A 144179-nucleotide genomic window follows, 5' to 3' on the forward strand; every position below is an offset into this window, starting at 1 on the left:
TCAGTCATTTGAGGATACACTCGCTCCACGACAGCCGTAGATCGAACGCTCTGAATGCAGTCCTTCGCGTATAGGGAACCCAAGCTCAAGTTCACGGCGCGACGGCAGCGCCGCGCTGCGGCTCTGGGGAGAAGCTCTGGCGCAACTGGGTGCAAGCGCAGTCGACTCAGCCTGTTTGTTGGCAGCGGGATCACGCGCGCGCGCGCGTTTCTCAGACGGTGCGAGGTATTGGGGCGTCGTGCCGACAGCTTGTCACGCTGAACCGAGAGGTTTGCTGTGCGAAGCTGCATTTCCGCGTTGGCAGAAGCGACCCCGCGGAAGCGCAAGCGAGGTCCGAAGTATTGCTGTATGCAGACAACACCAAGGCACGCGATTCGCGTGTGAAACTGTATCGGTTCTCGGTCATGTCGCACGAGAAATAAAGGCGGCAAGCATGGATAGCTGGTAGCGCTGTCTTGCCTTCTATTTCGGCTGTCTCAGTTCATCGCTTTCGTTCGTTTCGACTGCAGGAATCAGTACGTAACTCGGCGCATGCACGCAGCGACTAGAGTAATGATTACTTGCTGTCTTCTCGCATTGTGAAAGTCCAGTTACGGTTGTAGGTGAAACAACTGTGTTTTGATTCCCCGTGTTCGTGAGACCTACCCGTCGTTGTCGAACATTCACACTCTCGTTATACCGTTATCGTTGCGCGGTTGGTTGAATTCAACTGAACTCGGCACATTGTCAGAAGTTCGGCGCCTGCAATTCACGCGTCGGGAAGGCTGCTTTATCACGCCGGAACGTACGCCTGTGCATTCAGCAAGCTTTGACATCGTTCTGCAGGTTTGCTTTGTTTTTGTCACTTCATTAGGGTAATATTTAAGCCGCTAAATATAACTGGCACTTAATACATGCTTTGAACCTTGAAGTAACCACTTTCTGACTTTGTGCGATTTCTTAGTCGCGTTCGCGCAGCAGGTTTTATACGCCTGTCAAGTGGATATCCTCATAGAAAAAGAGTGCAAGCACGACGCGAGAGCCAAAAAAACGAGGCGAGCAGTTCATCTTGCTTCACAGTGGTTAAAGCTCAGCTACCTGCCTCGTGTCTTAATCGGCGGGTGATTCTCCAGCGGCACGGAGGCCTTAGTCTAACCTTCTCAGGAAACACTGCCGTGGCCGTATCTCTGTGCCGACGCAGTGACTGAGCGTGTGTACGACCTAACGCGAGCCTTTTATCTAAACGAGAAGGGGGAGTGGAGGAGTGGAGAGGAGGTGTGGGGAGAAGGTTTGCGCATGCACAGTAAGGGTGGTCACGCCGCACATCACCACCACCACCACCGGAGGTGGTGGAGGTGTGTGGAGAGGGTTTGGAGAGAGTTTGCGCATGCGCAGTAAGGTTGGTCACGTCGCGCACCACCACCACCACCACCACCGGATTGAACTCCGCCATCAGATGCTTCGCATCTAAAAATAGCTGATGTGATGTGTGTCGCTGTAGTTCGAAATTGTTGTATCGCGATCATGTAGCTATGATCGCGCCCCGCCGTCCAACCGAGGCTCACGCACGGCGTTCGACGAGAGCCCTCGAACAAACGACCACATCAGTCCGACGCCGATGAACAAAGAGCGCGAGGCCCTCTGTTCTTTTATTCTTGTTCCTTTTCCAATGTACAATGTTGTTGGCCGAATGGCCTGTTTCACAACTGTTCCAGTCAGTTAACGGACGTTCGGTGGATTACCACTAGATGACCTCATCAGACATCACATCATCCCCTCCTTGAAAAAGGCGCTCTTAGTTATTGAAAGCAGAATAACAACGTTACATCCTAAACAACAAGCATGTCTGAAAATATGACATTCACACACGAAAGCAAAGAAATAATGATAAAAAATATTGGAAGGTACTTATCACATTAGAACAACAAAACGAAAGAAAAAGAAACACAACAGACGTATTAATGCACCGAGCAGCAAAATTACAAGACCTCGCATCAAGAGGCTAAAAACTACATCTTGTAGTCCCTGGTCCATCTTGGCGGTTGGCGCTTGCGTACTGGACGCCCAGTTTGAGCGTTCGAATCCGCCTGTTCGCTGCTACTGTCAGCTGATGGTGGCATCGCGTTATCTTCCCCCTCCTGGTTGCAGAGGTCTGCAGCGGTAGATGGCAGGTATTCAGGCGTTGGTACATCTACCTCAGTCAGAGCATTTCTGTGCGGAATATTTGTGGCATTATGGGTAACATCAGAGCCTTCGTCCGTGAGCGGGCAGCCGAAATAGCGAGCTAGTCCGGCATATGAATAATCTGGGTGTGGAAGGCATTCATCAGTCGCTGCACGCGGCGGTGTTCGCACTAATTTCGAAACATTCCAAGTCTTACCGTCACTAAGTAGAAATGAGTTTTGACCTCTCCTTTGCATGACTTGAAAGGGGCCTAAGTATTTGTTTGTACCTGTTCGGTGTGACCGAACTTTAACAAAATCCCCAACTTGTACTAAGGGGTACTTGGCGCCTCTACGCTTATCGACATAGGCTTTCATCTGTTGCTGCTTACTCTCTATTCTGTTGCGAGTTTGCGATTTCAGGAATGAACTGTCCTCTGATTGCGCTCCATTATGGGACTGATTGGTAGTTACGTTCTGCGGCAGATTTGGTTTTCGGAACTTTGAGTTCGCGTTACTCAAATCCAATTTTGTTCGAGGCTGTCGGCCATGTAAAAGTACTGCGGGAGAAACTCCCGTTGTCGCATGCGGTGAAAATCGATACAAGGCTAGATACTCCAGAACGGTCTGTTTCACTGGTTTGCCTTCCAGCTGTGCGACCTGTATTGCTTCCTTCAGTACTCTATTAAACCGTTCGATTAAGCCATTGGATTGCGGATAATAATTCGATGATTTGCAGTGCTGAATGCCTCTTTCCTTTAGAAAATCCTGGAACGGTTTGGAAATGAATTGAGGACCATTGTCGGTAACGATTTGGCTTGGGAATCCCTCTCTGCTGAAGAGAGATTTAAGAAAATCCATGAGGTCGTGCGATGTCGTGGAGGAAGTAAAACATACTTCCGGCCATCGAGAGTAATAATCCATGACAGTAATTGCATAAGTTGGACTGGGTGTGATGTTCAAGGGTCCGACTATATCCATGGCTAACTTTTGCCAGGGCTGATCTGGCCAAGGAACAGGTTGTAAAGGCGCAAAGGCCGGTTTGGCCGACTTATCTGCTGACTGACATATGAGACAATTTTTGACACATTCCTCGACTTGCCTATCTAAATGAGGCCACCAGTATCTCTCTCTTAGAAGTTCCTTTGTGCGGACTATGCCAGGATGCAATTCATGTGCCAACTGCAAAAAGGTGGAGCGAAGCACTTCGGGAATTACTATGCGATCTGCGCGCATTAGAAGACCATCTACCAGGGACAATTCATCTTGAATGTGAAAAAATGGGATCAGGTCAGCCGATAGCGCCTTCTTATGTAACCAGCCTTTACTGAGTTGCTGAATTACTTTAGTCAACGTAGGGTCATTGGCTGTAGCAGCCTGTACGGTAGCTTTGTCAACTGCCGAAGTTACCAGCGACACTATTTCTTCTTCTTCCTCAGTACTGGCGTTATGTTCGTTGATGGGCAGTCTTGACAAAGCGTCTGCAACGTTATTTTGCGTGCCTCTGCAATACTCTATTTGAAAGTTGTAATACAGTAACCGAGCTGTCCATCGAGAAATGCGTAATGGTCGACGACCAGAATCTCCAGCTGATAGTAAAGCAACTAATGCTTGGTGATCGGTTCTGAGTGTAAAGCGTCTACCCCACAGATACACGTGCCATTTTTCGCAAGCGAATAAACACGCAAGCGCTTCACGTTCCCCTACTGAATATTTCCTTTCAGCCGGTGAGAGGGCGCGTGATGCAAAGGCCACTGTGTGAAGATGTGATCCCTCCTTTTGCTGTAAGACCGCTCCTAACCCGACGTCCGACGCGTCCGTAGTGACTATGACAGGTAGCTCAGGGTTGAACATCTGCACAACAGGTTTGCATGCCAACCTCTCTTTCAACTGGTCAAAGCCCTTCTGAGCTTCAGCCGTCCATTCGAATGACTGACCTTGTCGGAGCATTTTGCGCAACGGTTCCACCAAATCTGCATAATGATGTAGGAACTTGGCATAGTAGCCGGTCAATCCTAGGAATGACTGAAGGGACTTGATGTCATGTGGTGCAGGTGCACTAACTATCGCTTTAATTTTTGATTCCATGGGAGAGAGACCTTCAGCCGAAATGTTGTGTCCCAAAAATGTTAGTTCTCGCACTGCGAAAACGCATTTATGATTCAATTTCATCCCTGTGTTGTAAATGCGTGATAGCACTTCCTTCAAGTTGCGGTCGTGCTCCGACTTGGTCCTTCCCCAAACCAAAATGTCATCTAAATAACAGACTACGTTAGCACAACCCTTCAAAACATTTGACATAAGCTTTTGAAACGTAGCTGGGGCGGAAGCTAGTCCAAAACACACTCTTTTAAATCTAAATAGTCCCTCATGAGAAATGAATGTTGTCAACTCACGACTGTTTTCTGTAAGTTCTACTTGATGGTATGCCGAGGCTAAGTCCAGCTTTGAGAACCATGTGGCTCCGGCGAGCAGTTGCAGAAGCTCCTCGGTATGCGGAAGAGGGTAACCGTCGACTACGATGGCCTTGTTGGGTTCCCGCAAGTCCACACACAGGCGCAGCGATCCATCCTTCTTTTTCACTACCACCAGTGGAGACACCCACTCCGATGCGTCGACGCGTTCGATTATGTCTTCGTGTTCCAAGCGTGCTAGTTCGTCAGAGACCTGCTGTCTGAGTGCCAGAGGAAGGCGTCTCAGTTTGGCACTCACGGGAGTTACATCCGGTCGGCGTTTTATCTGATGCACGTAGTCTTTGACAAATCCAAGGCCTTCTGAAAACAGTGCTTCAAATCCTGGAGGCGTGTTTTCCGGAAGCTCCAAATGATTTGTAGTAGTGTGAAGACAAGTCAGGGTTGAGCCTACAATATTAATTTGTAGCTTCTGAATGGCGTCAAGGCCGAGCAGCGAAGTACCTTTCTGTGTGACGTAAAATGTCACAGTTGCTTGAGTACCGCTGTATTCGATCTCCGCTTCGAAGGTGCCGAGACTAGGAATCAACTTGCCAGAATAGTCCCGAAGACCCAGCGCTGAAGGAGACAAGGTGCAAAATCTTGCAAAATATTTCTGAAAATCGGCGTTATTTACGAGGGATACGGCAGCGCCAGTATCCACAAGAAGAGGAAGCGTATTTCCTTTAAATGTTATGCGGACAATGATTTCCTTCTTGTAACGTGGCAGTTCTACGCCAAGAACATGTGGAGAATTCAGGACAACATGTTCTTCTACAGTGGAGACAGCGGCTTGCGACGCTCCCACTTCGGCGGACTGTTGTTGACGGCAAACAACCGCAAAATGTCCAATCTTCCCACATTTGTGGCACTGTTGACTGCGGGCTGGGCAGTTTCTTGCATTTGCTTTGTGCTTCATGGAACCGCAACGGTAGCAAAAAGATCGACGACCGTTATCTTGGTTGCTTCTGGCACCTTCTTCTGCTGCACGGACGCCATGGCGTAAGCCCGCTGCTGCGTAGTTGCGTCGAACGCTATCTGGCTCATAAACGGGCGCGCGAAATCCAGAAGATGCTTGAAGGACACACTGCTCATCTAGCGTCCGATTTTGCACTGCAGATTCGTCGATGCGTTGGACTGGTGCTCCATCATAAAGAGCGTTAGCTTGCTGTATTGCTTCCAAAGCTTTGCCGATTTCTTCAGCCTTGGCCAACGTAAGTGTTCGGCCAGCGTTCAAGAAACGCTTGCGCAACGCTGGGCTGGAGACTCCTTCAACGACTTGATCACGTATGCGTTCGTCGAATGTCGAACCAAATTCACAAGTCAACGCCAGTTGTTTGAGTTCAGCGACATACTGGGTGAAAGGCTCGCCCGGCAGTTGCAGCCTCCTGCAGAACTGATGCCTCTCAACGATGAAATTTGTTGCATCCTCGAAGAGCAGGTTTAAGTTATTCAGTAACTCCGTGTAGTCGTCCGATTCTCCCGTGCGACGCTCAGATGTCGAAACCGGTGCAGTTGAAACTTGAGGTTGCGGGGCTGTGGGCGTTGCGTCTGTAGGGACGCTGGCTGCTGCTGCTTGCTTCACTTCTTCATTGTTAAAGTACTGACGCTGTCCCTCCGCTCCGAGTGATGTCAGGAGAAGAGCCGCTTTTCGCTCTGCTGACCAGTCGCTGCCTCCGACCGACACAAGGTACGCCTTGAAAAGCTTTAGCCATCGTTTCCACGGCACTGGAGGGTTACCAGGTGCAGATAAGAACGGTGCTGGAGCTATGACTGACATCATTCCAGAAGAGGCACGAGTGACGCACACAGGAAACTGAAGTCAAGCGTAAATAATTGTAAACTGAAGCGTTGCACTCACAAGTTTTTTCTCGTCGCCATTTTGTTGTATCGCGATCATGTAGCTATGATCGCGCCCCGCCGTCCAACCGAGGCTCACGCACGGCGTTCGACGAGAGCCCTCGAACAAACGACCACATCAGTCCGACGCCGATGAACAAAGAGCGCGAGGCCCTCTGTTCTTTTATTCTTGTTCCTTTTCCAATGTACAATGTTGTTGGCCGAATGGCCTGTTTCACAACTGTTCCAGTCAGTTAACGGGCGTTCGGTGGATTACCACTAGATGACCTCATCAGACATCACAGAAATCAAGGTATTTTATCCAGTGAAATCAAATTATAACAGCTTCGTCTTCGGCGTTGCCACTTGCGCAACGATGTCGGCGCATTTCACAGTACCAGAGCAAGCGTTGAAAACGACATGCTTAATTTGCGTCGCAGGGCCTCTTCCATTTGTTTTATAAAGGTGACAGTGCCTCTTGGGACGCATATCTAAAGGTTGAGCAACAAGCGCTGGTTGCCCTGGATGACGCCTTCTAAGTGCCGACACTTAGAAGGCGTGCCGACAGAAATGACGCTGGAGCGAGGCAGAATGGTGACCTGGAGAGCTATGCATGATGGCCCGAGTTTGGCGACTCTCGGAATCTTTCAGAGCTCTGGCGACACCCCCTTTGAACGAGCTAACAGTACGATAGGGTCAAATCCATCCCTCAGCGCGCCCTGCATTCCATTGGTTACGATGGAAAGCGGCGTCACGTCAAGGGCAGTCGACAAAGTTGGGTGGTGCCTTCAAACCAGAGGCATCGTCTTTCATTTGTTTGTCGTTGCACTCAGTGCGAAAGTGCACCCATGCAAAAAAAGTGTCAGAAATATTGAATAACAATATTTTTAGAGGTGCGTACGGGCTGTTTAAGTTCATTTTCAAGCACTTATTGTCCGCACTAGGTATCAGAATAAGCAGCAACGTGGCCTCTGAGATTAGTTCCGGCTGAGAACCGTACACGAACAACACCGCGGCCGGAGCTAATCGCCGAGACCACGTGCATAATCATCATGGTTGGCCTGTACATTCTAGCGCATTGCTCGGCCGACGTATGCTCGCTCCTCGAGCACGTGCGCCCGACTGATTAGCTAATTTGCTGGGCGGTATACATAGGTAATTAAGTCACGACATGCTGTGGCCAAGCTAATTAAACGCGCTAATGCTAAGACTGAGCTAATTAAGCCACATCTTACTCAGATCATTCTAATAAAGCCGTGTAAAGCTGTAACCGAGCAAATTAAGACCATGCTAATTAACACGACGCTATTTAAGAACGCGCTAATGGAATTCACGCTAACCAGGATCTTACTCACCAAGACCATGCTAATTAGGATCGCGCTAATTATGATTACGCTAATTAGTATCATACTAATTAATACATTTGTAATTATTATTGAGTGGTTAATGGTGTGTTAATTAGACATTAACAATTAGGAAATACCTATTCGATATCAGGTTAATCAAAATCTTACTAATTCATACAATCAAAATTGAGACCGAACTGACGCAGTCTTCACTCCGAAGCAGACCGAGCAGACTGAGTAGACGAGCCACGTAAAAAGCTGGAAGAAGCTAGGTGATCACAAGTTCCTCTGATGGCTCCAGCCTTGCACAACCAGTACTAGTGCAAACTGACCAAAGTATTTTATATGCAAAGGAGCTACTGCTTAGCGTCCACCGCATGAAACGCTTGACAGGCACACCGGCACTATGACAGTCACGAGTTGACCTGTGGCCTTCTCAGAATCAACGAGTTTGCACCGAAGTTCGCGCGTCAATCAGTTTGATTGACAGACGCCCGCGGCGAAGATCGGATCCGTCCACCGCGTTTGCTCTTGCCGAGGAACAGCGCTTACGCCAGAATGCCAGCGAGCGGCACGATTCATCTATGAGCTTAATCGCGCAGACTATGCACACACGTGCGAAGAACTAAAGATTATATCAACACGTGACTACGATGTTTTGAATTCAATTTCACCGCGCTCATGATGTACCACTCACAGCCTAGAGTCACTGGAAATTTTCCAGTGGCTCTATCACAGCCATGAAGCAAGCGCCCTTGGTGGCATGTGCGGCGAGAAATGTTGCTATTTACTTGTTTGTGGAGACATTGTTTCTACCGATTCGTTACTGCACAAAAATCTTCAGACGTGTATTGTAAGTAGCAGTAATATCCATTTATCTGTAATATTTGATAGAAGCGAAATGAGCTGTAAGTACACACCGTAGACAGCTCTCGTGGAGCTGATATTACTGCCAGAATTTTCTGCCAGAAATTCAGCAGCTCTAAGGTGAGGAGGTTGACGCAATACGGCTGAGTACTTAATTGTTCTTCGCATTTTGAGGCAAAGTTCCAAATGAGAATTGCCAGACCCACTAAGCTGAGTACTGTGAATGCAAGTAGAGTATATAGTTGTCTCATGAGCCATATGTCAACAAATCAGAGATGATATGAGACAATAGAGCAGGCACTGAAATATACGCTTTTCCTTTCTTTTTTCCTGCACGAAGCACAGGTTCGCTTCCGGGACAGTCAGAAGTAGTACTTGAGCACGCTGGAGGTCTCGTAGATGCGCCTCAGCAGCGGGTAGCTGCGTCCGCACTGCCCTCGCACGTCGTCCAGGTCCACGTCGACCGCCGCGACGCACAGGAAGCGCCAGTGCATCAGCACCTTAGCAGCCTTCTCGAACACCGTGTACTGGTCCTCGTGCGTGACCCACGTGTCGTTCTCGGCCGTGTAGGCGACGTCGTCCTCGATCCTCTTGACGCGACCGGGCACCACGGCGCACACGTCGGAGAAAGAGGCCCTCGCCGGCGGACCAGGCTTTACCGCGTCGCCCACGTCTCGTAGCGACGTATGCCTGAAAGGCGTCGTGAAGGAAAGGAGATGACTCTTATGGGCTCGTTTTTCTTTGTTAGACACAATATTAATAACTAACAGGCAATAATGCCAAGGAAAGTATAGGGGGTGTTATGTGTAGCAATTAGAATATAAGTGTGGAGAAAGTAAAGTGGACGAAAAGATAACTTGCCGGCGGCAGGGACCGAACCTGCGACCTCCGAATAATGCGTCCGATGCTCTACCACTGAGCTACGGCGGCGGTAATCCTCCCGTCCACTTTATGGGGTATATATGTGCATTTAAACCTAGGAGTGTCATACCCATGCCACACGGGCACAGAAAATGGCATTTACCGCCTAATGCCTTCAGATTTAATGCCATTCGCACGGTGCAACACGGACGAACGAAATGGACTTCGCCCAAATGCCATTCGTCACCTAATGCCATCGCCAGAACTCATTCGACTGAGAAATGCATACTCTCGACGGCACAGCTGACGAAGTGCGGTATACCTAAATTCACGTCTTTTATTCACGCTAATCACTTAAACAAACGCTTCAAACGCTATATTTATGATGTGACAGGCGCCATTTTCTTTTTACGCTGCGGATCTGACTAGCGTTGGCTTAGGTTGCTACTACAGTGTAGTTGCTACGGTCGGCTGTAACGTCCTGAAAAAAGCAACGAACTAAAGCTTACGGCAGTGCTTATTTCTACACTTAATTATTCGCGGAGGTATATGAAGCTTGTAAACGCATGTTTATTTTTTTATTACTACTCAACAATTGCTCACTACAGAAGGTGCTGCTGTCGACAACATCAAGTCAAATGTCATTCAGTTTGGACGTGTAGCAGCTCCGCCGAAAAAAATGTAATTCGGGAACTGAATGCCTTCGCTACCGAATGCCATTTTCTGTGCCCGTGTGGCACGGGTATCACTTGACTCATTTCAGGGCGATGGGCACTGGGCGGCGAGTACCGCACTCTTTCTACCAAACCCAAAGGGTCCTGCAACACTTTTCCAGGTAATCGTCCGATGGCTTCATTAAAAGAGTTTATGCCCTCATAAATCGACTGCCGCAAAAATTTTGGGAATCCGTCAAGTACGAGTGGAGTCACAGGAATTTGTCAAACGCTTCAAGCACTTTCTCTCTCCTATCGTACCACTGAGCGCGCTGAAAGCTTCGCAAAGAGGGGGATGACAAGGGCGCAAGGAGATGCGTCCCTTCGTCAGTGCGCGTCATGACCCTGAACACTTTCTTTTCTTCTTCGAACGCGCGGCTTACTTTCAGAAATTTGCGGACGAAGGGTGCTAGGACGAGTGCCCGTCCTGTTTACGTGTCTCTTACTTCTGTGTTTGTTCCTTGGCGCTAGTTGATATGTACAGTCGCCCATTTCTGAAACCTGCACGCGCCAGCGTCGACCGCTGAGTTGATAAGCGCCGTACAACGGAGCGCAGCGGCGAAATGAACGAGAATACGCGCATGCGCGCTATGAGCAGTCGTAGGCAGCTGCCATCTTCTAGGCTTTTCCGAGAACTGGACACCCCCCCCCTCCCCGCTTCTTTTGAGCACCGCTATCGTCATCGTTTTTTTTTTCATTTCCGAACGCTGCCATCAAGTTATAAAGAAAAGGTCAAGTGGTCGCGCTTGAGATGAATGGCATGTGATTACACACGCTGATTACACTACTGCTAAGCTTTTCGTTATGCCGTGTGGAGTCGACAAGAAAGGCTCATCAGCGGCCGGCGCGCGCTTTCGGCCTCCTCTTCATGGTCTTGGTCAGTATTCATGCTTAGTCAAGCCTTTTAACCTAAGCTATGCTAAGATCAAGCTTATTTAGACCATGCTAATTATGGTCATTGCAATTACGGCGGTGCTAACTAAGGGTATGCTAATTAAGAACTTGCTAATTGTTATATTGATAATTAAAGTAGTGCTAATTATGGACATACTTATGAAGGTCGCGTTATTTATTTCGTTGTAGGACCTCACTCATTAAGACATCGCTAAATAGTATCCTGCTAGGTTACGCTATGATAATTAAGCCTGGCTAATTAGCAACGTCTTAATGACCATGACCCTATTTTGCAGGTTCTTAATGAGCATGGTCTTAATTAGCATGTATAGTACCTACTTAGGATGGTCTTAATTAGCAACGTTCTAGTTAGCAAGGTCCTAATTAGCAATGTCTTATACGTTAGGTCTTATTTAACGTGATCTTAATTACCAAGGTCTTAATTAAGCAGACCTTATATAGCATGGCCTGAATTTGCGTGATTATGACATGTCTTGCCTTATTTAGCTTGATCTTAGCATACCTTAGCTTGACTGGTATTGACTGGTGACTAGGCACGAAGACTGACTAAGAACATGAAGAAGAAAACAAAGAGAGCCAAAGAGCGCGCTGACCACTGATGATAGTTTCTTGTAGACTCCGCAATTGGCATAACGAACAGCTCAGCAGCACCGCTGCAAAAATGCTGATACGCCCGTAGTATGATACGCGCGTGTAATCACATACCACATATCCCAAGCGCGACCACTTAACCTTTTCTTGATGGCAGCGTTCGCGAAAAAACGATGGCGATAGCGGTGCTCAGAAGAAGCGGGGGTAGTGTCCGGTTCCCGGAAAACCCTAGCAGACGGCAGCTGCCCATAACTACTCATTGCGCGCATGCGCGTATTCTCATTCATTTCGCCACTGCACTCCGTTGTACGGCGCTTATCAACTCGGCGGTCGATGTTCGCGCGTTCAGGTGTAAAAAATGAGCTCCTGTACTTTCAATGTGATCGCGAGCGCGCATGCCGGCACGTAGCGGCATCCCGCAGCGGCGACAACTATGCTGCTCACGATGCTCAAGCCAGCCAATGGCCGTAGACTTTGTGTTTATGCATTATTCGTCGAGAGAAGGGACGATTTCTAGCTGACTTTGGGAATTAATTACAAATTCTGTAGACCGCGTGCTGCGCTATAATGTTTGGCTCGCGTGTTCTCAGGCGCCTCGACTACACTCTAAATATTTTCACGCGTAGTAAGCGTGAAACGCGCCCCTCGGCCTCCTAAAATTCGTTTTATGTACCACGTGACTCAAAATACGCGTTGTTTTCCTCCACTCAAGCGTGACGCCGGTCGAGGACACGCACATTCGCTGTATTTTACGCGTGATGCGGGATTCTACGCGTGAGAACCGGAAAACTCACGCTGAGAAAAAGTATGCGACGCCGATCGCGCTTCTCCTCATGACGCGTATATACATCCTGATACAATCGCCAAGACAGCCGTGCGACGTCGCCGTTACTCGCCTCTGCGATTTGCGCCTCCTTTCATTTATTTTTGTTTGTCACGCGAATGCCTTGAAAGGTGGCGCTTGCTTCGATATATACTTGTGGCGGGAAAACGGGGTTAGAGTCGTTGGAGTCATTGACTTAGCAAGCACTTTGTGCATCGTCTCTGCCTGCCCTTCGAGCGTGTACTGTGCGGAGGGTTCGCTTTGTGGTGTTGAAAAGTGGTGAAGTCATGAATAACTTGACATAGATTGACCTGCGTGGTCTGCCGCGCGGTAGATGCAAGAACACCGAATGCGACTGCCCTGAGTTCTCGCGCGACACGGCGCCACTCACTGCGAACTCTGCTATTCCGGCCGGATGGTGTGCATACTGCGGGCACTCGCCTGCCATTCACGGCCGCTTGGAATACCTGGGTAAGCAAATATTTCGAAATGTGTTTGCTCATTATATATTTTAAACTATTTTCCCAACAGTGACGTTTCTTCCTATTGACCTCTGAACTTGACATTAGTATCAGCCCAAGTTCTCTGTGTACAGTTCTGACGGACAGAAACGCGAAAATTTAGGGCTATGTAATTCACGTATTTTGGTTTTCAACATCTCCATTTCGTGTCATAGCGGCGTAATTTTGGCTCGAACACTTACATCAGAGCCAACATTAACTTTAGATGCCGGATTCGTAGCGACGTGACGTGGTTACCTTGAGTAATTGCTCATGAAAGTATTTGTAGTAAAGAAAGTGATGTCACATTTAGTCCGAGAGTTTCTGTTTCACTCGGGTCGTGCGATCGACCGGGAAGGATGACAAGAAAGAAGGAAGGATTGTTGCTCTCGGTGCCGTGGCTGTGAGCCCTTTCTCCTTCGCCGTCGGGTATCCACCGGTCCCCGCGTCTAGCGCTCGTTAGCTTTGGCTTGTCGGCGCCAAATTTCGTGGCCGCATCGCGGTTCGCGGCGGTGGCCATTTTCGGGCCAGGAGGTGGAACGCCGGGAAAGGGGCCGCCTGGCGCCTCGCGCGGTGAATAAACAGCGCCTGCTTCCTCCGTCCTCCGCAGAGCGCCTCGAAAATGACCGAAAATATATTGTATGCCGTAAATTCATATAGTCGATGCGTACATTACGAAGCGTTAAAATTGTGCCATATCCTACAAAACAAGCGCGTTAAGGCCACAGTAAAATTGTGTGTTTTTGCTGCACATCAAGGCTGAAGTTCGCTTTTTTTATGTGAGTGCGCAACGCATGAGTCCATAAGTATTATTTGAAGCCGCTATTGCCAAGAGGCCGCTCTGGTTACAGGAGAACTATTTATGCCGCAACCTAGCAATTTATAGTAAGATACGATTGCGTAACCTTCAGGAATTTCAGGCTACTGGGTGAAGTCGCACTTGTGTGCAATTAATAGGGAGTTTTCGAATAGGGGCCCCAAATGTTCGGGGCCCCAAAGCCTCTTGCGTGGGCTCGCTTCGGACCAAACAGGAGTTTTTCGAATAGGGTCTGCGGCCATTTGGGCACTCCTGTGGTCTTGGCTGAGAGCCGTCGCTTCGAAGTGAGTGCCATCATGTTTGTTTGACCCAAAGCTTTTGGGGCAGGCTTTGACGCTCGCGCTAAATTCGCGAAATAGCGTCCCCAACGCAAAACCCGAAGCTGTTTGGGTCTCGCGCATGCGCAGCGGCCTCGACGCTATTTCTTTGGGGCCCCTATTCGAAAACTACCTAATATTTGTGTTACCGTAAGGTAGCATAAATCGTTTACCGTACGGTCCACTACGTGGAGCCAGAGCCTCGGCGGTCGGTAATGCTAGCTGTCGCGGCAGCAAGAATGGAGCTCTGTTGTAGTCATGTTGTGATCTTATAGCAAAATTATACGGAATTACAGAAAATCTATTTTTATAAGCGGCTCAAGTGGAGCATACGTGTCAAAACAGTCAATTCGAGCTTGCACCTTTTACTGTAAAAGCCCAAGATTGTCACGAGTACAAAAATGAAGTGCTTCGTGTGGTACTCAGTGGTGTAACTAATAGCTGGTATTTTGAATGCCGTTTCTGAAATTCGCAGTGAACTGTGGTCAGTATACGATCCCCAGGTTAACGGTTTTCTTTCTAATGAATGAATATGTCTGCGATACCACGCTGAGTGCACGTGTTCACAGTCGAGTTGAGTTCTACTTCCACAAACACTATAATTGCGGAAAAGTGCTTAGCTCACCCGGCTGCCAACCGACAAGACAGCGGTTCGATTCCCACCGCGGGCAGAAATCTTTTTTTTCCTGCAGCTGTTCCTCTCTATGGATGAACGGTTGCACCACAATGTTCCTTCTTTGGGGCTTACAGTTGCGTCATACGGGATGTCAAACATACGGTTAACCTCTCTGCATTTAGTCTCGAGAAGGACTAACGGTTCTGCCAACGCAGTTCGTTTGTCAAGGTAACAACTTTTGATTGAAAAGCTCGCAAGATCTGTTGGAGTGTATGGGGTTCAGAAAGAGGCACTCGTCTTACTTCCACAATTATATTTATCGCTGTGAAACTTATATTTGTTTATCTGTGCAGACAATAGATGAAGAAGGACATTCTGAAAGCGGAATAGATGCACCCTACGTGAAGACACTTTTAAAAGCATCCTTTATCCTGAGGAGCACGTCACCAGTGGCGGTATTACCGGCTTACCTCCTAAACGAAGAACTGGTAAGACAGGCCTGTACCTTCTTATGTCCCTCTTTATTTCTTCAGATTGCCATATTTGAGAAAATTTTATTGGCGCCCAGTGTAATCTGGAGCACTCACTTTTTTTCTCATTTGTGCTCAAACAGATTGCCGGTGTAAGCACTGTACTTGACCTTACGACTTCAAAATTCCTTTGTACTGTTCTTGCTGACCCGTAATGCCGCTATAATTAAATCAACAAAGAGCATTGTTGATTGTGCGCTGTATTCTGTGTTCATGAAGTTTAATTCCACGTATTCTCTTTCAGCCTGCCTTTGAAAGTGAACTGATATTTTCAAGCACTATCGAGGAGAATGCCAAGCGTCTCAGCAAAATTCTGCCTGCAGTGGCGACAGTGTCATCCTTAGCGGACCCATCGCACACAGTGGTGGATGCGTACCTGAGGCCAAGGCTCGCAAAATGGCCCTAATTTCAGAGGTGAGTAAAATGGTTTTTAAGAGCCAAAGTTTCAAAAGCAATCCATAACGTCATCATTCTTCTAACACTACTCAGTTTTCAGCAGTGTATCAGAACATTTAACCGGCGCCGCAGTCTCAATGGGAGCTTTGTCGACAAAATCATTTTCATGCATTTGTAGTTCTGTACCTAGTGAACTTGGACAACGGTTCATTCCATCAGGTACCAATTTAATTTCTCCTTTTTATCTTTGACAGGTTTCACCCGCAGACATTATTGGCCCGTGCATTGTGTGGGGCGACGTGAAGGAGCTTGTATGCGGCAAAGAGCCCAGCGAAACCATGAAGCTACAGCCGAACACGTCGCTAGAAAAAGCACTGCTTTATTTGTGTGTGTACTACGACAAGGACCTTGCGTATCCGGCTGCTTTTGGCCAATTGCTTGGCTTCGTTCAAGCAGCCGTTAAACGTGCCGGCATCGACGAAATTTCATGGGCGCGGAAAGGGCTACTAGATTTGTTCACGAAACTACACTTCGTTTGAGTTAAGTACACATCATAGTTTACGTGCTGCTTAAAGAGAAATCAAAAATTCATCTAGCGCCTATTTTACAGTTCCTGTGTGTTCTTTTTTCTTGGATTGCTCTTCCATAAAATAAATCGTTTTTATAAGTTATGGTCAATAAAAGTCTTGCTCAAATTTTAATTCTTGTAAATATTTCATTCTACTTAACCCCTTATCTTTGATTCAAAATATAAAGTGTCAGAGCACTCCGCGCAAAATTCCTCACTGAAATTTCTGGAGTACCGTATACATAAGTAATCGCATCGAAAGAATGCATGCACATCAGATGCTTAATTGTAGGATTCGCCAGATGCACCTGTGGAAGATGCTTTATGAAAGCTTGCCTTGCACTGCCTTCCATGGCGTTGGAGTTTGTGACTAGCGAAGTTTGAGACAATCCAGAACGCCTTCATTTTGCTAACACTACTAAATTTTGAACGGTGTATAACGAAGATCTAATGCCGCAATCGCGATGTGAGGCTTGTCGATCCGTGACGGGAGGCCTTCCTAATGCTTAGTTAAGGTGTAAGAGAGGATTTTAACTTACTTGATGCGGGATTCTACTGCTCTATAATATGTGTTTCTGACTGTCGGAAAGTGTTTAAAAATAAATCTGAGATAAGATAATACTTGTTGTGCTGTATATATTTGTTGATGCTTGGCGGCTGTTTGGCGGGTATATGTGCTGGTTGCCCGGCATTACATAGCTAATTACAAAAATCAAGTTTCAATTTTCATATTGCGCATGTGAACATTCCATTGGTTCTGCGTAACACGAGCTTGCTAGCTGCACCGTAAATACAGACCGCACTGCCGATGTTGAGCTGTGCTTATATATGTGCCGTTGGGTACAACATGGAAAGAGTAGCCAGTTAATTAATGAAAACTTGTGTCTAATTTCTAGTCTACTCCCTGCACTATAAACCGAAATCTATATTTATGTTTCAACCAGAAACCTCATTTTACCGTCTCGCAGTGTCGCGTTCTATAGTTTTACATGTGCAAGATGAAAAGGGAAAATTAATTTTTTGTAATGCACTAGTTAATGCCAGGCATCAGTATGAATCCTCTCCAAGAAGTCGCCAAGCCCATACAGCACAACAAATATTATCTTCTTTCAGCTTTCTTTTTAGATGATTTCTGACGGTCAGAAAGGCATTTCAAGGAGCGGGAGAACACCGCATTAAGTAAGTAAAACTCCTCTCTTACACCTTCTCTAAGCGTTAAAAAGGTTGCCAGTCACGGTTGGCAAGCGTGGTGCGCTTAGCGTGAAAGCGCACCACACGTAGAACAAGCGTGCAAAAAATCGCCACCACTCACGCTCCGCAAGCGTTATGCATCCGGCAAGTCATGCTTAGGAAGCGTGATTTTTTCAGCGTGAAAGCACACCACGCATAGAACAAGCGTGCAAAAACACGCCCCCTACTCACGCTTGCTACGCGTGAAAATATTTAGAGTGTACTGATCGCCAGCGTTTTCTGACCATGCTGAAAAAGTGTTGCAGAGCCCCTTTAACCTCTTCTGTAGTCGCGATTGCGCCGCATGTCGAATCTGAATTTCTGAATCCAGACCGGACGCTCATGAGAGAAAAAAATTACACCATCTCCCGCTAAAGGGGACCATGAGGCGATGCGAAGCCGGAGCACTTGCACGATCGCGTTCCGTTGGCGTTCGTTGGGCATGCTACCGACCTCGCGTCGTGGAACACGAAGAGGGACGCTACGCGCGTCGTATCTTCCATCTAGCCTGGCCGTTAATTCTCACAGGGCGAGCGGGGAACGCGGTCGACAGGCGGGCGAGAGGGGGCAGCGTAGAAGTGGAGAGAGAAGGGGAGGGGACGCGCAGGCGCTCGAGCTCATCGCGGCGTTGCGCAGGAGAGAATTTCGGCATGTCTAGCCCGCGTTTCAGAGGAAGAGTGGAAAGGGGGAGGGGAGAGGGGATGTGTAGAGGGAAAGGGGAGAGGGGAGAGGGAAAGTGGAGACGGGAAGGGGAGAGGGTGAGTGGAGAGAAGGTGTGTGGAGAGGGTATGCGCATGCGCAGTAAGGGTGGTCACGCCGCACACCACCACCACCACCACCGGGTTGAGCTCCGCCTTAAGATACTTCGCATCTAATATCCTAATTGGGACGTGCTGTGTGGCCATCTGGCAACAACCAGTAAGCGAACTGACATTTAGGGGCGAAGCTCCTTAAGGCGGCACCCGTTCGTCCCTCGTAGTCGTAGTCGTAGTCCGTAACCAGTCTTACGCTTTGACCTCCAAGGTGGTGCCGGTGGGAGATTTTTCCTGTGCGTTGTTGAACAATAAAAAATTCGCAGCGGTAGCTAAAAGCCGACTTCTTCTGTCTCTCATTCCCACTAGCAGCCATTCTTTACCTCCAAGGTAGTGCCTGGTGAGATTTCTCCTGTGCGTGATTAATCAATAACAATTTTGTTCAAAACGCTGTTGATTGATGAAATAAACCAACGAAAGACGCCAGATGTTTTGTAAAAGCAAAACGGAAGAACGCCAGATGTTTCTAAAGCAAGAGGAAAAGACGCTAGCTGCTTAACGAAAGATGCCAGATGTTTTCTAAAGCAATGGTTTTCTAAACAATGAAAATTCACAGCGTACATGTAAAATTAAAGTGAGCTGCAAGTCCTCATAACTCATCGAACCTTTAGTATAAACGCGCCCTATCTCACGTCGGTGATGATGTACTGGGCAGAATTCGCGGAAGATTCACGGTTTACCGATGAACCTCCGCAGCTTCGCCCACTCATCATCATTCACTCCGTGGAAATGCTGCGATTTTTTATGATTCAGGGAAAACACACTGATCGAGGTGCGGTCGCGGAATCAAATTCCGGCAGCGGCGGCTGCATTTTCGATGGAGGCGAAAATGTTTGAGGACCGTGTACTTCGGTTTAGGTGCACATTAAAGAACCTCAGGTGGTCGAAATTTCAGGAGCCCTCCACTGCGCCGTCCCTAATAATTATATTATGGTTTGGGGACGTTAAACCCCAGATATTGCTGCCAAGGAGGGTTAACGCTTAAAAAAACTCGTGCAGCTGTACTTACACGGGTAGATAAAATCAAATGACCATCTCTGCAACACCACATGCTTTGCCGAGTTGCATTCAGTTCAAGACCACCCGTAACGTGTGCCTTTACTAAGTGTGAAAACATTCAAACATAACGATAGTCTTGCGTGCTAGATGACGAGTATAAGTTTTTCTTTTTAACTAGTTTCAAAATCTCAGCCGCACTAGTGAAATGGTGCAAGAAAAACTTTGTGTGTTTTTAGCTCGCATAGAAGCATTGCTATCTGCAGTGGGGGTGTTTTTCGTTAGGCCAAAAAAAGATCGAAGCACCTAAATTGCGAAGCTACCATGAAATACATCACTCCTTTCCTTTTAACTCTGCTCCCCAACAAAGTCATCATTTTAGGGGCGAAGCTCCTTAAAGCGGCACCCATTCGTCCCTCGTAGTGCGTAACCAGTCGTAACGCTAGTACCAGATGTTGACCTCCAAGGTGGTGCCGGTGGGAGATTTCTCCTGTGCGTTGTTGAACAATAAAAAATTCGCAGCGTGCGCGTTAACTAAAAGCCGAATTCTTCTGTCTCTCATTCCCCATTAGCAGCCATTGGCATGTTCCAGTAGGAAACGTTAGTAGAAGTAGAAGTGTAAGTGTTCGCTAAAAGCCGACTTCTTCTGTCTCTCATTCCCATTAGCAGCCATTGTTTACCTCCAAGGTAGTGCCTGGTGAGATTTCTCCTGTGCGTGATTAAACAATAAAAATTTTGTTCAAAACGCCGTTGATTGATGAAATAAACCAACGAAAGACGCCAGATGTTTTCTAAAAGCAAAACGAAAAGACGCCAGATGTTTCTAAAGCAAAACGAAAAGACGCCAGCTGCTTAACGAAAGACGCCAGATGTTTTCTAAAGCAATGGTTTTCTAAACAATGAAAATTCACCGCGTACATGTAAAATTAAAGTGAGCTGCAAGTCGTCATAACTCTCATCGAACCTTTAGTATAAACGCGCCCGATCTCACGTCAGTGATGATGTACTCGGCAGAATTCGCGGAATATTCACGGTTTACCGATGAACCTCCGCAGCTTCGCCCACTCATCATCATTCACTCCGCTGATATGCTGTGATTTTTTCATCCCGCACAAGACAGCCGTTAACCCACCTTCACTCCTCCTTTACTCCGACATTCAATACTGCAACATTGCTGCCACAGTTATAGGATCCATCGTACAAGTCCGAATCATTTTAAGCCGTCCAATAATTGTTTCAATAAAACTTCATGTAAAAGCTAAAAGAAGGCCCTTGAGGAGCATGACATAAATAAATAAATAAATAAATAAATAAATAAATAAATAAATAAATAAATAAATAAATAAATAAATAAATAAATACGGGCTTTATTGTCACCAGACATATTTTGATAGGCACCTTTTGTGAAGCGCTTCCCTACATATTTTGACTAACCGGAATCGCTGAAATGTTACCCTGACCTAAGAAAAGAACGTCCAAGGGCTCCCTGTATTGTGAGACAACCGAATGAAGCCAAGGAACCTTCAAAATTGGCTAGCGCGAAAATCGACAAGGTCTAAGAAGGAACGCTAGCCAATTTTGAAGATTATGAACCAACTAGCCCAACAACGTATACTTTTAAGCCAAGGAACGCATAGGGGCAATATTTGTCGTTCTTAAGTGTGGTGTAGTAATTATGACATAAATGGAAAAGAAGTAATGTGAACGCACAGACAATTTGCTGTTGGCGGGGACCAGGCCCGTAGCCAGGAATTTTTGGGGGGAGGGGGGGGGGCGAGGGGGCATTTGCTGACGGCCTTGCCTATTTGAGAAAGACATCTATTTTCATTGTGTATTTTCGGTAAAACGCACCCCTCCATCAAAATTTCCGTGAAAGGGGGGGGGGGTCCTAGGGCGCTCCCCCTGGCTACGGGGCTGGCGGGGACCCACCCCACAACCTTCCTGAGCTAGTAACAAGGACGTCTTGGCTTACGACACCTACACGAGTGAGGCCTCTGCAGTTGTCAATCGAACACGAAGCCTGACTCGTCGCTGACACGTTCACCTGCCGCGAGTCTATAATATATCTGCCCTACTGTGTAACACATCTGAAGCTCTGGCCTTACGGCCGGGCCCGGGTTTGAGGTGGCGGGCTCGGGTCGGGCCGCGCTTGGACTTTGCTCCGTTCCTAAAGGGACACTAATGTGAAACACTGAATCGGTTTAAATTGATAAAGTGTATTCTGAGAACTCGAATGTTCTCAGCCGAAATCTCCGTAGGTGACATTACGAATTTCAAACTGTATTTGTCGCATTTTGGGGACATTGGCTCAACAAAATTGCCTGAGACATGATATGTTAATTCTGTGACCCTGCCAGCTAACGTTGTCATTTGAAAGAAGAACTTTCAAATACTCATATATCCATGGGTCATTTCTGAAGAGGATTTGGCGGCAGGATCCCAACATATCGATACATATCTCCAAGATGACTAAAATCTGGACGCCGATTATGAAATATACAATCTTATTTCACGCTTATGTATCAACACATGGTGACCGCAGGGGGTGCCTCACAAGAAAAAAAATGTTTTGGGCCTGTCATGTCTGTGTATCTCAAGAACGTACTTATAATGAAAAGTTAAGAAAATGGGACGAACGCAGTTATGTGCCGACCGCAGGTCGCATGCAGCCGGTGGGCCGCGTGTTTGAGGCCCTTGCACTATATAGCGCGAGAGCTACATGATACTGCCGCAATAGCGTTGGAGTTGCAGGAATAGCACAGGTCCATTAAACAAGGCATGGGGCAAAGTATGTTCGTTTGACGAAATATCTGGCTTGAAAAACGACAATGGCGAATTCCCTGCCGAGTAATGTCCCCTTCACTCGAGCCATATGCATCCAATGAGTAAGCGTCGAGAAGCTTAGTCGCGCCTGTATGACCAAATTGGAAGGAATCCTGAAAATAGATACGAAATGGCTTCGTCCACCTTCTACCAGTTTTACCCGCGTAGTCGAATGGCCACCTTCTAAAGGTACAACATTGTTACGAAGTCATGCACCATTATAATAGAGGGACAAAAAGAGCACGGTGCAAACCCTGAATAACATGCACTGCTGTAAACGGCAAGGAGAAGCCCTCAATCTCTTATACAAAACGCTTGTTCGTAGTAAACTAGAATATGCATCAGCCATTTGGGACCCCTCTTCTGCTAACCTAATCAATGCGCTTGAACTCACTCAAAACAATGCAGCCCGTTTCATTCTAACTAGCTACAATCGTACCGCAAGTGTTACTACCGTGAAAAACATGCTTAATTTATCAAATCTAGCATCTCGTCTCAAAGTTTCCCGGTTGTGTTTGTTTCATAAAATTTTTTACCATTTCCCAAATCTACGCGATGAAATCCTCTCTCCCCCATCCTTCATCTGACCCAGGCTAGATCATTCTCACAAAGTAGGCGTACCTTCATTTCAGACTAAATTTTGTTCACAGTTCACATTCCTCGCACATCAGTCGACTGGAACCACCTTCCGTGTCCGTCAGCCGGCATCGAAGACAACGCTTGTTTCCGCAATAACGTAGCTAACACTGTATACCAAGGCTAGCAAAAATTTGTTCATTTGCTGTGTACTACCTTAGTTATTTTTTCTTAGTAAACGCTCACAGCATTATATATGCTTTTATAACCACGGAACATAACGCTTGTATTTGAACTTTGTTTTCCTGTATTCAGGGGCGTATACAGGGTGTTTCAAGAAATATGTCCAACCTTGTCGAAAAATCAGGAAAATGAGATATTTGATTGCTGCCTTCAGAATTGGTTTTTCTGTAGTGGCAGGGATTTTAGGATGGTTAAAGAAATTATTTGTGACTGTAGTTAAAAATGTAAATTAATTAAGTTTTTTAATTAGTGAAGTGGTTGTGTCAAATGGGAGAATTGAAGTTCTTCATGCCAGAAACCCAACCCAACTTTGAGATTTCGAAAAAGTGGCATCTAGTAATAATTACGAAGTAATGAAATTCAACCAAACTCAATGGCGAAACTTAAACAGAAACATGGAAGAACGCAGCTGGCATATTCATCTGAGACGTCGAAAATGAGTGAATGACTTTTTCTGTAGCGCTAGGCATCTTAAGATGGTTAGAGACATCACTTGACACAGTAATTAAGAAAGTTAAATTCATTAACTTCTTAATCAGTGGAGTTAGGTGACTGTGTCAAATTGGGAAATTGAATTTCTTCGTGTCAGAAACCCATCCCAACATTGATATTTCGAAAAAGTGGCCTCTAGTAATAATTACGAAGTAATGAAATTCAACCGAATTCGATGGCTTTCGCTGTTGAAAGTCATTGCATTTGGTTGAATTTCATTACGCGACAACAATTACTAGAGGACGCTTCTTCGAAACCTCAAAGATCGGATGGGTTCCTCGCATGAAGAACTTCAATTCTCCCATTTGACACAGTCACCTAACTCCACTAATTAAAAAGTTAATTAATGTAACTTTCTTAATTACTGTCCTAAATGATGTCCTTAACTACCTTAAGATTTGCGCCGCTACAGAAAAAGCAATTCCGAAAGCCCCGAGCAAATATCGCATTTTCCTGATTTTTTAAGAAGGTTGGACACATTTCTCGAAACACCCTGTATACACGCACACATACAAACGCACGCACGAACATACATAAAGTATGGTTGAACCCCCCCCCTCCCCCAAAAAAGAAGTCTGGTTACGCCCCTGCCTGTATTGTATTGTTTGTGAACACTACCCTCTGTAATGCCTTTGGCCTTGAGGGCATCAATAAATAAATAAATAAATAAAAAAGTGCAGATCCCACACATTGTGGCAATCTATGTAATGCGAAGCAGCCAGCAAAGAGCTGCATACATCGTCTTGTATGTCATTGAGGAAAACGCGTGTCATGGTTTTCATGCTAACTCCTATTATTTATGTTCGTCACACAGTAACGTCGCGAAATAGCAACTTCGGGGTAGATCAAGCTAGCGAAACGGCCGCCAGCGCCCCATGAGCGTGGCACGTAAGTCATGCTGTACATGACATGCGTGTCATGATTTTCATGTTAACACGTGTTATTTATGTTCGTCACACAGTCACGTCGCAAGATACCCATTTTGCTGCATATCAAGCTAGCGAAACGGCCGCCAGCGCCCCATGAGCGTGGCACGTAAGTCATGCTGTACATGACATGCGTGTCATGATTTTCATGTTAACTCGTGTTTTTATGTTCGTCACACAGTCACGTCGCGCAATACCAATTTCGGGGTAGATCAAGCTAGCGAAACGGCCGCCAGCGCCCCATGAGCGTGCCATGTAATTCATGATGTACATGACATGCATGTCATGATTTTCATGTTAACTCGTGTTATTTATGTTTGTTACACAGTCGCGTCGCAAGATACCAGTTTTGGTGTATATAAAGCTAGCGAAACGGCCGCCAGCGCGCCATGAGCGTGGCACGTAAGTCATGCTGTACATGACATGCGTGTCATGATTTTCATGTTAACTCGTGTGTTATTTATGTTCGTCACGTAGTCACGTCACGGAATACCAATTTCGGGGTAGATCAAGCCAGCGAAACGGCCGCCAGCGCACCATGAGCGTGGCAGGTAAGTCATGCTGTACATGACATGCGTGTCACGATTTTCATGTTAACTCGTGTCATTTATGTTCGCCACACAGTCACGTCACAAGATACCAATTTTGGTGTATATCAAACTAGCAAAACGGCCGCCAGCGCACCATGAGCGTGGCATGTAAATCATGCTGTACATGACATGCGTGTCATGATTTTCATGTTATGACTTGTCATTTATGTTCGTCATACAGTCATGTTACGCCATACCAATTTTGGTGTACATTCGATTAACCAAGCGACCAGAAGAGCACAAAGTCGTGGGAGTTCGCTAAGAAATGCTTCGCATTTAATAAATAAACAAAAGAGGAGTTTTATAAATGATATTGAAGAGCGACACGACGTTCGGGAACGAGAGAAATTAAGGGATAAGCTTGACCGCTATGTTCATTCTGCAGAGGTTTGCTCCAGTGGTGGAAGTCTGAGAACGACTGCCGACGCCTTCACAATTCGCAAGGCACATTTTATGCGCCCCTGCAGCTCGCGCGAGCAGTGCAAGAAGCTTTAGCGCGGCAGGACCTATGATGCAACCGCGCACGGAGCGCTTAAAGCCGGAATCTCTTGATAACATAGTTTTTCGCGCAATAACACGTGAAAAATAAACTGTCAACTATGGCGCAAAAAAACTTATAGACTGCATACACTATCAGTGGTGTGATGTATGAAAAGAATGATATGACAAATAGTTTTTCTTCGTTTCGACTGCTTATACGTATTCCTAAAAACCGCACGTGGTGCACGCGGTTCCTTACAATTTTTATCTAGGTTAGAGTATTTACAACAAAGGTCACAAATTTGGCTTTTTTGCTCTATTTCTCTTGCTGTGGAAAAGTGCTACTACGCTGAAGACAGGGGCTACATATCCAGAAGGGCGTACGTTTGGCTTTGTCGTTAGAGCATGCTTTAAAAATAATAGACAGCGCAATCAAAACAAAGTTAAGGGAGCGTTCTATGTCGGCTCTCTTCTTATTGCGCTCCCTATCTAAACTGAACTGATGCTGCAAATCACTTTCCTTTCAACAATATCTGCTACAAAACGCCCCTGATGATCCCCATTGTATCTGCAAAAAAAAAAAAAAAATAGGTGCAGGACTCTGCTGCCGCACAAACGTTCATCGTACTCAGTATGTCCGCTCAACTGTTTCCATAGTGATCCCCTTTTTACAAGAAATTAGCGTAGGTTAAAGCATAATTGTTAGCGAAGCATGCGCCAACAAAGCGTGGATATCTGCCAATTAAAACGCCTTGCTCTCGATTCCATGTTCGGGCAACAACACCTAGATTATTGGCTCGGGCCCCTGTCGGACCCGATCGGCGGTCGGGCCGGGTAGGTGAAACTTTTTCTCGTGTTCGGGCAGCGCCCGGGTCTCGCTTTGAGTCACCGGGCCGGGTTCGGGCGGGTAAACTCAAACGAGGCCCGGGCCGCGAATCTGGGCCCGTGCAGTGCTCTAACTCAGACTCACCAAACTTTTCCTCATTCGGACTCACTCGGACCCAGACTCATCAAAATATAATTAACTCGGACTCACTCAGACTCAGACTCACGGCTCTATCTGAGTCTGAGTTAGTCTGAGTAAGTCAGCTTTTTACACCAGAGTGTCAATGCTTTTTAACACCAATATCTCGCATAATCGGGATTCTACATATTAGCACCTTTTGATCTCGTACCTTCAAGTACGAGTTATCAGAATGTGTCATTCAGTAATGACCTTTTTATTGAAAGAGATGACTCACACGAGATAATTTTATCAATAACTTCCCGTGAAAAAGTTTGCGTCAAGCCACCTCCTTTCCCTCCGTAACTGACGCCTCTGATGAATAGACAATGGGCTGACGTATGAACGGTAGCGCGTTGAAGTAGGTGTGATTATACGTGAGTATAAACGTGAGCCGACATAAGGCTGATAGTAATGCTGAAGTTGAGTAGATAGGAGGAGTGATGTGAAGGTGAGGAGAGTGGAAAATATGAGGGGAGAGGGTAAAGCGTGGCCATGTATAATATCGTATATGAAGGGGCGGGAAAGGTAAGTGAGAGAGAGGATATAGGAGGATGGAAAGCAGGAGGGAGATAGTATAGAATTGGCGTGTATACTGTAATATAGCAAGAAGGTGGAAAGCGAAGTGAGGGTCAGGAGGACGGAATCTAGGTGAGAGGATAAAGCATGACCGCGCATAGTATTGTACATCGAGGGGTGGCAACATAGACATGTATGGTACAGTACAGCAAGGAGTGGGAAAGAGAAGTGATGGTGAGGAGGGAAAGGAGGAGAGAGGGTGCAGCATAGTTCAGGTAAAGGAGGGAGGCGAGATGGAGGTCGCAGAGGTGCTAAGGAAGACCACAAGCTCAGCTGTTTCCTCAGTCTATGCACCACTAGTGCGGAGCTTGCCCAGTGTTCTCAGCCATGATTTTCGGGAATTCAGTACGTTCGTCCTAAAAAAGTCTACACAATGTTCATGTTGAACAAGACGTCTGTGCGGACTATACTTGGCGCCGCCACCTAACGCAGTCACATTGTCCTTTTTTTATTGCGCTTCCCCACGCACCCCTCTTTTGGAATCAAACAAGAATTTACTTAAACCCACTGGTACATAGTTCCGTGTGTTGCATGTAGGACACAGTGGGGCCGCCGCGGTGGCCAGATGTTTACGGTGCTTGGCTGTCGACCCGAAAGATATGTATTCGATCACGGTCGCAACATTTTGATGGAGGCGAAATGCTAGAGGTTCGTGTACTGCGTGGTTTCAGTGGACGTTAAAGAACCCCAAGTGGTCGAAGTTATCGGGAGCCCACCACTGCGGCATCTCTCATAGCAGGAATCGCTTTCGGACGTTAACCCCTAAAACCAACCAACCAACCAACTTATTAAAAGGGGTCCTCAACCATATTGCTAGCGAACACACACAAAGGACGACATAGAAGGAGACAGGACCACCGCCAGACTTCAACTGATTTTTTAATCGACATGAAGGACACAATACATTTCTTTGCGCACGCGCAGGTGCCACGTCACAGACAAAGTTTATCCACCGAGCAAAAAGAAGAGAAATTCTCCGCCGCCTATCGATACCGCCAGTTCGCACGTGGTTTCTTCTTACACAGATAGTCCAGTTCTCTTTTCGACAACGCGATGGACGGAGTGCTGACACATGTGTCACCCGCCTTGTGAATTTCGACAGCTTCTACTATTTCCCTCTTTCTCTGTTCCCCGCCAACGTACATCACAGAAGTGGCGTCATATGCTGGGGTACAACCCTCGTACTTCTTGCAGTGCATCGCCAATAAACCACCCCCTGCAAGCGATCGAACAGCCGTGCGATGCTCCCTGAGCCTTTCATTGACGCATCTGCCCGTCTGGCCAATATACACCTTGCCACAAGCAAGTGGAAGTGTGTAGACGACTCCCGTCTTACAAGCTGTGAACTTTGATTGGTGTTTCTTAGCACACCGCGGCTTCTCAGGTTCCGTCACAGCAGAACAGAGCCCAGCCAGCTTGTGAGAAGCCGTCAAACCGTGATCTCGGTTGCTGAAGCGCTCTTGAGGGATCTAAAAGCTAGCTTTAGAGGGAATGCGGCCAAGGTGGACTCTGACACACGCATGCTACGGGTTTCAATCCCGTACATTCACGGAGTTTCCCACCGGCTCAAAAAAGTGGCGCGGAATTGCGGTCTTGGTGTCTTGTTCACGGCTCCTCACAAGCTGGCTGGGCTCTGTTCTGCTGTGACGGAACCTGAGAAGCCGCGGTGTGCTAAGAAACACCAATCAAAGTTCACAGATTGTAAGACGGGAGTCGTCTACACACTTCCACTTGCTTGTGGCAAGGTGTATATTGGCCAGACGGGCAGATGCGTCGATGAAAGGCTCAGGGAGCATCGCACGGCTGTTCGATCGCTTGCAGGGGGTGGTTTATTGGCGATGCACTGCAAGAAGTGCGAGGGTTGTACCCCAGCATATGACGCCACTTCTGTGATGTATGTACGTTGGCGGGGAACAGAGAAAGAGGGAAATAGTAGAAGCTGTCGAAATTCACAAGGCGGGTGACACATGTGTCAGCACTCCGTCCATCGCGTTGTCGAAAAGAGAACTGGACTATCGGTGTAAGAAGAAACCACGTGCGAACTGGCGGTATCGATAGGCGGCGGAGAATTTCTCTTCTTTTTGCTCGGTGGATAAACTTTGTCTGTGACGTGGCACCTGCGCGTGCGCAAAGAAATGTATTGTGTCCTTCATGTCGATTAAAAAATCAGTTGAAGTCTAGCGGTGGTCCTGTCTCCTTCTATGTCGTCCTTTGTGTGTGTTCGCTAGCAATATGGAAGCATACAATCAATACCAACTAGCCCAGCTTAATGCATTAACGTCCTCAACCACTTCTCCAAGTAATCATCAAATAGCTTCAGTATCGAAACTCATTGCCTCACGAATCGATCGTCCATTCGTGAGATTTGGCTGAGCTGCTCACAGTAGCGTCTGATTTCCTCAGTACGTGTTTTTTCACCAAGCACGAGGAGTGGCTCAGGCCCCCTTTAAATGACACGTAACCAGCTCTTCGGCTTGTCTTTTTCGGTACGTGACAATTCTGGGACTGGCTAAGAACGACCACACAATACAACCAGCTGCTCAAGACGCAATGGTGTTTTAATAGCAGCACTCCGAAGTGAGGTCAGCATCTTACGAGGCGATTAAAAGGAAACGGGGTCGTAAAAATAGATAAGGCACGGCGGCGAGTGTAAATGACTTTATTACCAAAGAATTAGTTTGCTTTTGTAGCAGCTACTTCACTGAAATGTAAGACATTTAAATGATCCGCGTACTCAAGCTGCAACTTCTAGAGAAATCGTAAACGTTCGGATGGGGTCATTACCAAATTTACGAATCTAATAAATTTTCTTTAAACTTGTGCTTGGCAGTCCACATTGGGCATTTCTGTTTCTTGAACTGCGTAGAAATTACAAGAAAACGCTTCAACTGCCTTTCTGAATAGTGTGACTGGGTTTACCTAGCTTCCGTTTCATTCTTTTTGGCTGGCATGCACACTGAAGCCGAAAATTCAGGCACTCAATTTTCATGACAGATTTGTGAATTTATGTATCATCCGTACCTACGTACTAGTTCACCGATGCAGTTCAATGGAAGAAACGGGTGGTCAAGCTAAGAACAAAAAGCCATCAGCACTAGCCCGCTGTGCTGAACCATATGCGTGCCAACATTTCAGTGGATGCCACTCATCAGTAGCCACAGATCATGAAAGCCTACAACCAATTGCAGGGTCCTTTTCCTCCCAAGTGCACAACACCACTTTCAATACGCCATTCTGTTGCGTTTAGACATTTTTAGCGCAGATCGACCCATCCTCTGGCAGCGACTCGTTACTGTTAGGTGCTCACGCGGTATCCTGCGAGATAGAGCGTGATAGTTTTCCTGTCGTCGTTGTTACATGAACTGAGAAGTGCACACTGATGTTATTAAGTATAGATACGAGGCAAGATACCTGAGTTTGAAGGCCGTCCCCGATAGTGCGACCGTGAAGCAGGTCTTGGTGCTGAGCTTGTCCCCCAGCTCTTCTAGCAACCCAATTATGGTGCGATGTTTCGCTCGACGGTGCGTCAAGCCAGCGTAGTCGAGAGGAGCGGCCAGTTGCGTGGTTCCCAATGACTCGTCCAAGAGACCGTGGGTTTTGATGATTATCCGGTCCAGCATGGAAGGCAGGTCCTCGTGGAACAACGTGGCGGCGCCGCGCGGAAGCATGGCGGACAGCGTGAGGTTGCCCCTGCTGTGGTCCACGTAGGCGGATGTGAAAAAGGCCACAACGTCTACGGCAGCGCCATCGTCGCCGAGCAAGGCGTTGCCATCCAGTTCGAAATTAATGCCGTCAACGCGACGCCCCTCCAGCCACGTGAACAGAGATCCGAGCAGTACGGGGCTGTTTTCGTACATCCGCTTTGCCGAGAAGCCTTTCATGAAGACGTTGACGATGAGCTTCCAATGTGGGAACAGGGCGTCTCGAATGCGCTTGAGCTGTCCAAGAATGGCGTCGTCCGTGGCATCTGCCAAGAGCTCAAGTGTGGCGTTCTCGAAGACAACGCCATCGTACACGATCTCGCTACAGTAGAAGCCTGGGAAGTGCCGCAGGACCAGCGTGTCTGGAGGTGGCCTTTAATGAAACAAATTCATAAGATGGCGAGCTTCATGAAGCAATTGACGCGAGCTATGCATTTAACGTAGAAAAATAGGTTTATACCAATAGACCCAGGAAGCACATATGGTCTATAAAACGACGAATTTAGAGATACATTGGGATAGAACAGATTCTGGACAATTCTGACGTTTTAAAAACGCCACAGCAATGCTGGATCATATCTGTCGTTCGTTACGTCTAGTAGACGCAGTTTCCAAGGCTCATTTTCCCGCAAACCAACGGAGAGATGCGTTACTTCTATGTAGATATGCTACCTTTAGGTAGCAGTGTTGCGCATAGGTCTGGCTAGCAACCACTGCTATGCGGCGAAGTCATATTCCTTTCTTGCAGGCGACATGCCTGCCGTGTCGCCGATCGACATGTTTGGCGTGTCGATAACCGGTGATTAACTTGACTGTCGATCACTAGTGTCAATCGAGTTCACTGCCGCTGCGGCGTCGAGAAATCCAAAAATTCACTCGACCGTCACCTTCCCCGCCAGGCATGGTTGCTAGCGGCGTTTGGAAGACAGACGCTCAACTCTGCTACATAAAGGTAGCGTACAGTAACTCTACTTGTATGCGTGGCGGGCGTGGCGGGCGTGCCGCGAACACCATTTGGTCCATGCAAGCATTGACATGCATGAACCACCGCGAATTGAAATTTTAATTTGAGCCAGCGTACGTCATCTCTCATTGGGAAAAAGGGTGTAACGCGCAAAAGGATAAATGTGCGTAGTGTTGACGTTTCGCCAGCCATCACGAAGGCTTCTAAGGGTAAGCTTTACGTTATTTACTGGCAGCGATAAACGTCCAACTTCCTCGCACGTTCTTTAGCGCTGATCTTGTATCCGTCCGCGCAGTTGATTCTGCGATGTCAGTTAAGGTCGTCGATTTAGGAAGTGCGGTCACCCTAGTCGGTCATGTCCTTTTTTGCCTTATTCCGTGCTTTGTGTCGTGATTCGTAGAGACTATTAACGCAGCTGTAAAGAGGCTGTACTTCGCTGCATGTTAAACTTGTGGGACCGAATGCATGTATGTTTCTGTGTAGCGGCTGTTATGCTGATTGACAGTTAGGCCTAGTCCCGCTAGATCTCCTACGGAGAAATTCACACCTCAACTTGCGTGCGAGACGCTGTCGCAACTTCCTTTCATCTACGCGGAAGTTGTGGATGCGGTCACCTACTTTTCTTTGGATTGGCGGATTCTGCATAAACCACAGGGTTCTGTCATTTTTGAAGGTAAGTTCATTTTCATTGCATTTGCACTCTGTATTCGTTAACCATGAAACGTGAAAAAAAAGGTTGCGTTGCATGCGCGACATGTTTCAGCAGTACGTGACTGCGTACTTCATGTAGCATACATGATTAAGCTGTCCAAATATAAATGTAAGCTCCGGTTTCCGTTCACGCTCAAATGAACATGAACGGAACTATTCTTATTAATTGAAATGATTTCAATAAACTGACCTATATGTTTTTATTGACCGCTTGATGGAGCTAGTTTGAAGGTATAAATTAGCCTAAGCTGCTTGTGCCACGTAAGAACTTAGAAGTTGCGCATGTGTCATGGGCTTTATTGTGACTCTGGAAAAAACTTCTGGATAACAGAATATTTAGAGCGACAGAGTATGGCTTCAAGGTTCTTGCACAGTACTATATGCATGTAACGAGAGCCTGGGCGCGCTTTTCTATTAGTTGCGAATTTCTTCGGGCATGAGAGTCAAAAGCGCGTTTCACAGGGAGGAGCAGTGCCGTGATCACTTGGCTATCTTGACGTGCTCGAAGAACTTGCCGCTTATCTCTGGTAACCTCCACGGATCCTCTTTAAAACCGGCGCCCCTTAGCAGAACCGAAAAGTTCTCGCGCGCGTTGTTTGCGCCTGGTTAATTATAACCTGCTCGCTCTCGGTCGCCGTATGGTGTTATTGAGTTTTCGCCTTTTCACACCGTCATTTTTTGGTCGTATAAAACAAAATTCTATTTTCTTCTATTTTTTGCAGGTGGTACTTACCCCAGATGTTTAGAACAAGCGCTTCACCAACTAAATTACGATTTTTCTATATGGTGGAGTTATTTGCAGTTTTTCATATGAATATAGCTACATGTCAAAAGATTTGCGTTTCTCTCTTTCCCTTGGGGACAAAAAGAAAACAAAAGGTGACACAAATTATGGAAGCAGTTTTCAACTTCTCTGAGTGTCTGTGTGTGCTGGCATCTTCAACAAATCGCACCGGCGGGCCCTGGTGAGCCGTTTCGGCCGATCATCGTCGCGCCTTGGGGTCCCGGTGCGATTTGTCGAAGATGCCATGCGTCATTCATTAGGAGGTATTCACGTGGCGTCATGCTCAAGGAGCGCTAGCGAGGCGGTTGCCGTAGCCTTGTTCACGCGTGCGGTCGTCATTGTAGGACTATGACCATGGTGCTTGGCCGCGCGTGTTGTTTTAATATGTCTTCTCATCTCTTCATGTGAAATCAGACACATACGCCGGATCGCTGAACGACTGCGGCTATGGTGGGCGGATGTAGGCACTTGCTGGCGCCGCTTGGCGGCCGAGCCCCCTCTTGTTGGAAAAGCCTCACGTTGGAAAAAGCAATCGAGTACGGTAACACGGCTGAAATCTTTGAGAGTCAAAACCAAGCTTGTGAGCACAGCGAAGCCTGTACGAAAACGCTGTACGGAAAAGACAACGGGAACCAAAGAGCTCGCCAAAAAAGGAATGCATGTACTGTGGGCGAAAGCAACCACCAGGGACGTGCCCGTCATGGGACAAGACATGTGGCGTCTGCCACAAAAAGGATCATTTTGAAGCTTGCTGCAAGGCGCGAAAGAGCGTTCAGCAAGTTGACTATCATAATACGCCACAAGAACATACCGAGGAATTCGATGACGAGTTTCAAGTTCTAGCGGTAAGCGTCAACGACGTATCGAGAAACTCAGAATGGGTAGTCGCCACAAAGCTAGCCAACCATGACGCAAAGCTAAAGGTGGACACAGGCGCGCAGGCCAACCTTCTTCCCCACTCTCTGGTTCTCAAGCTTGACAAGACAGCCACGACTCGACCTTCAGCAATCGTATTGCCACGTGCGTTTCTTATCATTAGTTTTGCTGTATTCGGTTGTCGCCCACAAAGACTGTCAGCAACGCTCAGCGCCAAACGCACCTCATTGTTCGAGAAGCTTCGCGATTATTGTAGATCATTTTGTTAAGATTCCGCGCAAGACGCGAACACTCGAGCTTATTCTAGAGCTTGCGCGACAATCAGCGATAACGCTGGAATATTCGACGGTAACGCTGGAATATTCGACGCCGATAACGCTGGAATATTCGACGGCACATGTATTGCCGCGAGTCTTATATTTCATGAGTGAAAGCTTCACCCACAAAGACTGTGGGCAATGCGCTGCGCAGGCCTCGCCGTGATGTGTAGGAAGCTTCGCGATTGTTTTGGAACAATCTGTTAAGTTTGCGCGCCGCACGAGAATGTTCCAGCGTTGTCGAGAGATAACGCCGCCACCAGCGATATCGCTGGAAAGTTCGATAGCACCTGTATAAAAACCGACGCACTTGACCGCTTGTCAGTTGATCGACGGACGACGCCCTGTTCGCCGCTATCATTGTACAGCGTGTATTGCTGTAGTTCTAGTTCTCATTTTCCCGGCCACAAGTTCGGCCAAATAAACAGTTTCATTCTGCAAACGCCGACTGCTGTCTTCGTCGACGTCACGACCACGTGACATCTGGTGGAGGTGCTGCTTCATGATCCGGACGCCACCGCGGAGCGCTGACCCAAGCCCAAGCCGCGAAGAAGACGACTCTAAGGACAACCCGGAGCCTCGAACCAGCCGCCGGCAGAAAGGACTACCCCCCGAATACGAACCCCTACCGGACAAGACCAGGATCACAGCGAAGACAACAGCCACAATGACAACCGCTGGGGCGCCTACAACGGTCGTCATGCACCAACCGAGGGAGCCGCCGACATTCCGCGGATCACCATGCGAGGATCCAGAAAGCTGGCTGGAGGCATACGACCGGGTCTCCACGTTCAACAACTGGGACTGTGACGAGAAGCTACGCCATGTCTACTTCGCCCTTGAAGATGGCGCAAGAACCTGGTTCGAGAATCGAGAGTCCACGCTAACATCATGGGACCTCTTCCGCACCGGATTTCTCAACGCCTTCACGAGCGTCATCCGGAAAGAAAGGGCTGAAACCCTTCTCGAGACCCGTGTACAGCTCCCCAATGAGAACGTCGGACTGTACACCGAAGAAATGACTCGCCTATTCCGCCATGCCGATCCAGCCATGTCCGAAGAAAAGAAAGTTCGCTTCCTGATGCGGGGAGTGAAGGAAGAACTTTTCGCCGGACTTGTGCGCAACCCGCCGAAGACGGTCTCGGAATTCCTTTCGGAGGCCACAACAATCGAAAAGGTACTAGAAATCCGCACTAGGCAGTACAACCGCCGCATTCCTACGACGACCTACGGGGAGGTTCAGGCGCTGCAGTCTGATGACCTGCGTGACGCCATCAGAACGATTGTGCGGGAGGAGCTGCGCAAACTGTTACCTTCGCCGCAGCATCAAGTGGATTCAATCGCCGACGTTGTCCGCGAGGAAGTCCGGCAATCGCTTGGAATTCCCGAAGCACCGCAGGCTCAGCCGGAAGCCATGAGCTATGCTGCTGCAGCCAGACGTAACGCCCCCCCTCCTCGCCCACGTCAATACGCCGCGCCGCCGCAGCAGTTCCGCCGCCAGGCACCGCCGCCACCACCACCGACGCCATACCGCCCGCCGACAGGACAACGCTGCGCCCCCCGAAAGACCGACGTTTGGCGTGCCCCTGACAACCGACCGCTCTGCTATCACTGCGGGGAAGCCGGCCACACATACCGCCGATGCCAGTATCGACAGATGGGGCTACGCGGATTCGCCGTCAACGCGCCGCGCCCGCAGCCAGGCGAACGGCCTCGCGACATCGACGACTACCTTACCGGAACACAGTGGGAAGAACGACGACCTTCCCGCTCGCCGTCGCCCGGCCGCTACATGTCACCGCACCGCCCGCAGTACACTGGCCCAAACCGGGGCCGGTCGCCTAGCCCGTATCCGGGAAACTAAGGGCAGCAACCGATGGAGGTGCGGTTGCTGTACGACGAACTGCCGAAGATCCTCCGCGGCCGCCGACGACGACAACGCGACGAGACCTTCAGAACACGATGCAAACCGGACGGAGCCCTCACGACGAAACTTCGCGGCCCGAAGAAAACCTGACGACGCAACGTCGAAACAGCGGGACAAATCGACGAAGCCGTGATCCGACGCCACGACCTAACCGCAATGCAAGACGACGAACAAGCGACCTCGATGTTCTTATCGACGGCCACAGCGTCACAGCTCTCGTCGACACCGGTGCCGACTATTCCGTCGTCAGTGGGCCATTCGCCACCAAGCTGAAGAAAGTAAAGACCGCTTGGAGTGGACCAGAAATCCGGACAGCTAGAGGCCACCTGATAACGCCGATTGGTGTCTGCACGGCGAGAGTCACCATCAATAACCTCACTTATCCTGCGAGCTTTGTAATCCTACAAAACTGCTCCAGGGATGTGATACTCGGAATGGACTTCCTAAGTGACCACGGCGCCGTAATCGACCTGAGGTCTGAGTCGATAACACTAACCTCAGACAAAGCGCTCCCGCCCCACGCGACGCCAGGGAACCATGCACTTAATGTGATAGCAGAGCAGGTGACCGTTCCGCCGCGCTCCAGCGTCATTATTTCCGTCGGCACCGAAAAACCTGCGAACCTTGAATGCGTAATCGACGGCGATCAGCAACTACTCCTGAATCGTCAAATTTGCGTCGCAAGAGGTATCGCCGAGCTGCATGACGGTAAAGCAAAGGTACTGCTGACAAACTTCAGCCACGAATATAGGCACCTCAACATGGGTACGACGGTTGCCTACATCGACGAATGTGTAGCCGCCAGCGATGCTTTCGCCCTCTTCGATGCTGTCGAACCTGCTTCGACGAATAGAGGTCCCGTACGGAATTTTGACGTCAACCCGAGCCTTCCGAAGGTCAAGCAAGACAAGCTCAAAACCCTGCTCCTGAAATACAAGGACTGTTTCTCGTCGTCATCGCGGGTCCGACAAACGCCCCTTGCTAAGCACCGCATTATAACAGAAGAAAATGCTCGACCACTCCGTCAGAGTCCCTACCGAGTTTCGACGCGAGAACGCGAGGCCGTGAAGAAACAGGTCGACGAAATGCTGCGCGACGACATCATCCAGCCGTCGAAGAGTCCGTGGGCATCCCCGGTGGTGCTAGTGAAGAAGAAGGATGGGACTCTACGTTTTTGCGTCGATTATCGTCGCCTGAACAAAGTCACGAAGAAGGACGTGTATCCCCTTCCCCGGATAGACGACACCCTGGATCGATTACACAACGCAAAGTACTTTTCGTCGATGGACCTCAAGACCGGTTACTGGCAAATAGAAGTCGACGAGAGAGACCGAGAAAAGACTGCCTTTATAACGCCAGACGGCCTGTTTGAGTTCAAGGTCATGCCTTTTGGTCTTTGCTCGGCACCTGCGACTTTTCAACGGGTTATGGATACAGTACTGGCCGGCTTGAAGTGGCAGACGTGCCTCGTGTACTTGGACGACGTCGTAGTGTTTTCCTCGAACTTCGACAAACACCTTCGGCGCCTTGAAGCTGTACTTCAAGCAATCAAGACCTCCGGACTCACTTTGAAGCCTGAAAAGTGCCGCTTCGCGTACGAGGAGCTCTTGTTCTTGGGTCATGTGATCAGCAAGGATGGTGTTCGCCCGGACCCGCGGAAAACAGCTGCCATCGCTGACTACCCGACGCCCACCGACAAGAAGGCCGTACGCCGTTTTCTCGGCTTGTGCGCCTATTAGAGACGTTTCGTCAAAGAATTTTCACGGATCGCCGAGCCGCTGACGCAACTCACGAAGGCCGACGTCGAATTCAGGTGGGAAACGTCGCAAGTTCAGGCATTTCAAGAATTGAAACGACGCCTGCAGACGCCTCCGATACTTGCGCATTTCGACGAGCACGCCGATACGGAAATCCACACCGACGCAAGCAGCGTAGGACTCGGCGCCGTCCTTGTGCAGAAGACCGACGGATTGGAAAGGGTCATCAGTTATGCTAGCCGGTCGCTATCAAAGGCAGAAATCAACTATTCCACAACAGAAAAGGAGTGTCTGGCCATCATCTGGGCTACATCGAAGTTTCGCCCCTACATCTACGGCCGGCCCTTCAAAGTTGTGAGCGACCACCACGCCTTGTGTTGGCTAGCCAACTTGAAGGACCCTTCAGGTCGTCTCGCACGGTGGAGCCTAAGACTCCAAGAATTCGACATTACCGTCGTTTACAAGTCCGGAAGAAAACACTCCGACGCCGACTGCTTGTCTCGTGCCCCCGTTGACGCACCGCCGCAGGACGGCCACGATGATGACTGCTTTTTGGGAACCATAAGTGCCGACGACTTCGCTGAACGACAGCAAGTCGACCCAGAACTCAGGGGCCTTGTGGAATACCTCAAGGGCAGGACCGCCGTTGTTCCAAAAGTATTCAGGAGGGGATTGGCGTCATTTCTCTTGAAAAACAACGTCCTCGTAAAAAAGAACTTCTCTCCGGCCCGGGCAGACTACCTCATCGTTGTACCTTCGGCACTGCGACCAGAGGTTCTGCAGGCCCTGCACGACGACCCGACGGCTGGCCACCTCGGCTTTTCCCGCACGCTCGCGAGGATACAAGAAAAATACTACTGGCCACGCCTTCCTGCCGACGTCGCCCACTACGTTAAGACTTGCCGAGATTGCCAGCGACGGAAGACACCGCCGACTAAGCCAGCGGGACTTCTGCAGCCAATCGAACCACCGCACCGGCCGTTCCAGCAAATCGGGATGGACCTACTGGGGCCGTTCCCGACGTCGACTTCCGGCAACAAGTGGATTGTCGTAGCGACTGACTACCTCACCCGCTACGCCGAGACAAAGGCCTTGCCCAAAGGCAGTGCCTCCGAGGTAGCCAAGTTCTTCGTGGAGAACATCGTCTTGCGTCATGGCGCCCCAGAGGTCCTTATCACAGACAGAGGTACCGCCTTTACTGCGGACCTAACTCAGGCGATCTTGAAGTACAGCGAGACGAGCCACCGCCGCACCACCGCCTACCACCCGCAGACCAATGGCCTCACCGAGCGTCTAAATAAGACCATCGCCGACATGCTCGCCATGTACGTCGACGTTGAGCACAAGACGTGGGACGCCGTCCTTCCGTACGTGACCTTCGCTTACAACACGGCCGTCCAAGAAACGACGCAGATGACGCCGTACAAGTTGGTCTACGGAAGGAGCCCGGCGACGACGCTCGACGCCATGTTACCCAACGTCACCGACGAAGAAAATGTCGACGCCGCCGCTTACTTACAACGTGCCGAAGAAGCTCGACAGCTGGCCCGCCTGCGCATCAAGACCCAGCAGCACACCGACAGCCGTCGCTACAATCTTCGACGACGCTTCGTCGAGTACCAGCCCGGCGACCGTGTCTGGGTCTGGACGCCAATACGACGACGCGGACTGAGCGAGAAGCTTCTTCGACGATACTTCGGACCATACAGGGTACTTCGACGTCTCGGCGCACTCGACTACGAGGTTGTCCCCGACGGCATCACGAACTCCCAGAGGCGTCGAGCTCGACCCGAGGTCGTGCATGTGGTGCGCCTTAAACCGTACTATGCTCGTTAGCGCACCTGAGGACTCTAATGTTTGCTTTATTTATTTTTTTCTTTAGTATTGCACGTATTCATGTTCTGTTTTTAAGCATCGGGACGATGCTTTTTCAGAGGGGGGCATTGCCGCGAGTCTTATATTTCATGAGTGAAAGCTTCACCCACAAAGACTGTGGGCAATGCGCTGCGCAGGCCTCGCCGTGATGTGTAGGAAGCTTCGCGATTGTTTTGGAACAATCTGTTAAGTTTGCGCGCCGCACGAGAATGTTCCAGCGTTGTCGAGAGATAACGCCGCCACCAGCGATATCGCTGGAAAGTTCGATAGCACCTGTATAAAAACCGACGCACTTGACCGCTTGTCAGTTGATCGACGGACGACGCCCTGTTCGCCGCTATCATTGTACAGCGTGTATTGCTGTAGTTCTAGTTCTCATTTTCCCGGCCACAAGTTCGGCCAAATAAACAGTTTCATTCTGCAAACGCCGACTGCTGTCTTCGTCGACGTCACGACCACGTGACAGTATAAATGCCGACGCGCTTCACCGCTTGCCAGTTGATCGACGGCCGACGCTCTGTTCGCCGCTATAAGTGCATACCGTGTGTATTGCTGTAAATTAACTTTCCGTTTCTCGGCCACAAGTTCGGCCAAATAAAGAGTTTCATCTTGCAAACGTCGCCTGCGGTCTTCGTCGACGTCACGACGTTACATCTGGAGGAGGTGCTGCTTCTTTCATGTACCAGACGCCCCCGTCAAGCCGTGAACCCAGCCCAAGTCGCGAGAAAGACATCGAAGGCAACCCTGAGCAGCGAGCAAGCCGAAAACAACAAGGTCTACGGCCAGAGTACGGGTCTTTACCTCAAAAGACCCGGCGGACCAAGACGCCGACCTCGACCACAGCGACGATGACAGCCCCTGTGCCGTCTGCGCCTATTCTGTTCCGGCAGCCCAAGGAGCCGCGACCTTCCGCTGTTCAGCACTTGAAGACCCGGAAAGCTGGCTCGAAGCGTACGACCGAGTCGCCGTTTTCAATGCGTGGACCAACGAAGACAAGCTTCGACATGTGTACTTCGCCTTGCAAGACGCCGCTCGAACCTGGTTTGAGAACCAAGAGCGAACCCTGACAACGTGGGACACATTTCGCTCCAAGTTCCTCGCACCATTCACGAGCGTCATCCGCAAGGAGAGGGCCGAAACGCTGCTTGAAACCCGTTCGCAGCTACCAAACGAAAACGTGGTGCTCTTCACAGAAGAGACGACCAGGCTCTTCCGCCACGCCGACCCCGAAATGCCGGAAGACAAGAAAGTTCGCTTCCTCATGCGAGGAGTAAAGCGGGAGCTGTTCGCAGGTCTGATGCGGAAACCACCGAGTACTGTCCAGGAATTCACCTCCGAAGCGACGACGATTGAAAAGACGCTGGAGGTGCACACCCGACAATTCAATCGCCGCTCGACGCCAGCGTACGCAGAAGTTCAACCACTCTGCTCCGACGACCTGCGTGAAACGATTCCAGCGATCGTGCGGGAGGAACTGCGCAAGCTTTTACCCTCGCCACATCCTCAAATTGACTTCATCAACGAAATGGTTCGCGAAAAAGTTCAGCAAGCGTTAGGAATTCACGAACCACCGCAGACTCATCCGGAGGCCATGGCCTACGCTGCTGCAGTCCGCCGTCCCGTGCCCGCTCCGCGACAACGTCAAGACGCCGCACCGCCGCAGCGGTTCCGCCGGCAGACACCGCCGCAACCACCACAGACGCCATACCGCCCGCCGACAGGGTAACGCTGCGCCCCTCGGAAGACCGACGTTTGGCGCGTCCCTGACAACCGCCGCTCTGCTACCACTGCGGGGAGGCCGACTACACGTACCGTCGCTGCCAGTACCGACAGCTGGGGCTACGTGGATTCGCCGTCAACGCGCCGCGCCCACAGCCAGGCGAACGGCCTCGCGATATCGACGACTACCTCACCGGAACACAGTGGCAAGAACGACGACCTTCCCGCTCGCCGTCGCCCGGCCGCTACATTTCACCGCACCGCCGGCACTACACTGGCCCGAACCGCGGCCGGTCGCCTAGCCCGTATCCGGGAAACTAAGGGAGCAACTGATGGAGGTACGGTTGCTGTACGACGAAATGCCGAAGATCCTCCGCGGCTGCCGACGACAACGCGACGAGACCTGCAGAACACGACGCGAAGCAGACGAAGCCCTGCCGAAGAAACCTCGCGGACCGAAGACCTGACGACGCAGCATAGAAGCACCGCAACAAATCGACGCAGCCGTGATCCGACGCCGCGACCTAACCGCAACACAAGGCGACGGACTAGCGACTTCGATGTTCTCATCGACGGCCACAACCTCACCGCTCTCGTCGACACTGGGGCCGACTATTCCGTCGCCAGTGGGCCATTTGCCACCAAGCTGACGAAAGTAAAGACCGCTTGGAGTGGACCCGAAATCCGGACAGCTGGAGGCCACCTGATAACGCCGATTGGTGTCTGCACGGCGAGTCACCATCAATAACCAGACTTATCCTGCGAGATTTGTAATCCTACAGAACTGCTTCAGGGATGTGATACTTGGAATAGACTTCCTAAGTGACCACGGCGCCGTCATCGACCTGAGGTCTGAGTCGATAACACTGACCTCAGACAAAGCTCTCCCGCCCCTCGCGACGCCAGGGAACTATGCATTGAATGTGATAGAAGAGCAGGTGACCGTTCCGCCGCGCTCCAGCGTCGTTATTTCCGTCGGAACCGAAAAACCTAAAAACCTTGAAAGCGTTATCGAAGGCGATCAGCACCTACTCCTGAACCGTCAAATTTGCGTCGTAAGAGGTATAGCCGAGCTGCGTGACGGTATAGCAAAGGTTGTGCTCACAAACTTCAGCCACGAATATAGGCATTTCAACATTGGTACGACGGTCGCCTACATCGACGAATGTGTAGCCGCCAGCAATGCTTTCACCCTCTTCGATGCTGCCGAACCTGCTTCGACGAATAGAGGTCCGAACCAGATTTTGACGTCAACCCGAGCCTTCCGAAGGTCAAGCAACACCAGCTCAAAACCCTGCTCCTGGAATACAAGGACTGCTTCTCGTCGTCGTCAAGAATTCGACAGAGCCGAGTCGCGAAACATCGCATCATAACAGAAGAAAGTGCCCGACCAATCCATCAGAGCCCGTACCGTGTTTCGACGCGAGAACGCGAGGCCGTCAAGAAACAGGCCGAAGAAATGCTACGCGACGATATCATCCAGCCGTCCAAGAGTGCGTGGGCGTCACCTGTGGTGTTAGAGAGGAAGAAGGATTGGACCCTACGTTTCTGCGTCGATTATCGTCGCCTGAACAAAATCACGACAAAAGACGTGTGCCCTCTCCCCCGTATAGACGACGCCCTAGATCAACTCCACAACGCGAAGTACTTTTCTTCGATGGACCTCAAGACCGGCTACTGGCAAATCGATGTCGACGAGAGAGACCGAGAAAAGACTGCCTTCATAACACCGGACGGCCTGTTCGAGTTCAAGGTCATGCCCTTCAGTCTTTGCTCGGCGCCTTCGACATGCCTTCGACTTTCGAACGAGTCATGGATACAGTATTAGCTGGCTTGAAGTGGCAAACTTGCCTTGTTTACTTGGACGACGTCGTTGTGTTTTCCTCGAACTTTGACGAACACCTCCAGCGCCTTGAATCTGTACTTCAAGCAATCAAGCACTCCGGGCTCACCCTGAATCCAGAAAAGTGCCGCTTCTTGTAAGAGGAGCTCTTGTTTTTGGGTCACGTGATCAGCAAGACTGGAGTGCGGCCAGACCCGCAGAAAACAGCTGCCATCGCCGCTTTCCCGCCCCTAACTGACAACAAGGCAGTGCGCCGATTTTCGGCTTGTGCGCCTATTACAGACGCTTTGTCAAAGACTTTTTTCATGGATCGCCGAGCCACTAACGTAGCTCACGAAGACCGGCGTCGAATTCAGGTGGCAAACAGCGCAAGTCGAAGCATTTCATGAACTGAAACGACGCCTGCAGGCGCCTCCGATACTTGCGCATTTCGACGAATACGCCGATACGGAGATTCACACCGATGCAAGCAGCGTAGGACGCGGTGCCTTCCTTGTGCAGCGGACAGACGGACTGGAATGGGTTATCAGTCATGCTAGCCGGTCGCTGTCTAAGTCAGAGGCCAACTATCCCACAACAGAAAAGGAGTGCCTCGCCATCATCTTGGCTACGTCAAAGTTTCGCCCCTACCTCTACAGCAGGCCCTTCAAAGTTGTGAGCGACCATCACGACTTGTGTTGGCTAGCGAACTTGAAGGACCCTTCAGGTCGCCTCGCACGGTGGAGCGTAAGGCTTCAAGAATTCGACACTGCCGTCGTGTATAAGTCCGGAAGGAAACACTCCGCCTATCCAAAGGCGGTATAATAGCGTCGCATCGGAGTGGGAAATTCGAGATAGTAGTTGTAACTTCAACAAAGAATCAAGTTCACATAGATGACACCTTTTGAAGCTATAGGAGACGCCCGAAAAGTGTGTAAGATGTAATAAAGTTGTCTCGTTGCATAACTTCTTGATAGGAGAATCGGAACCGCTTGAGTTCCTTCATGAGCTGAGCGGACTGCGTCGTCGGCTAATTGATTACCAGCGATACCGGTATGTCCTGCTCGCCACTGATATATAATATCGTCCCCTTTTGCTAGAGCTTGAGGGTGACAATTTTTTATTTCGTGTGCCAATTGCTCGTGAGTCCTCTTACGTAGGGCAAACTGTCAACTCTGAAGTGCTGCCATTGAGTCACAGAATATGACTCATTTTCGTGGACTCTCTTGAACGATCTGTTGTAGAGCAGCTCTAAAAGCAGCAAGCTCCGCGGCCGTAGATGTCGTTACGTGAGACAATTTAAATTTCTTTGTCATTGCTGCAGCCGGAATTTCAACTGCACCCGAAGAGCTGGTGGACCATATAATTTATATCGCATTATCTGCTGAGTGATGCACACCGCCACTAACTCCACGGATATGACTCCTGGTATTCCGTTCATGCCGACACGTTTTCGCATCCGAAAGCATTTTGGAACCTAGGCCGAAAATACCTTCCTCGTTCATATATACCTGTCGGCGCTACAAGTTCCCACTCAACCCTTTTTCCAGCCACGTGCCACTCACTCGATCGGGTCACCGGTTTCCCCAAAATCTCCCGGGCGGGCGCACTCGACTGCACCGGGCGCGAGGGAAGACGAGCCCTTTCCACAGTGTATACGGAGTGAAAATTCCGACGGGCTCTCCCTCCGGCGTCAAGCATTCGGCTTAGCACCAGCGGGGGAATGGGGTGATTGCCGCTCGGAGAGCAGAACGGGGGCTCCCCACACCACCCGACGACCAGGATGTGGCGGTATTTGTAAGCATTCCTAAAACGGACGGAGGGGGACCGTCCGTTTGAGTCGCACGCGACTGGTCAATGTGAGCCGTGACGAGCGCCGCGACGAATCGCGTGCCCACATGACTAGTCACGTGCGACTCAAACGGACGGCGTCCGTTTTAGGAATGCTTACAAAATACCGCCAATGATGACAGCTTCTTGGGAGCAGTGTTGCCATCGCTGAGCGTCAGACATCCGCTAAAAAGCAATGAGAAATCCGCCAGATTCCACTAGATTCTAAAACATATCCGCTAAATTTCCCGCTAGGGCCTATTTTATTAAAAAAACACTGCAATTTCGTATGATAAATACCTTTATCATTCTTAAAAGCTCTCCAAAACTACGAGAGCTGAAATAACATATAAAATAGTCTTTCAAGGAGTCTAACTAGAACACTTGAGTGCTGCGGTGGTCGTCATTGGTGAACCTCATCACAGATGAGGCTAAAAGTTATAAATGTTCACACTGATGAAAAAAAAACTCACAGGTCAACGAAAAACACATCGAGGTCTTCGTCACCGCTGTTGTCGTCTGACACCATCTCCACAGGACCGCTGGTACTTGTTGAGGGACCAGACAGATGACTTGGTTGCACATACGTTGCAGATGTCCCGACTGCACTAAAAACTGCCGCGGGAAGTTCGTAATCAAAACAACTTTTCTGGTGTCGCTTCAGCCCCGCTCTTACGACGAGGATGGCATTTGTTGTTTCAGGCTTCAGCTTGTTCCTCAGCTTGGATTTTACTATGTTAAGCTGACTAAATGTCCTCTCTACTACGGCATTTGAATACGGCAGCACGAGCATCGACATGGCAAATCCGGCCAGCTCGGCGAACGGGTTTTCGCCGCAGGCGTCCTTATAGGAGTGAACTTCACACCAGAACGACTGCGTGGACGATATTTGCTTCCAGTCCAGGAGGGTGATTTTGCCCCACTGATTTTGAATTTTTTCGATCGTTTCAGGGGGCACTGCCATTGCTTCCAGCAGAGGAATCAATGGCTCCTTCACGACGCACAAAGCGTTTTCGACCGATAAGAGTTATGTTTTCTGGAGAACTGTGATGTTGTCGGGAAGTCGCTGTCTGATTTCATCTACTAGCGTGGTAATAAACCTTATGCAGCTTTCTCGCATCACAGCTTCATCTGCGACAGAGAACTCGTCGGTCTTCTGAGCTTTCATGTTGTCAACGTACGTCTCAAACAGGTAGCCCAGATATGGCTTGGGATTCAAGTGGTCCTCAAGTCTGCACGTCAGAACGTCAATCTGCTCTGTCGAAATTACGACTTTTTCAACCAAGCTTGAAAGCAAAGTTATGAGGTCTTTCAGCAGCTTTGTTTGATCCGCATCTTTCGCCTCGAATGCCTTGTTAACCTTCTGAACATCTGTCAGAATCGGTCTCAAAAAAAGCAAGTACCCCAGATTGATCTGGTTTTCGTACATACCATACAGCACCTCTGCCGCATAGCACTTTTCAGTGCGCCTTGCAATCTCGAAGTGCGCCTTCAATTCGGTCCACTGGTCTACGATCCTCGATACGGCTATTTCGAGGGATAGCCATCGCGTCCTGCACCGCTTGCACAATCTTCAGTGTTTCATCGCCGTCATTCATCAGACCGTAGAGCTTCTTGTACGCCATTTGCCGGGCAGGGGATCTTGCGAACCAGTTGTACGTTTCGCTTATTAGGTATTCTAAGATTTTCGGCAATGCTTCCGCCGTAGCAGCCGACGTGGCTAGCTGCAAAGAGTGGCAGACGCAGCGTATCAGTGCGAGGTGGGGAGCCTCAGCTTTCAACTTCCGATGAACGCCATTATTGATCCCCATCATAACGCTAGCGTTGCCTGTCCCTACGCCTCTCATCCTTTCCAGTTTAAGACAGTACTCCATCAGAATGGATTTCACGGCCGCCACAATTCCATCTGCCGTGCGCACTTCCAAGGTGCACAAGTTAAGGAATGTGGTCATGATCCTTGACTTGGTGACACTGTGATAGATGATAGAAATGGCAAGGAATTTTGTGACACTGATGTCGGTCGACTCATCTACGATCAAGCTGTAATAGCTGTCCCCAATGTCCTGTGCCAAATCCGCCTTGAAGTGTGGGCCAAGAACGTTCTTAATCACGGAAGCGCACTTGGAGCGGCGCATTTGATACGCTCTTGCAGCTTCGCTGTCAGGAAACGACTTCTTATAGAGTTGGCACAAGTGATCGGCAGTCATAATTGAAGAATGTTCGGCAATAAATAGAGCAGTTCTGCCCTCAGCGGCATTCCCTGGTTGGACTTGCATTTTTGTAGTGAAGCCCAGTTGCTTCTGGATCGAAGAACTGCCAGCCAGTTCCCTATGCTTCTTGGTGTTCGTATGAGCTTTCAGGTCCGAATATCTGCTGCCTAGTTGACAGCCGCAGTGCTTGCACGCCGCAACTTCTTTTCCATCAGCAGACGCTTTGCACTCCAGCCATTTGAGGAGTAAGGGATCCTTTAACCACTCCGTCCTGAACTTCTGCGAATATACCACTTTCGGCATAACACAAGAGGAAGGGGAGTCAGGTTACACGGAGAATAAACAGAACCGTTTTTCGACACAAAGCAGTCGGACGTCTTCCTTTGTTCTCTGCAACTTCGAACGCAAAAAAAACTGGGTGGCTACTTCGCCAATCGCCTCGCTTCCCACCGGGACTACAGGCGCCCCCTGCCGCTTGCGGTGCTGTAAGCAGCAGCAGGTAAGCGTAATATGCGCTGGTGATCGCGATATACGTGTGCGAATTACGGGAAAAGTGTTACGTTAGGCAGGGTAGCCTCCGTGGGATTACATACAACGGCGTCGACTGGTGCTGACCGGGCAACGAGTCGACACGAACGCATGTGTAGGCCAACACGTGTGCGTGCGCGCGCCTGAGCCATGTGCGCTTTGTGATCGTGCTACGGAGACAGTGCCGTGACTGACCTGACTCGCAGCGACCGCAACCAGTCGAAGTTGGGCAGCTGCTTGTCTTCTGACATACGAGGTTGGTAGTAGCGCCACGGTGCTACCCGCGGTTTATGAACTTTGCACGGAGTGAAGCCCCGACAACGGACCTTCCGTACGACACCCGCTGAGCGGGGTATATCGGAGAACAACCAAACAAGACAACAAACACACTTTTATTACAACAACAAAAAAAGAAGAAAAAGAAGAATATACATCTCTTGGTCAATATGGCTAAATCCCTCACCCGCACGACGAAAAAGTCGACCACTCCAGCGGAAGACGAGGGAAGTATGGTACAGTGCAGCAGCTGCGAAGGATGGACATACCTGGAAGAAACGCCTTTCGAAAATTTGGAAGAGGCAAAGGACAAGACATACACATGCAAACACTGCACCAAGATATCCACACTGTACGCAAGCTTAGCATTGCAGGAAAAAACAATGAGGGCAGAATTTAACTTGCAAGTGGATACAATGAAGGAGCAATGGAAAGCATCAGAAACTGCTCATAAGACAGCGATGAAAGAACTCTTACAGGAGTTGAGCACTGAGCGCACCCTACGCGAAGAACTCTCTACAAAAGTAGCAGCTCTACAGGCCGAAGTTGACAAACTCAGACCCTCGAAAGGCCACCTGGCCACTGATGACACCGATGTACACACAGGTGACGCTCTGTTCACTGAGCGAAAAAATGAGCTCCAGCCTCGTGACTCAGAGCAACAAAACACTGCCAAAGTACTAAGCAACTCTATGGCAAAAGATGAAACTGAGGAGGACAGAGAAGCAGGTCCATGGATGAAGGTGGGAAAAAACAACCGCGTAGAAAACCCCATAAAGGAGAAAGCAACAACACAAAGAAGCAATGAGCAATCAGTTCCAAAGAAGTGGAACCAACCCAAGCAACAACTGAGGTACGCACAGTCGCAACACAGGCGCCCAGTGGTGCTCGGAGACTCAAATGCTCACCGCCTGAAACGCCAGCTCCACAAAGACGTTAGCGACTGGAGACTCCGCGTCACAACGAAACCGGGAGCAACAATGGAGGAGACTCTGCTTCGAGCTGAGAAAGAGATAGAGCAGGGAAATTCAGCTGAAACTAAGCTCCAACTAATCCTGCATGTTGGTTCTACCGACATACTGAATGAAAAAGAGCCACACAGATCTATCGAACAGTTAAAACAGAAACTGACAGCTTGGAGTCAAGCTGATCCCCAACACCACTATATTCTATGTGCCACACCAGAACTGACACCACGAGGTCCACACGTGGTAACCGCCTGCCGAGAGTGGAACAAACAAGCTAACGAACTATTCACCATGCTTGGCCCCCAGGTAGAATTCTTCTCAACTACAAACCAAATGGACGGAGAATACCTCGAGGACATACACTACACTGAAGCAACAGGCACCCATGTTGGGCACCTCCTGGCTATGAAAGTTGCCAATTTTTTAGGAGTAAACAGGGAACATCACGCCAGCCCCCCACAAGCTCGTCGACGTCTATCAAAACAAGACCACACAATGCGAGCCTTCCTGAAAGCTATGACAACAGCATTCACACAAATGAGCCAACCGAACCGTCGCAGGTGAAAGAGAGACAAAATGCCCCGACCAGCCCACACGAAGAAAGAAAAAACAACCCAAAAACACAAGCGCAAGTAAACCGCAAGCAGAGACATATAAGGCAAAAAACAATAAGAAAGGAAAAAGAATTCAAAATCTGCCTACTAAACATACAAGGCGGCAGTAAACTCAAGTGGGCAGAACTACAGAATCAGATAGACAAAGAATACATCAACATATATGCACTTACAGAGACCCACCTTCGAGACGAGGAAAAACCACTCTTACACACAGGGCTTAGTTGGCTTGGCCAAAACAGGAGAAAAGGACATAAACGAGGAGGGGGAGTTGGGTTCATAACAAAAAACCAGACCACACAAGAGGGAAAGGATGGCTGCCAAGAACACATGTGGATTACTGCGAAACTCGATAAATGTCACCTCAACATGTGTGTTGCCTATGTGGCTACCGGCTCAGAACAACAAACTTGGAATGAAGAAATCTATAACTGCATAAACAAAGACATAGAACAAACATATAAGAACAAGCCAATCCTCCTTATAGGTGACTTCAACTGCCACATAACTGAATTGGAAGGCTATGAGAAACATGCAGCCGACTTTCGCAAGCTGGTCAAGCAATGTAACCTATACATAGCCAACCTGGACCCTACATGCAGGGGAACATACACATGGTCACGCAGATTGAGCAAGTCTGCTATTGACTACGTCCTATCCAACGACAAGGTCTCGCAGAACCTACATATAACATCCATACACATAGACGAAGACAAATCCAACAACTGTGGAAGTGACCACAACCGAATTACAGTAACCCTAAAACAAAAACAAGACCAAACGAACTCTGCAACTGTGCATACCAAACCACATTGGAGAGTGAGAGATGAAGACCGCCTCAAAACCTTCGCAGAAGAATTGGACCAATCGATGGAGGACTGTCTCACATATAAAAAATTTATTGAGAAATGTCTATCCGTGGCAAATAAAACCATTGGGAAAACAACTGGAAAAAACAGAACACGGACGACACCATGGTTCGACAAAGAACTAAAAGAGGAGATACAAGAATGAAAGAAACTCTCCAGACAACACCGACACACACCAGCTGAAAACACTAGCCTAAAAGATGCCATCTGGGAAAAATACCTAGCTCAAAAGGGAAAAGTGAAGGTGATGGTTGCACAAAAGATAGACAAAGCATTCAAGCAACAAGAAGAACAAATAAGAAAGGAACGTCAACATTACAGCCAGAAGTTCTGGAGATATATTCAGACCATGGAACCACGAAATGCCCGGCCCAAGATGGTTTCTCTCCAAACAGGAGATGGCGGCAGTATTCACGAAAAAGGAGAAATAGAACAATACATGACACACCATTTTAGATCTGTACAAGCAAACTACGACATACCAATACACCAACTCACAAATATCACAACAGAAGGCCGATCTAAAGAACAGAAAGAAGCGGAAACTCTGACCTGGGAGATCTCGAAAGGAGAATTAAAACGACGCATCGGTGCCATAAAAAACCAGAAAGCATCTGGCCTTGACAATATTCCAAATGAATTTCTGAAAGCTCTACGTACAAATGCCCGAAAAACGCTGCTCAACTGCTTCAATGACATCCTAAAAACAGGTGACATTCCAGAAACATGGAAAGAAACTCGTATACAACTTATCCACAAAGGCAAAGGGAAAGCAGAAAATGACATCAATGCCTACCGTCCAATAGCAGTGCTTAGCAACGCCCTGAAACTCTTCAGTACAATTTTAAATCACAGGCTACAAACCTATTGCGAAAAAAAAACAATATACTCTGTGAATCACAAAATGGCTTCCGACCCTGGAGACGCACAAGTGACCATATATTCACTCTCACTCAAGCGATAGAGATGAAGCACAAAGAAAAAGCACAACTCTATCTCGCCTTCCTAGACCTGGAAAAAGCCTACGACTCGGTCTCTCATGCCAAACTATGGCAAAAGCTTGAGGATGTACCCCTAGATAAAGAATTTATTGAACTACTGAAGGCACTCTATGCAGATTGCACAGCAGTATATGATCTCCATGGACATAAATCCCAAAAAGTGAACCTAAAAGTGGGCCTGAAACAGGGGTGCCCATTATCACCAACCCTATTTAATCTATTCATAAATAACCTTTTAAGAACACTTAACGACAAGGGACCTGGGCTGAGACTCTCGACGATAACAACAGACAATCGAGAAGTATACACAAAAATATCATGTTTGGCATTTGCTGATGACATCGTACTTCTAGCTGAATCGGCAACAGACCTCCAAGACCTTTTGGATATCTGCTCCCAAGGTGCGACCGAAGACCACCTCAAATTCAACACCGAAAAGACTCAATGGATGAGCCTAAACACAGACTCTGACGAAGCTACCTTCACACTGCAAGGAAAACATATAAAAAAGACGGCAACCTATAGATACCTCGGAATCGAAATAACCGACAAAAAAGACTACCTGGAAAAACAAGCAGAGTTAGTTACAAAGAAATCAAACCGCCTAAAAGGCAGAGTGTGGCATCTCTCCCGCCACTCGTACAACCCATACTCGGTGGGTCGTATTTTGTGGAAAACGCTCGCTGTCCCAGCGGCAACGTATGCGCTTGATGCACTTACGTACCCAACTGGAACAATGAAGTGTCTAAACAGACACCAAAATGAACTGGGACAGTGGTTGTTGGGCGGAAACTTCTGTACATCGAATGCTGCCATAACAGGTGAAATGGGGTGGTCACCTTTCGAAATTAGGGAGGCAAGATCTAAATTCCAATACATGGGCAGACTGAAATTCCTGCCAGAAACTAACTTCAGCAGCCGAATATACCTGCATCTACGATACAAAGGTATTAAAACCCTCTGGATGCAACGACTTGCAACATTAGAGTCAAAATTCGGCCCGAACCCAAAACTCCAACAAACCAAAAAAGAAAGTGAATGGCGTCAGGAAGTGAACGAATGGATCACCCAGATCAGCACGGACATCTGGCGTAAAGCGGTCACCAAGAAACACATCCTATCGTGTTATGCAACACATAAATTGGCGCCGGGCTGTGAACCATATTACAGAGGAGACAAATCAAGTGCACTACTATTCCAGGCTCGCACGGGGTCTCTGGCGACTCAACAACGACGTCATGAACTCTTTGACTCCGAACCGTCGTGCCGCCTACGTGGAGCAGCCGAAGAAACTGTCACCCACGTTCTACAGGACTGCCCGCGCCTGCACGATAAACCCCGCACCTCACCAAGTCTGCCGGAACTCCTGGGCCTGTCGAGCCAAACAGAAGACAACCATTTCGATAGGGTCAATTACACCAAGGATCTCCTGCTACGCTGGGATCGTCTTAACAGAGAGGTCGCGACCACATCGGCCAGGGAAACGCCCCACACACCCTCTTCTGTGGCCCCGCGCACCGACACTCCGCCGCCTTGTGGCAATGGGTCAAAGCAGACTGACGAGAAGCTGGCAGGGCCAGTCATGCTTCAAGGCCCAAGTCGAGAACAGTGGTTGAGACAAAGTACTAGCATCACGGAACTCCCAAACACGGCCGCTGGATAGGTGACCCCCTACAACGGTAAACATACGCCATGTTTAAACGGCCACGGAGGTGCAGCATAGAGTTTCCTACAATACTTACTAGAGGGAACTCTGGCGCTAGTGTCTATGGGAGCTGCAATGCATCGCGCTTCAGCCAGCATGGGAATCATGGGTAGTACACGGATTTGTCTAAACTTCGTTCTTTCGGCTCCGTTTGGCTCCGCATCGCCTGCATCCGCTTTGTCGCAAAACGAAGTTCAGCAAAAATCAGCAGTTTCACTTCACCACCTTAACTTCTTTAGGCTCACCGATTCAAATCTGGTCACGAAGTTCACAACGATCCATTCTTTTATCCGAAAGAAAACCAAAACATAGCAATAAACAAAGCCACAAGTGCGTTCGAAGCCCACAAGCACGAAGACTAGGCAAATCCGTGTACTACCCATCATTCCCATGGTGGCTGAACGATGGCAGCGCCAGAGTTCCGTCATTTTAGGAAACTCTATGAGGTGCAGAACACGGCATGGCTTGGCTCGACTCTTGACTCGACTTCGACCAAGCCAATCGTGTATGTGAGTGTGTGTGTGTGTGTGTGTGTGTGTGTGTGTGTGTGTGTGTGTGTGTGTGTGTGTGTGTGTGTGTGTGTGTGTGTGCGTGTGTGTGTGTGCATTAAGGGACACCGTGACCCGTGACACTCTGCTTATGCACGAACAAAAGAAGAACGAAAACACTTGACATTTGTTTACATTTTTTTCTTCCTGTGGCACTTAAACTGCCTGCCCTGTGTTAAAAGGGAATAGGAACACTTACTTACTTACTTACTTACTTACTTACTTACTTACTTACTTACTTACTTACTTACTTACTTACTTACTTACTTACCTACTTACCTACCTACCTACCTACCTACCTACCTACCTACGTACTTACTTACTTACTTACTTACTTACTTACTTACTAACTTACTTACTTTACTTACTTACTTACTTACTTTACTTACTTACTTACTTACTTACTTTACTTACTTACTTTACTTACTTTACTTACTTTACTTACTTACTTACTTACTTACTTACTTACTTACTTACTTGCTTGCTTACTTACTTACTTACTTACTTACTTACTTACTTACTACTTACTACTTACTACTTACTTACTTACTTACTTACTTACTTACTTACTTACTTACTTACTTACTTACTTACTTACTTACTTACTTACTTACTTACTTAACAGCGAGCCCGCTCCCTGCACGATAGCGGACTCACTGTTTGCACGGCAAGCGGCAGGGGGCGCGCAGAGTCCACAGATTGGTAGGGTGCCTTGATGTGCGTTTTGTGCATCGCAGCTCGTCCGTTATTTATTACTTAGAAAGCGATCGCCGCTTTGAAACCTCACGGATTTGTTTGTCTGAGATAGGCGGAGCAAGTGAACAGGAGCCTCTGAAGTTAAACAATTTCCGCATTTTTAGAGAACACGGAAATGGTTTCTTGCAGGGCGATTTTGAATCGGTCCACTGCGTGAGGTATCCGCCAGAAACCCGCTATGTACAAAAATGGCCCGTCAGAAAATCCGCTACCCGCTAGACTGATTTTTTCCCGTCAAAATAAAACAAAATCCGCCAGACTTAGCGGGAAATCCGCTAAATTGGCATCACTGCTTGGGAGCCATAAGTGCTGACGACTTCGCCAAACAACAGCGAGCCGACCCGGAACTGAAGGGTCTAGTGTAATACCTGGAGGGCAGGACCATCGTTGTCCCAAAAGTATTCAGGCAAGGATTGGCATCATTTTCCTTCAAAAACAACGTCATCGTAAAGAACTTCTCTCCGGCCCGAGCCAGCTACCTTATCTTTGTACCTTCGGGACTGCGACCAGAAATTCTGCATGCCCTGCACGACGACCCGGCGGCTGGGCACCTCGGACTTTTCCGCACACTCGCACGAGTACAAGGAAAGTACTAATGGCAGCGCCTTGACGCCGACGTCACTCGCTTTGTAAGGACGTGCCGAGACTGTCAGTGACGGCAGACACCGCCCACAAGACTAGCAGGCTTCCTTCAGCCAATCAAGCCTCCTCGACGACCATTCAAGCAGATCGGGATGGACCTCCTGGGGCCATTCCCAACGTCGACTTGCGGAAATAAATGGATCGTCGTGGCTACCGACTACCTCACCCGCTACGCCGAAACAAAAGCCCCCTGGCCAAAAACAGTGCCGCTGAGGTATCCAAGTTCTTCGTTGAGAGCATCGTCCTTCGACACGGCGTCGACAGAGATACGGCGTTTACGGCTGACCTAACTCAGACAGAAGAGTTAAGATCTGGGCCAGTTGGTTCATGATACTTGACGAAAGCCAGCAAAAGGACGGGACAAGAGAAACGTGTTTGTGTCTGCCTCTTTCTCGTGTCCCGTCCTTTTGCTGGCTTTCGTCAACTAACTCAGGCGATCTTGGAATACAGCCACGCAAGCCACCGCCGGACAACCGCGTACCAACCACAGACCAACGGCCTGACCGAGCGTCTAAATAAGACCATCGCCGACATGCTGGCCATGTACGTCGACGTCGAACACAAAACGTGGGATGCCATCCTTCCATACGTGACCTTCGCATACAACACGGCCGTGCAAGAAACGACGCAGATGACGCCCTACAAATTGGTCTACGGTAGGAACCCGGCAACGACGCTCGACGCCATGTTACCCAACGTCCCCGCCGAAGAAAACCTCGTCGTCACTGTTTACCTTCGCGCGCCGAAGAAGCCCGACAGCTTGCCCACCAACGCATCAAGTATCAGCAGATGACCGACAGCCGTCGTTGCAATCTTCGACGACGCTTCGTGAAATACCAGCCCGGCGACCGTGTTTGGGTCTGGACACAAATACGCCGACGTGGACTCAGTGAAAAAAATTCACAGCATATCCACGGGTGAATGATGAAGACCTTGGGCGAAGCTCCTGAAGCAATCATGGTTACACCATGAAATCTTGAGTGGTTTCGCCCAGCAGTAATCAAAGCGATAGCCCAGTACATCATCAAAGACGTGACAAACACTGTATATATTTATACAAGAAATATTATTAATCGTAAGTGGTAGCTAGACGTGGCTTCCGTTCCCCCTTCATTATAACGGCTTTATGGTCGGTGAAGTGATGGATCGGTGATGGGTAGTAGTGGGATGTTTGCAAAGACGAAGTAGTGGGCAGTTTGCAAAGGTGGCTTCCGTTCCCCCTTTATTATAACGGCTTTATGGTCGATGAAGTAATAGGTCGGTGATGTATCGTAGTGGGATGTTTGCAAAGACGAAGTAGTGGGCAGTTTGCAAAGGATCGGTGATGTGTCGTAGTGGGATGTTTGCAAAGACGAAGTAGTGGGCAGTTTGCAAAGGTGGTTACGCCGGACAACGGAGACGTGACAAGGTTAGACTAAGAGGAGCTTCGCCCCTAAAACTTCTTCGGCCATGCTTCGGTGCTTCGATGTCTCGGCGCTGTAGAGTTACGAGGTCATCCCGGACGGCATTACGAACTCCCAGCGACGCCGCACACGACCTGAAGTCGTCCATGTCATGCGCCTTAAGCCGTTTTTTACGCGTTACCGAACTTGTGGACTGTACTTTGTCATTTGCTTTGCTTTGTAATTTATTTGTGTAGGCATTTGTTTTTCCCCCTTCTATGTTCTGTAACAAGCATCGGGACGATGCTATTTTAGAGGGGTGCTATGCCACGTGCGCTTCTTCTGCTATGTTTGTGTAACTAGTCCAATGCACGTGTGATCGCTGTCTTGCGCGGGCAGCGCCAGAATATCCGAGAACATTCCAGATTGTAGTATATCACTTTGTCAAGATTGCGCACATGACGGGAATAGTCAAGATTATTCCAGAGCTTGCGCAGCCACCAGTGATAAGGCTGGAAAGTTCGATGCATGATGTATAAAAGACGGCGCGTCCCATAGATGATCAATTTTTATCGACGGCCGACGCTCTGTTCGCCGCTATCAGTGTACAGTGTATATTGCTGTAGTTTGACTTTCCGTTTCCCGGCCACAAGTTCGGCCAAATAAAGAGTTTCATCTTTGTCACGTCGACTGCTGCCTTCGTCGACGTCACGAGCCCGTGACAATATGTACTATTTATGAGCATGGAAAGAAGACCTTTGCAATTGTAAACATATTAGCAGTCAACATCGTCTGGCCGATTCTATATCTCTGTACTCTTGTAATTGTCGTCGTGGTTTTTTGTAGCCTAAATCTGCTACATATGCAAGCAATAAAATATTATTCTTTAATTCAGAGTAATCACGGTGAAATGTTTTACAGGTACACGATGAATTTTGTACATCAAGCAGTTTTCACGTATAACCTGTAATCGTTTTACGTGTCTTTTCTAACAGCCTCCTCCTTTGATGCCGAGCAAGCTAAGCAGTGCATTTTTAGTGTGATGCAAAGAGCAGAAGGTGCTGGTATAACAGTGAGTGCTGTAGTGAAAGACATGGGGCCAGGAAACACTGCTATCTGTGGAAACCGTGCTTCCAAATTTGGAGCACCAAGAACATCTTGCCCACGCCCATGTGGCAATGGACGGATTCACACGAGTTTGCATCAGAAGCAAACTCGTGTGAACCTTAGCCCGCAGGAATTTCCTTTGAAAGCTTTCAGAACACTATTTACAGCAACATCCTTTGCATCATTAGCCACGCCTTTCATAAAAATCAGAAAGTCATCGAGATATCTAAAAAATTTTGCAACAAAAGTCTTGTCAACACACGCGTTCACTTTCTTGTCAAAATTGGATAAAAACAAATCACTTAAAATTGGCGCGATGCGTGAGCCGATAGAAACACCGTTTCTTTGAACGAACGCATCACCGTTAAAATAAACAAGTGTAGATGAGAGGTAAAATCTGAGCATTTCCAGAAAATTGTCAACAGAAACCCCCGAAATGTTCTGAAAGGCAACAGGACCGAAATCCTCTATGCGATCTCTAACCACAATTAATAGTTCATCCCGTGGAATAGCGTAGAACAGGTCTTCTACGCCTACCGAACAAGCATGCCCTGACATGTACTGGATGACCGAACTTGAATTAGGTCAAGAAAAGGACCATCAGTATTCAAAACATTGAGTTGTTTTTGAAGGAACTTCGAAAGATCACGCTGCCAACAGTCCTTTTCTGTCACAATCTACATTAGTGGCATCCCTTCTTTGTGACTCTTTGCAGAAAAGAAGAGGCGTAACTTGTCGTTTTTTGTCACTGACAGGCACTTTCTAAGTCTTTCAAGATCCATGTCCTTGCACAATGCTAAGGCTTTCTTCGAAGTTCTTATCTACTGCTGCTTTTGCTTTTACACGATATACCGAATCGGGTAGCACTGCAAATCCGCCTTCCTTGTCCGAAACGAGCAAGGCAAGGTCATTTGCATTTAGGTATTGAACCGAATTCCTCAACGCATTTTCAGGCGTCCGGTCATAGCGAAACTTTGGGGGCAAGCAATCCACACCCTCCGATAAACATCTATTCTGTTTAACATCGCCAGCGCGGCAAGCAATGCTCCTTACAAGGCCGATCAAAGATACTGGCGGGACAAACATGCTGGGCAGGTGCGTCCTGTACCGGTGCCGTACATGCACAAAGTGTCGCACCGTCTCAAAAAGGCAGCACTGAGGTTCGGCGTTTCAGTAGTTTTTACTGCGCCGAAAAACTCTCCAGGATGTGCCGCATGGTTAATGCCGCGGAGGGTGTTCGCGCCTGTGTAAAAAAGCATTCCACGCAGTTCGTAGAATGCTCCGTTGCAGTGGTTTGAACTGTCATGCGGTAAGCTATACATTGGTCAGACTGTTCGTTGCTTAAACGACCGTTTGAGGGAACACCGTAGGCTGCCGCGGCTGCCGGACATCTCACGGACCATTGCCGTAGATGTATGTGTACAGCGCAGTTTAAGTGCACCCGTGTGCTCAGGCGGTTGAGAGGGCAAGCAGACAGAGAAATTTTCGAGGCTTTTTGAATAAGAAAAGCGGGTGATCGGTGTGTGAGTGCACCGTCGCTGGCTCTTAGTAATAAAGAATGCATATACTTAGAAAGAAATCTGCGCACGGAACCGTTTGGCTAGGTATGGCATGTGTGGGTTGCATAAGCATGTGAAATGTGAAAATTAGTGATGTTTTGGGGGGCGTGCTTGTGTGATATTTAGCGCGTTGCGCAACCTCCTGCGCAGCTTTCGATTTCGTGTTTTTTCTGTGAATACATCCTCAGCTGAAGTTATTCGCTCCGCCCTGTCTGTCGTCTCCAGCTTGTCCTTTGTTTCTTTTTTGCGCTAATCAGTTATGCCTGTCGTTTTATTTCTTTCACTATGTCTCAGCCAGTCATCTACCTCCATTCCAGCTAAAGTCACTGCAGCCTGTTTATAAGGGCGTCTTAAATGTAGCATGACAAAACACTTAATCACATAAAACAGCCCGCGCAGACAGCTCACTGTGGCTCTAGAACACTGTACTGCAGCTGAAGGGAGCTTTGGAAGAAACACCCGAGTCTTGGATAGTGAATGCCATAGCCAACTCGGCGAGTTGAAAGAGAGCTACCGCTCTCACAGGCGAAGAGCAGCATTCGGCGGGCCGCACCAAAGGGGGGAGATCGAGCGGCAGTGGCACAATCCTGATCACACTCTGAAAAAACATGGCTGATCCTTCTCTCATGGGAATCGGCATAACACGAAAGTGAAACGTGTCTTCACAGACGTTGTTGAGCGTTTGTTGCGCATTCTTTCGCCCCAGGCGCGAAGGAATGAATGCTACAGCAACAAATTGTAATGTCACGCGAAGAACGGCAAGCAGCTCGAAACTTGCAACGCGCTGCTCAAGCAGAAAGGACGCACGCAACGAACATACAAAGGATGAGCGCGAACTGTCACAGTTGTAACTTGTTTTTGTGTGAGCAGCGCGCTCCTTGCGCAAAAGCGGCCGCTGCAGTGAGCGAAGTGACCTTCGTGCTCTGAACGCAAATTTGCGGTGTGAGCACAAGACGTAAAAACCACCGCCATCACGGGATAAGCGCGCGCACGAGCAACGACGCCCTGTAGAGGCGCGCGCTCAACGCGACGCGGGGGGGGGGGGGGGGGGGGGGCGACGACCTTTAAAGCGCGCTCTTCGCGCTTTAAAGGTCGCAGCGTGCACGTTAACTAAAAGCGGACTGCGAGTCTCTGTCTAATCTCTCTTCTATCTCTCATTGCCCGTTAGCAGTCATTTAGTTGTGGGAAACACCGGCGCACAGTACATGCTTCGCCCCTTCATAGGTTTCACGTTAGTGTAGCTGAAACACCCTTCCCTACATGCTTCGCCCCTCCCCAAATTTTTTTCTTCCGTGGTCGATACCCTTATTTTTTACCTCTTATCAAATACCTCGTCCTCAGATGGTGGGTTCAGCAAAGAGCGGAGCAAACGTTTTCGTCGGTGACATTGACCTTTGCGCACCTGAGGAAACCTTCCCGGTTGAGGAAGCACACGATGGGCCTCGGGCTGGGCATGAGAGCGTGCCACTCGTCCGCCCAGCCTCCCAGCGGCACTATCTCGTCCGGCAGCAGTGTGGCGCCGGTCAAAAGCTGCTTCTGGTGGCTCTTGCTGCCGCGGAAAGAGGCGGCAGCCACGCGGGCCACGACGGCGCACGTTCCCAGTACCGTGATGGCGCTGAACAAGTTCACCTGCGAACAAAAGAGCTGGCGTTAGACATATGCGCCGAAACGATAAAAGTTCACCCGTTCGCTGAACTCAGTGACAGTCTGCCTGTTTGTCTTACGCTCTAAGAAAAGCCCTCCGGTGACAAGTGTGTGGTTGGGTGAAGTATACGGTAAAGTTGATAAGATACGGAAGCGGTCGCAAGGAGTCCGACAAGAACCGATACGGTTCGATCGGGCACGGACCGGGTCTGGTCGGGTCCGATGGTCGGGTCCGACGGCTTACCTTGTTCTGTGCATTCGTTAATCATAATCGCTGTCTTCGTGCGCCGACTAAAAGGCTAATCACGTTCATTTTAACGTGATAGCATTAAAGAACTCGTTTCGCAGAAATTCCGATGTCAGTGTCGTTGGCTCTGAGCTAAAAACCAGGGTTGTCTGTGCGTGAAAATTCTAAATAGATGCAAATAAATAATAAAAATCTTCAGTTCAAACGGGAATCGAACCCAGGACTTCTGCCTGGCAAGCAGGTGTGCTAACAGAGCCACGCCAGTGCTCCAAACTGCTTCGAAAAAGAAAAAAAAAGACCTTTACCAATGTCATGTGTGCGAGGAGTCTCCTTCACGTATGTAACATTGCATGACAGAAGCGTAGAATCACACTAGGCGTTAAAACATGTGAATTGCGCAACGAGTGGTTGGTTTAAGCGCCCATCATTTAAAAAGCGCATGGGCATAGTTCATCATCATTATCAGCAACACCATCAACTGAATGTTGCTTTGCGGACGCATTTTCACCAATTCGCGAAAGGAAGAATATTGGTGTCGTGGGCTCTTCGCAATTCTACCCATTCTAGGAGAGTTTGAAACGCTCACAGATGTTCCTTTCTCTTTGAGGCACGGTGTGCACCTGGAAGCGAAGCCAAGCTAGCGACAGACGATGCGATGACAGCGGGGCCCATTGCGTTCTGCTCTTGAAGGCGCAGCTCAAGCATCCTACAAGTTCTTTTAAGGCGAAAGCCTTAGATGCCTCATCAAACGCGAAAATTGACCGTCGGCGTTTGTGTCCCGCGGCGTCGGAGACAGCACGAGTGATGCAAAAAATCATCACGTGATGACGTCATCATATCACGCCATCGTGATGTCACAGATCGACAAAGTTTGTGACGTCATTATAACGTCACATGACGACGTCATCGCATGACATCGTAGCTTGGTCAAAGGTGGGGCATCACGGAGGCAGTGCAAAACCAGGTGAGGTGCCTCCGATCCTGGAGGCAGTGCAAAACCACATCAGGTGCAGAAAGCTTTCGGAGGATAGCGGGGCAGGATCAACACATCAATCACATCGACTGAGAAAAAAAAAAGAAAATGGTTTTCGTCTTCGAGTCGTCTTAGCTAAAAGTGTAAGTGACCCTGTGAGTTTTTCCCGTAGAGACACATGATCTTGAAGCACCTCTTTCGAAGCTCTCGACGGCACTTCCAAGTGAAACTATTTGAGTCCACTCGTTCGGTTTGCGTATGCGTCATATAGTCACATGTGGTACGCTTCTTGTTACGTCGACTATCAAATTTAGCCATCGGTCGGCAAAAAATGTGGAGCTCACTCAAACTCACTCATGAAATATATTTTGCCCTTAGGCCTCACTCGGACTCAGACTCACCAAAGTTCTCCCCAACCAGACTCACTCAGACTCAGGCTCACTCAATTTTTTCGCAGCTGGACTTACTTGGACTCAAGCTCGCCAAAATACTGCTCACTCGGACTCACTCAGACTCAAGCCCACTACTTGATCTGAGCCTGAGTGAGTCTGAGTGAGTCGACTCGTGAGTTCGTTAACATATAGTACCTTTTTCGACCTGGGTGTCAATGTTCTTTAATATCAGTACCTCGTAAAATCGGTGCTCTACTTGATGCCGTTTGATCTCGTACCTTCAAGTACGAGTTATCAGTGGTTGCAATTCAGTAACGACATTTTTGTTGAAAGAGATGACTCACACGAGAAAATCTTTATGAAGAAGTTCCTGTGAAAAAAATTCTCGGGGAGGGGGGGGGGGGTGCGGCGGGTCAGAACTTCCGCCTCTTATCAATAGATAATGAGCTGGCGTATGAACGCTTATGCGCAGAAGTATGCGTTAGTAGACGTAATTAGACGCGAGTGCAAACGTGAGCTGACATAAGGTTGATAGTAATGCTGAAAATGAATAGATACGACCATAAGTCGGCTATAAAAGGTGGCGCTCACTCAGACTCACTCAATAAATATATTTTGCGCTCAGGACTCGCTCGGACTCAGGCTCACAAAAGTTTTACTCAACTGGACTCACGTGGACTCAGACTCACTAATATTTTTCTCAACCGGACTCACTCGGACTCAAACTCACCAGAATGTTACTCGCACGGACTCACTCAAACTCAGACTGACGGCCCGATCTGAGTCTGGGTGAGCCGAGTGAGTCGACTCATGAGTGAGTTTGCCGACCTATGTCCTTAGCACATGTATTTCCCTGCTTCGTGGACAAAGCGTTTTACTAAACTTAATACACTGCACGACTAGGCTAGACAGTTGAAAGTCAACGAAATTGTCCCGTCTCTTCATGCTCCCGTTATTTTCGCCCAGTTATTCGTAGGATTAGCCCCCTTAAAGTTCTGTCGCTCTGCATATTGTGCAATACGAAGTCCGTATCTACAGCGAACTCCTCTGCTGACTTCCGGCCCACAGCGTTCTAGAAGAAACCTGTGCCGCACATCGCGATGGTGGACGACACGTTCTCTTTCAGGGTAAGGCTACGGGTGCACTTACTATGTAGTTGGGCACGAGCGCCTTGTCAACCTTCTCAGGGGCCTCGAACTCCAAAGGCTCGCCGTAGTTCTCAAAGTACATCGGGTCCTTCATGGCGTCCCTCTTGTTCTTGTTGTTCTTGTTCACCTATAACTGTGGCTCGCACCCACTGTGGGGCTCCGCTATGTTGTTGTTATTGTAACCTCTGACATGGTTCATACCCAGTCTGGGTGATTGGCCAAGAATTGATTATATGAATTTTTTTAGACATCCTGAGTATTGAATATGATGATGATGATGACCTCTTACTGATGGCGCTTACCCACAAAGGGGGATGGGCCAAGAACCGGGTGGCAAGATATTTGAGGTAAATACTTATGAGGCTAAAGATAAACGTTGTACTTTTAGTCTAAAAGAGAAAAGTCCAGCTTTGTGTAAGTAATAATTCAACTTCGGAATTCTGCAGCGTAGTCTGGTGAAAGTAACTTCTACTTGCCGTGATACACACCACTGCTTATTCCAGCAAAATCTTCGATGTGCGAAGTCGCTGAATTGATCCCATAAAAATTTGCCTATTTCATTATGCAGACATGCATTTCGAAATCTTATTGCTGTCGCGTAAGCAGAATCGGGTATAATCGGTGTAATGGGTCCCCTTAAAGGAGTACTGACACGATTTTGAAGTGCAGCAAAACGGACGTTTTTGGTTTCCTTGGCATGTAGTGTTAACGCTCTCCCCACACCGCATCCGGGAAACACGTATAAATATTTAAGTTTGATTTTAAAGTTTTCATCTCCCAGCATCTGCAAGGTAGCTTCACCGCATGGAGAGCCCTATGACGTTTCAAGTCAGCTCACTTGGTTTGCGAAGTGTGGGTTCTGCATGCAGCCTAAATCACAGAAATCGCTGTCGGAGGCACTGGACGACAGTTCACTCATCATGAACCACGTTCGACTGACAGCAAAGGACAGCAGGTGCATATTTCGTGGGTTGCAGTCTGCCCGTGACGTCACGGGCAGACTTGACACGTCACCATGAAGCCGCCCTCTCGAAACCGAAACCGAAACTGCTGGTTGAAAGAAGCGGTAGTAAAAATATATGCAATGCATCCCCAGGCACCACGACACTCTTTTTAGGGTTCGCGACACCCGTGCTTTCATTTAGAGCAACAACCCGAAAAATTTTAAAATTCATGTCAGTACTCCTTTAAAGATATTGTGGCTAATGTGTCCGCCATCTCATTTAAATATATTCCGCAGTCGCCTGGTACCCATAACAGCTGAATTTTTCGTAAGTTTGCCGGTACTAAATGATGAAACATATTAATGAGCGGTAAGTTTGTCGCCGAAGAGAGCGCCGAACATACTGAAAGAGCATCTGTAGTTATAACTGCTTCTGATTCGCTTGAAGGAAGTTTTCGTAGAGCCAGAACAATAGCAAATTATTCTGCAATGAAGATACGTGTGTAATCTGGAAGTAAAGAGAAGAAGATGCCTACCACAGCATTTTCGTTTGATACAGATGCATCAGTCGCAATTATATTGTTAATTGTCAGGTGCGCAATGTAATCTTGCAACTGATCATTTAAATACCATAATGGCATTTGTTTCAGGGCTATGATGATGATGATGATGATTTCCTTTATGCATGGCTCACACCCAATCTGGGGGATTGGCCAAGAAACGATTAATTTTAGGTAGAAGTGGCCACATATGATTTCTATGACTAATGAATTATAGAGTAGTTAGAAAAAATGCATAATGCTAATTTAAAATTCAGAATTAAAACCACCCTGATTCAATTAAGAATTTTTGTACAGCGGAACAGACATCCCGGTGACAACGACCTAATGAGGAGGCTCCTAAGGATAGAATATTAGAAGTAATGAAATCCAATCTAATTCGATTAAACGCTGCTTCGAGAATGTTTTTCCTTCGTAAATTGAAACGGTTACATGATAAGAAATAATGTTCAACTGTTTCGTCCTGGTTACAAAACGAGCAAAGAGGGGAGGGAGCCAGATCAGATTTATGCATATAAAAGTTTAGTTTTGGAACGTGACATCGTAATTTAGTAAAAATAACTTCATCTTTTCTTGTTGAACAGAAATTCCTAGGCCAAGGGAACAAGAGGTGTCGATATTCGTTTAGATGAGTGATTAATGTTTTGCCGGAGTCTTGAATTATGGCACGCCTTCTAAATCTGTCACGAATTATGAGTGCTGTTATGGGAATAATTGAGAATATGGGACCACTGAGAGCGGCTTTTGCCAGAGAGTCCACCATTTCATTCATTTTTATCCCTTTGTGTCCCGGTACCCAGATTAATCTAATTAAAGTTACGTGGGTGGGAACAAGAAAATGAAAAGTACGTGATAATTGAGATTCGCTATATGCAGCGAGTGCTGAACACAAAGATAATGAATCTGTAATTATTGCAACTCTTGAGGTTGATGGGGTCAGCTTTCGTAAAGCCATAATTACCGCTAGAAATTCCGCCGAAAATACTGATAAGAAATCAGGAAGTCTTAATGAAAATGGCCAGTTGAAGGTCTCAGAGAAAATACCAATGCCAGATTTTTCTTCGGATTGTGAGGCACCTGTAGCTATGATATTTGTCGTATGTATCCCCTCTAAATGCCTATGTAGTAGGCCGTTTAATATCTGGTAAGGCAAATTTTTGGCATGATTTGGATATATATTGTCAAAGAATGAATTTAAGGTTGTGCCTTTCCTTGTCAATGGAAGGAACTTGTTATCTCTTCCTCCTCTTCTTCACCGCTTGTAGATACACAGTGTGCGTCGTGCCGTCTCTGTACGAACAAGAAATGAAGAGGTGTAAGCGAATAGACGGCTCTGTTACCTGCGGCGTTGAGAAGGCGGTGTCATAGACGCTCCAAATCAGGGGCCGAACTCGCAATGCTTGTCGTTCATAAACGTTGTCCGCTAGTGACCTGTCACCTTCACCTACGATACTTCGTAACTATAGTTATTTCGATTACATTGTAGAGTTAAAGCGCGATCTAACGAAACCCGATTTTACGGCTTTCTCAATCTAACAAAGAAATTTACATTCCCCGGCAGGCACCCACAAGGTTCAATGTTCCCATCATCTCGAAATAACGAAGGTATCACGGCACTAAACGCGATTTAACCAAGTTTTTCCTGAAATAAGTTAGTAAAAATGCCGTGATTTCTTTTTAATTTTGACACAGAAGCTTTTTTCGCGTTAAAAACTGCTAGCCGCCTTAGTCACGACCATAGTTTTATTTTGACGAGGCTGCACACCGTGACCATGCATGGAACAACGGCCTAGACAATTGACAGTGCTTCTACGTATACGAAATGGAGCCGGCGGTGGTGGTTTGTCGTCCCTGTAAGTGCTCCCACAGAAACACGGTGGATGTTCAGTTCAGTTTATTACCCCAAATGCCCCCTTTTAGAGGGGGCATTACATAAGGGGTGGGTTTTTTTTACGATTATCAATAATCAGTGGAGATTGTTTTAGTATTTAAGGTGACCAACAAGACAGCCTTGAAAAGCAGATGATGAAGCTATGGTTACGATGCCCCGGGGCCCCAGTGAACCACAAATATCGCGTGGACATCTATAGTACGTTTATCCTGGACGTTGTGAATGTCTTTTAGATATCTAGGTAAATCCACAATACCAATATTAGATGTACCGCAACTATAAAAAGCTCCGCCGTGTTAGGTTACAAGTACGTTGTACATAGAAGCTGAGTATAGACATTGTCATTTAGCAAATTGTAGCTTTTCTGCATTGTGGATTTATACGTACACTGCATTTAACAGACAACGCTACATAACGCTTTGCAAATGCGCCGTCCACCTCATTCGCGACAAGAGTTTTCAGATAAGGTCTACGTATCCGTCACTATATATTGCCCGCGCCGACCATGCACGTCAAGCTGCGCGAGTTCGGTTAACCGAATCGCAAGGAAGCGGTTAAAGGAGTACTGACACGATTTTGAGACATCGCAAAAGTGACATTTTTCGTTTCCTTGGTATGCATTGTCAACGCTGTCCACACACCGGGGTCGGAGAACACGTATAAAATATTTTAATTTGACTTTGAAGTTTTCGTCGCTGAGCATCTGTAAGCCAGCCCCACTGCAAGGACATTATCCCGACGAGTCAAGACAGTTCCCCCGAGTTTACGAGTTCTGCGTCCTGCATGCAGCCTAAATAGTAGAAATCACTGTCGGGGTCACTGGACGACAACTCACTCATCATTGTTTATGTGCACCACAAGCAAGTGACGGATTTGCCGCTACTACATCGCGAGTTTCTGTATCCCCGTGATTTCGGCGCCTTCACCCGAAGCCGCAAGACCAAATCCTGGCCGTCCGATACGTCCGCGACAGGGCCCACAGGCTAGACTTGTCGGTCCCCACGTGGGAATAGCCGGGTGGGCGCGGGGGACGCTCTTCCCCACGTCTGTAACAGACCACAATAAAGTTGTTCCCTCTCTCTCTCTCTCTCTCCCCGTGATGCCACACTGCTATGAAACGTCACTGAGAAGCTGCCCCCTCGATATCGAAACCGAAAGTGTCTTTTTAAGGTAGCGGGCATTCCCAGGCACCACAATGCTCGTTTTAGGTTTCTCGACACCAGTATTTTTATTTAAAGCAACAATCTGAAAATTCTTAAAATTCATGTCAGTATTCCTTTAAAGGGGCCATGACACCCAATTTTCGATCAGAATCTGTATTATGTCGGTCAATCCTTGTGCGTTCACAAACAAGCTGGCAAAAGTTTAGTGCATTTGGTCGAGCAGTTAATTTATAATTGAATACTATTTAAACACGCGAGCAGCCTGAGAGTCCGGCAACACTGACGCACTCGCGAGCCGTGACGTGACGAGCTGCTTGCTTTACGAGCGTCTGCATTCCGGCGAACGATTTTGTTCCGTGGTCATCTGCGCGTTTTGTTTTGTTTGTTTTGCCTTCTGTTCTATGGCACGTACCCATTCTGGGGGATGGGCCAAGAATATGTAGTTGAAGCTTAAAATCTTATTCGAAGAATCTAAAATGGTTAAAAAAGAGTAGAAATGGCAATCATAAATAAGACATCAAATTAAGACTTTAAAAATTATGCTATTGAGCTCGTATTCCAGACAGCCGTATTAACCTGATCAGAACAATTTTGATGAGATTAGATATATTTAACCGCATTTTAATAAAGAGCGTTTTTGAAGGCAAGATTAAAATGGTACACGTCTAGTGGTTTCCATGAAATTACACACGGCATTGAAGGCATCCCTATGGCAGTATCCCAACCCTGAGGCTCCGAAGCTTAGTACAATTTCTTCAGCTAAGTTTAAGCCTATTTTTAACAGCGGAGTAATGAGCAGTCGTGATCTAATAATTGAGTATCTGCGGCATGACAAAAAGAAATGTGCATTATTTTCTAATTCTCCGCAGAATTGACATAGGGGCGATATCGTCTGACCAGCTCTGTGTAAGTATAGGTTTAATGGGGGGACACGGCATCGTCTAGATTGTCTAGATTGGCTCCAATGAGACTTCCGTGGGAAGTTTAGATGTTTGTATTCCGTCCACGTTGTTATTGTTTCCATCCTATCAGTGTAAATTACCAATTTTCTGTATCTGATTGCGGTGAAATATTCTACACTGGAAGAACCTGGATTATTGGGAGATGATGCGCGCGCTAAAGCATCGGCCATTTAATTTAATTTTAAGCCACAGTGACCTGGGACCCACACTAGTTTTAGGTGCTTCAGCTGAGACGGAACTAAAGATCGAAATGTCTTGAGGGCGCGAGAGCTATATGTGATGCTGTAAGAGCTGTGCATACGGAGAGCGAATCAGTTATTATGACCACCCTGATCTCGTCTGTCGGGAGTTTTCGCAGTGCCATGATGACGGCCGGGAGCTCAGCTTCGAAAACCGGAGTAAAATGGGGTAACCTCACAGCGAATGACCAGCCAAGCGACTGGGAGACAATTCCTACGCCTGCCCGTTCTTCGTTCACGGAAGCATAAGTGGCTATTATGTTTCGTGTTTGTGCATGTATCAGAAAATCCTCTAACCTGTTCTCTAAGAATTTGAGGGATTTAAATTTAGGTTTTGGAGGAAAAATCTCTTCGTAATCTATCATAAGACACTGATTTGAGCTATTGGTTACAATTATCTCTCTGATGTTGACATTTATAATTTCCAGTTTCTTTTGTACGAAGATTATGTGTGGTGTGTGAAAATGTGGCCAATGAGTGAGAAAGAAGGAATCTGGGTCACTGATAAAAACATATTCGGCTCTTCTTACCGGCAAGCTATAAAATTTTAAAAATGTCTGTACTGTTAAAACGCGGAATCGACAGAGCAATGAATACCGACGCGCTTCCTGATACATAACAGTAACTGCTGCAAACCTAGGGAGCCCCATACACAAGCGCAGAGCTTCCCGCTCCAAAATAATCAATGCTTAATTTTGTAAGCTGGTCCGCTCGAGAACAACACACATCCAAATTCTAATATTGGACGCATATACATCTTATATACCATTATCATTGTGTCCCTACGTACACCAAATTTGCGATTGCTCATTTTGCGCAATAAGCCCAAAGCCCGTTGCGCCTTAGCTGCAATGTACTCGATATGTGGTGTCCAGTTAAGTTTTTCATTGTATAAAACACCCAAATATTTTAGAGAGTCTACTTGCGGAATAGGTTCCTGTTTATATATAACAGAGAGTGAAATCGAACCTGCTATAGGAAACACCAGGAGAGCGCTCTTGTTTACATTTAATGCCATTGATATCGACCGAAGCCATATTTCCAACATATTCATGTAGATTTGTAATTTTTGCTGTAGAACATAAATATCACTGTCGGCTGCATGGCCGCGAGATCGAGCGGAGTCGCCGCCTCGCGGCTTCTGGCTGTGCGCCTAGTGTGGATTGCTCCATGCGTCGTCTGCTAGTCACGTTGTGTTTGCATGTGCGCGTACGCCATGCAGGTCCTCAAAGGGCGGTTTGTTCCGTTGCGTTAGTACAACTTTAACCGCTCGTACGTATGCCTAACACGATGTAAAGAAGCATTTGGCATTGATCGGCTGTATATGTACTGTAATGAGATCAGTGAGTGCACTTGTCGAGAGTGCTGTGTGTGGTCGTCGCACCCTCCGTTCACGAGAGTTATATCAGTGTCGGTGCCGCTCTGTGGTTCAAGCGCCTTGCAAAGTGCACTTGGCGTTGTCCTAAAGATGAGAAGTATTTAATCTCATGTGAACATAGCCTTTTAGCGGCTCGGTGGTAAAAAAAAAAAGGTTCTCATGCACTTGCGCGTTCTGGTTAGGTGTATAACTTCGGGACTGTCGTTTATAGGTTACGCGACGAGATTTAGTTGTGTACGGTCCTGGTCCCACTGCAGAGAAATATTTCTGTCAAGTCACGTCTGACACTTCGGTATGTAAATTGTCCCCCAAACAGAACAGAGAATGGAATGACGGAAATCGCAAAACTGAGTTGCCTTGCGCAAATATAACTTGTGGCGAAATTTATACAAAGACACCCGTGTACTTAGATTAAGATACGCGTTAAAAAGCCTTGATGGTCAAAATTAATCCAAACGGCGCACTTTACATTTATGTCGTAGTAATTTCACGCGAAGCCACATCTTTTTTTTTCTTTACATTATCTTGAGCGTTTGTGTTGCTTTGTTATAGATCGACGGAAGGCAGCGGACATGATTCGCATGAAAAAACGTACTTTGGTCCCGTGAAGTAACCGGGCCGTTGTTCCATTACTTTCGTGCAAGTAATCAATCGATGAAAGTTCCGTGCTGTACATTTACCTTTGTGTACTGTTACTGGAATAAAAACAAGCGTGTGCGTGTTAGTCTCCGTAGCGCTAAAGCGCTATCCGGCTTTCTTCAGTAAACCTACCAACTGTCCTACATTTCATGGAGAACTGAATAAGAAATGCGGATGAATATTTGAGCACGCAGTGCACATGGTGCTATTTGAGCTCACCGTGCAGGAATATGGGCTTTCTTTTTGTTAGGGGGTATCCAGATGAACAAGAAGTAAATACTTAATTCAGTCGCACTACAGTGTTCAATGTGTATGTGGAGCACAAGCTAAACATGTAAAAAAAAAACAAGAAAACGTCACCCATTGCGAAAACGCCGAATCTTGCCGAAGGCGAGCAACCCGTTCGTTGGTAGAATGCGCTTCTCTCACAAGTAATAGTAACGTTCGGCGCACTTCGTGAATTAATTCGGGAATGAACACATTATCAGAAAGCTGCAGTCAACGCATTTTGCTTGCCTGAAATCGGGTCATATCGCTCACAACGAAGTGCTGTTGTGTGCGTTTCTATACGCGCCGACAACCGCCTATCCACACTAGCGCGGCGACGGTGCTGCCACCTGTAGCCCGATCTCGCGGCGAATATCCTCTGCATACACATAGACATAGATATTCTGACAGGTTGGTATTGAACTCATTAGTATATTAAATAAAAGTGGAGATAGAACCGCTCCTTGGGGAACTCTGCGACTCTGTTTGTATTTAGATGAAGAGCACCCATCCTTGACACAATAAAATTCCCTTGATTTTAAAAATTCTCTTACCCACGCCGTCATATATTGTGGAAAATTTAAGATCTGTAGTCTGTTAAGTAAAATGGAATGTTCAACGCTGTCGCATGCTTTAGCAATGTCAAGTGTCACAAGTGCGGCGTATTGTCTTCTTTTTCTAGCAAGTTGTATACGGTTATCTAAGTCTGTATGTGCACACCAGATTGAACAATCGGATCTAAAGCCAATTTGCTGTGGTTTTAATATTGACTTATGTTCCATCCAAATAGTTATTCTGCCGTGCAGGACCCTCTCTATGAGTTTGACCATGTTTGAAGTCAATGATATTGGTCTAATATTTTCTATGTTGAAACCTGATCCCTGTTTCTTAGGTATCGGAATTATCTTCGCTAGTTTCCAATCATAAGGAATCCAGGCATAATTTAAAGAATAATTTATAACATTAGGAATTTCACTAGGTGATAACTTGAATAAAAATTGGATCATTTGCACTGTAATTCCATCGGGGCCGGGAGCTGAAAAGGGTAACTGCTCAATCACGTGGGATAGTTGAGAGCAAGGTGGGGTTATCGTCGGGCGCGTTCAATTGACCTATTTCATCTTCCTTCAGCTTGGCATTGAAATTGAGCGATTTTCAGCGGCTGAAACTTTGGCAGAAAACGACGGCGCCGCTCCGGGCAGCAGATGACGTCACACACGCCTTGGCAAAATGGTGGTCGCCGGCTGTGGGCAGGGTTTATAGCCGGCGACTTCTACGGCTCATTTTCTACTCAAACATTCTTTTACAGGCCAATTTTTAAATATGTAGAGGTATAATAGACTCTCTACTTTTATTTTTCGCTGAAAATCGCAAATTTTTGGGTGATCGTGTCATAGCCCCTTTAAGCGGGCAACCAGTCTCATCAAAATAGCCGTCACTAGGGTGCCTTGATGCCCGCGCGCTCTGCTGAGGGTGAGGACAGGCGCGTCGTCTGCTACGACGGCCGCCATTGCGAATACCGCCGCATCTCGGCAGCATGCGAAACGCGCTACACAAAGCGCTCGCGGTGCGCGGATACGTCCGGAAATAAGTGCACGCTAGTGAGCTTTCTCTTTTTCTTTTCTTTTTTGAAGCTTGGGCAGCTTTTATTGCTGTTGTTGCCTAATGTTTATCAAGGAAGCATGTAATTCATGTAAGCTGACGGCCTGTGCATGTGTTATGCGCTAGAGGTAGACGTAGACTCTATTATGTTGAAAACGAATCCTCTACCTTACGAAACGACAAAGTCTAAAGCCTTACTTAATTTTCTCGTAAGCTCTGCATTCCAAATACACAACTAATCGTTTAAAGTATTTGTATACATGTCAGCAGCAGCAGTATGTGTATCTGAGTACACACAATTTAGTGTTGCGAAGCTACCTAAGCGCGATTAAGGTGGTTCATTTTGCTAAGTTTGCAAACAATTTACTCGTTTATTGTAAATGGCATCATACATATTGTACACAGAATACAGGGCCGAGGGGCAGTATGGTGCAAATATCCTGCTAAAATGAAATTAAAGCTATTTATCATTATTATTGCTGACATTTCTTGCTCACAATATGTGGCCGCTACTGTATCGGCACTCGAGTTGCACCTTGAGTCCTTATCAAAACGATGGATACGTTGTTGAGTAGTATGCCGTAAAACTTGGAATGCGCGCAGTATTAGTGTGTTTTTCCTTCTTTTTGTATCTGCAGTTTTTTTTTCTGTATCTGCAGGTTTTCTCGCATGCCCAATTGCATGCACTTATTATTGAGTGTTTCCAATACTGTTTTACACTTTGTGTAGCAGATGCACGGCGTCTTTTATTTGTCTCCTTTATTAATAATGATATCTGTGGTTTTACTTGCTAGAACCATGATATGATTATGAGGCACGCCGTAGTGGAGGGCTCCATGAATTTCGACCATCTGGTGTTCTTTAACCTCGCACAGTACACGGGCCTCTAGCATTTCGCCTCCACCTAAATGCGACCGCTGCGGCCGGGATCGAACCCGTGACTTTCGGGTCAGCAGCCGAGCCAATACACGCGTCTTGCACTGACCAATTCCGGTCGCCGCCTCTTGGACCGGCTGCACATCAAATACGACTACCACATTGAGGAAAGGGTGAAAGTTCCAGAGCCCTGGAGACGCGCCCTCCGAGTCCGACCTCTTCCCCGCAACATGTCCAGAGAACACCACAGTGGTCGTCGCCAGGCGCGCGCGGAAGCGTTGCAGCGACACTTTGGTCACCAACAACACGTTTGTTACGTGGACGTTGCTGGCCCACACCACAGGGGGGGGGGGGGGGGTATACGGCCGCAGTCGTACACAACACAAGAACAGTAAACAGGCTCACTTTCAAAGCCTACAGCGCAACACACGCGGAGGAGATTGCTATCGCTCTGGCTCTCACCTACCCCTCGTCGAAACACATCATCACCGACTCGCGAGGGGCCTGTCGGAACTATGCGCTAGGGTGGGCTCCCCCGCTTGCTCAGCCCATACTGCAACTTAGCTGTCAATACCTGGATCCAACTCCGCGTAATCTGGTTTGGGCCCCCGTTCACCAGGGACTCCATGGAAACGAACAGGCCGATCAGGCCGCCCGCGCGCTCTCTTCCCGGGCTATCTCCCTGTCTTTGGAAGCCTACTCCCAATCAGACAATTTGGCCCTTTCATTCAAAGACATCACCGGTTACAAGGAGGAGCACCGGCGCTATCCGGACCCTTGTAAGGGACTGGATCGCGCTGACGAGCGCCTCCTTTTAAAACTTTTCACCAACACTGTTCTGCGCCCGGCGGTGCTAAAGCATTTCAATTCATCCTTTGATGGCGCGTGCCAGTTCTGTGGCGAGGTGGCTGACACCTTCTACATAGTCTGGGCGTGCCAATCAAACTCGTCTATCCCCCCCAATCCCAAATCCACGAGAGAGGACTGGGAGGCGGCCCTGCTCGGCTGTCAGGACCTCACGGCCCAAAAGGCCCTGGTTCAACGGACGCAGGCGGCATTGCTTGCCAATGGGGCCCTGGAATAGGGGCTTCACCTAGTACTGTGAGGGGAGGAGGCCAATACGGCCCCAACCCAATCGCCTCTCTGTAACCATTTAATGGCTAATAAATGTTTTGACCACCACCACCACCACTATACTACCGTGGCGGACGTATTTTTTAAAGGGACCGGCAACCAATTTTTATTGTGCCCATTTTCTTTAGCGCAATAGAAAGCTTACCGGCGAGAGTGTCTAATCACGGAAAGGTAACGTGGAAAACGCCGTGAAACATTCGTAATATGAATTTTTCAATATGCGGCGAATATGAAGTCTTAAACACAAGTGACAACCCATGCTGCAAACAGTGAGCGCGAGAGCGGTTCGTGTTCGAGCGCAGCGGTTTGCTGCGCATGCGTGCACACCTCGCGCATGCGCCGAGGCTGGACATTGTCCACTGGTTACCGCGAAGGCAGCGCCGCTTCTCACCGTGCACTTCTTTTACCTCGTAAGCAGCACAAAAAAGAACGGCGATAGATAATAATATACATACTCTAACTTTGAGGACCAATTATGGCACGCATGACAGCATCAGACTACGTACAGCAAAGTGACCGCCTTCATAATCCTGCTTCAAGGCTCTTCCGCTAGGCTGCGCCACATACCGGTTTTTGTTAAGGTCCCTATATTTTTAAATGTAGCGGATATTCCACAAATGCAGCTGCACTGCATTTGAGGAATATCAGCAACTTGAGTACCTTTCAAGATCTAGGAAATATCACATGCCCACTAGTGTCTCGCCCATTTTAATGTTTAACTGTTTTTAACGACGCGCATTTATCCAAAGCCGTCCCCCTTTTACTAAGCTCGCTGCTTCGTGCCCGGCAGATATAAAGGTACGTTGCAATGTTACCCAATGCAATTTCAAATAAATTTGGGGTATGTATACACGTACACCATACTACAACCAGAAAAGCTGAGTTAGGTGGCTTTTTGTAGAGATGCAAGAGAACAAAAGTGCACTTATTGAAAAACTGGGTTTTATTGCATGAACTCATAACAAACTTGTTCTTTGCAAATTTTGTTGTGAGAACTGATCCCCCCTCATTCGCTTGCAGGGTGGCTTTCGTTCCTTCTGCCTTGGAAAATTACCAAAGATGCTTGGTGCGGCATGTATGGTTTCAGCTTTTCCTCCCAGTGTTTGCGGTATAATTTATTCGAACTTCTCAAAAGCAGCCTTAATCGATCTCGCACACAGCAGCGCGGCAAAACACGGCAAGGTGTGGCAAAAAGCTAATCCCAAATGCTCATTTGCCTGTGAGCTTGTAGTGTTGAACCCACCCCGGTGAGAGAAACAACGGCAGCTTTATTGGGTTCCGAGCAATTTAATGTTAGAGATACGGGGTGTGACTGTGCATTGACTACTACGCACATATATACGGCATAAAGAACGTCGAAGCAGTAATATCGTTGCTAAGAAAATGCTCATGCATATGCACGAACAAAGCACGCCGGCCAGGCGAAAGGCTGCTTTAAGTTATAACCATTACAAAATCACTTAGTTCGCATAGCCGGGTGTTTTCTGTGGCCACAAATTTCTTGCGACTGATTTTGTTGGGCCTTCCTTCAGCATATATTTTTGTCACCGCGAGGAACGGAAAAAAAAAAGAAAAGCTTTTTTCTGTCCTCCGCGCGGGGAGACAATCTAAGGCATAGAGACCCGACATACTAGCACGTCACGCTCCAAACATTAAGTTCAAACGCGGAATTCCTGCGTCCACTCAACTTCAGGTACATAAACGCTTCTAGTTTGCAACAACAATGCGACAGAGGCGCGTGAAGTCTTGCTAAAATCGCCCAACTCCACGCTTGAAAACACAGTGATCCGTACCTATCGCCGGCACAGCGCTGCCGCCGCTGAACCCTTTGGGCGGGGCGCGAAGGCGGAAAGGTCACGTGTCGCCAACCGACCTATCGCAGGGCACGGCCGCTGGATCAAGACCTTTCGCTACATTTGAAAGATAGAGGGACTTTAGTGTTTGTTACTTTTCAACGCGATTTAAACATATAAATCCTACTCACAAGGCGAGAACGATGCTGGCATCTCTCACTGTATTTCACTGTCTTTTCATTTTTACCAGGACCTAATCACACGTTGTGACCTTAAGGCAAAAGCCTTGACAACGCACATGGTTCATTAATTAAATACGCGCGTACGGGCCGTATATTTGCGAGTGCTGGTATGATTTCCATCATCTAAAAACTTACGTGACAATCATTCAGGGTTCGTCCTGACGTTGCTGCGGCCCTGAAAAACAATAAATGAACATGTACGCCAGCTTTCTTTTGTCGTATGCCAATTTTCCATGCTTTCCCGTGATACGAATTCGGATGATACGAATATTTTTGGTGGCATCACCGAGGTTTCACTGTATAGCGCATTCAACTTTTTGTAAACGCTGATTATTTTTTAGCGTGTACCTTTGTTGAATACCCTCAGTTCTGTCAGACTATAAAAATCGCAAAAGCCGCTCGACCGGTTCAAAGAATGTATAGAACAATGCAATTGATCGAGCTGGGACCCCATGCTAGCTCGTTCTTAAGTTTTATTTTAAAGCATGGTTTAATTCTTATGTTAATAAAAATACAACCCTTATGTATAGAAACAAAATGGCCGCCATGACCTGATGTGTGTCCCCCCTTGTGATTTTTCTGGATTTACGCCACTGCTTGAATGCCTCATCAAACGCGAAATTTGACCGTCAGCGTCCCGCGTCTACGGCGTCAGCGTACCATGACGTCGGGGACGAGGGATGCAAAAAATCATCGTCACGTGATGACGTCATAATATGACGTTATCATCACTCCACAAATTTTGGCGTGACGTCACATGATGCCGTCATCATATGACATCGCAGCTTGGTCAAAATAAAGCCCCTTGATTTTGAAAGTAGCGACACTCTCCTCCGCGCACGCGTTTTCCTCATCAATTCTCCTCGAATTTTTCCCTCTCCTGACCGGCACGGTGCGCACGGCACGCTGAACCCTCCACTGGCTCGCCGCAGCCGCGTTAGATCACTGCGCGCGCTTGTTTATTCGGCCGCTTGAAGCATTAAATGAGAATCTGTCCCTTGAAAACCGTCGTGACTAGGGTGCCTTGATGCCCACGCACTTTGCTGAGAGTGAGGACAGGCGCGTCGTCTGCTACGACGGCCGCCATTGCGAATCCCGCCGCAGCTCGGCAGCATGCGAAACGCGCTACACAAAGCGCTTGCGGTGCGCGTATACGTCCGGAAATAAGTACACGCTAGTGAGCTTTCTCTTTTTCTTTCCTTTTTTGAAACTTGGGCAGCTTTTATTCCTGTTGTTGCCTAAATGTTTATTGAGGAAGCATGTAATTCATGTAAGCTGATGGCCTGAACATGTGTTATGTGCTGGAGGTAGACGTAGACTCTGTTATGTTGAAAATGAATCCTCTTCCTTACGCCGGAAACGACAAAGTCTTAAGCCGTACTTAATTTTCTCGTAAGCTCTGCATTCCGAATACACAAATAATCGTTTAAAGTATTTGTGTACATGTCAGCAGCAGCAGTATATGTATCTGAACACACACAATTTAGTGTTGCGAAGCTACCTAAGCGCGATTAAGGTGGCTCATTTTGGTAAGTTTGCAAATAATTTACTCGTTTATTATAAATGGCATCATACATATTGTACACAGAATAAAGGGCCGAGGGGAAGTATGGTGCGAATATCCTGCTAAAATGAAACGAAAGCTTCTTGATCATTATTGCTGACATTTCTTGCTCACTATCTGTAGCCGCTACTGTGTCGGCACTCGAGTTGCACCTTCAGTCCTTATCAAAACAATGAATACGTTGTTGAGTAGTATGCCGTAAAACTTTGCATGCGCGCAGTATCAGTGCGTTTTTCCTTCTTTTTGTATCTGCAGTTTCTTTTTCTGTGTCTGCAGGTTTTCTCGCATGCCCAATTGCATGCACTTATTATTGAGTGTTTCCAATACTGTTTTGCACCTTATGCGGCCGATGCACGGCGTCGTTTATTTGTCTCTTTTATTAATAATAATATCTGTGGTTTTACTTGCCAGAACCATGATATGATTATGAGGCACGCCATAGTGGAGGGCAGTATGAATTTTGACCCTCTGGTGTTCTTTAACCTGCACTGACATCGCACAGTACACGGGCCTCTAGCATTTCGCCTCCACCTAAATGCGGCCGCCGCGGCCGGGATCGTGCCCGTTACTTTTAGGTCAGCAGCCGAGCTCCGTCACCACTATACCACCGTGGCGGACGCATTTTTTAAGGCGAAAACCTTAAATGCCTCATCAAACGCGAAATTTGACCGTCGGTGTCCCGCGTCTACGGCGTCAGCGTACCACGACGTACGTTGGGGACGAGGGATGCAAAAGATCATCGTCACGTGATGACGTCACCATATGACGTCATCATGGCTTCAGAAATTTTGGCGTGACGTCATATGATGCCGTTATCACATGACATCGTAGCAATTGGTCAAAAGTTGGCAGATCACGGAGGCAGTGCAAAACCAGGTGAGGTGCTTCCGATCTTGGATGCAATGCAAAACCGCGCTTTGTGCGCAAGAAAACTCTTCGGTATGTAGGCCTACTACAAGAAGAACTAGACACACTCACGAACATTTGCTTGCGCCGATTTTCGCGCGAACAAACGCTCATAAGTACGGTTTTTTTTTCCTTGAACGGTGACCGAGTGGAATTCCCTTCCTATTCATGTATTTGAATGGAATGATTTCATGGCTGCCTTGACAAACCATTTTTCTTGTGAATGTTAGTGATGTCGAGCTGTGATTGCTGCTTCTTTTCACGCACTATGTACATTTCATATGGCATTGTTTACGCATGTTGTACTTTCTTTTTCTTTTGCTTGTTTGTTTTTTCTCTTTCTGTAATGCCCCTCCTGCTTGGGCCAAAGTGTTGGCCTGCAATATTTCTAAATAAAAAATCAAATAAAATAAAAAGAAGAAGATGGCTTTCGCTTTCGAGCCGTCTTAAGTGATCGCATAAGGGTGCCTGTGAGTTTTTATTTCATTAGCTGGTTTTCCATGACGTACACATTGTACAACTTGACTTTGTTTCTTGTATTTTTTTACTGACATATAGCGTGTCCACTGTACACAATGTTTCCCCGTCTTCTTATTTTCATGCGTCTTCTTTGTATAGACGCTTCGCGAGAACTGTTTGTATGCGCATTCCTGTATGAGCCTTCAGGGCTTACATTATTAATAAATATAAATTATGCTTGCTCAAAGAAATAAAATACTGAATGTGTGTGTGTGTGTGTGTGTGTGTGTGTGTGTGTGTGTGTGTGTGTGTGTGTGTGTGTGTGTGTGTGTGTGTGTGTGTGTGTGTGTGTGTGTGTGTGTGTGTGTGTGTGTGTGTGTGTGTGTGTGTGCGTGCGTGCGTGCGTGCGTGCGTGCGTGCGTGCGTGCGTGCGTGCGTGCGCGCGCGCGCGTTAATATCCAGTGTACAGGCCATTTATTTGTGCGCATTAATGCTGCATTTATGCATTTATTGCATTTATACATTATTACATTATTATACATTATTGCATAATGCATTTATTACGCAATTACACAAATCAAACGCAAATTGCAGAATAAAACACAACTGTCACTAGTCGATTCACAGTGATCGTAAATGATTAAAAAAATAGGAACTGCGTAATTATTTACGACAGGACGAAGATGTAACCTTGAAACACAGAAACAGGGAAGGATAAGAAACATTTAACTGCACACATACATACATGAGCATCGGACCAGCACAGAAGGCGTACTTGAAACACGGAAAGGAATATAAAAAACAAGAACCCTCCGTGGTTAGAGTTATGGTGCTTGACTGGTGACCCGAAGGTTGCGGGATCAAATCCCAGCCGCAGCGGCCCCATTTCGATGGAGGTGAAATGACAGAGGCCCGCGCACTTAGATTTAGGTGTACGTTAAAGAACAACAGATGGTCAAAATTTCGGGAGCCTTCCACTATATACGGCGCCTCTCATAATCATATCGGATTCTTGGGACGTAAATTCTCACAAATAATTATTATTAGGAAAAAAGAAGGATTTGACCTGCAGACAAACACGCATAATATATTCCATGATACATTTCAAATCACAAAAATAGCGAAAGGAAAAATCAAAGGCAGATACAGGACCAAGCAAGTGCAGTAAAGAATGTTTGCAAAGAAAAGTGCAGGATTCATGCACACGCGAACCAAAGCATTTTAAGCATGTAGCTGATATCAGTGTGTACATTTATTACGCACTGTTAACACCGGCAGAAGTTATCTTTGCATGTGCATTCGAAATACCGGCCGAAAACTTAAGCTGCAAGTGCATAATGTGTTCTTCGGATGCCACTTGTCACGTTTGCCTTTTACTGTCCAAAGAAACCTCGTATCTTCTAAAACGATACAGCTTCCAGCGTTCCTAGAACGATTGGTGCACTGCGGCACGCAACACCCGGCCATGGTGACGGTAGCGAGCGCGTAAAACTGGAGGGAAACGACCACCGACCTAACAACAGCACGCGCGCCACGCACAACTGACCTGGCGGGAGATTCAAAATGGCGGCCACGCTGCCGTCAAGGCCGAGGTAGAGTGTACTCTAGCCGAGGAGGCGGTACCTGCCCTTTCAAAAGCTGACACCACTCTAAGTCACAGAAACGCCCACTTTCTTCCTAGATCTCTTGTGCCCCTTTGGTCTCCAGCACGCCGTGTTGGGCTTTCTGAAATTGTTCTCTTGCGTCCGACGATACAGTGTATGCGCAGCCACGGCCGGTCTGAAGGCCGAAGGCGCGCGCTCGCTCCTTAGCGAGCGAGCGCCTCTAGACCGGCCGTGGCGCAGCCAAGTAACATTTTAGACTCACCAGCCTCCGGTTAGTGACGTCAGCACACCGAATGCGGACAGCCTTCCGGCCTTAGCGTCTAGACGGTGTTGCGCAAGTGATCGACGTGACGTATGAAGTCGAACACTACCTCCGTCGACTCGACCCCGCACTGACATCGTCCATATATATCATGTACCGGAAACATTCTCGCTACCGCCTTCGCTGGAGTGCACCGAATCGGTGCTTTCGACGCCGGAGGGTAATGTTATGTGCGACTGTAGATTGTATAGCACAACTGATCGACGGGACACAAGAAAGATACACACACAACAGAGCGCTAACTTCCAACAATGAATTTTATTCCCTTTTCACGGAATACAGAAACACGAGCGACAGAAGATAAACAACAAAAACAAACAAGTGAGAGTGGTATTTTCCCCACCCTACCGGAGAAATTGGTGAGCAGGTGTGGGTTGGTAACGATCTGGTGCCAAATAAAAACGAGGATGTGGACACGGGAAGAAATTTGTTGACTTGGCAATGCGCTTACGGTAGCGCTTACTGTCTCTAAAGCAACCTCATTTCCTTTTCCTTTGCTTTATAGACAGTACCATGTTTGACGTCTGCATCCCAGGTCAGTGCGCATGGACTGAAGATTGCCGTTGTGAGTGCTTCATGCCGCTTGAGTTACGTCGGCGAAAAGCTGGTGCGAGATACAAAATTTCAAGAAAATATTTCTCAAGTTAAAAAAATAATACCCTTTTGTAACTTCGTCAATGTTCAGCTAATACATAGGGCTTTCAAATGAAGTATCGTGCATATTTTTAGTCCGACCACCAAGGCACGTTTTTTGACGCTGAATACAGAGCATCGCTAAAAAAAAGTGAAATTCGTAATTTTTTTTCAGACGATCTGCTACACCTTCAGCGACTAAATTATTTTTCTTTTGTAGTATGTCGAACAGGCCACCAGCACATAAGTCATTTCTACCCTTTGAGTTTGCCTTGTCCCTGTAAAAAAATATCAAACTTTGCAACTTTATTCAAATTTGCTCGTGCGAAAAGCCCTCGAAGAATCGATATACATAAATAAGCCATTATTTTCACAGTTACATCACTTCATTAGCTTGCCGGAAATACCATTTTATCGAGTGCATCCCATAAACGTCCTTTGAAAAAAATTGTTGTTTGATGCCGTTTAGCTCAGTCGGCGCAAAACTACACACTCTCACAAATAGGCGGGAATATTTTTGGTAACAGAAATAAACGAGCAGAACGAGTTTCGAACTTCAAGAAAAACGTGGAAATTTTTTCAGCCATATTTGTGTTGGTCGGAAAAACGCTGGATGATTTGGCATGGAATGACCCATATATATATATATATATATATATATATATATATATATATATATATATATATATATATATATATATATATATATATATATATATATTGTAGTGTGCACGTACTTCACAGGAGTACGGCCACTAGCGTGGGTTCGGACTTAGCGAGCCACAGGGCCGCGTTTGCCGTCGCCTCGCGTGAACTAGCGCGCCACTGCACACGTACGTTCGAGCGCAAAGGCGCCGAGCGCAACGCGGCAACTACACAGTACTGCTCTCGAGATCCGCAACAGTTTATTGCCTGCGGCAACACCACAAAACGCCGTAGAACGCCCGCTCCCAAAGGCGGCGGGAGAAGCAAACAGGCTTCACCACGCCACGGGCGAAAATACAACACAAATGGTGCCGCTAGCACGTCTCCGCGGGCAACGGGCTCACGGCGACACGCCGCTGAGAGAAAACGGGTCTCTCGCGACTATGCTGCGTACTCTTACGATCTGTGACCACAGGGCCCGATCGCTCGAGTGAGGGCAAACTCCGCTCGCGTTGGCTTCGATAAGTACGGTTTCGGCGTAGTACGACCACGCGCGAATGCACCGCACCGCTCTTCAGCCTAGCGTTCGGAAAAGGACAACGTAAGGTAAGCGCTCGCCGCTGGCGCAAGGCACCGTTAGCGAGTTCCGTCCGAGCGAGCCCAAAAAAGGAGCCGACGGACGGGAGAGGAAATGCGTGCTTACCCTACGAGGTCCAGAAGAGAGGGTCTCCCCCTCGCTGCGCGAAACCAGCGAAACGTCTCGCGGGACACGAAACTAGAGTGCCTCGATGCGCTCGTTCGCCTCCGCTTCGAGGCGCGCGCATCGAGGCACTCTACACGAAACCCGAGCGCAGCGCCCCCCGTCGAGGTCCGGCGCCGGGAGAGAGGAGGTTAACGTCACTCCCCGCTCGCCCAGCGCCGTAAGACGGCGGAGGAGAGGAACGGCATGATCGGACGTGGGGATGGCAGAAATAGGCGAAAACCAGCGCAATGGCGACGGGCAAGCCTCAATCCCCACAATATATATATATATATATATATATATATATATATATATATATATATATATATATATATATATATATATAGAGAGAGAGAGAGAGAGAGAGAGTGAGGTGTGTGTGTGTGTGTGTGTGTGTGTGTGTGCGCGCGTAAGCGCTCGAGTCGCAATTCGCCAACAGTTCAAAAGCATATGCTCAACCGTGGCTAACTATAACACAAGTTCACAAGTAAACAAAAGCTAGCGTGCGAGCCAAGGAGTCGAGCAGTCTGCAAGAGTGCTTGCGAGTCTTCTTACGGCGGATGGGATATGCAGAGCAGTTTTAGATGCGAAGGCACCTCTTGCTCGGGAGTATGTCCCGCGGCCTGGTATTCCGCACTCACACTACGCATGCGCAACTCTCCTCCTTCCCTCTCTCCAACAGCTGCGCGTTACTCTCTCCATTTCTCTACCAGCACCTGCTTGCGCTTCTCCTGCGTTTTCGCTTCTGTTCTCGCGGCGCATGCGCTATTCTCCTCCTCTAGTCTCCTCTCCTTCAAGTGGTAGAGCGCTGCGCGCGTTCAAGCGCTTGCTTCGGTTACAGTGTACTAGAATGGGGCAGTGGGCTCACTGCCGTATCCCTGCGCCGCGCCGCCATGGCCCTCTCCGCGTCGACAGCCTGGGCGCCCGCCAGGGGCGCTGCCGCCAGTTTCTCCTGAAAACTTCTCTTGCGGGGTGCGAAGCGCGTCCCCTGGTCGGGGTTACGCTGGTTACGATGTAGTTCCGGGGGGATCAACAAACGCGGAGTTGAAGGCGGTAAGAGGGCCACCACAATGACACATAAAAGAGACCACAAAAAAAAAATGGAGGGAGGAGGAGGTCGAGCATTTTATTCTTCTTTTAAGCTGATTCCCCTGCAGCGCATGTTCACGCCATCCCTAGCAAAAATTCTAATAGAAAAACTAATAGCCTACTAGGTTATGGACACTAATACATGTATTAGACTAATACAGTATATAAGACTAATAGCCTGTACAAGTCTTATTGGACAACACTAATAGGACAAGACCAATAGCCTGTATTAGGCTCATAGGCATAAACTAATAGCCTGTATTAGGCTCATAGGCATAAACTAATAGCCTGTATTAGGCTTATAGGCATGAACTAATAGCCAGTATTAGGCTCATAGGCATAAACTAATAGCCTGTATTAGGATCATAGGCATAACCTAATAGTCCGTATTAGGCTTATAGGCATATACTAATAGCCTGTATTAGGCTTATAGGCATAAGCTAATAGCCTGTATTAGGCTAATACGCATAAACTAATAGCCTCTATTAGATCAATAGGTGCCTGCACAGGCAGCGAGCAGGCTTTGCTCGTAGCATGCGGCAGCGGCATGCATGTCACTGCATATGACACAAAGGCAGTTGTCAAACACAAACACACTTTATTTAAATCGTCAAGTGAGGTGAGCCCTCTACAGTTAACCTTCCTCATTTGGCTGCTGAGGTGGTGGTGTTAGCTGCTGAGTTGGTGGCGTCGGTACCTTCATGATGTCCGCAATTTTTACCGCGAGGTCAACCTCCTTAAATGGATACTTCTGGACGAGGAGTGGCTGAAGAAATCTAGAACGAAACACATAAGTAAATCACTTTTTTAAGCTCACAAACACAGAACACAGGCACTGTGTTCCTTCTGTCCGTCCACGTCAAGTGCGCGCTGTTTTTGCCTTGTTATGTTCAACGAACTAGCTCGAGATGCGTTATTCCAGAAAACATGAAACAAATACGACACTAAATCGGAAACTAATATTCAAATAGCTGCAGTAACAGGCAACCATCTGTCGCAATAAAAAGTACAGAGGCAGAGCTTCATCCATTAACAACATGGCTGACACATGCTACAATTTCTCATTTGCTGACATCAGATCAGACAACAGCAAAAAATTTAACACCAGTGGAATTTTATTCTGCTTCTTTCCCCCAGCTTAAATTAAAGAAGATGAGACTGCGCAGCTGTCAATGTTTAATTTTAGCAGCAGCAACAGTGCCCTATAAAGGGCACTGTTGCTGCTCAGCTTCAGGTTTCAGAGGGCGTGCTATGTCAGCTTTCAGGTTTGGGAACTTGACATATAATTGAGGATGCCGAGGATCATGCATAGTAAAATATGGAGAAAAAAAAATTAGATTAAAGGTAAACGAAATAAAGCAGCAGATATTTGAAAATGCACTAACAAATAACTATGAGTGTTTTCATCATTTCTAACAAAATGTGACATGCTACTGCATGCTGTGCAGGTCACATAATAGAAGAACAGATAAACAACTTACATTACTGGGCACGGTAAAAGGCAACAGAGTAATTATCAAAGGAGAAATCGAAAGTGCATGCAAAGTGGATGAGCTCAATGAAGTGCCCAACATGATAATTGTATCACAAACCTGCTTTGAAGATCTTGCGCAGCCTCACAACTTCTTGCCGAAGACAATCTCCTCCCTTTCATGCTTCAGGAGGAAACAAAAGGTCCAGCTGTTTTTTCCTAAACTGTGCCTCGGTATCCTTCACACGAGATTTTGGCACTTGTTTTTCTCTTTTGTGCTGGTACAGGCAGAAGCAAAAAAATAATAATTTGGTGAAAACTAGAAACCACAGAAATGTATGTATGCATGCACAGATATGGTACGTTGCACTTCTCTACTGGTTGAACAGCTGACAGCAACTCAAGCTGGCCTCGGCTACAGCCTTAAACTTTGCAAGAACTACGGTGCCAACTCAGTGCAATTCTTCTGTTGGCTATGTATGCCAGCGCCAACAAATTTGGCCGCATATAGAGATGTTGCATGTGTAGTTATTGATTATCTGAAATGCAGTAGATACCTTCGGTCTGGCTGGCTACTTGTCTCTACACTGACTGTACCTGCATGCAAACTGGTGCATGTGCGTCAGTAAACAGACTCACTTGCAGATGGTCATGAAATAGCTAAAGTAGGGAAACCATTCATGCTTTCAAGTAGGCAAAATAAACAAACAAAGGAATGACAAAAACAGGATTTAATTTTTGATGATCCTGTAATGATATGCGAGCTCCTCCCGATTTTCTACTCAGCGGACTTAGGACTACACAGTACAGTTGCTTCGGGCTATGCAGCAGCTTTGCTGTAAGCCTTCACTCATTTCACGGGAACGAGGACACTGAGAACACTGTTAAAGAATGTTCGGCGGCCCATAGATCGGTACACGTGAGGCACAAGTCATCCGACCATGCAGGCCATCAGCAAATCGGCGTCGCCAAAAAGCGCTGTCCAGCCTTAAGTAATTGAGTAGTGCTAAACAAACATTTGCAAGATTCACCTTTCTGCAGGATTCCCCACTCGCTTCGGTGTCGCCTTCTAAACTGCTGTCCATAGGCATTTGGGGGCAGGAAAATCTCTTGCTCGAGCTTTCCGCGGAAGCATCAGCCTCCTCTTTGGTTACTGAAAACAGGTACACGCGATGTGCATATATCGATTGTCCCTGAAATTGCACCATCAAACAATGAACGACAAAAGCATACTCACCAAACAACTTCATAATCTGGGCTCTGAAATATCCGCTGTTTTCGTCATCCCAGCGTACACTGTACCATTGTTTGTTGTCGAAGTCTTTGATACTATACGGAGAGAATATCTTAATTCTTTCTTCGTGCAGACAACCTTCACGCCGTCGTCCTTGAAGCGCACATAAGCGTACATTGTGCAGGTTTTACACGTGGTGATATAACTGCGCTGTCAAACTTCGCTTGCCGTAGACCGCAGAGAAAGAAACGTTGGGCCCAGCGACGGAAGGCCCAGCGGCGAAACACACGTGTTAAAGCTGATGGCGGTGACGATGCTGATGGGGTGGGAAGTGAGTTTGCGCCTAGAAATCCTAATTTAGTTTGCACCATTTGGACATTTCTAAAATCCTCACAAATCCCATTACGGAGGAAAAATTCACTGAATCTGCGCGGGAATAAAAGTAATCACAAAAGTATGAGCTCTTTGCGCAAGTTTATGCTTTTGGCATGACACCAGCGGTAAGTACGTTTCATTCACACTCCAAACCAAATACGCGTTTGCGTGCCTGTGTAATTTGTTGTTCAATTTTTCCGATGTTAAAATTTTTTTCTCGCTTTTTTTTTTGCTTTCTTATACTGTATGAGTAGTTAATAAAATACACCGTCTATATGGGACAGTAGGATCGCCATCGCCATAGAGGGAAAAAGCAAGAAAACAAACAAGCAAACATTGTTGTTCTTTTAGTCGCGGTCTCAGTCAAATTGAATCAGTCGAGTCCTGACTTGGTTTTTCATTTTTCGGATATGGTGCAGTGATAAAAGGCACTTAGGCGCTATCCGTCATGATGGCGGCACGTCTGAAACTGCAGAGCGGAGGAAACGTTATTTGGAACCGGAGGCGGCTTATTTATTATCACGTACTACATCTTCGAGGTACCAGGATAACCGCCAGTGCACCAAGCCACCTTCGCACAAGTAGTCGCCTCTTGTCAACTGTGCTGCCGCAAGTGCAAATACCGGCGTGAGTGACTCGCCCCGTGAAGCTTCTGACAACGATGCAAGCGACCAAAGTGGAAGTGCAAGTGATCGTGCAGAAAGCTGCGGCGTCGCTAGCAATCTGTCTGACAGTGAATCTAGTGGTTCCGCTGAAGATTGCAGCGATACATATAGGTGCGAAGGTGATGCTGGTGAATTTTGTCTCATCTTCTCTGGCGAACGCCTTCCCAACTCGGACATGACTGTTATGGCGTACACTGTGTCAGTAGCACTGAACTGGACAGGAATGGAGAAGCTTGTGGGAATAATTAACCTTTTCCTGGGCAAGCCCGTCCTTCCTACTTCGAGTTGGATGCTAAGGAAAGCGTGCAGGCAGTGGATGGATGACCTTGTCAAGCGTCACTATTTTTGTCAAGCATGCGAAGCTGTGATATCGAATCCTCGTCAGAAGGTTTTTTCATGCCCACATTGTACCACCGAAATCTCTGGTCAAAATTTGTTGTTACATTGGACCTCAAGAAACAAATTGAAGTCATGCTTTTTGACAAAGCAGTGTCATAGGGCTTAATGGACACGTTGAAGAGAAGGCAACCTGAAACTCATGATGGCATTGTGAAAGAAATCAGTGATGGTCGCATTTACAAGGAACAAGGATCAAAACCTTAAGTCTGGCCAATATGGGCAACAAGGCTATTATGAAAATTGTGCAGATCACAATAGCTCTGTGATGTTAATTCCAAAATGTGAGGCACATATTAATAGATGCCGTACTCTTTTCTTTCGTGAAACATATACTTTATGCACAGCGCGAGAAAATCTTCTTCAGAATAAGAATGATGCATGCCTGACATGCGCCACCATAAACATGCTAGTAACCCAGAGGTCATCCTTATGTCACAAATTTTGTGGTTTAACATTTACTTGATGCCCTAGCTTGTTTAAGAGAATAACCATATTTCTATTAGCCTAATATAGGTGCAGGACAAAAGCCCGTACGATCTACCTATTAGGCTAATATCAATTTCAACAAGTCATATATAACATACCAATACAAACTAATAAGGCTAATAGATGAACCAATTGAGTCATCAATTTTGCAGTTGAACACTTACATACAAATATCCAGCTTGTTAAACAAAATACCCATATTTCTATTAGCCGAATAGGTGCCAGACCAAAACTTATACGAGACCTATTAGACTAATACAAGTCTTATACAGCTCACTAATACAAACTAATAGGGCTAATAGGAGAATGTATTAGACTAATACATCCATCTATTAGGCTAATAAAAATTTTTATAAGACCAATACATCTAATAGAAAAACTTATTAGACTAATACAAGCTTCTATTAGAATTTTTGCTAGGGATTCATTCGTTTGAAGGACCTTTGTCGATCGGAACCACGCGTGCCGCTTTGCTGCACTTACGTATGCTTGTTTTTCTGAAGGATCGGCATTTGTGTCTGTCCGCAAACTGCAACTGTCTCAAAGACGGTCCGCCGCTGCATCTGGACGGGAGGGACGCGTTACAGCCTCCGGCGGTCGTGCACATAGGGCATGCAGCGTACGTGCAGAGAAATTGCTGGGGCAGCGTTTGACAACAAAAACAGCTGGACCCAACGAAGCTAGGAGTGACCGCGTAGTCAAGTGCGGTAACAATAAAAGCAAAAAAAAACAAAAAAAAAACAGGAGGGTGGTGACAGCAAAAGCATACTCGTGTACAGAAAAAGGAGATGTAGAGGGGAGAAGTAGCTGAAGCAGGAGACCCGTAGGGATTGGGCTCCTTTTGGGATGCTCCAGTGCCTGTTAGATCAACGTCGTCGTCGGCTGTTTATTGGTCGTGACCATTTCTGCATTGTTAATCATGGCAAGCATTTGCGCATACATATAGGCAGGGGTTCGTGTAAATAAAATCAGATCAGACGTCTGTCGGGCCAGGAGGAGGAGCAAATCTGCCTGCTCATTGCCGGGTGTGCGGCTGTTCTCCTGATCTGAAAGGCACGCAAATTATTGGTAAGGGAACCACGCAATTAATACGAACGGGAAGTGATTGAAGCGCAAATCTGGAAACATATGGTTCGAACAAATGCATTACTGTATCTGTCACTATCAAAGATAGAGATTGCTTATTTTTAAAAAAATGTGGTTACTGATGTCATTCTCTCTTATTGTGAATCACACGTGTTTTATGTACGACGCATGCGCGCTTGGCTTATCAGGGAACGTTATGTGGTTTCATTAAACCTGTTGCTAGTTCCAGCGAGTGTCTTCTCTTCTTGTGTAAGCGTCCGTAAGCTGGTTTTTTCGTTTCTTCAAGTATGTATACCAACAGGCCCAGCAACAGATTCTCCTATTACAAGACCAGCTCATATATGCGAATAAAAAAAAAGGAAAAAAAGAAGTGAGGCTTGTTGTGGGGCTCGAAAGACAAGAGTGAAGTCGCTATGATCGTTACAGTGGCAAAAGGGCATTGAAAATCGTATCGATCAGCAGGACAAAAAAAAAAAAAAGACTTCAACCCCCCAACTACACGCCCTATCTGTTACTGCAGCGGCTACGTGGAGGAGCATTCATCTATGCAATGGCCGCTTAAAACATTGCCCACCCTTCGTAAATCAGTCACAGCGACAGTAATTTATTTCACAACTCACAGAAAAGTTGCATCAGAGAAAAAGCTCCGTGTGTTGCCCACCGTAATTTTGACTTTTCTTGCGCGAAAAACATATCGCGCGCTAGCCGCGCCCAGCAATCCGCCGGAAAGTTTCAGGATGGATGGATGGATGCTATGAGCGTCCCCTTTAAAACGGGGCGGTGACATGTCTGCCACCAGGCTCGAAGAAAAAAAAAAAAGCTTCCTTGTTTCATGTTGGCCTAATACCTTATCTACATTGATTAAATCTATGTTATTATACCAAAAAATATAAATTCACGGTCCATCTCTCTGCCTCTTAAGGCAGAATGACCTTATTTTTCCGCCATTATTTATTTTTGTTCTTTATCTCTACTTTTCTGCCACCAATACTCTAACCGTCTCTTACTTATTTCTATCGCGGACGTGTTCAGCTTTCCATTGTTGTCCCTAAAACCCAAGGCTTCATGTAGACTCGTGCCCACACGTATACCTGGGTGAATATCGCCACATTCAATCAGTACATGTTCCATCGTTTCCTTAGTTCCCCCGCAGCATGTACATTGTTCTTCTTCGTTACTAAATCTCGCTTTATAACTACGCGTTCTAAGGCAGCCCGACCTTGCTTCAAACAGTAAAGCGCTTCCCCTTGAATTATCATAAAACCTTTCCCTCCTTATTTCGTTTTTTCCTTTTCGGTAGTTACTCAGAGCCGGCTTCTTTTCCATCGCTGTCATCCAATAAGTCCTCTCCGCCTCTCTGACCTTCCGCTTAATGCTCCTTGTTGCCATATCGCCCGCACTGCCAGCCGTATATTTACTGGTGAGCCTCCTAGTTCTTTTTCTCCACTGCGTGTCCACGCTTTTTCTATACAAATACCTGAAAACCTTCTCTGCCCATCTACTCTCCTTCATTTTCCTCAGCCTCTCCTCGAATCTCATTTTGCTCTGCGCTTCCCTCACTTCAAAGCCTGTCCATCCCATATCACCCTTTACCGCCTCATTTGTCGTCTTCCCGTGAGCGCCCAACGCGAGGCGGCCCACCGTCCTTTGATTTACATCCATTCCTGATTGCACCTCTGACTTCATGCACACCACTGAGTTCCCAAATGTAAGCCCCGGAACCATCACACCCTTCCACAGCCCTCGAAGCACCTCGTACCTATTGTATCCCCATAAAGCTCTGTGCTTCATAATTGCAGCATTCCTCTTTCCCTTTGCTACCGATGCTTTCTCTTGTACCTCCATATATCTATCCCCCTCATTTACCCATACTCCGAGGTACTTGTACTCGCTTACCCTCGGTATTTTTTGGCCCTGTATTAATACCGTATGGTCTCCGTGATCATTGAATACCATCAATCCACATTTTGTTGCACTAAATCCTAGTCCTAGAGCCTCACACTCCCTTCCGCATATATCTGCCAGTCGCTGTATATCATCTTGACTGTCCGCAAATAAGACAATATCATCAGCATAAAATAGACCTGGAAGCTTCTGCTCAACCATCGCTCCGACCTGTTTGTGTGACAAATTAAATCCAATGTTGCTACCTTCTAGCGCTTTTTCCATCCTCGCCATGTACAGCATGAATAACAGCGGGGACAAAGGGCATCCCTGTCTCAGCCCCTTGCTAATTTCAACGCTGTCCTTGCTACTTATTCCTTCCCATTCTATACAAACTGTATTTCCTCGGTATATTTCCCTCAAAAGCTGTACACAGTCGTCACCTATGCCCACTTCCTTCAATATATCCCACAAAATTTCCTGATTAACGTTGTCATACGCCCCGGTGATATCTAGATAAGCTACGTATAAGGGCCTGTTTTCTATTTTAGATATTTCTATACACTGGGTAAGAACAAACAGATTATCGTCTAACCGCCTGTCGATTCGAAATCCATTCTGAAGTTCTCCCAAAATATCATTTTGTTCTACCCACGCTTCTATTTTTAATTTTACTGCCTGCATCGCCAACCTGTATAGACCGTTTTCACGGAGAGGAGGAGCGTAGCCTCGAACCGGTGCGTTTTCACCACTTTCTCTCTCTCCACCGCGTATCCGACCGTCTGGCCACTGCCGCTGGTGTGTGCGGATTCCCGCGCTTTGCATTGCGAGGCGCATGAGAGGTCAGTGTGTTTCCATTTTTCGACGAGCTAAAGCAGTTATGCTGCCGAAAATCGGAATGTCAGACGACAACCGGTCGACACGCTACCACTGCGCTGTGTTTGATTGCGACAACAACCATCGGATGCGTAAAAGACTGGCAGCCGAGGCATGCGAAGTGCACCAAGCTTTTAAATGACTTCGCTTCTTTTAGGTCGCACGCCTTCTCCAACAAAATATTATATGTGGTGTCGGCACTTATGGCCATTTCTTCAAGTCATCACTCCAGCTTGTGATTCTGCATGGGTGCTGGTACACTTTATCATCTGCACCAAAGAGAACCGATGCCAAAGCTGACGATTAATACACAAAATGTTTTACGAAGAGTTGTTTTTTCATAAGATCGACATCTCTGATTTCTATGCTGCAGCACGTGACTTACAATGCCTGAGGCTAGAAAGTGTTCCATCTTAGTGCATGCAATTACGAGATTATCGAATTAGCACTTTCCAATCGATGACAGAAAGGCCCGCATGACATGTGTTCTTTGGCGCAGGTACGCGTGTCTAACGTTTCGTCGACAGCACATTATTTCTCGGCTGGTCAATTTTGTGACGTACACTCTTAAAAAAAGGTTGTAGTACTTACTAACTTCGGTTTACTAACTACTTGTCACATATGTTACTACCCTGTTAGTAAGTACGGTTAGTAACGGGGAGGTTAGTAACCGTTACTACCCTCGCCATTACGAACGCACTTAGTAGCGGTTACTACCCTTCTCGTTGCTAACTAATAAAATAGGTAGTAACGGTTACTACCAAAAAAAGTTAGTAACCGTGACCCTTTCGCCTCGTAAGTATCTTGTTCTTATAACGGTCAAATTCGCGAGCATCAACATTGCGATATATCATTAGGTAATTATGCACAGTATGTCGTGAATCAGAACAGCACACATACACAACGAGAAGGCTACGCGACACGTATAATTAAAAAGTGTTTCCAGGAGTATATATAGCCCTACCTCTGGGGTACGCAGCTGGTGCCAGTGGGCAGCTAGGCTTTAGGATAAATAGTTTAAGTTATGCGCCTCTATTTATATAGCGTACAATTTTATTAGGTGCGCGAGGTAATATAGCGTAGAACTTTTAATCAAGCATATTAAAAAAGTCAATATGTTATATGTCTATTTTGCGTAATATCGTCTCAACATGACCTAATATACAAGACCCAAAATGGGGTACTAAGCTTACTAATATCGCCTCAATGAACTTCAATGGATCCCCGTGCTAGTGCATAGGTTGTAAAAAGCTCGTAATAATAACTTCTAAGATTCGTTTAACAAGTTCGTTTAACAGGAGCATGGCAAAAAGTTAGTAACGGTACGCAAGAGGTAGTAACCGTTGCAACTTTTAAGTTTTTGCTAACGTAGGTAGTAAAAAGGTAGTGAAAACTTAGTAATGGCCCAAGAAAGCTAGTAACAGCTGCTGTTACTAACTATTTGCTCGTGGTTACAAGCTTTTTCCTAACTTTTTTTAAAGAGTGTATGATAGCGTTAGGACAACCGCACTTTTTTTTTTTTTTTGCGCGCGACAACCTGGGTGTCGTGAATAATCGATCCACGTTCTTTAAAGCCAGGTCGTTACCTGAACACGTGCGCTTGTCGTAATTCTCAAATACTCGCCAAAAAACAAACTAACAATAATGTTACCAAAAACACGCGCCCTTTCGACGTAACTCTAGTGACGGCTGCCCGCGCCGAAGCGAACTTACGCCTTGCTGTGCTTCCAGATGTGCAACAGGCTTATTTTCATTTTATAATCGTGTTGTTTCTACGCCGAATTTTGAGCTCACCCGTCGTACATCTGTTTCTCATGCTGCGCAACGATCAGAGGCCACTTTTAACTACGACGACGACACGAATCGACACAGGCATCGGTGTTTGTGCGAACTTCGTTCCACGCACTTTGTATCGCAACGTGCCGAGCGGAGCCAGATGGTCTGTTAGCGATTAGAGTTACGTTGAACTTGAAAATTCACGGCAAAGAAACCTGAGAGTCACCTTAAGCACTAATGCGCGTACCTAGCGTGCAGCCGGACAATGACCTGCGTGTTCGCTCGTCTCCATTTACGTTTCACCGATTACTTCGAGAGTTGTCCTAAAACTTGACGCTATTTTATAATGCATATTCCAAGAACCCCACAAGGCCAGCTATAACAAAACATGCAAAGCAGTTGCTTATTTACCCGTGTTGCTTAAGAACTGCATTGGCACTCAACTCATCGTCGGCGCTGCTGCGGGAACTTCCCACGGTGGGCCGTCGCTGCTTGCTGTTTTTGCCAGTTTGAAGCTGACAGCTTAGCGATTACTTACTGGCGCCTTTACACTCGCGAGAGGTTGCTGTGTTTTGCTCGTGTACCGCGAAGAACAGCGATACCTTATGAACTGAGCGTGTGCGCTGCATACGCCGCTGCGGAACCCACACACCGGAAGGGCGGCGAAACATCGCAGACGCTAGACGGCGCTGCGGTGGTGAAGTGCTTTAAAAATGGCAGCCTCCTTGTGAAATTGGTGTATAGCACCGATGTAATTGTTAGCGGTCTATACACCTTTTCACAGGAGCACCCTCGCACCCATGCTCGCACCAGTGCGCTGCAGGGGTCGAGGGTATGTTTTCAGTGTTGCCATCGCGCTTTGGGCTGCGCATGTTGTATCAGTGCCTCATAGAGGAGGCACTGGTTGTATCTGTACGCTTGGTACGCTTGGATGTTGTGTGTGAATTAGGCCCTTCTTTGCGATAAAAAGCGATTGTCATGGCCGGTAATGGTGCGTAGTCAAAGAACCGATCGTCTGGCCATCACTGTGTCGTGCACGGGTGCACGAACAATCAGCGGAAAAGGACCATTTTAGGCGTGATTGTGTGCCCGCAGCACAGCACGCCGCGCGAGGATTGCAAGTGGGACATGTTCTCGCTGTATCACTTTCCGTCGTCGCCGGAATTGCAGAAGAAATGGTTGGCGTCGGTAAATCGTAAAAACTTCCGTGCTTTGGACTGCGCCAGTGCTGTGTGTGTGTTGCTTCTGTACGCGTTTGTGTGACTGTTATGCGCCTGTGTCCGATACGAAGTGACTACCATGGCAGAAAATTTACTGCATTCGCATAGCAAGTCATCTGGTCATCACTGGGTCGTGTACGGGTGAACGAACAAGCAGCGGAAGAGAAATATTTAAGGTGCAATCGTGTGTCCGCAGCGCACGTACGCCACGCGATGAGTGCAAGCGTGGCATGTTCGCGCTGCATCGTTTTCCTTCGTCGCCTGAATTGCGGCAGCAGTGGGTGGCTTCACTAAATAGTAAGAACTTGCGCGTGTCGCCCTGGTCACGCCTCTGTTCCCGGTATTTCGTTGGCGGCAAGAAAAACGACGAGAACAACATTCCCAAGCAGCATCCTAGATAGAAAAGAAAGGTACGCAAGCCACTGATGACTCACCTACTGACTCGTGAGAATGTTGCGGATTCACACTTCATATCGTCCATAACACAGCGGCCGACACGGCTGCAAACTCCGCCTTGCCCGGTTACGCATGTGCAGCCTGCGCGCGCCGTACTTCAGCGGACGGCCTCGCGGAAACCCACGCGCGATGGGGCCTACTGTTCACGGCTTGCGACGGTGTCGCATTCCCCTTCACCAGCACGACTTTTTCCTTCACATTGTGCGCCAGCGACTGACCCACACAGTCAAACTGCACGTAGCTGCGCGACTCCAGTGCCTCGTAGTTGCACACCTGGCGAAGACCCCACGCATTCGCCTCAATGAGATATAAACAATGTTTGCTCGCGGTATTTCTGGCCACTCACAGGTCTCCTCGACCTAGTCTTCGACGTCGTCGGGGTGAATGTAGGTCAACTGTATCTGTGAAGAAGGATTGTGCGGTGTTTACAGTTTACAGCTGACAAACTTACGCGCCGCGAACGAGTATGCGCGGAGGTTTGAAACTGATGGATAATCCGTAGACATTTAGTACGCCAATAAAGGAAAGCGGTAGACAGCTGCAAGAACGGTCTAGTTACCGATTATTAACACTTCACGCCGTGATCGACGACTACGCTGGCTGCTACTGGTACCGACGACGAAGCACTGCCGTTCGCAGACGCGGAGCTAATTCTTGCGTCGCACGGGCGAATGCGCGCCGCTGAACGGTTCAGACAGCGACGAATAAGTCAATGGCAGCGACGACACCAAACAAAACAGCTTAAAGAAACGAAAAATCAGCAAACACAGGCTTTAGCAGGGACCTCACACCAACAGATAGCGCGCCGGTTCGAGTACGCGCAGCCCAAGATGGCGATTTCGCCAATCTTGCACGTTAGACGGCGCGCATTTCAATATGGCGCCTCCCTGGCGTGAGAATTTGAAAAGGTGTATACGAGCGAATGTTATCCTTTTCTCCCTTGCCTTTATAGATTAAGTTCATTCTACTTTTTCTCCAACTGTCTGGTATTTCCCTCTCCTGTAAGCACTTTTCTACGGCTTTCAGCAGTGCTTCTTTAGTGTTATGTCCGAGTTCGTTAATGAGGCTGACGGGAACCCCATCTAAGCCCGGAGTAGTGCGCTTAGGAATTTTTCCTTCGGCCTTCTTCCAATTGAAATTCTCTAGTACTACATCTTCGTCGGTTGCACTCCTTTGCGTACTTTTACTCACCGGGGGAATCCCCTGGGGGACCTTTTTAAACGAATCGGCTGTTATCTTTCGGATGTAACCTAGCGCTTCATATCCTTCCAATTTATTTCCTCCTTCATCTACCATATGTTGTTGCATTGTGACAGACTTCCTACCCAGCGCTTTTAGGTGGCTCCAAAATATCCTAGGCGCGGCCTTCTTCTTTTCGCGAATCTCTGTCATCCAGCGTTCACTTTCACCTTTAATTTTTGCCTCGACTAATTTCTGCACAATGGATTTTTGCTCTAAATATATTTCCCATATTTGGTTGACTTCGTCCTGTGGCCGCTTCTCCTTTTTTGCCTGTCTGTGCTCCCGGTGACGCTGGGAGCCGCGCCGCCTGTCGGCGGCGACATGAAGTGCGTCACGCTCCGCCGCTCAGTGAGCGCACTACAAACTTCTAGAACACTGTACTTCGGTTGACTCCTCTGAAATGCGGGCTCGACATGCCGAAATTCTCTCCTGCGCAGCGCCGCGATGAGCGCCAGCGCACAGGATAAACTCCAGCTTTATTCTGTGGACCAGACCACAAAAGAAAATGCAGCGTTATTTTGTGGACCACACAATAAACTTGCGCGCTGTGGGCTGTGCAGAATGCACTGTAGCCCAAGTAGCCCACCTCTCTTCACGACGGTTTCTGTGAACCAGACCACAAAATATAGTCCCAATCTATTCTGTGGACCAACTGCAGCTATGTTCTGTGGACCAGACCACAAAATAAAGTGCAGCTTTATTTTGTGGACCACATCCCACACCAAATAGACTTGCGCTGTGGACGGTGCGCACCAGACTTCGCTGTGACCGAAACAGCCCACCTCTCTTGACGACGGTTTTCTGTCACAACTTGCGAGGGTTTATTCTGTGGTCTGGTCCGCAGAGCAGGCACTACTTCTCCCTTCTCCCTTGACGACAGCTTCTCTCGCGAATCGCAATATTTGCTCGCCGTTTTGTGAATCGATTTAAGACGCGTATGTTGGCGTATGCGTGAAAGATTCCAACGTTTTGACATATGCGAGTATTGACATAAGCCGCAGACAAACTTGTTATTGTGAACCGAAGCAGCAAAATGAAGGCGTATAATGATAACAAATGACGGCGGTTCTAAAATTTTGTGGACCTGATCTATCGCGTGAGGAAGACTGAAGTCACTTTCACCACAGTACGCTTGTGTCATGTGAAAAAGGGCACTAACGTTTGCATGGGAGACTCGAATTCTGAGCAGCAAGTGGAAGCAACTTTGAATAGTAGCAGGATTTGACTGTCGGCAGAATGCAAGTGATAGCCTGTAAAATACGTTACGTTTTAAAATTTAGTATACTTAGAGCATATAAGCCGGTATAACAAGCTTTTAAAGTTAAAAAATGATGAATCGATGTGAGGGTAATATGTTCATTCAACCTTGAAGTGGAGCTCGCAGCAGTGCGAATTTGCCCTGGAAAGGTGTATTCACGGTACAGCGCCCCTTCACTGCAGTGAAACCACATTTACAGGAGGTTTACATGCGGACTAATATAGTACATGTGTTCGTTTATTTCGGACACTTCGAAATTTCCGATCATTTAAATTCGAATTTGAATACTGTAATAATCGTTTGAACATTCGAAGTGCTCGAATATTCGCACAAGCCTACCAATTTGTTCAAACTCAGTGTATAGAAATATCTAAAATAGAAAGGAGTATGACAACTTTAATCAGGAAATTTTGTGGGATATAGTGAAAGAAGTGGGCACAGGCGACGACCGTATACAGCTTTTGAGAGGCAGTTATTACGGTAGATACGTTGAACTGAGGATAATAAAACTTGGTGAATATTGACTTTTGTATACGTGCTTTCTTTCGGCAAAATTATCTGTGCCCTACCAAACGTTGCTGAAACTGCGTTACAAGTGTGCCAAAAAATACAAAATGGACGCTTTCGCGTCGCCAACAAAGCGGCCATAGAAACGTCACGGCACAAGCAAGTGATGAGAAGCTCATACAGTGTCGGGGTGCAGTAGTATTTTCATGCAGAAAAACGACAGCTGCAAATTTTCGTGTCAATGCCCCTTAAAAATTCCCCACTTATGTTTTGTCCTCCAATCTGCCACAATTGACCAAAGACGGGAAACCTGGCCTGTCCCCTATACGCTTGAACAAGCGCACTTGATATGCAGAAGCATGGATATGGCAGTCTGCCCTTTTGAGTCGGCAAGATTAAGGTGCACACGTAAGGACACGCACCCTATGTTACATGCGGTGGTGTCAGCTGCATGCAGCCACTCCATTTATCTTTAAATGTTATTATTTTTGTTTTGCAACTTCACGGGTGACAGCTCCCTGCGCAAGGCGACTGCCATTGAACATATCATTGATGCCTGACATTTGGCAGCACTGCTTCGAAGTGCTTTTCGCGCAGTACTACTAATGTGTTTTGGAATACGATGGCACAGGAAAAGCGGAGTGGCATAGCGTGGCACAAATGGTACACCACTTCCACCCCTGAACATGTGTGCGGATTGCAAGACCACAACACTTATGGAAAAAAAATTCATTTTATTACAAAGAAAAGATGGCTTTGTAATTCTCACTCTGTGGAGCATGTGGGTGGTGTGTACGCTTCGAGCAGACAAGATGAATGGCTGGCACCGTTTCATACATAGCAGGCAATGATGCAAAAGTCGCCCAAATTAAGCAGTCTCGTTTTGCAGTGTGGTTGTTATCGACCTGCAATGCGTTCCATGAAAGAACTACTTCATATGCTAGAACTAACATTTGCACCGTTGTGGTTCCAGCACATACAATTACCATGTTCTGGGCAGAAACGTTACTACAAAGCAGGCCTGTAGCCAGGAATTTTTTTCGGGGGGGGGGGGGGCCACTTGCTGAAAGCCTTGACTATTTGAGAAAAACGCCTATTTTCGTTATTTATTTTCGGTAAAACACCATGTATCATAAAAATTTCGGGGAGGGCCCTGGCCCCACCCCCTGGCTACGGGCCTGCTACAAAGTGTGCTATGGCTGCTGGTCGCTAGATGTCACTCCACTTCTTCAATGGTTCAGATCTGTGAAAGGCTTGCCTCTGCATGACAGTCAAGTCATATTTTGTGGCATCAGTCTATTTAGCATTTCATTACATTATACAATGCATGGCTGCACCATGAATGTGTGCATTGGTAACATTGCCTAGTAGGTATGAAACCAATTGTGTAGCAGATCACCAGGTTTTACAAGAGGAAAATAAAGTGGGAAAGGCAGAAGACAAAGAATACAGTTACCAAGAAGGAAAGAAAGAAGGAATTGGTGCTGCCAGTGAGAAGAACATCTTTTGCACAACAACAAGTGAACAAGACACTTCCGTCAATGAAGCATGTGGTCCTCTTGAAATTTAAAGACAAAAAGGAAGTGAATGGAAGAACCAAAGAGACAGTCCCTTCGATTTGTGGCTACCGCAGAAACTTCCCTGATCAAGCACAGTTCAAGGGTGAACCTTTCAGTGGCTTCGTGCAATAACTGGGCGTTAGTGGAAAGGCATGTATGCTGGAAGTATGCGTGAGTGAACAATTTGTGGGTGCTCTTCCTTGTCACCATGGTGATACCGTGAGGAAGCATAAAACAACAAAATGGCAAAGGAGGATGCCACATACAAAATCGCTGTGGAAGGCCTAAGTATGTGTGTCTTGGTTGTCACTTCTTGGGCCACACCCAGTGCCCTAGTTCGTTCAGTTGTTCAAGAGGCCATACGAGACGGCACTACAGCGCTTTCTCCGTTTTCCTTTGTTCACCTTGTAATGGACCAATAAGAGTAAATGTGCTAAGCAGTGAAAGACTTTGCCCGTGTGGCGTACTTCTTTCATTCAAATTTAAAACAATGCTATGTTCAAGGTACTCACGTATTACACTTGTGACAAGTGTACCTGGCTTTAGGGCAGTGTCGTACTGCTGCAGGCCAACTTATGCACCCTTCCTACAGTGACTGTAATTACAAAACGTCTATAACTGAAACACCAGAGGTGTAGTCAGTCGGTAAACTAAGAATATGAGACAGTCAAGCTCAATTCTTGTCGCACCGCACTGCCAACATACTCACATAGAAAATATATGCGGGTGAGTACGAGAGCCCCACCTACTCTGTCTGGCTTCACTTGCTTTGCAACTTGTCCCAGCTTCCTTACAAGCTAGCTTCTACAGTAAGTATTGGTCCAGTTCCTGCTTGCATTGCAAATTTGGCAGTAAAGTGTGAGCGGAACACGGACAGTTTCACCCTCTTGTCATAATATGGACATTACAAGCCGAGAAAGCCAAAGCCCTTTCTGTTCCCACCATGGGTTTTGAGATCAGAAACTGGTACAGCTCACTGGGGAAATTCCTTGCACTGACAGAACCTTGCTTCTGGACTGTGTCAAGTGAAAGAACAACAGATTTTCATGAGGCCTTGGAAGTAAAGAACAACCAAAAGGAACAACTCTTGCAGCCAGGAAAAAGTTCAAATCAAAGAGGGAGTCCAGTGTGAGAACGTAGAGTGAAAGGAAAGAATAAAAGATAGAGAAGCTTGAGAATGGCCGAGAGAAAGAAAGAAAAGAAAAACATTCATTAAGGAGGCAGACATTAACTCCTCTTCGCCTTGGGACTGGCGAGGTGGCGAGAACGGAGCTCCTTTTTAGCGTTCTGGTCCACCTCGGGCAGTTCGTTGACATCCTCGTCCGCTGCTCGCTTGGTCGCTGCAAGACAGTGCAAGAAAAGGAAGGTGCTAACTTCAACCTACTGCCCTTCTTACATTGCATTGCAATGCACTTGTTTTGTGCAACATATACTCAACAAACAAAACCCCTATGTGCTGACTATGTGCTGAGCTACCACGAAAGTACAGGAAGGTTTGTGAAACACGTCAAGCAGGCAGGGAAATTTAGTGCCAGTTCGTGCAAGTACACTTGGCCATTACTGTCAATTACAGCCTGTCACACAAAAAGGTCCCTCTTTCTCTCTCGTTTTTGCACTTGCCCTCTTCTCCTATTTTGTTTGGGTTAGAGGAGAGGGTACAAAGCATAAACATACATGTGCTAAGGTAGGCAGCCTCGAAGACTGCTTTACGAAACACTGGCTCCAACGACACTCTGTGTTCAAGTATTTTTCGTTACATTTTAAACTTTGCCACAGATAGCCCACTTTAAAATTTAAAGAAAATTAATGGGGTGCAAGTAATATGCACATTAGGCTTGGCCTCGCAGCAGTTTCCAATTCGTTCCTTCTCCAACAAAGACGACGTGGTCTTCCACACTTGGACAGCCAGGGGCTGGAGCTTTCCCAATTTATACCACCCAAGTAAAATATACCCCAGAACACTCGGTTGGGGAAGCCTGTCCGTGGTGTTCACACACATAACATGGTAGTGCACAAAGAAGCCCACAAATCACTAGGCAACCACACAGGTTTCACAAGCAGTGGGAGGCATGGCTTTTGAAAGGGGAAAAGCAGAGCCAAATGGCCCAGTGAGCCACTCATGCCAGCCCTGGACGCTCGGGCCCTGGCCCAACCATAACTGCCTGAATTTTTTTTTTTTTTTCCTGAATGAAGTTTCTTCCTCCTCCCCTGAATAGAATAGGCGGTTTTACAGCATAGCGGCCCTACACTGCAGTGAAACCACCTTTTCAGGTGTGCTACATGCAATAAAATATGTGCATTCATATGTTCTGAGTACCTCCAAATTTCTGAAATTTTAAATTGGTGTTGAAGCGAATTTGAATACTGTAGTAATATTCGTTCAAATATTCACACCAGCCTAGTTATGTGCAATGTACTATCTGCGTCAAATGAAACCCGAACACTGGCAAGCCTTCGCAACGATATTAGTGCGCGCCGTCCTGTCATCACCAATGACAGGCACGCGCATCCGGTTTGACCGCACTGCGCATATGCGCGCCTGTCCACGGTGATAACAGGACGGCACGCACTATGTATACCGTTGCGAAGGCTTGTTCAGGTTTCACTTGACACAAATAGTACACAGTAACACCAGCACTGACATGTTCATTAGACGAGAATGTTTTCTTAGTAAATGCAAAAAGAAAAAAAAAAAAAAGGAACGTCCACAGCAAGAACGGTACATGTCAAATATACTATAGACTATGCCTTTTAAAATCCTCACACCTTATTACATTAGCTGTTTCTGGGCGATGTTTCTTGAAAACTTCTGGGGCTCTTCAGCATTTTGAATCGCTATCTTAAAGTAGATGTGCAGACATTTGTCAGGATATTTATCTCCCTAACAAGATGTGAATTATCTCCTCTATAAGATGACAACGAAAAAGGCATCAAAGGGTTCAGTACTGAACATTGTCTTGATTGTTCATTACGAGAACAAGCCACTTTTCCAAAGTTGATTTGCTTCCTCACAGACAGGCATCCACATACAAACATAACAAACACAGGGGCTACAAGGGATCACCACAGCTGAGAGCTACCATTTAATTTTGATCACCAGCAGTTCTTTAATGCCCACTGAAATATTGGTCTATGCCTGCACCCTTGTCTAAGAATACTGAACACACAGGGAGTGAAAAAAATGCAAACATGGAAAACAAGCCTGTTGCACAATCTGTTTGCAGCAAGGATTATGCTATGCAAAAGGAAGTGGCCCAAGGTTCCAAGTGGTTGGAGGTCGCACATATTGATACTGTCTGTCACATGACGAGGCCAGTATGTAAGCTTTGAATGCGGGATAAAAATGCCACTTGGCAATAATTTTCCTGTGACATCTTTATTTCCTTTTACACCTAGCGAAAGGTTCCAATACTTCGTGTGCCAATGAATGCAGTCTTCACTGCATTTAAAAAACTGTGTGAAATTCACCATATCTCAGTGCTAGACGTCACGTTTACGTAAGCTTCTTGCCCCGATTTATGTCTGAAGGTGACGAGGTCATGGCAAGTTATTATTAAAAGTGTGCAACATTAAGACAAATACATTATAAAAAGTAGAGTGAACTTCCCGCCCTATTCGTGCACAAAGGCGAAAGCTGAAGAGCACAAAATGCAGTATTTGAATAAATCCCCCCAAAAATTAAAGAAACACTGCGCCAATAAGTTTAATAACAAAGCCAATCATCCAAAAACCAAATGCATTCATCCCCTATCACCATCGCTGCATGCGCTGAAGCGTACAGAGGTGCCCCGAGTTAGCTGCCACCACCATAAGCCACCACCAAGAAACTGGCCGTCTGCGGTGCCACCAAGAGAGGTGCCAGACGAGTGAGTTTTGCTGTGCAGACCAAAAACCGTATAGCTTACCTCCGTAACATGAACTGCATTTCGAGAATTCTAGACAATTTGGACAATTGTTCTGTAACGAAACCAAAGAAAGATAATGCAATTGACATGTAGCAGTAAAAGCCAATTCTCAACCCTACCGTGGAGACTGAGCAGCTGCATTAGACAGATAAAACAGTTGCAGTAGAAGAAAAATCTACCTGCATCTTAAATGCGCAAATTATTATTGACTTGCAATCTGCACAGTATCAAGAAGAAGAAGAGGAACAGCAACTCTCCTTGCACAAAGGTAAATTAACATGCAATGCCGCAGGCAGTGTCATACGACAACGGAGGAACAGCAACATGCATGCCTAACAGAAATCCCAGGGCCACTTTGCCGGATAGCATGCACACCCACCAGCCATTCGTAGCCTTCCTACATGCCTTGTCTCGGATCATACCGATATCACTGCAACCATCAGCAGAGGTAGGCTGCAGCCGACAATCCCCACACATCAGACGGCAACAAGGATAGCTAAGCATTTTGTGCTTTGATATGGGGAGGACAGCTTCAATCATTAGTGCAGCAACGTCTACTCCGTTCAAACCCCATTAATTCTGATGGATTCCACTCATCTAGTCTGGGCAAAAATAAACATTAGTATATAATACAGGCATCAAACGTTAGTACTCATTCACGCGTAGGTGGTTGCACACTCATCAACTTGAACAACCCTCCGGGTCTGCCAAGCATAGAGCGTTGCACTACCAGCAGAATCGGCACTAGTGTCCAAAGAAATAAAAAGCACATCGCAGTGCTCATCGGCGGGATCTGTCGGGGATGTTTCATGCCCTTTATATCTCGCATTGCCTGCCATGGATAACACCGAGCTCATCCTCGATTATTGCGACAGTGATTAAATGGCCTGTCCGTGCAAACCAGTGCCATCACCATTGCTGTGATGTTCCATAGATACATATGTCTACGCAAGCTATATTTTTACGTCTGCCACATAAGTGAAACAGATGCTTTACTATTCAAAGACCAACGTTACTTACACAATGTCTTACAATATTATAACTGTATTAGGTTCGTTGTGAGAATTGTGCAAACAGTAGTCGTACAACAATGAACTCATAGTGTGCAAAACCTTTGATCTTAAATGTTAAAATTTAAAAAATTGCAAAACAATATTAAAGCTGACCAGCTGAAAGTACACAGTCGTAATTTTGCTGGCATTGACATAAGTGGTTCTTATGGCCAGTGCAGCAGTGACAGTTCGTTATTACTATTTGAGGCCCTACACAGCATGCTGTAGCTCATAGGGGTGCCAAAATTGTTGGCAAACCCTGCGTATACCACGCAGGCTTGTAGTAGTACTCTTAAATCATGCATACCTAAAACATTACGAATAGAAAAACAGCACTAAAATGACAGGATGAACTGAGGACTGTTGTCTGTGTCCTTTTTTCGTCCTGTCATTTTAGCACTGTTTTTCGAGTTGTAATCATGAACCAACCAGCCCAAATGCATACCCTACTTAAAACTAAACATTTCTGCCTTGACTGAATACATTTTGCTTGGTTGCCACATCTGATCGTGCTGATACCAAGCGTGTGGATACCGCAGTTGCGGCAAGCAGTTCCATTCCGATTTAGTGCAGGGCACGTGTATCATGCCTGCTACATACATTACTGACCAACTCACTTGCAAATCACATTGCAAAGAAAGTTTTGGAGCCCTAACCACTGCAAGCACTCATCAGTCACGAAACCGATCTTGTGCAAACCAGGAATGAGGGTCATAGGTTTCTTCACTCAACAGGTCGTTTTGTTCACTGCTTGCCTCATATGAGGTTGAGCTAAATCTGGGCAATTTTTTCCCAGTCCACTGGATGAACAAGGTTGTGTTGGCAAGCTTCAGGGCGCCATGTCACAAAGGTGCGGCTATGGAGACTTGAGCCCCAAGTTTAACAAAGCTCCACCTGGCTCATCCACCGCTACCTTCTTTTTTTTTTATAAGATACGACCATCTTTAGTGCATAGAGTTTCCTAAAATTAACAAGAGGGGACTCTGGCGCTGCGATCGTTCAGCTACCATGGGAATGATGGGTAGTACACAAATTTGCCTAGTCTTCGTGCTTGCGGCTTCAAACGTACTTTTGGCTTTGTTTATTGCTGTGTTTTGGCGTTCGTTTCGGATAAAAGAATAGACTGTTGTGAACTTCGTGACCAGATTTCAACTGGTGAGCCTAAAAAAAGTTAAAGTGCTGAAGTGGAACTGCTGACTTTTGCTGAGTTTTGCTTTACGACAAAGCGGATGCAGGCGATGCGCAGCCAAATGGAGTCGAAAGAATGAACTTTAGACAAATCCGTGTACTACCCACCATTCCCATGCTGGCTGAAGCGTCATGCGTTGCAGCTCCCATAAACACTAGCGCCAGAGTTCCCTCTAGTAAGTATTGTAGGAAACTCTATGCTTTATTGGATACCTATGACCAGGGTTGCCAGGTATGGCTACTTTTTAGACTGGTGGCGGCAGAAAAAAATATCTTTGCTACTTGGCTACTTTTTAGCTACTTGTTCCCTCGATTTGAACCAAATTATTGGCGGCTAAGGCATGCTTCCAGCTCCCAAAATCCGCCTCTTTGACGATGCCACGCATACACGCCGTTCTCCTAGTGGAAAGGCCGCGAAACACCTTTTTACCTCGGAGGCTTTTGTTTTGGCGAAACCGGTTCTCCTGGCCCCAACCAAAACCCTACCAAAATGGCAAAGGGCAGCACAGGATATTATAAAGTCGGATTGAGTTAGGCACTTGCATTACAAAAAAGAGACGGCTTTTACACGCACGGCTGAGGCTCGGGGAGAAGTGTTGCAGAGGGCCTCGTTTAGCAGACCACCAATTGCTGAACGCGACTTTAAACGTTAATTAGAAGCGAACAGGACAGTCGAAAGCGATCTGTTTCCTCGGCATTCTGCACTCACTGACGTTAGAAATTGAATGTTCGATGAACTGCTGATGTAATTTCTTAGGATTTGGTACGAACTGCAACTCGGGAATAACCGGACTTCGTCATCACACAGGAAATGATTACGAAGACGACTACAATTTATGCTTATTAGTATATCAGCAACTGCGATCTTGAGTACAGTCATGCTGTACACATTTTAGTGTCGCCACAAGGCGGTTACTTCTACTCTCCTTAAAGAAAACTTTCACAAGAGGCGTGAGGACAGTGTCACTAGACTTTTAGAATAAGGTTAGTAGTGTGTGCACTGCTTCGGTGCGTATGCTGTATAAGAAATGCAACGTGCGTGCCAGGAGGCTAGTGGTATGTGCAGTGGCACCAAATGTTAACACAAAGGTTTGTGTACCTACGTAACTGCCTTTTGCAACAGCGCAAGAAACTTGCTTATCCTACACGAAATGATTGCTAAAGTCAGCAATTTATGCATGAATGTCAGAAATTCTGATTTTGAAATGTTCATGCAATACTTTAGATTTTCGGAAAGAGTCCAGTAATTTAAAGAAAAACACCGACATCATTTTCACACGTGTGGCTACTTTTACTGCCCTTGGCTCAAGTTGGCTACTTTTTGGCTAGTTTCTTTCAATTTTTTAGCACTTTTTGACCTGGCAACCGTGTTTATGACAGTGGTCTTAAATAATGAAACTCCAAAAAAAAAAAAGGATGTCATCATGAACAGTATCATGCTGCCAGGCTGCACTGAACAAATCTCATTTGTACCGCAGGGGTACATGACAGGGGAACGGACTTGGATCTTCTGCAAGCTGAACATCTACCACTTTTGAATGCAACACGTAAATGCAACTCACTGAGATTTAAAACGAATAAAAAGCCTGCTGGATGGGGGAGGATAGCACGCATTCTAACGGACTTTGCCCCCGAACATGTGCCTTTTGTGGCATACAGGGTCTGTCCTGAAAGTAAGGAGACAATTTGTGGTGTTGGCTGGCATGCGATTCATCGGGAAACCAATGGTAGAAGAAGGTGCATGAACCTTCAACTTCATCTCAGTTGGCTTTGAACAAATAAATCAAATGTACACCCTTGCAATTTTTTAACAGTATTGCACAAACGCTGAGCGCAGGATATGGTAGCGACTAATATTGTTTCTTGGGAGGAAACAAGACCTGCCAACGATGCGCAAGTGCACAGAGCACACTGAACTGTGAACACTGTCTCCTACGCTGTTCACTGCAACATATCTTCAAGTAATCTTTAAAGGGACCGACAAATGGTCACAATGTGTGATTAGATCCTGGTAAGAATGAAAAGACAGTAAAATATGGTGACAGATTCCAGCATCCTTTTCGTGTTGTAGGTAGGATTTATATTTTTAAATCGGGTTTAAAAGTAACAAAAACCGGTGTGTCGCGCAGCCCAGTGGAAGAGCCTTGAAGCTGGATTGTGGAGTCGATAACTTTTTGCTCTACGTAGCCACATAGTCTCATGCTGTCATGCGCGCCGTCATAAGTCCTGAAAATTAGAGCATGTATATTATTATCTATCCCCGCCCTATTTTGGGCTGGTTAAGATGTAAGCAGTGCAAAATAGCTGCCTGACTGCAGACAATGCAAAATTCACTGCCATCACTGCCTTGGCGGCACCAAGATGATATAGTGTCACCATTTTCGTCCATCTTGTTCAGGATGTCGACATTGAACTTGGAACGACCTGAGGCTCTGAGACGGCGAGACACGAACAATGCGAAAAGCAATTCCCCTCAAGAAACGCGTAGCGATACGCTTTTTGCTAATCCCGCCGAGAACGAAATAGTTTTAATTGATAGCCGTTCCACGGCGAACCTAGTTTTCCACGAGTTTTTCTCGCTGATTGGAGTCGCGTTTCGTGAAAATCCTTAAACAACACGAAGCTGCCAATTTACTGCGCCAGTTCACGGCTGGAGCGAAGCTTGTCCGCCATCTTGCCAGCTTCTTTGTTTGCGATAACCGCGGTAAGGAGACTAACTGCTGTTATGTCTGCTGTGTAGCTACCCCTAACCACGGTTAGCCGTAACCGTAGTCAGCTTAACCACGGTTAAGGTTGTCCGTGTGACAGGGGTATAACACTGGTTGGAGTAGTGGAACTTAAAAAAGGGGGAAAAAATAAGACGGGCATGGACGTAGCTGTACCAACAACTGAAATTTTACTCCTATGTTGCTGCGGCGGTGCGGTCACACCAGCTCGCGGCGAGCCGCTCCTTCCAAGCTGCATTTTTAAGCGGTCAGGCCAATTTACAGCTGTCTGGAGAGGGTTATGTCGGCCCCCAAAAGCCTGAGCAAGCCAAACCAGCGCTTAACGAGCCTTCCCATCAATCTGCGTCCGGTCAGGTCCCCCAAAAGCACCAGGCGGCGTGCCGCGAAAAATGATGCACGAACCCATTCCTCCCACGAAATGAAAATTTTACCGCGCGGCAGCTTTGGAGTGTCGCTTTTTGCCACCGGCGGCGCGCTGCGCACGTTTTTACGCTAGTGTGCTTATAGTATGGCGCAGTTTTGGTGCAGAACAGCAAAGATGTAGCAGGACGTAGCAGGTTTCACGTCTTGGCACAGTCTGGTGCAATTGGCACAGCTATCAGATCACTGGTCACAGAACGGAGGCGGGACCGAACCGAAGAACGAGAGGGAGCAAGCAGCCAATAGCTAGCTAAGGAATTCCGGAATGTTTTCAGCGCACGAAAAAATATGAAATTTTTATAACTGAACATTAACATTGCCTGACATTGTTTTTCAAAGCTTTAAACTGAAGAACACGACTACTTCAACAATTTATTTGTGTTAGCATCTTGACATGGTGCTAGGTGGTGTCACAGTTTCGAGAGACGGTCGATAGTGGCGCTGGCTACCATGCTGTTCCAACCAATCCTTCTAGTATTTGTCCACTTGTAGTAATATTTGAACAGCGCCAGCACTCGAACCATTATTCAGACGAAAGTGCTGCCGGAATTCCTCTTCAGTCATCACCTCAACGGACCTTCTACCTCGGGGCTTCGTTTCTGCGTGACTGCAGCAGCCACGCAGGCGACACGAAATGGCATGAACGAGAACGGAGACGCCATTTTCGCAAACTGTCGCAAAAAGATGGCTCAATACCAGTCAGCGCTTAAAGCCACTCTTCCTCTCCTCAGCCCACGCGCATACGTTTCGATCCAATCCAAGCCGTCCGGAGACCGTTTTGCATCCATTTTTGTCGATAGAACGGGGAGAGGAGGTCGATGGAACGAGGTCTCCAGCCGTTCTGTGGCTATCACGTGACGGTTCTATGGCTTTTCCAGGCTATTCTCGCGTCTTGGACCGTTAAGCAGTGCACATTGAATTTGAATCGAGCCGCGACCAACCCCGTGCAGCTCATAGAACGCTCCGCCTTCGCTCTGTGACAGAACGCTTACAAAATAGCACCCCAGATGATGGCAAGACACTCCTTTTCTGTTGCTTGGTTGGTTTATGGGGTTTAATGTCTCTAAGTGACTATGAGAGACACCGTAGTGGAGGCTCTGGAAAACTCCAGCCACATGGGGTTCTTCAATAAGGATTGAAACCACACAATACACGGGCCTCGAGCATTTTGCCTCCAGCAATTGCTACAGCCAGGATTGAACCTGCATCTTTCACGACAGCAGCCAAATACCGCGGCTGCTGTTTTATTATTATTTTTTTTATTGGCGACAAGAGTGCGCTCGAGTGAAATTAATCTTGGTACATGTACCAAGTGTACTTTATCACTAAAGTACTTGTTCTAAAATGATAAGACCATGCAGTCCATCTTTGGAGCTAAATAAAAATTAACAAGGAAGGAAATATGAGAGCAGGACTTTGCCGCACAATTAGCCGTTTTCAAATGAGATAAAAAGAGGCTCACATTCATCCTTCTTGGCCTTGCGGTCTTTACGAGCGACTGCCTTCTTTTTGGCAGCCGGACCCGAGCTCTGCTGTGCCTCGGCACGCTCCCTCCTCAGTTGCAGGTGGAAGTTGACAAAGTTCCACATCATCCACGCCTGAAGAAGACACACTGCCACAGTGCAGTTCACCCTGCAATCGATCAAATCAATCAATCAATCAATCAATTGTACAATGTCCAAAAGAAAATGCACACTAAATGTGCATGATGGGTGTTTCCTGAGAAGATATCATTTACTAAGACTGCACCCGGAAAGAAAAAAGAACACTCATAATGTGCCTGCTCTGCAGCACTCACTTCAGATGATCAATTTCATGACACCTCTGCATCCATAATATTTGCATCTCATGCCACAAATTAACATAGTATGTGCTAGTATTCTTTCTACGGCGAAACTTCACTTGAACAAACTTCAAGGGACCCCAGGAAAAAGTTGGTTAATGTGAAAGTTCGCCGATTTGAAATAGCTGTGTTGCAACTTGTCATCAGGAGCTAAGGAAACATCAGTCATTGAAATGAAATTTGAATGCTTTTATTTGCGATTCTGCTCATTTTCATGTGAATTTCTGCTTATTTAGCTTGTTTTGAAAAAAATGTAGTAATCTCTTGCTGCACTTGTGCACTTAGAACTGCAGTGGTCTAGCATTGAGTCACTGTGTCCAAGCTCTCACAAACCTTCTCCGGCACAACACTCTCCTAGGCAGCAAAGGACTTGACTTTTTCCAAATACATCAGCTGAAGCACATCTTTAGCTGAAATTCTTGGTGATTCCTTTACAAGGGTTACTTCTTCCTCCTCCTCCTCTTCTTCCTGAGGTAGGACGCTCGCTACAATCTCTTCTGCAGATAGAGCAGCGATTCACAGGTGACCTCAAAACGCAATGCGCTGTCTGTACTCAGTCTTTCAGTCAATTTCGTGATCAATATGACGTGAGAGGCACCAGATGGCATCACAAAATATGTTCGTAGAACATATTTTGCTCTGCACTTATTTCATTAAACTAAAATGTGACAGCATTTCAAAAAAGTTAATTTAATTAGAACAATTTAAAAGAACAATTTAGTAGTTTGTTCAAGTGGTATTTTACCCTGCTTCACTTCTTCAGCTCCCCCCGAATGAGAAATGCTGGTTAAAATTGAGGGAGAGCCCAACTTTGTTAGAACCACTATTGCTTTCTAGTACTGCAATACAGTTAAACCTCGACAAAACGATGCTTGGAAAACTGGCAAAACTAATTTGGCACTTTGTCAAATTCAAATATTTATGCAAACTGTACTTGTGGCCAAAGTATTCTTTTTTACACAAAAAGTGCCGTACGAATGTTTAAATAAAGGGCAGCACAAGAAAACTAATTTCAATAACATTTAAAAAGTCAACTTTCTCGAATCGGCGACCATGACTTGGCAAAGTTACTTACACAGCGGTTGTATGTCACACATAAAGCTGAACGAAGCTCAGGCCCAATGCACTGTGGTATTAAGTATTAAGGGAAGCTGTCGCATCCATTCGGCCATGGTGGCTTGTCATCAATGCTATCATGCTCGTCGAACCAAACCACTCAGTCCTATGAACGTGAAACATCGAAAAACCATCACAGGCAACAAAGATACGGTTTAAGTTTGCTTGAAAGCCAGGCAACAGCCCGAGTTACGACACCCAAGATCATCGTGGCCACATTTTCTGTTTTGCAGCATCGTCCACACATGTCTGAAAAATCAGGTGAGACTCGTTACAGCGTCGTGAATTTCAGTTGCTGGTATTCATTTGCTCAACAGAAGCCTTGTAAGTTGCCTTTATCTAAGAACACCCACATAATTTTACAAGGCAGTGCGCCAAGCAAGAAATCGGCCACCTACTCAAAACTTCTTGCACCAGTGCACTTGTTGAAAGAACACCTGTTCCAACTGCTTTCACTGGGAATGCATCGCATTCTTCATCGAATCCAGAACATCTTCTCTCGAGCTTTGGATCACCAGGAGTGAGCTTTGCAGGGTGTGTACCAAGTTGGCATTTCTAAATTCCCCTAGTTTTCCGCGAATGAAACGGAACTTTGTTTTATGTCAAAGTGGCCTGACACCATGTTGCTTGATGATATCCCCCTCTTACAAGCATGTTAGAAAATAAGAATGACTTAATCCAGGGGTGCAACAGCCGAAATAGGATTCGGAACAATTTTTGGAACAGCAAAATGTTGCTTTTGGAGCACAAAAATCCAAATTTGGAGCAGGTTACGAAAAAAAAAAACCTGAATGTTATGTTTTTAGCATGAAATCTGAAATTTGGAGCAGTATAACAAAGAAGGCTTACTTTTAGAAAACAAAACAAAAATACGTACAAACCATTCAACATCAGCTAACTCATGCACAGTGCGAACAATGACTAAGTCCACATTAGCATTTGCAGGGCCTGTCGAATAATTCGCAAATGCTAATGTGGACCTGCGAACCTGGCAGCCTCGAAATTCGGGAGATTCGTAAAGCAGGAGCAAGTGGGGGTGGAAAAAAAACAAAACTGGTGTACGTTTTTGTTTACTTGTTTCTCAAGGCCGCAGAAACGCCACACACAGCAGCTCCACATGATTGCCAATACGTTTTTACACGTCAGCGATCATACTAGTACTCGTAATTACACAGAGCGTGCATGAGTAATTGCATGAATACATCCGTGCACGAAATGTGCTTCACAAAGTACACAACAGCTTCTTTGGAGTTCGGGATACTGCAGAGTGAGCTCTGTGATATCCACCAGCAAGCAGCAGCATCATTTTTCTTGCAGATCAGGATGTCTTGCGAGATACCGGCCTTGTCGGCGACATCCACTTCCTGAACGATTACGATCGCTTGCAAGATAACCGAGAGATTGCTGCAAATATTGCTACCACCTCCACGGCTAGTCATGCTGTTACTTGACTTGAAACACCAAATCGGGTGCATGGCACACACAGCACAGAACGTGGAACAACGCCACACGGTGAGTGATACGATGTGCCATGATCCCAGCATGCCACGCATCAGCCGGATGCTCTGCCACACCAAAGGCGAGGAGAGCAGCGGCCACACAATTTGAAAAATTCGTTCACAAAAACTCAAGCCAGCATTACCGCGACTTTCGTTCCCTTTATAAAGTTACAGCAGATTTTCGCTGATGGGAGCACGAATTACTCGAGTATTTCCAGACTGTTCAAAACCCCTGAGAATTTCCAGTTTTTCCAGTTGGTAGTCACCCTGGCTCTGTGATATCCCCAACCTAGCAGCGACAATTTTTTTCTTGCCAATAGAGATTGTCTGCAAGAGGCCCTCGTCGGTGACAATCGTTTGACGAGTAACCGCTTGCAAGATAAGTGAGAGCTTGTTGCGTTTAGTACTACCGCCTCTATGGATACTCATGCTGATGAATGGTGACAACAAAAAGTGCAAATCAGGCACTGACACAAGTGGCACGAATTATGGAACTAGGCTGTGGTTTAGGGTGTGTCTCCATGTCTAGCCCCGCTCCAGAGGCAACGAGGGGAGCACTCAAGCTGCCGCAGCCCAACAGCTGCTTTTAATGCATTTGCAAAGACTGTGTTCAACACAACTGTTTGACCAGTGGCACCAGCACAAGTTTTAATTCAAAGCCTTGGTCTTCCTTCATGGCAGCAGTGAAACACTGTTATGTTGAAATCACGGACAAGCATGCCTCTTTATATTGAGATTAAAAATACACGATGTTCTATCAATATGAAGTTATAAAGCGTGAAATACTTTGCTAAATTCAGAATTTCATTATAATGAGGTTTGGATGTACATGGCTCATAAAGCGTAAAAACTAGAAACGTGCACATAAGAAGACATCTCGATAATGCAGTACAGCCACATGTGCACCACAATTCTTTTCTGCTAAAGCAGTAACAGAATCTTTGACAACGGCACTGTGCAACTTACATGACAGAAAGTGGCCATTAGCGTGCTATGGTCTGTTGCTTCCATTTTATGCTTGGATCACCCACAGTGCCATGAAACCAGTGAAATGGCAACAGACGAGAGCAAAAAAATATGTGTTGTAAACGAGCAGCCTGTGACACACAACCTAGCGTGCAGGCTCCGTTGCTGATCCAGCCTACTTGGCTGTATGAACGACACATGTGGTATGCAGGCCAATGAATGTCACCGTACTGGCAGTGTACTGTAGAGCTACAGTGAACTCCCGTTAAGACGAACTCGGTTAAGACGAATTCTTGCTTATACCGAACAACACGGGACCGTTTGTTTGGTTTCCCATAGACTCAATGCAAAAAATTCGCTTAAGACGAACCGCCCAACTTTACTCTTCTGTTAAGACAAACTTTCGCGGTGATCAACAACGCTAACGATTCTGCGAAACGAACACTGCAGTCTTGGTGGGGCATTCAGGCGACCGAGAAAAAGCGAAAAAGATGAAAGAAAGCACTTCCTGGAGCAAAGACGCGAAGCAAATCGGACGCGGAACCGGTCAGCGGATAAAGCCGGTATCCCCTCTCACACCCAGCCTGTGGGTGGGGGAGGTGTGGACTTTATCAGCAAAGAAAGCAACAAAAAGAGTGGGGGATTTACACCTTGGACCCCCAAGCCATTGCGCCCTTTTGTATTCCCCCCCCTTCCCCCGTTCTTCGGTTTCCCAGCTGGAGTACAAAGGAGAACAGAAGAACACACGAGCTTGGGGCCCCTCCGACATGGTCAGAGGGGTAAGGGGAGTGGGAAAACGCAAGAGGAGTGGGGAAAAAAAAAATCACAGCATATCCACGGAGTGAATGATGATGAGTGGGCGAAGCTGCGGAGGTTCATCGGTAAACCGTGAATCTTCCGTGAATTCTGCCCAGTACATCATCACCGACGTGAGATCGGGCACGTTTATACTAAAGGTTCGATGAGTCATGACGACTTGCAGCTCACTTTAATTTTACATGTACGCTGTGAATTTTCATTGTTTAGAAAACCATTGCTTTAGAAAACATCTGGCGTCTTTCGTTAAGCAGCTGGCGTCTTTTCGTTTTGCTTTAGAAACATCTGGCGTTCTTTCGTTTTGCTTTTACAAAACATCTGGCGTCTTTCGTTGGTTTATTTCATCAATCAACGGCGTTTTGAACAAAATTTTTATTGTTTAATCACGCACAGGAGAAATCTCACCAGGCACTACCTTGGAGGTAAAAAATGGCTGCTAAAGGGAATGAGAGACAGAAGACGTCGGCTTTTAGCTAACACTTACACTTCTACTTCTACTAGCGTTTCCTACTGGAGCATGCCAATGGCTGCTAATGGGGAATGAGAGACAGAAGAATTCGGCTTTTAGTTAACGCGCACGCTGCGAATTTTTTATTGTTCAACAACGCACAGGAAAAATCTCCCACCGGCACCACCTTGGAGGTCAAGATCTGGTACTAGCGTTACGACTGGTTACGCACTACGACTACTACGACTACGACTACGAGGGACGAACGGGTGCCGCCTTAAGGAGCTTCGCCCCTAAAAAAGAAAGCGACAACAGGAACAAAAATGGTCTGTGCATTACAATCGAGTACAAAACCGAAACCACGCTGCGGCGCACTCCCGTGTCAGAGGGGTCAGGTGCATTGTCATCGCCATCACACAACGGCGGCCGAGCACATGTATTTTGTGGTCAATTCGCGTTGGTTCGCGTACGCGTTCTATCTGTTCCCAGTGAAGTGCAAATTGTGATGAGCCATTTTGATTATGGAAGCGCACGACAAAGGAAGGTTATTTTGTACACTGAATATAGCTGCGTTGTGTCTTTTTCGTGTACGCGAGGCTTGTGACCGTGAGAAGCGCAATCAGATATCTTCAGCTGCACGTCTATCAGGAAAAGTTACTACGGGCCGAAAACGGGAAAATATCCGGACCTCGAAGAAAACCTTGCAGACTTTCTTAAGCAGCTCAGCGTATAATGACTTTGTCAAGGCAACAGCACGCAACCGAGGTGCATCCAGAAGTGATCTTAGAGCCAGCAAAACAGGCTCACAGAAGAAAACGAACTGCCAGGACAATAAATTTTACATTCTTTGAAGGAAAATTCTGCTTGTCTCTTAATATTTTTCTAATCGTCAACATAGGAGTGTGTTACAGATTCATCATTAAAATGTCGTAGCAAATACAGTCGATCCCAGATATATCGAACTCGAAGGGGATCGCGAAATAGTTCGATATATCGATAATTCGAAATATAAAATATGTCCATTTAAGTGTTACCTTGTAACGCGGCGAGTCTCGGAGCGGTTTCCAGAGTCTGTGCCAAGCAGGAGCTTGCCGACTTGCGCAGAATATCAAAAGAATACACGAAAACAGCCGCACTTTATTTGGCATGAAAAAAGTCCGTGACCTTGGATTGCTTCTTTTTGTCAGCCATGAATTTCATGAGGCCATCCTCAATATTGCTGAGGCCCTCCAGATAGCCAAGTCCTGCGCCTTCCATTGCGCCACAACAGCGGCGAATGAGGCTGAATGCCGACGCAAGTTCTGCAGCGGCGCAGGGATTCTTCGAGGCGTCGTCAGCATCATCATCGCTGCTGAGGTCCGCCTCATCGGCACCAGCGACGTCGGCCACGATTTCAGCATCGGTGACGTCCGAAACTGCTTGCACGTCGTCATCAGCGCCGACGAAATCGCTTGCAGTGGCCCCATCGGCGATGGCACCCGGAAACGCCGAGAGTTGGCGAAAGTCATTCTCGAGGCACCCCATGTCGTCGTCTGCTGTGATGTCGCTTTCGAAGTCGTCAGGTGACGCTAGAAATCCAGCTTTACGAAAGCAGTTTACGACTGTTGTTTTTTTCACGTCATTCCATGCCCCAGTCATCATCTGGATCACTCCAAGGAGGTCGATTTTCGGTTCGACCCCCAACCGAAGGTTTATCAGGAGCCGTTGCACCAGACGTCGCCTGTATCCGACCTTGAATGCTTTAATGATGCCTTGGTCGAGAGGCTGCAACCTTGCCGTGGTGTTGGGCGGCAAAAACTTGACCGTTATCCTTTTCAACTGGCTCACGACGTGGTGCGCGGAACAATTGTCCACCAGAAGGCAAATGTTTCGATCTGATTTCTCCAATTCGGCATCCCATGCGCGAATCCATTCGGAAAACAGGTCCCGCGTCATCCACGCTTTCTTATTGAACGCGTATCGGACTGGGAGGCTCTTCGCGTTCTTGAAGCAGCGCGGCGACTTGCTCTTGCCGATAACGAACGGCCGCAGCTTGCAGGAGCCATCCATGTTCGCCGCGAGCAAAATCGAGACGCGCACTTTGCTCATCTTTCCCCCATGGCACGAAGTCCCTTTCAAGTCCAACGTCTTGTTAGGCAACATCTGCCAGAACAGCGCCGTTTCGTCGGCGTTGTAAATATCCGACGGCGCAAAGTTGTCGCGAATGTTCGGCCACTCTTCGGAGAGCCACTTCTCCGTGTCCTGGCTGTTTGTCGCGCCGCTTTCGCCGGACAGGGTCTTTCCAACGATGCCGTAGCGAGTCTTGAAGCGCTGCTGCCAGCCGGTGCCACCAGTGAAGCCGTCAACCCCCAAGGCCGCAGCAAACCACTTTGCTTTTTCCATCAGCATCGGGCCGTCAATCGGAATGTTTTTCGCCCGAGTCTCCAAAAACCAGGCGTACAGCGCTTTCTCAACATTGTCGTACGCAGGAACACGCACACGACAAGCCTGAGAACGGCACGACTGGGCAGCCTTCGCCTTTACATCGGCTTTGTTCCGCAGAATCGTGCTCAGCGTGCTCCGAGGAATGCCGAATGCTTCTGCGACCGACGACTTTTTTTCTCCAGCCTCCACGCGCCGAATGATGTCGGTTTTGGTCGCCAAATCCAAGTTCTTCCGCTTCTTCGCGTCCATGGCGATCAGGGTCGACAGATACCGCGCACACCTTGGTCGCGCGCAAGCAAGCACAAGTCGGAAGTCGGAGCGGCGAGAGGACACTATCGCAGCACGCTACACACAACCAACAAAGCAACCTGCAGCACATGCTGTCGAAACACATGCTCTCGGCGATGGCAATGGCACTTGGGCTTTCGCAGCAGGCAGCCGCAACATTGGTAAAAAAAAAGGATGAAAAAAATAACGCCAGGGGTGTACAGTTCGCAAAGGCATGGCCTTCGAGATCTGAAGTAGCCACCGCTGCATGAGGCGCCGACGGAAATGGATCTCGAAGGCTATGCTTTTGGCGATTGCATGCTTGAGTGTGTGGACGCGGTCACATTTTCGACGCGCGCGCATGAAGAAGGTCCGTAACTTTTTTGGAACGCGACCGAATTGCGGTCATTATCACGGCTCCGGCGCGGCGCAGCGTTCGATATATCGAATCCGTCGGCGTACGAGTGTTCGATATACGTGCACACGTGCCCTATACTTTTACATAGGTTTTTCAAGGGGATTTTTCAGTTGTTCGATATAGCCAATAATTCGATATATCCGAGTTCGATATCTTCACGAGCATTTTTATTTTTGAACACGCGAAATCGGGTGCTCGTTTCGTGTAAATACTCTGCTTGAAGGCATAGTTTTTATCTAGATGAGCCAAATAAATGCTTTTTCTTGTCTTTTTGCCCCCATTGTAAGTCCACTCCATTCAGTGTTTTTAAGTAACATATAGTAAAACCTCATTAATTCGAACTCGGTTATTTCGAAATCCCGCTTAATTCGAAGGGTTTCTGCGGTCCCGTATTTTGCAATGTAAATCTAAGTGGATAATTTGAAGCGGCAGCCAGCGCCAGCCCAGTTAATTCAAAAACTTTGGGTGCCATGTGCCAATTCCCGATCCCGATTTCGCCGCAAATCCGCGGAAGCGACGGCCCTTAGGAGCCACAGGGCAATGCAGTGTAGCGATATTAATGAGTGACAGTTGCAGCGACCCGACCTCGCTGCTGCTAGTGAGAAAAAAAAAAAAAAAGAAAAGAAAACACGGTCTCGTGGTCAGCTAAAACGTGCGCCTGCGGAAAAGAAGACGTGCTTCACTGCAGCACAGCGGTGACACGCGGGCAGCATGTCGCATGCTTCTGGCAACGTCAGCGCATCATGATTTACCCATTCTTTTTGGGAAAAGAAAAGATAATAAAGAACGGTCTGACGGAATTCATGATGTATGCGAACCTCCGATTGGCGGTTGCTCCGGCAATTTGCGCACTTGCACTGCTGGCGGAGTTGTTGCCTGTAACGCCTACTCCGAAAACTCAGTTCGAAAACTTCAATGATCATGTTTTCCAGCCAGAACACATTGCGGATTCCGTCACACTGGCCATTATCATATTCTTTATTTTACCAGAAAGAATGGGCGAATGGTTGCATCATGACGCGCTGACGCTGCGAGGAGCGGGTGACATGCTACCCGCATGTCACCACTGTGCTGCAGTGAAGCACACCTTCTTTTCTGCAGGCGCGCATTTCAGCTGACCACGAGTTTTTTTCTTTTTTTTTCCCCTTTTTTGCCCTAACAGCAGTGAGGGCCGCCATTTTCCCGGTTTTGCGGCAAAAATGGGACCGGGTATTGCTGTAAACAACCCTTGGAGCCGCAAACCAGAAGGCCAAACGACCACCTCTGATTACTTTCAGTAATTCAAAGTTCCTTGCATCCCGCTTTTTGTATGTTTCGTTAATTCGAAAACCCGCTTAATTCGAAGGTTTTTCACAGTCCCAGTGACTTTGAATTAACGGGGTTTTACTGTATTTGGATGCACTTGGCATGTTAGCATCTCTCTTTTTGGGGGCACTTCTGATAAGCCGAACTCCTGATAAGACGAACAGATGACCGCGGTCCCTTCGAGTTCGTCTTAACGGAAGTCTACTGTATTTCGGATATGGCTGTGGCAATCTGACCACTTGGCGAAGTAAAAAAGCGTGAATTTGTTTTTTTCAGACTGCCTGATCTTTAGGATGAATTCACAGTCCCTAGGAAGTTTGAAGAATTGGGCATTGACAATAGTCAACGTGGGAGTTTTCTGGTTTTGAAGATATGAATTTAGTTTGGTATGTCCATCGACCATTGAACTTCACTCTCTTAAAAGGTAGGCTTCAAATACATGTATCTCTATGGGTACTTCAATGGGAACTTGATTTACTTAGTTATATCCATAACTTCATTATCAGGTGCTTCAGTTGTATACACAAGCTCTATAAGCACTTGTGAGTTAAGGTTATGCAGATGCTGCAAATGTGCTGCAGAACACGTGTAGGTGCGAACACACTGCCTATGAAGCACAGAAGTGCCTACAAAACAGGAACATGCTAGTGTGGTTCCGTGCGTCACAAAAGTCTGTGACCACTGCTCTTGTCCGTAGAATTCAAGAATAATAAACCACTATTCTGCAATATTGCTGCGCACCAATTTGGTACCTGCTAAATGTAGTCTCTGGTATTTGTTTGCCCTACATGATAATATAATAATAATAATTGTTGGGGTTTAACATCCTAACACTACGATACGATTATGAGAGATGCCGTAGTGGAGGGCTCGGGAAATTTCGACCACCTACGGTTCTTTAACGTGCACCTACTAAATCTAAGTACATGGGCCTCTAGCATTTTCGCCTCCATCGAAAATGCGGCCGGGATTCGATGCCCTAAATGATGATAAATTCAGATGGACAGAGCAGACACCAACACACGAAAGCCACTTGAACATGAGCATCACACATCGTGAGGGACAATGTGTTTCATAAATGCCGGCAATTATTTATCAGGGGAGTACATTTCTGACAACGGCTTTTTGTCATTTTCGTATGTGGCCGACTCAACTGTCTTCATGCTTGCACACAGGCCTTTAAGTAGGGCCAGCATAGCGTCAAGTGAATCGAGCTGACCAGCCAATGAGAGTCACCTGATGAGCTTGGTGTTAAAGTTGCCTGTGGCCAGGCCAATAGGCAGGGCTGCATTTTCTTGCTGGGCCAGGCCATACCAGAAGGTGAGCACGGACAGCGTGATCGACGCCAGCCGTACCAGCACAAACAGCACGTTCCACACCGCGTACCTGCACACCACCAGGCCAGCTCTTCAGTACAACAACAAAGAGGCGTTTGATAACATCAAAGGCCAGATAGAGCATAATTGTAATTAATTTTGACCCTTCCTTACCTGGCATAATTTAAAGCATTGTTCATAGGGATGAGTGAATAATAAATTAGAGGTTCCCAGTGAATAGTGTGATTTGGTCAAATAATTCTGAATCTTATACTACATAATGAAAAAAATGCAAGTAAAGCTGCTCTGGGGGCTAGTTGGTGCGAAAAAATGAGCATTTTTGTCATAACCCAACTTACCTGTGCAATATTTCTGAAAATTACAACAAGGCTTGCACGAATGTTACTTCTTTGGTTCAAAGCAAAGTAGAAGCAACCTTAAATTGCAGCAGAATTTGAATAATAGTCAAGTGCAAGTGATAAGCCGTAAACTATGTCACATTCTAACATTTCCTTTACTTAGTGCATATAGGCCCATATAAGGCATTTTTAAACTTTAAAAAAAGAGAAAGAAAGATAGATCAAGGTGCCGGTATTATGTACATTTAATTGTAAAGTATCGAAGCTTTGTGGATTTCTCCTGGATAGGGGGCTTCACGGCACCGCAGCCCCACTCTGAGGTGAAACCACTTTTTTAGGGGAGTTACATGCAGTAAAATGTGTGTCCGGTCATTCATTTCAAATACTTGGAAATTTTTTAGTTCAAGTACTGTAATATCCATTTGAATATTGAAAGTACTCGAACACTCCCCCCTATGCATAAATGCACCCAGTTTCCCAGAAGTGTGACAAGCAGGCAAGCCACGTTTCCATTGCATGCGTCAAGCACTTGAATATAAATGGCAGCCATAAAAGAATTGACACATGTAATCATAACTTATTTTCGCTGAAGGTACTTTTCACTGATGGCAACGTTTCAGTTTTTGCGAAACGAGATTCAGGAACTCCCAACAGCTTTGAATACAGGGATGATCCACACGATGCTCTTTGCAAAGGCAGTGCTTAGAAATCCAGTTGTGGTGCTCACAGCACTCTCTAGAGAAAGTGCATGCACCCCTCTCGATGGGGGAACTACGGAGAAACATGCTCGAATGGAAGAACCCCAGGTGCATGTGTCCCCGATGCAGCACTCACCCGTAGTCGGAGGCCTTGGTGCGCTCGGCAAAGAGCAGCAGCCGGGAGGCATGGAACACCGTCTCCACCAGGTAGTGCATCACCGAAAGGCACAGTGCTATCCTCGAGAAGCTGCATTACATCAGCATCACATCAGAGTCACCCGGCTAGAAGTGTTTTGTCGGTTACGCTCGGCACTGAATGAGGAAACGAGGAAGGACTCACTTGAGAATGTACGACACGAGGAAGAAGATGAGAGGAAGCGTGGCTGTGGTGATGCGTGCAGACATCTCGTCCTGCACACAGAGGAAGAGTGAGGAAGGAAACCCTGCCTTGTCTGGCAACATGACAAAAAGAATTGAAACATTCCACTAATTCTAAAAAGACAGGGCGTGCAAACACGGACACAAGAAAGAAGTCAGGACACCAAAAACGCCGACTAACAACTGAAGAGACGCACAACGGCTTTACATTGTCGAGATTGTAAGTGCACGCCGAAATTCGCTGAATGCGCAGCGTTCCGCCGCGCGTGGCGGATTGATAGGTTCGCCTGTTGCATGGGCATGCGCAGATAAGTTTTCGTGCCTTCTTTCTTTTCAGCCGTTGTGCGTCTCTTCAGCTGTTAGTCGGCATTTGTGGTGTCCTGACTTCTTTCTTGTGTCCGTGTTTGCACGCCCTGTCTTTTTAGAATGAATACTTACCAACTAGCTCAGCTCTCTGTTATTCTAAAATTCCACTAATACAGTCGACGTCCGATTTCTCGGACGCCCGAAATTCCGGACATGCCTGATTTCCCGGACTCATCTGTGGCACCGTCAAGTTCCCCGTAGAGTCAATGTATTAAAAAGTCCGAAATTCCGGACGCTTATAGCCTTCGCCATCCGATTTCCCGGACTTTTTACTGTTAACCGCCGACCCAAAGTCACCACCGACGCCACCATTTTGGTTGTTTTCATTTTCATATCCTTGAACCCGCGCATCAGCAGCAACGCCGCACTCATGGCCGCACCGCGCCGCGGTTGCCATAACCTCGAAACCGCACGTGTCAATCCGTTGCCAGCCGTAGCTTAGCCAAGCCAAACCTCACTGTGTTCGTTCACGTGTTGTTTTGTTGTCAGCTGTGCCAGCTCTGCGGTCGTGTCTGTGGTTGATCGTTTGCTGCTGCGCGCTACCTTCAGTGATCACGTTTCCCGACCTTCATCATCCACCGAATTCCTAGCTGTTTCGTGCTGCGCTTTTCGTCTAGCGGATTCGCCGTTTACAGCAATGGCACCGACTGCTCCTTCGTCTTTGTCCGCGCCTTCGAAGCGCACAAAGCCACCTCGTAGGCTCACGATGACGAACTGCCATCCGCGGACGTTGCCTTCGACGATCTGCGCGCTGGCGGCGTGTTGATTCCAGCCGAGATAACCCTTGAGGGCTTCGCCGACGCTGACAAAGACCTCGAGCTATGTGCGGAGTTGACCGATGACGAAATCATTCATCAAGTTACGGAGGATTCCGATGCCGACACCGAGAACGAAGAGCCAGCTCCTACACAGCCAACGAACACGGAGTTGATGCGAGCACTGATGACACTGTCATTGGTGTACAGCGGCAACATGACGTTGACTGAAATTGAGGCAGACATAATCGCGGGCAAGCGGACCGTGCAAAAGAAAATAAGCGACTTCTTTGCGCCCAAGTGCTGACCTATGAGGTAGGGCCGGCCACGTCATATTTTTTTTTATAAACGGCTCTTTTCAGAGCCACCTAAACAATGCATTGGCTGAATTGCTATGGGAATCTTGTACTCCGGCTGTGACCCTCTCCGTCAGCGAAAAATACCTACCAAAAATGTGCGTTTTCACGTGCATTCGTTTTTCCGGACTGCCCGATTTTCCGGACGTTTTCGCGGTCCCTTGAGGGTCCGGGAAATCGGACGTCGACTGTATTGGGGCTTACACTTTACTAAACATGGATGTTTTGCCACACAGCCACTTGCTGGGGCTTAGCAAATATCAAAGCTTGTTCACTCAAGGACGTGATACAGGTCCAGCAGACATCAGCCGGACACTTTGTAGAAGCCTCCATTCATCAACACAAAGACAGGGCGTGGAAACAGCAGATTGCATTAGCCTCTTGCAGCTCAGCTGTTGTCATGACAGTAGTAGTAGGCAGGTCATGTGGCCAGAGTGAATGGAGAAATAAATAAAACAAAGAGACGACGATGCTTTTCTTCAAATTAATAAAATGAAACGATGACTTTTGGTACAAAAATACTAGGAAAGCAATTTGAACCTTCATTAGTTACATTAATTGTAATAGACCAAGGCCTGGGCGTCTAAAAGGGTCATGTAGATACCAGGGTGCTTGCACACACATGCACTTACAGCCTCCCCGTCCAACGGTTTTCGCAGCAGTGGCTGAATTGTTTTGCTGTCTACAGAGTCACGAGTGCTCACCTTCTTGGTCTTCTGGAAGTACAGCTCAGGGTAGCAGTGCAGCCAGTAAGCCAGCTGGATGATGAAGTAGAACTTGAACATGAACCTGCATGCAGAGGAACACACAAGCTTGAGCTGAAGGACTTGTTCAAAATGCATGTCAACTGTTTTCCGTGGCATTAAAGTCAAACCTGTAGAATTGAAACACTCATGTGAGGTTTCTAACGAACGTGGTCAGAAATATGCGTGCCACTTCTTTGTAATTCCACGAGGACAGAGTTGTACTTTCTTACTTCTAGAACTCACCACTAAAGATTCACACTTGCACCTGATTACAGGGCTGCTCAACCCTTGATGGGCTCTTGTGCTGGACATCAATGACATCAGGCACAAAATTAACTTGCTACGTTATCTTTAATTTTAAGGCATTAGTGAATGTTGGTTGCCCACAGTACTCTTCATAGGGTAAACCATGAAAGAATACGGATGAAAATCCTTAGTGATCCTGCTTGCCCATAGCAAGAGCAAATACAATCACTCAGGCTTCCCTCACAAGACTGGTACGTACTATACTATGGGCTTAGTATGCTGGTGAAGCAAGTTAAACTTTCATTTCTCAGCACGTATAGTTTTTAGCATGTACATTGGCTAGCTGACCTTGTAACAGTCGGAGCAATCGGTGCCCTTTCGTATGTTTGCAGCACAGCGGTGTCAAGTTACTTGTAACCACAACCACATTCCGCTAGAATGACAGGAGCAGAGTGTTCAGTGACACTATACCAGGCAAAGTGCCTACTGTGAGAACCCACCCATTGTTGTGTGCTATGCGCCCTGCAAAGCAACGGTGAAAAAGGTCTATGCTTTCTCTAACTGACTTCAAGTCTGATGTTGATTACATTTCTGTGGATGACACCGTTCTCAGCTCCACGGTTCTATCCGTCTGCAAGATCGTGGCTGAGTGCGCCAATGAGGGCACCAGTGACGCAGTTTAGGAGTTGCTGGAGCAGGGGTCATTTTCCTCGATCACTCTCAAGGGTACTTTCACTTTCGTGGAGCGCTCGACCGCCTACGACGAACCACGGTGGTCCGACACTATGCCAATTATCGCTCGGAGACGCCGAAGCATCCAGTGACAATCTCGCGGACGTATCGCCAAAAGTGATCACTTGCCAGGTGTCAGCCGTGCTGGCATTAGATTTATTCAAAGGGGACGACACTGCAGCTGCTCGAAGAACTTTTCGTGCTGCTCCAGCATGAGTAAAAGCACCAGGCGACATAGCACAGTTTTTTCAAGCGTAAGCATTGAAATGAAGTTCTGTACCACTGAATTTTTTTTTCGCTTTTCCCGTTCGTCACCTCTTCCATTAATTTCTCATGGTCCCTTCAAAAACTTATCAGTGGGGTTCTACTGTGAAGGCTGACACGGTACTATTTCATTTGCCAAGAACTGGTCCCGGCTGTTACTCAGTCACAAGTGATACAACGGGTTCAGTGGAGTCTCAAGCAATGAAGTGGAATGGCCAAGCTGATATCACAAGCATCTGCTCTTATTAAATGGAGCAGCTGCCCAGAGTACGAATAACCTACAGATGGCAGCTGACATCACCCAACCAGAAGTGGTGGACACTTACGACATCTCATTATGCGGGTAGCCCTCCCATAGCTTGTTGATGCTGGGAAGATATCCTTCCTGCAAGAGGGAATGAAACGTTTCTTTTGCCAAAGTACATAAACCAGTAAATTTACGACTCACCCACATTCAATGCCTTACCACACTTAACTACAAATCTTTTTACAAACTTGTATGGCAGCCTGTCAAAACATATGCACTGAAGCTTTACACAAGAAGGCAGGTAACTTTTCATGCACGTAATGTGTTACGATACAGGCCACAATTTCTAGATGCGTAGTGTTATTTGCAAAGTTTACTGCTAGGGAATACATTTAACAGGTGCATTTTAGCGAATGCAGATTTTTTTATTAAAAAAAAAAAAAAAAGCTTTGGCCCCTGTTGTCTTCACAAGTGGAGGCAGAATTGCTAAAGTTACCCTGAAAAGGCTAGTTGACAGAATTAACCACTCGAGGACAGTGGCTTATCCATAAATTCATGGCAGACCCATTTTTCTAGAAATACAAAAAATTGCCCACAATTCAAGATATTTAAACAATCCACTTGACACGCAATGCCACACTGTGGTGAATGTACCGACAATCAAGACATGGGGCTTGTTCATTTGTGGACAGCGCAGACAAGAAAGACAGAAAGAAAAATCGGCACTCGTGTTCTGTCTTTCTTTCATGTTATACAATGGCAGTGCTGTACTGGAGTAGAAACGAATGGTCTACGACAACAGATGCCATAAAATTGACAGTCGACAGAGGCCTTGAGCAAAAAGAAAGACAGCAGCGTTACGTAGCCCTCCTTGGGGAATACAACTGAGCTTGGAAAGACATGCCTTGCGGATGATCTCGGCCCCCCAGAGGAAAGAGGCGAGGCAGAAGATGAGCAGCTGGCCCGACTCGTTGAACTTGCTGTGCTTCATCTTGGACAGGTGCATCTTGCGGTTCAGTTTCTGCACAACACAGGCAAGGGGCATTTCACTTGCTTGCCAATAGAAGACGCTAAATGTGCATCTGCCAAGTCCTTAATAAGGGAAAAAATCGTATCACTGCCATTGTCACAATACCCCCGACTTTAGTGCCTTACACATTTGTTCGACAGTGAATCAACCATTACGTGCAGTCCATTTAACTCCCAACATTCTTTACCGCTGTTCTGCTTCCGCTGCATCTGTACATACAATATGTGAAACGAATTATTGAGACAATACTCATCGAGATGAATTAAAGCAAGAAGCAATACCATCACTGCCAGGATGGCTAAGATAATTTTGGATGTGGACAGTTGTCTGCATGTTTCTTTTTTTTATTTTGGCACACAGCTAAGGCAGGCATACCACCACCAATAGATTGTAGTGCTACTGGAAACAATGAAAATAGCCTGTCCAGACTTTACTTTTAAAGCAACTAACAGCAATTCAATCGTAAAACCTCAGCCAGCATAGAAGAAACAACCTCAAACAATACCTTGGTTCGGGCAAGTTGGGCCTTCATTAGAGAAAAGATCAAAAGCGCAAACGACGAAGACGAGACACACAAAACCAGTCCTGTTGTATGTGTTTCGTCTTTGTCGTTTGCGCTTTTCAAGTTTTCTCAAACAACCTTATTTTCAATTTAAATGCGGCAATAATAAGTGAAGAAACTTGGAGTGCGCTTGAGCTCCGGCTCCAAGAGGTAGTGTAATTGGACCCCGTTTGCATCGCCTCCTCAATCGCTAGCCTGGCTTCACTTCTCAATGGACACCTCAACTGTGCCGCAAGTAAAGGAACGTCTGTGTGCATGACATGGGCCTTTTCAAACTATCCTAGAACGCCTACTGCAAGTGCAGCTGCCAAGTGCCCACTACAGCATAATTCTTCCTTTTGTGAATCGGTGAAGCACCGACAATGCGTCTGTAAGACAAAATGCACACCTGCGCACTTTGTTGCAGCTGACGACTAGTTATGCTGAGTGCTTTGTAATGAGTGGACCTTTAAACCACCACTCGTTGCACAATTCACATGTTTTAACACCTGGTCTATACTTCTGCCACACAATTGCACTTACATTATGCAGACTCCTCGCACTATGTGTGTGACATTCGTATAGCGTTATTTTTCGAAACACTTTCAACGGGGCCGGCGCCAGAATTTTTTTACTTGGGGGGGGGGGGGGGGCACCCACGACAAGCGAGTTTCTTCAGGGGGGCGGGGAGCTTAGGCCTTGTGTTTTGACTGTTTGCTCTTGGGGTGGCGGCCCCCCATTTCAAGCACTGGCTTGGCTCTGGGTAGTACACCTGCTTGCCACACAGAGGGCCTGGGTTCAATTCCCACCCGAACCGAGAATTTTTATTATTTATTCGTTCACACCTATCCCAATTTTACAGCGAAAGCTGTTATGAGATCACAACAAGAGCCATTTTTAGCACCGTAGTTGTCCGCCGCCGCCGCCGGTGTCCGTAACCACTATCGCTCGAAATAAGAAAAAAAAAGAAACGAAATAAGAAAAAGTTTCCAGGATCGAATGAGGTTTGAACCTGGGCCCTCTGCGTGGGAGCCCAGTGTTCTACCTCGGAGCCATGCCTGTGCTTGAAACTGCAGTGAAAAAAGACCGTATGCAGGCTTCATGTCGCGAAGGAACCACATTAACACATGAAATGTAGCGTGGTAGAAGAGTAAAATGACAACCAAGCATCACACAACGCGAATTTTGTAACCCGGCGTCACACAATGCGAATTGCGCAACGAGTGGGTTGTTGAATGCTTCCAACCCATTACAAAGGGCTCTCCCATAATTCTTCATCGTCATCAGCCGCAGCATCAACAAACAGCACAGAATTCCTTACAGGTGTTTAGCGGGTACCACGATTCTCTGCAGAATGACGAAAAATGAAATAGTAGCTGCTTCCCTACTTAAAAAAATTATGATCATTTATAGCGTAGTGGGTTCTTCGCAAATGCACTTCTATAGGTTGCCAAGGAAGCCCATAAGGCTCCCATGATGCATTTACTCAGGGTCTAAATAAAGTTCTTTCCCTGTCTCTCTCTTTCTCACGTTGACCTATGTTACATAGCGTGGTGGGAGAGTAAAATAACGACCGGGCGTCACACGATGTGAATTGTGGGTCGTTTAAAGCTTCCAACCCATTACAAATGGCTCAGCCATTATTCTTCATCGTCATTAACCGTCGCATCAACAAACTGCACGTAATGCCTTACACATGGTAGCTCGTTTCTCCACAGAATGACGAATGATGTTGTGGTGGGTGCTTCCCAACTTCACAAAAATTATGATTTGTGGCGTAGTGAGTACGTTGCTAGTTGTATTAGTAGCCACAAGAGAGTTTATAACGGTCAAAGATATAAAGACACGGTCAAAGATATAATCAGGGCTCAAATGCTTACGGTGTGCTTCTTCAGGAACTGGCGGAGATGAAGAGAGAGTGTTTAGTTACGAGGCACCAACAGGCAAACACAAATCAAGAATGCAATTCGCACGACACATCTCACATTCGTTGCATACAAGAACTGAGTGTGGCACTTGCATAAAATTGTCGAGCAAGGGCTCGAGTTTCAAAGCTAGTTTTTATGTAAAGAGACGCAAGTAATGACATGTGCGAAGCTTTTTACTGCAAAAAGAAAGCTGTTCTAGCGTCAGAAACGAGACAATGCGATGAAGTGTTCGGAACCAACAGCAAGCTTGCTTCCTGTCTAGTTTCTACACCAACTACTATGCTTGAAATCCATAAATTCTAGAAGTTGTTCCAGGCAAATGTAGCACTAGTACCCCTTCTGTACAACAGAGTAAAGAACAACACTTTCAGTGAGTGCTTCCTTTAACTACATGCACAGAGCAATTTCTGTGGACATGAAGAGAAAGCTACAGGGGCTGAAACTCCACACATTTGCTACCACATCAAGTAGTCGGGTACAGTTTCTTGGTGCAGCTTGTTATGCGATGGTTTCATGACATGCACAAGATCACAGCGAAAACCAACATGTGAAAAATGCCAAGAACCGTTAACACTTATAACATCCCCGATGTTGAAATGCAGAGACAAAAATACTTGAGCGAATAACACATAGTACCTCTGCACCCTACTCTGCTTCTAGGAGACCACCGACCTCTGGTACCCTGGCCTGACGTGCTGAACTTTCTAAAAGAATGTGGCTTTTTAAATAAGCTTTAACGGTCCATTCCTTAACATCTTGTAACAGGCGCAGCATGGCCTCAGCTGAACTAACTCAAAAAGTGAAAAAATAAAATTAAGATTTGAACTCCTGCATGAACCACTGGCTCAAGGACATCACTGTAGCATTGTTCCTGCAGCATGTCCACGTGTGCGATAAAAAATGAACAAACCAGTAAAAGCAATCTAGGACTCAGACTGCACACGTGCTGGAACACACATAGATTTACCGCTGCAGAATTCAATTTGTTTTGTCGCTTGCATGTGCAGTCAGACTGCAGGATCGATTCCCATGAACATGCGTATATCATCTTCAAAATGTCAACAGCGAATATAGCTTGCAAGGTGTTCTAAATTAATTTTGAAATTTGCGTGGGTGATCGACACCCTCGCGCTATTGACACCCTCAGAGGTGACCCTCGGTGACTCCCTTACTTCCCTCACATGACCCGCCATTTTTTTTGCTGCGTTCGCTCGAGCAGCCTACTTCTCGGCGGCTGCTCGCGAACCGCGCGGAAGTGCGTCACAGTTCTGTGTGCTGACGTGATTGAGCACTGCACCCGCCAGGTGGTAGTTGCACGCAGTGACTTGGCATTTTTGAAACCGAAACTGACACTGGTTGGTACTGAGGAGCCTGTAATTAATTATCTGTCGCACGCTGCAGCAAACGATGCGCCGTGTTATGACTAACAGGCCCCCAGCAACACATTGCAGCAAAAAAACGCGAGGCTGGAATTTTTGTGTCAGTACCCCTTTAACACAACCAAGATTAAACTACGAGTCTTCTACTGCATCAAAATGTGTCCAAATTTTGCCACCTTGCTGTGTGTTACGTATGGCCAAAGACGCAATGCAAAATTCTGAGCCTGAAAAAATTTGCTATCACAATCCCTAGAAACAGACGTGCCAGATGACAGCCACTGTGACGCACGTTCTGCAACTTTCCCTGCACAGCGGTAGTGTGTGAAGCAACCACAAGTGGAGCCCACTACTTGAATACAACTCACGTCAAGCAGGTATTCCTGGATGATGGCATGCATGACGATGGCAATGAGGAAGTAGAAGAAGGTCAGGCAGACATCCTTGGCACCGTACGTGTAGTTCACCACACCTTGCGTCTCCATGCCTGGGCATGTAACACAACTTATTCTTCTCGTGTCACAGATAGCTGAAAAACCAGCTAAGTAGTAGTGGTCATTGCCACTACACAGCGACTAAATTTCTCTGTCACAATAACAAGAAAGCAACAACTCATAACATGTTGTTCCTAGCAATCTGAACCAGCAGCTTCAACCTCAGAACCTGATAGTTCGAAAAGTTGAAGGCCCATTTGACCATGTTAAGGAATTATGCATTAGCTCAGGTACACTTCAGGCATATTTAGACCCAACAGTTCCTGTAAGGGTAACAAACTCTTCGGTAAGTTTAGGGTCGTCACCTGCCTGGTTTTAGACCTGCCAGGCCGGTTTTTTAGACAGTCGGCTGATTGCCAGCCTGCATCTAGGACTGGCCATCATTGGCCAGTTTTTTGGATATTGTATCGGTTTTTTCTTTTTTTTTTGCGTTTTATAAGCGTCAATTCAACAACTATGATGATAAATATTTGCCGTAAATTGCCAAAACCTTCACACTATTTGTCAACTGCATTCTGTCTTGTGTTCACAGAAACTGGAAGCAAGATCCCTTCGAGTGTACCAATCATTGGAATAGAGCATATCCCCTTCAAGCACGAATTACAATGGACTGTCCACACGTGTGAAATTTACACAAGGCACTGTATTGTACTTCAGGAAGGAAAATGAGCTAATATGTTGTTTTGTGCAAATTACATTAATTAATTGTAATTAGCATGCAAGTATATATGTTTTTATTCTGCAGTCAGTCATGTTCCATTTTTGAATAAAAGGAACAAAATCTTAAGTTTAGAATGCATGCATAACCTGGTTTTTATTGAATCTATTTTGAGCAAACAAAAATTATCCTTGCCTCCTAGAAAGCTGCACCTCAAATAGCTCGTCAAACAGGGAAAGTATTCCTCTGGAGCAATACGCAGCACAATTAGGTTAAATGAATGTTAGCCGTGCATTGAGGAAGCCTGTACCAACATGCATTTCAAGCTGGTTCAAGCAACATGCAGTGCGTGACATGCCTTTATGTTAGATGCGTGTACACACCACCGCTGAAAGGAATATTATTGTGCGTGTATGTATAAATGAGTATCCTACACATTGCGACATATGCATTGGCTTTGTAACGAGCTTTCTAACGCTCGTTCATGATGTCACTGGTCTGGTGGAAACAGTAGACTAGTTCGTTGGCTCAGTGATGTGTTTTTGGGTAAATGTACGTCATGTTGATTTCCTGTTAGGAAAGTAATGTTACAATAAATGCCGTTGCACGTCGAATACTTAACATTTTTCAACATAAATTCAACCTCCTGTAGAAATACCCCCCCTAAAAGGCCCAGTCCTCTTTCATCGGGAAAAGGTGAGCACATTATAAATATACCGCAGAAGCCTTTTAAACCAGTGCTAGGCACTTGAGGGCTACCCCTTGCGCAAGCTGACAGGTGTGGAGAGAACACATTGCGATTCTTCTGACCAAACAAGCAGAGACAAAAAAAAAAAATGATTCTTGCACTACATCATGTTTTACGATGTTGACATTCCATGTCGGTATATACATTGTGTCACTTTGAACCAATGAACTTTGTGCAGCCTTGATTTTTAGCTGACAGGCTTGCAGCTGTGCATGTATTCAAAGCGTACTTGCCCTTGGCAAATAAACGTATGCTGTCTTGTATTTAAAGCTTCACAGTCCCAACGTATTCAGACTTTGTTTTAGCACTGTTTAAAAGTTACAAAGCATACACCAAAGTGCATTCTTATAAGACATGACTTCCAAAGCCTCCCCCAAAACAAATAGGGCCTGCAACACCCAATCCTTCGCAAGCGGCATCCCAGCAAACAAAGCTTATCTTTCATGTTCGATACAGGCCAGATACAACCATTTCTACTTTGTTTCCTTATGTTGGGAGGGGATTCATTCCGAGTCAACTTAATCGAGAATGAAGTGAGGCGCCCCCAGCTTCCTCTCGATAACAACTAGATCAAATAAGAGAGTTCCACGGTCGCCGAGGCAGGGAGAGGGTAAATCAAGATGACAAAACATACACGTGTTCCAAAGCGCAGCGCCGGCCCATCGAATACACCTGACAAAACTAACGAAACCTGCCCATCGTGAACGGGAAAGCAGCTCTACTTACCGTCGGTGGTGTTGTGGTGGACAGCGATGAAAACCGAAGCATATGGTGCGGTAACCTGCGAAGGGTCAGACATTGTCAGCCGAGGGATCTCGCTCATGAACGGAAGCGCATCGCCGAGACGTGCGTACATTTCGCGTAAATGTGTAAGAGAGGCTCAAACCGGACTCGGTCAGTGAAATGAGGCCATCTAGCTTTACGCGCGGCCGCGCTAAGAGAAGGTAGCGGAACTGCGTGGCCTGGGAGCACCATCGAAAGTGAAACGCGGCGACGACGGCCGCACATCGCGATGGGAAACCGATCAAACGGTGCCCGCTCAGATGCTGCTGTTGCTATAAACTAGGTAGTACTAGGTACTACCGAGCAGCCGATCTCAAGTTTTACGCCACTCACACGCTCAGTAAATTTGTCCGCGAACAAACTGCGATTATAACAGGTACAGTTGAATGATGGTAAACAACAGGGAACCGAATTTGATGCCAGAAAAGCCGGTCGCGAGCGGCGGCTTCAACGAACAATCTCGACATAAGCGGCCGGTCACTCACTTGGAAAAGGAGACCCATGACGAAAAGCATGGCCACGCAGGACACGATGTCGGCATGATTCTGGATGACGAACTCGTGGCTGAAAATGGGAGGGTTCTTGGAGCCCGTTCGACGTTTCAGCGCCATAGCTGCTGCTGCGGTGCCCGATCAGCCCGACGTCGCCGAGACGAGAGAAGAGCGTAAACAGCAGCAGCGGCGGCCGAAAGCACTGCCAACCGGAAGCCACGTGGAAGGGGACCGCAGAGCACAGAACCGCAGTAAATAAGGGTCGCGGGAAATGAAACCAAAACATTCGTTGGCAGTCAGACAAGTGATACACAATTTTTTTTAATTAGTTTTTATTATTATTTTATTGCAACGTGGGCAGCGGGCGTTATTGTCATTATTGTGGCAATTGTGGTTCGTGGCCACGCCGTTGTCGATAAATGGTGCTGGTGTGCGTGATGTATTCGAAGCCTTTTCGCTAACGCGCGAGGAGGCGATGAGATTGAGACCCCACGTTCGAACCCAGGAGTCCTTCGAAAGGACTGGGCCGCAATAAAGAGAACAAATTTGAGATCACGCTGTGCCGAGCAGAAAAGAGACAGACACAAACAGCGCCCTCGACGGGTTTTGCGCGACGAGAGTGGCCGCTGCCTGTGCGCTCGTAACTGGGAAGTAACTTGCATGGCTGGAGTTTTTCACGGCCAAGACCATGGGCGTCGTGCCCGACCGACGGAAGCACGCCAAAGGGACGAACCGTAGGATGTGAACGACGAGACGCCACCAAGGTGAGTGCAGTTGCCGCGCCTTTGCGCGGATCCGCTTTTCTGCGTGTTTTCGCTGGTCTGTGTTTACAAACGTGCTTGATTAGGCCTAGCGTCTCATTCGGCGCGCTCGTTTACCACCTCCGACGGCAGCGCACGGTTTCCCACGCGCTCTCTATTCGGCCCGTTCGGCAGCCGTGTTCGACAGTTGTCCTTCGCCTCGGCAACGGAAGAAGGTCGACGCTGAAGCGCGATGTGCGCTCGCTGCCGCCGCCGACTCGCGGTTCTGATGCGGCAAGCTATGATGAGGAAGATTTCTACGAGGAAGGTGGTGCGCTGGCGACCGCCGATCGCGAAGTTTCACTCGGACGACACGCTCTTTTGCCTCTCGCGAATGATCGACCAGGGAGGATGGCCGCGAACACTTCCCTTTGCCGTAGCCCGCGCGTTGCTGCTCGGCACGCGCCAGTACCGGCGCCGTCCATTATCCCACCTCTTTAGCCAACAAGCACTTTGCGCGTCCACTTCGAATTGACCTTGAGAACGTCGCCGACGCGCGATCGACGCTGTTTTTTGTCCAGTCGAACGACTCGGGAGTTGTTGCTGCCTGCTGACACCCTTCTCGAGGCGCGGTTGCCACCGCGCGCTGTAGCTCGATAAGAAAAACCTAACAAAAAGTAAAACTACTACCGCCGAGCGTAACAGTGTTTGTAGTACTACATCGCGATGTGGAACCATGGCATCCGCCGCTTTTATTGTGCATCACAAACTGGATGAAAGTAACGTTTGCGACTGCCTACGTTCGTCGAAGCGAGCTCGAGCATCAGTCCCCGACGACAGAGTTGCGTTATGCAGCAAAGGCTTCTGCTGCCGATATATGCTCTGTCCGCCCCTTTTTTCGGGATGACAGGATTGTATGTAATGAATAGGATCTGCGCGTTCAGTTCTGTGCACATTTCTGCAGCTGCACTTCGAAAGTGCATGTTCATATATACTTCGACATTATAACGCATTGCATCGCTTCCATTGCCCCTCACATAGTGCGCTGAAGTTGCCCTAGAAATGTCTATATCGAATAGATGTCATGCTTGTACCTTGCAGCATGTCACGCAACAGTTTAAATGCAATGTAGAAACAAGAAACTAAATTTAGTTTGTTGCCGAATGACACAAGCCTGAAGAAAAGCGATGAGATGTGAATAGTCATTTCATGTACCCAGAATGCCTGTCCCCTTCAGACTGTTCATGAAAGCGAACCAAATGTGCTGTACAGAAAAGCCTGCTTATTTTTTAATCCGATCACAATGAATTGGGACAATCGTGTCATGCGTGTCAAGGCATGCATCCTTTATAGACATCGTATATTGAGCACATGTCATTTTCTCAACAGGAGTGATATGATTGGTTCCTACTTTGACGCAACTGAAAACGTTCAGCCTCGGTGGTCTAGTGGCTGACCCGAAGGTTGCGGGATCGAATCCCAGCTGCAGCGGCTGCATTTTGATGGAGGCAAAATACTAGAGGACCATGTGCTTAGATTTAGGGGCACGGTAAAGAACCCCATGGGGTCTAAATTTCTGGAGCCCTCCACTACGGCATCCCTCATAATCATATTGTGGGTTTGGGATGTAAAACCCCAACAATTATCATTAGGTACTTGTACACAATCACTTTTTCAGAGCAGGACTTTTCGAACTTATCAGAGCACTGCTGCCCCCCTCGTAGAAATAGCAAGCAAAATTTTGGCTGATGTGGCACGAACAGTAAAAAGATAAACATGAAATATTTATCTTATGTTCATTATGGCGCAAATGTATGAGGCGCAAAGTCTGCCCCATACATTCACTTATTGACTTAATAGGGAGGGGGGGGGGCGCCACGATCAACCTTCGCTCCAATTCTTCTGATAACCACATAGACGTATTTAGAGTGTGATTTCATAAAGTACAGTCTTATTGATCCAGTAGTATTCTGTTTATTTGCTAGTTTCAAAAATAATAGCTCAAGAGGTTAGTCGGAACACTCAACTGCATGGTGGCCTTATCTTTGCAATATAGAGTGAAATAGGGAGTGCTCCAGAAATCTCTTCATAAGACCCCCATAATAATTATTGAGGTGCTTGAATTTAAGTGCAACTTGCTTTTCCAGTGTACTCCAAGATGTGAAATTAGCTGCTCCAGAGTGCTCCCAGATGCAAAATTACCTGCTCCAAAGTGCTCCAAGATGGAAATGTTTGCTGCTCCAAAGTGCTCCAAAACGAAAATCTTGCTGCTTCAAAAATTTCTCTGAATCAGGAGTCCTCGGTAGCATCATTGGCTTTGAGTATAAAGCCAAACATAAATTTGACACTTTCGGATATATGTATTTTGTCAGGATATGTAACAAATAGAAAATCTTGAGGCATTTTTTAGACAGATAGCAAAGCAGTAAAACATGAAGCATGTTTTTTTTTTTTATATGCGTTGTTGTACACGAATATATATGTTTACGAGTGAACGAAATACATCTTCCAATTCTTTGTGAGAAAAATTAATAGCATGAACGTGATTATTTAGAATTTCAGCAAGTTGTGTTTAATAGATTGTAATTTGTATTCGGTTATGACGGTGTGAAAGCATGCTACAAACTAAGGTGCAGGGTTTCCGAGCTGTACTGGTATGTCGTGGTGTTGCAAGATCGCCATTGATGTAAGAAAATTTCTATATTCTTTCATTGGAAAATAGAATAACCATGGAATGCGGTATTCGTAGTACACTTGTTTCTTACAAGGTTAGTCGTACCACGGCCGCATGCTCCAAAACCGTCGTGACAGGGCTAGTTTCCCAGACCACCGCCACTGTGCTACCAGAGGGCGTGGTGCTCTGCACTCGAGCACATGTGCCTTTCTGTGATGCACGAAATCTTTTAAAATCTTGCTGGCATACATATCGGTTAATTGCTGCTTTTGCTTGACGATAGTTGCAGCTTTTCTGGAATTCTCGGTCTTGCCCTGCCCGAGATAAAACTTCGCAGGCATATTTTGCTGCTATCGTAGAGGATCACAACTATCTGATCTGGAGGTCTGCTAACTTGGCTAAGGCATCAAAATTTTTCATTTGGCTCTTAGTTTGCCCTTCCAGATTCAGTCATTTCATTCGTGACACCACCTTCCCATTTCCTCTTATCTTTGTTTATTTTAGTTTTTTCTAATTCCCACCTTTTACCCCATGGCACTTCTGTCATTGGTTCCCATTGTTTTTCGAACACTGTCGGGTTGCGTCATCATGCCATGTGGCATTGCTGCTGGTTGCCGTGAAAATCGTGCGCATTCCTTTCATTCATAGAGCTGGGCTGTCTGCTTTCATTTGGGGAACAGCACACAGAACCAATCTTACCTGAGCTAAACAATAGTAGACAGAAAGCGCAGGACAACGGCTGGTGCAGAATGACAAGGGTCTATATTAGACGAATATACATAGCAGCCAACGCACTTGTTGAGAGGCTGGTGTCACCACGCGCATATTCACACTCACTGGGAACTGGGAAAAAAATTAGGTGAGTCGCTTTACAATGGGCTGTCGTAGGCAAAAAAAAATAAAATGTGGCAGTTTGCTCATACTCCCCGTCGTTTTCTTTTTGATGTTATATTCTTGTTGTTACTTGACGCCTGTGGCTTATGAGCCCAGAGTTTCGCATCCTTGTTGACTTCCAGTTTGGACAAGTTGTAAAAACCATACGTTTTGCAGTATTTTGATTTCAGCCACTGTACAGACACTTGCGTTTATGAAAAAAAATGATGTGTTATCGAGCCGTGTGTGTTATTGCCTAGTAATGTGGTTTCGCTGCGTGCCCAAATGATCGTCGACCTAAGAAAAAAGACTTGACATCTTGATTTTTGCGCTACGAAAGACGAACACATGAGAAAAGAGATGGGACAGGCGCTGTTCTCTCGTGTGTTCTTCTTTCGTAGCGCAAAAATCAAGTTGTTAAAGGGGCCCTGCGACACAATTTGAGCATGTCTTTTTCATCGGTTCTTCTGGTACTGTGGAATGCACCGATATTGTTGCGCAAGTGGCAACGCCGAAATCGAAGCGGTTATAATTTTAATTCACGGGATAAACTACCTTGATTTCGCACTACGGCGACACTCATCGGCTATTTCTGTTACAGGAAGTGACGTGATATCATGTGACAGTGACGACAAAGACCGTTTTTGATTGGCTTGACGCGACACGTGACGTGCAATATTCATATGGTGGAAGCTTGGCCATATTACGGAGGCCTAAGAGGAACAAAACCCCTTTTTATGCTTTCTCAGAAACAAATGATTCCCGTTTCTAACTGAAATATTTTCAAAACAACGAACACGACGCTAGGTGCACTGTGGAATGGTAATCAAACGATACTCTTCCGCGTTTTGCCTTTTGCGGCATCGAGCGACAGCGGCCACACGGGCACCTGCGAAACACGCAGCGCTCAGTTCGGCACGATGCTGTCAACGAAAAAAAAAATTCTAAACGCTTGCCGGCCGACGCCTTCCGCGTCATCGGGCGTTAGCGTTTCGTCTGGGCCCATGGAGCCATCCTCGCGTTTTGCGGGGCTCAGCGACGCACTTTCAATTTGCAATGGCGTGCACGACATGCAAGCAATCACTTCGTCGCAAGAGCTCGCGCTCGAGGTCTGTTAGGACTTCCAGACTCATTTTGTGCACTACACGACAAATCATGGGAGCGTCTGCTAACTGACGCACGTGGTTTGTCGTAAGCATGGTAACAACGCCGTCAAAAAGAGGGGTAGCAATGTACTGTGTGAAGGCCACCATGAGGTGACATTTCCGGTATGTCTGTATAAGACGCGCGCGGTGATTGGAACCGGTCTTTGACGTCAGCGGGAGAGTGAAATCCGAAAAGAACGTTTCTTGTCGTCGTCTGCTTGAGTTTTGAACTTTGAGGACCAATAACTTCACTTTTCGTGCACCAATTTGCATAATTCTTTTTGTGTTCGTCTCGGCATTCATAACTACACGCATTTGCGGTGCTAAATAAGGCAGTCGCAACAAGTTCTTACTATATAAAAAAAAAAAGAGTTGCGGGCTCGGCTTTCCACAATATACCATCGGACAGCAGTTTGCGTGACCAGTGGTTCAAGGCGGTTTCGAGAGACGACTGGGTGCCAACAAGTAACCGTGTAGTGTGCAGTCTTCACTTCCGCACTACGGCCTGTTTTATGCATAGCTACTTGTAGGCCTTCACCAGTGCCTCCTCTATAACTTTCAGTGCCTGGTGGATGGGGAGGAGAACAAAAGGCGCGACCGTCGGCGCGAGTACAACCGGTCACCGCCAGGCGCCGCCACCCAAACAGGGTTTCGCGGTCTTTCGCTCGCTGCCCGCGCATCACTTGCGTGCGGCTGCTAGTTTCGTTTCCCGATTTTCTCGACTTCAGGATATCTTGAGATGCTGACAATGATCGGTAGAAGCAAGGCCTACTCGACCGCTAAGCTCTTGAGCTCGCTCGCAACAAACACAAGACTTGGCAAAACCCGCAGTTGCTGTTGGCACTCGGCCGCGGAGCAAGCTTATACAAAACCCGATTCAAAATCAGTCTACGTTCCACCCAATAAAACTTGCTGCTGGGCGAGTTGGTTCATACTTGCAAGGAAAGAATACTGATGCGCACACACATAAAAACACGGACTCGGGAGACTCGGACGAGCGCAAACTTTCAACTAACTTTATTTTTCGTCGTCAACAATATATGCCATCAAAGTTGAAAGTTTGCGCTCGTCCGAGTCTCCTGAGTCCGTGTTTTTATGTGTGTGCGCATTAGTATTCTTTCCTTGCAACTACGTACCACCGTTAACCAAATCCAACTGGACCAATTTGTTGTCCCAATTCAAAATATCTCGTGAAATATTAACCCAACGTGAAGAAAAAGGTGTGCTGTTTCTCTGTCCAGGGTCCAACCTGCTGCCTAGGATTAAATCACCAGGTGACAAGGAAAACAATACTTTTATTGGAAGAAAGCAACCTTTTTCGCAGCCTTACATATACTGGCCGGCTATTGAAACATTTGCGTACAAAAAATAAATTTGAAATTGCACACACAATGATTTTCACACCCTTACATCCATTGGCTTAATACTAGTGAAACATTTGGTGACAATTAAAGAAAAGTTAACTGCACAAGGAAACAATATTTCACAGCCATACATACATTGGCCTAAGATTGAGACATTTGCTGACAAGAAAAAAGATAATAAATTGCACAAAACAATTTTCCAGAGCCATGAATGCAATGGCCTAAGGTTAAACCATTTGCTGTCAAGAAAAAAAGATGATAAATTGCACACGAAAATATTTCTCACAGCATTACATAAAATGGCTTGCAATGAAAATATTTGTTGACAAGTAAAATGTCGGATATAATACACAACGACACAACCTTTCTCAAATCCTTACATACTTCCTTTAAAGTGGCTTCCTCGCGAAATATTTGCAAGCATCCTGCTTGTCAGTCA

The 144179-nt window shown here is 46.9% G+C and overlaps 3 protein-coding genes across 8 annotated transcripts in view; 1 reads left to right on the forward strand and 2 right to left on the reverse strand.

Moving 5' to 3' along the window:
• Window positions 1-7933: 7933 nt before the first annotated feature.
• On the reverse strand, window positions 7934-96442 carry LOC119384033 (uncharacterized). Of its 5 annotated transcripts, none has more exons than XR_007415226.1 (5): window positions 96242-96442; window positions 88254-91221; window positions 88048-88169; window positions 87138-87294; window positions 85960-86321 (listed from the first exon to the last, which is right to left on the reverse strand). XR_007415226.1 is itself a non-coding variant. In XM_049412743.1 (4 exons), the coding sequence occupies exons 2-4, from the start codon at window positions 60941-60943 to the stop codon at window positions 9006-9008; spliced, it is 1044 nt and encodes a 347-aa protein (XP_049268700.1). In that variant the 5' UTR covers window positions 60944-61117; window positions 96242-96442; the 3' UTR covers window positions 7934-9005. The 5 variants fall into 5 exon arrangements, 2 of the variants coding, with proteins under 2 accessions (XP_049268700.1, XP_049268699.1); XR_005181833.2 differs by having other exon boundaries at window positions 96209-96442; XM_049412743.1 differs by lacking the exons at window positions 85960-86321; window positions 87138-87294; window positions 88048-88169; window positions 88254-91221 and adding exons at window positions 7934-9333; window positions 30452-31114; window positions 60891-61117.
• A 4752-nt stretch (window positions 96443-101194) lies between these two features.
• LOC119384037 (translocating chain-associated membrane protein 1) lies at window positions 101195-137182 on the reverse strand. Of its 2 annotated transcripts, XR_005181835.2 has the most exons (12): window positions 136939-137182; window positions 136397-136451; window positions 134139-134257; window positions 129800-129916; window positions 128975-129033; window positions 127365-127449; window positions 125146-125216; window positions 124942-125052; window positions 123669-123818; window positions 112793-112962; window positions 105945-105996; window positions 101195-103379 (listed from the first exon to the last, which is right to left on the reverse strand). XR_005181835.2 is itself a non-coding variant. In XM_037652327.2 (11 exons), the coding sequence occupies exons 1-11, from the start codon at window positions 137062-137064 to the stop codon at window positions 103267-103269; spliced, it is 1176 nt and encodes a 391-aa protein (XP_037508255.1). In that variant the 5' UTR covers window positions 137065-137182; the 3' UTR covers window positions 101195-103266. The 2 variants fall into 2 exon arrangements, 1 of the variants encoding a protein (XP_037508255.1); XM_037652327.2 differs by lacking the exon at window positions 105945-105996.
• A 196-nt stretch (window positions 137183-137378) lies between these two features.
• The window catches only part of LOC119384036 (PHD finger protein 3), a gene marked incomplete in the record, with an annotated part of 169565 nt that continues 162764 nt past the window's right edge, over window positions 137379-144179 (forward strand). Inside the window, 1 exon segment of the mRNA XM_037652325.2 lies at window positions 137379-137708.

The sequence above is a fragment of the Rhipicephalus sanguineus genome, chromosome 2, assembly GCF_013339695.2.
Source record: "Rhipicephalus sanguineus isolate Rsan-2018 chromosome 2, BIME_Rsan_1.4, whole genome shotgun sequence".
Lineage (NCBI taxonomy): Eukaryota > Metazoa > Arthropoda > Arachnida > Ixodida > Ixodidae > Rhipicephalus > Rhipicephalus sanguineus.

What these genes read in the sequence shown, in the direction of transcription:
- LOC119384037 (XM_037652327.2), bottom strand. Translation starts at nt 137,064, where the DNA reads ATGGCGCTGAAACGTCGAACGGGCTCCAAGAACCCTCCCATTTTCAGC. An exon ending in TCATGGGTCTCCTTTTCCAA is followed by an intron (nt 136,452 to 136,938) that starts GTGAGTGACCGG and finishes GACCCTTCGCAG; the next exon opens with GTTACCGCACCATATGCTTC. An exon ending in CTCGTGTCGTACATTCTCAA is followed by an intron (nt 125,053 to 125,145) that starts GTGAGTCCTTCC and finishes GATGTAATGCAG; the next exon opens with CTTCTCGAGGATAGCACTGT.
- LOC119384033 (XM_049412743.1), bottom strand. Translation starts at nt 60,943, where the DNA reads ATGCCCAGCCCGAGGCCCATCGTGTGCTTCCTCAACCGGGAAGGTTTC. An exon ending in AACCGGGAAGGTTTCCTCAG is followed by an intron (nt 31,115 to 60,890) that starts GTGCGCAAAGGT and finishes GTTTCATTAAAG; the next exon opens with GCCACCTCCAGACACGCTGG. An exon ending in GGGACGGCCTTCAAACTCAG is followed by an intron (nt 9,334 to 30,451) that starts GTATCTTGCCTC and finishes GACGCCTTTCAG; the next exon opens with GCATACGTCGCTACGAGACG.